The sequence below is a fragment of the Ricinus communis genome, chromosome 2 (genome assembly GCF_019578655.1).
Source record: "Ricinus communis isolate WT05 ecotype wild-type chromosome 2, ASM1957865v1, whole genome shotgun sequence".
Lineage (NCBI taxonomy): Eukaryota > Viridiplantae > Streptophyta > Magnoliopsida > Malpighiales > Euphorbiaceae > Ricinus > Ricinus communis.
Genome location: NC_063257.1, coordinates 9,456,055 through 9,567,072, shown reverse-complemented (window position 1 = coordinate 9,567,072; position 111,018 = coordinate 9,456,055). Strand labels below are relative to the sequence as shown.

General features: G+C 32.9%; 15 protein-coding genes and 1 long non-coding RNA gene across 23 annotated transcripts; 9 read left to right on the top strand and 7 right to left on the bottom strand.

Moving 5' to 3' along the window:
• Positions 1-4,540: 4,540 nt before the first annotated feature.
• LOC8273026 (GDSL esterase/lipase At1g29670) lies at positions 4,541-7,475 on the bottom strand. The gene is made up of 4 exons (XM_002533265.4): positions 6,995-7,475; positions 6,505-6,738; positions 5,639-5,891; positions 4,541-5,018 (listed from the first exon to the last, which is right to left on the bottom strand). Exons 1-4 carry the CDS (start codon positions 7,382-7,384, stop codon positions 4,786-4,788), a joined length of 1,110 nt encoding a protein of 369 aa, XP_002533311.4. The 5' UTR covers positions 7,385-7,475; the 3' UTR covers positions 4,541-4,785.
• Positions 7,476-20,796: 13,321 nt separating this feature from the next.
• LOC8273027 (E3 ubiquitin-protein ligase AIP2) lies at positions 20,797-21,848 on the top strand. The gene is made up of 2 exons (XM_048371247.1): positions 20,797-21,244; positions 21,430-21,848. The coding sequence occupies exons 1-2, from the start codon at positions 20,797-20,799 to the stop codon at positions 21,846-21,848; spliced, it is 867 nt and encodes a 288-aa protein (XP_048227204.1).
• Positions 21,849-23,590: 1,742 nt separating this feature from the next.
• Positions 23,591-24,479, top strand: LOC8273028 (E3 ubiquitin ligase BIG BROTHER-related). Its single transcript, XM_002533267.3, has one exon. It carries the CDS (start codon positions 23,656-23,658, stop codon positions 24,337-24,339), a length of 684 nt encoding a protein of 227 aa, XP_002533313.1. The 5' UTR covers positions 23,591-23,655; the 3' UTR covers positions 24,340-24,479.
• A 5,847-nt stretch (positions 24,480-30,326) lies between these two features.
• Positions 30,327-30,794, top strand: LOC125369240 (E3 ubiquitin-protein ligase AIP2-like). Its single transcript, XM_048371246.1, has one exon. It carries the CDS (start codon positions 30,327-30,329, stop codon positions 30,792-30,794), a length of 468 nt encoding a protein of 155 aa, XP_048227203.1.
• A 1,199-nt stretch (positions 30,795-31,993) lies between these two features.
• On the top strand, positions 31,994-34,809 carry LOC8273030. Of its 3 annotated transcripts, XM_048371038.1 has the most exons (3): positions 31,994-32,167; positions 33,337-33,361; positions 34,286-34,809. In XM_048371038.1, the coding sequence occupies exon 3, from the start codon at positions 34,319-34,321 to the stop codon at positions 34,619-34,621; it is 303 nt and encodes a 100-aa protein (XP_048226995.1). In that variant the 5' UTR covers positions 31,994-32,167; positions 33,337-33,361; positions 34,286-34,318; the 3' UTR covers positions 34,622-34,809. The 3 variants fall into 3 exon arrangements, with proteins under 3 accessions (XP_048226995.1, XP_015583347.1, XP_015583346.1); XM_015727861.3 differs by lacking the exon at positions 33,337-33,361 and having other exon boundaries at positions 31,996-32,167; XM_015727860.3 differs by lacking the exon at positions 33,337-33,361 and having other exon boundaries at positions 31,996-32,197.
• Positions 34,810-35,433: 624 nt separating this feature from the next.
• Positions 35,434-37,058, bottom strand: LOC8273031 (hevamine-A). The gene has a single exon (XM_002533270.3). The coding sequence runs from the start codon at positions 36,436-36,438 to the stop codon at positions 35,542-35,544; it is 897 nt and encodes a 298-aa protein (XP_002533316.1). The 5' UTR covers positions 36,439-37,058; the 3' UTR covers positions 35,434-35,541.
• An 11-nt stretch (positions 37,059-37,069) lies between these two features.
• LOC8273032 (probable arabinosyltransferase ARAD1) lies at positions 37,070-40,913 on the top strand. Its single transcript, XM_002533271.4, has 3 exons — positions 37,070-38,675; positions 39,391-39,644; positions 40,271-40,913. The coding sequence occupies exons 1-3, from the start codon at positions 38,045-38,047 to the stop codon at positions 40,820-40,822; spliced, it is 1,437 nt and encodes a 478-aa protein (XP_002533317.2). The 5' UTR covers positions 37,070-38,044; the 3' UTR covers positions 40,823-40,913.
• A 119-nt stretch (positions 40,914-41,032) lies between these two features.
• On the bottom strand, positions 41,033-42,083 carry LOC8273033 (protein DMP3). Its single transcript, XM_025159812.2, has 2 exons — positions 41,449-42,083; positions 41,033-41,346 (listed from the first exon to the last, which is right to left on the bottom strand). The coding sequence occupies exons 1-2, from the start codon at positions 41,850-41,852 to the stop codon at positions 41,226-41,228; spliced, it is 525 nt and encodes a 174-aa protein (XP_025015580.1). The 5' UTR covers positions 41,853-42,083; the 3' UTR covers positions 41,033-41,225.
• Positions 42,084-42,233: 150 nt separating this feature from the next.
• LOC8273034 (putative 1-phosphatidylinositol-3-phosphate 5-kinase FAB1D) lies at positions 42,234-52,365 on the bottom strand. Of its 2 annotated transcripts, none has more exons than XM_048371036.1 (13): positions 52,144-52,365; positions 50,665-50,959; positions 50,538-50,571; positions 49,750-50,448; positions 49,090-49,234; positions 48,675-49,016; positions 47,179-48,018; positions 46,544-46,872; positions 45,704-45,830; positions 45,376-45,531; positions 43,583-44,980; positions 43,232-43,498; positions 42,234-42,866 (listed from the first exon to the last, which is right to left on the bottom strand). In XM_048371036.1, exons 2-13 carry the CDS (start codon positions 50,900-50,902, stop codon positions 42,537-42,539), a joined length of 4,905 nt encoding a protein of 1,634 aa, XP_048226993.1. In that variant the 5' UTR covers positions 50,903-50,959; positions 52,144-52,365; the 3' UTR covers positions 42,234-42,536. The 2 variants fall into 2 exon arrangements, with proteins under 2 accessions (XP_048226993.1, XP_048226994.1); XM_048371037.1 differs by lacking the exon at positions 52,144-52,365 and adding an exon at positions 51,953-51,977.
• Positions 52,366-63,553: 11,188 nt separating this feature from the next.
• On the bottom strand, positions 63,554-64,432 carry LOC8261813 (protein EPIDERMAL PATTERNING FACTOR 2). Its single transcript, XM_015728418.3, has 3 exons — positions 64,193-64,432; positions 63,985-64,049; positions 63,554-63,899 (listed from the first exon to the last, which is right to left on the bottom strand). Exons 1-3 carry the CDS (start codon positions 64,281-64,283, stop codon positions 63,699-63,701), a joined length of 357 nt encoding a protein of 118 aa, XP_015583904.1. The 5' UTR covers positions 64,284-64,432; the 3' UTR covers positions 63,554-63,698.
• Positions 64,433-70,705: 6,273 nt separating this feature from the next.
• On the top strand, positions 70,706-71,893 carry LOC125369200. Its single transcript, XR_007214835.1, has 2 exons — positions 70,706-70,765; positions 71,677-71,893. It is a non-coding gene; the product is annotated as an uncharacterized LOC125369200 (long non-coding RNA).
• A 2,138-nt stretch (positions 71,894-74,031) lies between these two features.
• Positions 74,032-76,034, top strand: LOC8261814 (transcription termination factor MTERF4, chloroplastic). The gene has a single exon (XM_048371356.1). It carries the CDS (start codon positions 74,331-74,333, stop codon positions 75,873-75,875), a length of 1,545 nt encoding a protein of 514 aa, XP_048227313.1. The 5' UTR covers positions 74,032-74,330; the 3' UTR covers positions 75,876-76,034.
• A 4,153-nt stretch (positions 76,035-80,187) lies between these two features.
• LOC8261815 (angio-associated migratory cell protein) lies at positions 80,188-85,045 on the bottom strand. The gene is made up of 11 exons (XM_048371195.1): positions 84,850-85,045; positions 84,712-84,771; positions 84,577-84,609; positions 84,052-84,171; positions 83,784-83,926; positions 83,547-83,694; positions 83,333-83,416; positions 82,301-82,416; positions 81,466-81,524; positions 81,114-81,204; positions 80,188-80,610 (listed from the first exon to the last, which is right to left on the bottom strand). The coding sequence occupies exons 1-11, from the start codon at positions 84,950-84,952 to the stop codon at positions 80,383-80,385; spliced, it is 1,185 nt and encodes a 394-aa protein (XP_048227152.1). The 5' UTR covers positions 84,953-85,045; the 3' UTR covers positions 80,188-80,382.
• Positions 85,046-91,982: 6,937 nt separating this feature from the next.
• Positions 91,983-93,100, top strand: LOC125369345 (ATP synthase subunit delta, chloroplastic). Its single transcript, XM_048371362.1, has one exon. The coding sequence runs from the start codon at positions 92,168-92,170 to the stop codon at positions 92,921-92,923; it is 756 nt and encodes a 251-aa protein (XP_048227319.1). The 5' UTR covers positions 91,983-92,167; the 3' UTR covers positions 92,924-93,100.
• Positions 93,101-95,249: 2,149 nt separating this feature from the next.
• Positions 95,250-98,880, top strand: LOC8259381. 4 transcript variants are annotated; one of them, XM_002534445.4, is made up of 7 exons: positions 95,250-95,422; positions 95,574-95,638; positions 95,796-95,928; positions 96,029-96,132; positions 97,178-97,349; positions 97,453-97,593; positions 97,666-98,880. In XM_002534445.4, the coding sequence occupies exons 2-7, from the start codon at positions 95,589-95,591 to the stop codon at positions 98,659-98,661; spliced, it is 1,596 nt and encodes a 531-aa protein (XP_002534491.1). In that variant the 5' UTR covers positions 95,250-95,422; positions 95,574-95,588; the 3' UTR covers positions 98,662-98,880. The 4 variants fall into 4 exon arrangements, with proteins under 4 accessions (XP_002534491.1, XP_015584008.1, XP_015584005.1 ...); XM_015728522.3 differs by having other exon boundaries at positions 95,524-95,638; XM_015728519.3 differs by having other exon boundaries at positions 95,507-95,638.
• A 1,182-nt stretch (positions 98,881-100,062) lies between these two features.
• Positions 100,063-107,165, bottom strand: LOC8259380 (somatic embryogenesis receptor kinase 2). 2 transcript variants are annotated; one of them, XM_015728518.3, is made up of 12 exons: positions 106,876-107,165; positions 106,519-106,713; positions 105,475-105,607; positions 105,292-105,363; positions 103,779-103,922; positions 103,261-103,332; positions 103,060-103,131; positions 102,867-102,979; positions 101,972-102,103; positions 101,558-101,899; positions 101,002-101,396; positions 100,063-100,697 (listed from the first exon to the last, which is right to left on the bottom strand). In XM_015728518.3, the coding sequence occupies exons 2-12, from the start codon at positions 106,610-106,612 to the stop codon at positions 100,383-100,385; spliced, it is 1,884 nt and encodes a 627-aa protein (XP_015584004.1). In that variant the 5' UTR covers positions 106,613-106,713; positions 106,876-107,165; the 3' UTR covers positions 100,063-100,382. The 2 variants fall into 2 exon arrangements, with proteins under 2 accessions (XP_015584004.1, XP_015584003.1); XM_015728517.3 differs by having other exon boundaries at positions 106,519-107,165.
• Positions 107,166-111,018: the final 3,853 nt, after the last annotated feature.

Genomic DNA, 111,018 nt, shown 5'->3' with positions numbered 1-111,018 from the left:
CATCAAGCTCCCTACAGTTGAGGCATAAGGGACTCTATCCATCTCTTCAATCTTCTTCTCAGAAGATGGACAATCTTTATCCTGTCAACTCGAAGTTAGTAGTAAGAGGAGAACTAACCTCTTTAGCTTTATCCATGTTGAATCACAAGCAACTTCTCGATGTATTGCTCCTGTGACATGTGTAGCTTTTTCAAAGCTCTATCTCGAGTGATCCGAATGCCAAGAATATGTTTTGCTGGCCCCAAGTCTTTCATAGCAAAAGACTTGCTCAATTGTATCTTCACCGAGTAATTCTTTCCGCATTCTTGCCAACAATTAACATGTCATCAACATATAACAATAAAATGATGAAATCATCATCACCAAACCTCTGGAAGAAAACACAATGGTCTAAAGTAGTCTTTCGATAATTTTGCTCCCCCATAACTGACTCAAACTTCTTGTACCACCGCTCTTGGTGCTTCGCTTCAACCCATAAAGACTCTTTTCAAGTCTACACACATAGCCTTCTTTTCCCTTAACCTGAAAACCTTCAAAGTTGCTCCATGTAGATTTCTTTATCCAAGTCCCCATGAAGAAAAGCTGTTTTGACATCCATCCGTTCAACCTCAAGATCAAGGTCGGCCGCCAAACCAAGAACAACACGAATAGATCCCATCTTCACGACCGGAGAGAAAATCTCATCAAAGTCAATACCCTTTCTCCGACCGAACCCTTTGACCACCAATCTAGCCTTGTACCTAGGTTGTGCGGTGTGCTCTTGATCTTCACTTTGTAGACCCACTTGTTCTTCAAAGCTCTCTTGCCTTTAGGCAACTTCACCAACTCAAAAGTATTATTCTCATGTAAGGAATTCATCTCATCTTGCATGGCTTCAACCCACTCCCTTTTGTGCTCATCTTCCATGGCCTCTGCATAACACTCAGGCTCTCCCCCATCGTTGAGTAAGACATACTCATTAGGCCGAAAAACGAGTGGAAGGATGACGATCTCTTGTAGACCGCCTAAGTGGGACAAATGGTGGCACGTCTGCACCGATCTCCGAATGAAATTCTTCATCCACCTCCGGAGCATCAATATCATCGGTATCATGTTGTTCATCATTCCGAACATCATCGTCAAGAGGTGGTTCTACATGCCGAGGAGGCACCGGATCCAAATCAAGAATATCATCATTATGTTGAGGAACTGTCTCTTTCTTCTCAACATCTTTCAAGGTCCGATCTTCAACAAACACAACATCTCGGCCGAATAAGTTTCTTGTGGACAGGGATCATATAATCTGTAACCAAACTCATCTTGGCCATAACCCAAGAAAATACATGGTTTTGACTTCACATCAAGCTTTGATCTTTCATCTTTAGGAATGTGCACAAAAGCTTTGCATCCAAAGACCCTTAAGTTGACCGTAAGAAACATCTTTGCCACTCCAAACCCGCCGGTACATCAAAGACAAAGGAACACAAGGAGTTAGATTAATAACATGTACCGTATTCAAAGCTTCTCCCCGAATGAACTTGGCAGCCCTACATGTGACAACAAACATCCGACACGCCCATCAAAGTTCGCTCATCCGCTCGCTAATCCGTTCAACTGTGGTGTCTTGGGAGGACTCTTTTGATGTCGAATACCATGATCTCTACAATAAGCATCAAATGGGCCAATGTATTCACCTCCATTATCCTGTCCGAATACACTTAAGCTTCTTTCCGATCGCTCTCAACCGAGGCATGAAACTGCTTAAACACTTCAAATACTTGATCTTTAGATTTCAAGGTATAAACCCATACCTTTCCGGAGTGATCATCAATGAATGTGACAATGTAGGAGCAACCACCAAGTGTCCTAGTCTTCATAGGACCACAAACATCGAGTGCACCGGATCAAGTATACTCTCCTTCCTGGAAGGAGGATGGCTCTTAAAGGAAACCCTGCTCGCTTACCGCCAAACAGTGAGAACACTTCTTTAGATGAATATCATGCACACCCGGTAACACATTTCTCTTCAACAAAAGAGACATCCCTTTTCACTCATGTGACCAAGTCTCTTATGCCATAAATCAGTCATGTCGATTCACCACAAAGATTAACCCTATCCTTGAGGATCTTCGGATGTGTCATGTACAACTTTGAGCATCTTTTACCTCTAGCCACGATCAAAGAACCACAAGTGAGTTTCCATATTCCATTACCAAAGTTGTTACTTTGTAACCATCGCCATCAAGTAGGCCCGCAGAGATCAAATTAAGTCTCATATCCGGAACATGTTTTACATTATGTAAAACCAACTCTATCCCAGTGTCAAACTTCAAACAAATATCTCCGATGCCTGCAATCTTTGATAGTCCATTATTACCCATCCTAACATTACCAAAGTTACCTGGAGTATAAGATGAATAAAAATCCCTCTGTGATGTTACATGACATGTAGCACCACTATCAACAACCCAGCTCGAATCATCATGTGCAATATTGATCATATCAAGATCAGAACAAATAAGGAACTCATCGGTAGTAATGTTAACTTCAGCATTGCCATTACCATCCTCATCTTTCTTATGGTTCTTTTGATTACTGTAATCGCTCTTCTTCTTCTCCTTTTCAATTGCCTGCAGAACTGTGATTGTGTGCCCTTTTCTACCACAATGATAGCATTCAAAATCAAAGTAAACTTTCCTTTGGATTTACTTCCGATGCTTCCCTTTGTTACCCTGGACCTCTACTCCGACTTCTCCCCCCGCTTTCAGAACTAAGACATCGAATGTGAAGAGGAACCTTGTGACTTTCTTCTCATCTCTTCATTTAAAACACCGCCTTTAGCTAATTCCATGGTGATAATACCATCTGCTGCAGAGTTGGACAATGATGTCCTAAAAGTTTCCCATGAGTCCCAGTAAAGTGCCCAGGAGCCACAAGCCTTGTATCTCATCTTCAAACTTGATACCCATTCCTGCAAGTTGATTTATGATTCCCTGAAAAGAATTCAAATGATCGCGATGTGGAGTTCCATCATGGTATTTCAAGCTCATCATCCTGTTTTATTAAGAACAATTTATTGTTTCCTAGGTCTTTCTAGCATACAACTGTTCAAGCTTGTTCCACAAAGTGCGAGCATGAGTCTCTCCGCTGATATGGTTCAAAACATTATCATCAACCCATTGACAAATATACCCACAAACCTGTCTATACAAAATATTCCACTCTGCATCTGTTTTACTCTCAGGTTTATCAGTATTAAACACAGGCAAATAATAATCCTTCACATAAAGTAGGTCTTCCATCTTGCCTTTCCAAATATGATAATTAGAACCATTCAAATTAATCATCCTACTTGTGTTAGCTTCCATCATTCAAACAAGTTTAACCCAATATAGAAGAACCAGGCTCTGATACCAATTTGATGGGAAAAACAGCCACAAATGGTAAACAAATAAATGCGGAATTAATCTCTGTTTGTCTAAACTTTCCCAACTTGAATGAACCCCGAGGATGCAAACAAATAGGATGTTCTTAATGCAATTAGAACACACACAATATCACTGCTATGCACCAAGATATTGAGCTAAAACAGTAAGCACACAACAACACAAAGACACCGAAATTTTAGCGTGGAAAACCTATAAACTAGGGAAAAACCACGGGACCATTTTGGCCGCTTAAATCCACTATCATCATCAAAGGAGCAATACAAAGTCTTCTCTAGATAATACTAGAGGCATAAAAAATCATCATATCCTTAGAAGTAAGCACATCAAGGTGTATGGAATCAAAATAGAGCCAAGATAAGAAATATATCACCAGAAAATTAGCTACTGTCCAGACCAACGAAACCCGACCTCCGGACCTCAAAAACCGATCTCCACCGTCCAAAATATTGGCCCAGATGCTGTGTAGCTGCTGTCCAAAAATCACGACGATCCAACGGTTTAATCTACGGAAAACGAAACTTTTCTGCTGCTGTGTATTCTCCTCTCTTCACCTCTCTCTTTTCTTTTAATATATGAAGTCTTGGTAAAAAAAAACCCTATCCCTAGACTTTTTTATAATAATATGCTCCCAAAATAGAAAGTCTAAATAAGACTTTAATATGCTCAATGGTTGGACTTTCCTCATGGGTCAAAAAAAAAACAAAGAAAGAAAAAAAAACCCAACATGATCATCATTGATTGCAGTGTAAGAAATCTTTATTAGTTTGTACTGCCATTAATTGTGAGCGGGTTTTATTTTGTGAGAACAGACCGGATAATTATAGTTTAAGAAAATACATAAAAGCCTAATTTTGTTTAGTTATGTGATCATACATAAAAGCCTTCTAAATATTCTAACTTTTCTGTTGGTGTAATGAAACCACAAGTATGAGTCAAGATTATAAATTAGATAACTTCCCTTAAATCTTATTTGTTAATTTTGAGGTTTGACAGAAGCACATTGCAATTGGTGCATTTCTACCCATCATTCTTAAATTCAAAAGACACACACAGCCATTTTTGTTGTATTTTCGAATATAATAATTGCGATCTAGAAGTAGAAACATTTGTAATTGAATTGTAATCAAGCAAGTTGCAATATTTCTTTTTTTTTTTTTTTCTTTTTTTCTTATTATAAACGAAGGGAGAGAAATTCAAATTTGAGACAACTTAAATTGAAATATGCATCTTCCTCAGGTTAAAGTTCATACTTTTATACATAAGGTACATATTGATATATAAAGGCTTTTGGTATATCATTAAAACTTTTGTTGCTGAACCAACCAAATGACTAGGGAGAATTAAGCAACTAGCCCATCTAATGCATGGCTAGTTGTTTAATGTTGATTGGATAAGCTTCAGTTTTGAGATTAGAGTCAAAAGCCTTAGTTGCAATCAGAACATTGACTGCTTCAGTTGGGTGCAGCCCATCAAAGAATACATGGCCATTCCTGTCTTCACAGGCCCTCCCATCTTTCTTGCACAAGCTACCATTCCCACCTTCACTTATGGATGCTACTTCACAGCAGGCATTGCTTGCATCTTTAAATCCTGTTACACAAAATAAATAAACACAAACATTATTAATCATCATTAATATGATAATAAAAACAATAATAGTCCTAATGCAAGGGAAAACAGTTTCTAAAATATGTTAATTGTACAGTTGAGAAGACAGTCTGCAAAATGTTTACGGAAAAATGATCAATTACCCCTTTGAATTTGTACCTCACGGCTAAATAAGTCCAATTCCATCTATTTTAGTAAACAGAGCGTAACTTCTATTTGAAGGTCAAATATATTTAAATTTTGACTAAAACTGATGGTAATGGTGTTAATGATGGTTTAAAAAAGTTGAGGATGGTAGTGAAACAGAAGCAATAATTGTTAATTTTGATTTTTTCAATAAAATAAAAACTTTGCTTTCTAACATATAAAAATAAAAAATTTTAGTTTTCAATATTAACAATTAATATTTTATTTAATTAATTTAAATAAGAAGTATGATAGATAATATTTTTTTCAAAGTATGGATCTATTTGGCCTTTAAATAGAAGTTCTAAATCTCTTTATTAAAATTTTTAAATTAAATTTTATTTGATCATGAGCTACAAATCCAGGGACATTTTTGACCCTTTATCCAATGTTTACAGGGTTCAGTTCAACTTTACCTTTAGATACTGGGTTCCTGATGAGGTCTCTAATGATCTTATAAGAGTTGACAAAGACAAAATCAGAAGCAGGCATCAGTGGCTTGACAGAAACCACCAAAGACTTTAAGTGAGCATTGAAGAGGTGAGCAGCTCTGTTGAGAGCCTGAATGCAGCCATTATGAGTTGGTCTGTTGGGCTTCGCCACTGGGTAGCATCCAATTGGATTCACTGACATTAACACAAATTTCCGACCCCCTAATTTGTACAATTTCTGCACCAGACATTACTTTCATTAAACATGTTGGAATACTTTTCTGTAACAATCTCTACATTTATGAAATCTCTGTATATCTATCTAGAAAATTAAATAGCTTCAGGTGAATTTATTGAATTAGTACACATGTGGGAAGACTATTGCTGTTCCCTCATCTCAATCTCAGCTGAGAGTGACATCTTATGATCTATTTAAGTGTTGTAGGGTCCTTAGCCAATTATTCATGAAAGGAGACACTCTTAATTCACCTAAAACATTTAATGATAGTAATCATAATGAAATTGAACAAACATGGTGAGAAGTTTATACAATTGACAAGAATTATCTTTATTGTGTATCTATATTATTAGCTATAATTATTATTAGATTTTTCTTTTTTCTTTTCTCTTATAAATTTTCCATACTCACACTTGAAATCTTAGTCAAAGGGGACTAAAAGATAAATAACTCAAAACAAAAGAATCTTCTGAAATAAAAATGGTGTTGAACATAATAAGACCAACAGGAAGAAGTAATGAAGCTGTAAATAGAGTTTAGATTGAACAGACATAATAAGTCAGAGAAAAAGAATTAGTGCATTGTCTTGGAGAGACAGAGAAAATAAGTGCACCTCAAGTTGGCCTGACAGTGAGTTTGTAAGATTGGCAGTGAAGAGTTCAAGACTGACATTTGCATTGGATGGGTTCAAGAAGTAGTTGAGTGAGTAATCATTCCCTCCAGTTCCCACTACAAACAAGTAATTTTTCAGTAATTCTCCACTTCTTTTGCCCACTTCACCTTCTAGTTCTGGCAATGTAACCTCCTCAAAGTTTTTTATTTGCTGATTCAGGCTTATCACCTCTCCCTGTTTCCATTACAAATCAGAACCATTAATTAAGAAAAAAAGGAAAAAGGAAAGAAAGAATCATGTGGTGATTTAAGATAAAATAATGAAAAGGGTATATTCTCCATGCAAGGATCTACTATCTCGATACTTTCATCATGGAAGTGAATCTACAATCTTCCAGTCACAAAAGAATAATCTTATAGTTGCATCAACCTCATTTTAAAAACAGAAGAAGGAAAAAGATAAAATAAAAGGATAATAATCTATATCTTACTGCCAGTGAACCAGTGTCATCCAGTATCCCAGAAGCACCAGAAGCATAGTTAACACCATGGATGATTTTGCTTCCTCTGGTTGAAGGGTCAGCAAAAGCTGGGACGAAAGGAAGACCAAGCTTTTCACAGAGAAGGTCAATCATATTTTTCCCATTTGTAAACCTACCAGAAGGGCCATAAGGGAAATCTATTCCGTAAGGCAGATAATTGGCTTTGGCCAACGAGTTTGGTAAGAAGTTATTGTTGCCATTGTCGACCAGAGAGCTACCGAACACAAACATCCCTTTGGTATCGCCACCATTTTCCAGGGGATAGCAACTGCATGGGGATAAAAGGGCAAGAATAGAAATGCATAAGAAGGGAAGTCCTGAGATTGCCTTTCCAGCCATTTTTTGGTAGTTCAAATTATTTGTGTAGGTTGAGAAGTATAAAAGAGTTAAGTGGTCATATAGGAAAGGGTCTTTGTTGAATTCAGACACCTAACCCTCTGAAGTATATTTATGGTTCTATTTTTGTTACAGATCATTGACTCACTGGGCGAGTTTAAATATATATTATTTTCATATTTAATGCGATGTATATATATAGTATAAATAAGAATTATATATATATATTGTCACTTAATTAAATGACTACATATTTATAGTCAATTTTTGTTCAAATGTCTATGGTAAAAAAAGGTTCTCCCTTGAGTTGGCCTTGAATTGGGTATCCCATTCTTCATTTATCCATTTTGGTGGGATATGCAATGTGTATAGGCAATTGATTTACATAAAACCAACTCCACATTCCTTGAATCAACTCTTCAAAACTGACATGAATTGGGTGAGAGAATTAATAGTGAAATTCTGAATCTATTTTTTGTCCCTTATTTTATGGCCATGGTGACCTTACAATGACTACAGATAAATATTATTGAGGGACAGCATCACTGGAGCAAAAACCAATGGAAGGCTAGGCTCCTAATAGCTGAATATTTAATTAATACTGTAAATTAAGCATCATGAACTTAAATAATCATATTTCTATTTTTGTTTTCTCTTTGTTTAGCGCTTTTGCTTTTTTAAGTCTTTATATATATTCGCAACGTACGGTCTTTAAAAAAAAAGAGAAAGATCGTATCCTTATAGTTTCGACTTGATTTGCATGATTATTAAATATACATGATAATCGATATTAACTTTTATTAAAAAAAAAAAAGAGAATAGTATTTTTTTAGTAAATTCTTGATTAATCCCTTTCATTTCAAAAATTATTTCCATTTCTGCATTTATTTAGAGATCTATAGTGAACCTTCAATGGGAGCTTTTCTTAAAGTAATAGCACTTTGATCTAGTTACTACCAGAAATAATATGTCATTTCGCGTTTATATATATATATTAATGGCCATTTGTAAATTGTTAATTTTGAAAATTTATCTTGGCTTAGCAGGAAAAATAAAAAATATCCCTATCAGTTGACAAACCATGAAATCAATATTTTATGAACACATTTTTTTTTTTAATTAATGGAGCTTCTTCTATGGCTAAAAGGAAAAAAGAAAACAATTAGGTTGAAGATTTATGCAATTAAGGTAACTTTTATATTTAACTTTTTTATGAATTGTTTCTCTCTAAGCCACTATAAAACAATTATGCAAGTTAAATTAATTTACAAGATTGTCATTCAGGTTCAACTGATTCGTATAATAAAACTTTTTTTATATAAAAAAGACGAAATGATCATTTAATTAGTTTAAATTTTTAATTTTTGATTTAATTTAATAGATATTTAGTTTTTTTTTATATATATTTTAATATTTTTTTTATATGTGTTTTTATTCAATACATCCATATGTATTATATAAAGTGTTTAAATATTACCAAAAATTAAAATTTAAAATTATAGATATTTAGATATTAAAACAAATAAAATTCAAGTGTTTGTTATGTTATATCGAAAGTTAAACGTTAACTAATTAATCTGCATAAATTTAAGAACATAAAATAAATATTTAAATTATAATATATATATATATATATATATTAAAAATAGTGAGATAGATTGAAATTGATTGCCCAATTGACCAACAACCTTCCTTCCAATAATTATTGAATGCTTAAATGCTCGTCATATTTCAACTTTAAAAAGAAAAATAAAGAATTATAAATTATTTGTCATATTTCCAACTTAATAGATTTCAATTTAAAACCTCCTCAGAGTCTGCTATGAGCTGTTACAGGTGTGGGCAGACATCAAATTTCAAGGCAACATAAAATCAAACTCTAAAACTATATTATATAATATTTTTGACCCAAATCAACTATTGTTATATAAAATTGGCAATTTGCACTCATAAATCTTTATCCAGAATTAATATGGGATTACATCCATTAATAATGGCCAATTATAATATTAATTATAATGAGACGTACAATTCTATCTGTATCACTGCTAGCAAATCCAATTTGCATCAGCAACAATCTTTTCTTCAAGGACTCTTTGATTGCTTAAAAACTATTTTATAATATAAATACATAAGTGGTCATGTTTATAAAATAGATTAAATTTATGACATTAATATATTCAAGAAGCCTCCAAGTTTGATTTTTCTCTTTGACCTTGAATTTAAAATAGAAAATATATATGCTGGATCCTATATAATAGTTTATTATTATTATTATTATTTCATTTTGAGTGATAATTATTTCATTTTAAGAAAAATAAAAAAATCTGCTTTTAATACTCACCACCAAGCAGTTATGATACCATATTAGATATAAAAAATTAAAAGCACAAACCCAAAGGGATAATTAAAATTACAGTACTGTAAATATAAAAATTTATAGTACTGTAAATATAAATTTATATTTATACTTTTAATTATATCAATATATTCTTTCTAATTAGCGATTCGGTAATCAAAGCGTATCATTAGATAGTTATTTTAAGCTGTATATTGTTTTTTTTATAATTTAATTGAGAAAATATCAATAAATAACATTTATCTTCATCGAATTTCATAAGTATCTATATAAAAAAAAAATTTAAATTTCATAGAGTATATTACAATTCAAATAAAGGTATTACAAATTCCGTGAAATAAAAATCAAGAAGTTCCATATAAAAATAAATAAATTGAAAATATATTTATTGAATTAAGATATATTAGTTTTAGTAAGAAAAACTCGTCGGTTCAACAAAAGTAATAATAATAAAAAAATTAATGAAAAAGAAGAGGCAGTTAGAATTTATTGTTTTCCGATTCATATTACTGAAAGTAAGGTAATTTGCTTATGTAATCAATTAAATATGCAAGTTATTGTTAGCCTAAAAAATTTATTAATTCCAAAATTTTGATTTGGTGGTCCAATGTGATTATTTACCAAAGTTCAGAGTCTCTTTTCTGTCCCCTAGAAAGAGACAGGTTTCTTTTAAGATGGTGGCTGGGGAGAAAATCTTAATTCTGCATATCAAATATACACTTTTGTCTTATTTCATAAATTCATGAAAATATGACAATGACAGTGGTCTTTTCCTCAATCTCCTTATTAGATTTGTTATATATATATCATTCAATTTATATCGATTAATTTAACTTTCGATCTAGACTTACTGATATATGAATCTTATTTTCTTTTAATATCTAAATTTTTAATTTTTAATTTAACCTAACATATGGCTAAAATTTATTTTTTAATAATATTTAAACATTTTTTGATAATGTATGTGGATATATTGAATAAAAATACACATCAAAAAGTATTAAATTATTATAAAAAAAATAACTTTAGATATCTATTTAATTAAATTAAAAATTTGATTATTAGACTGACTAAAATTTAAATTTAATTAAGTTTTTGAAATTTACATTGATGATTCTTTTCTAAGTGAATTAGAAAGCAGGATAATCGAAGGAATTTCATGTTTTTTTCTACCGATTGGGGCCCTCCTTTCACCACCCCCATGATGTGATAAGCATGTCATAATGAATGCCCATAAGTGAATTAAAGCATAATTTTCTCAAGCAATTAATGTTTGTAATTGGTGTCACAGCCCACAGATTTTCTCTTCTCGTACGAAGGATCAGAGGGCCAAGAAGCCTCAGAGTTCGCTACAATGCAAGGGAGGATTCTAGAATGTTCTAGAATCATCTGGAAGCATCTGAAACATTCTAGAATAATCTAGAAACATATATAATGCGTAGATAAGTATGGAAGTGTGTAGAACATTCTAGATACTTAATCTTAGCCATTAGATCAAATGTATCCTCACCGTCCATTGAAGAGGTGGAGGCTTATATATAACTTAGAGAATTCATTTGTAATCATCAAGTAAATCAAGTAGAAATCAAGATATTTCTCTTTACAAAAGCTCTCCAAGTTGTCTCTAGCTCTTTTTTGTTCTTCTTGCCATCCTAGCTAGCATTTTGCCTAGCATTTGAAGAGTAAGGCTGACTAGCTTACTTGTTTGCGTGAGAAAATAACTAGTGTCGCACGGTTCGTTAGTAGGAAAGACCAAGCCCATGACAGTTGGTATCAGGACAAGGTTAGACAATCATTGAAATGGCAAAAACATCGGGAGCAAGTGAGGCTGCTAGAGTTCCGGAAGAGGTAAGGCAACCCTAGAGTGAGGTTGTGAAGGACCAACCGGAAACGTCCAAGCCACCAAGGAAGGAAAGAGGAAGGTCGAGGGATGTTGTGACTGACATGGATGCCAGGCTAGCAAAGATAAAGCTAACTGTGGTCGAGGGACAGGATACATTCTGGGATTTAGAGCAACGCATCGGGGAGTTCGAGAATGGGAGAGAAGAGCTTCAAGAAGGGATGCAAGCTGCCTTGAACGAGGGGATGTCCAAGTGTTAAGAACAAGCCAAGACCGTGGAGAAAACTCTCCTTGCCGAGGTTATGACGTTGAGGGAAATGCTTGATGGGATGGTTGCTAGGTTGTTGGCAACCGAGGAAGAGCTTATCCTCTGTAAGAAGGCAGCTATCCATGGGGGTGGAAGCGTGCCTATGATAGTCTCTACTCCATCGAAGATAGATGTTCCGAAGCCTAAAGCTTATAAAGGCTCGAGGAACGCGAAGGAAATTGATAACTTCCTATGGAATTTGGAGCAATACTTCAAGGCACTTGGCTTAGTAGAAGAAGCCAAGAAGGTTGATGCTGTCGCACTTTTCCTAGAAGATACTGCAATGTTGTGGTGGAGAAAGAGGAGTGGCGACATAGAAAAAGGGACGTGCACCATTAACTCATGGGGAGAATTCAAGGAAGATTTGAAGAAGCAATTCTACCCCAAGAATGCTACAAGAGATGCAAGGGCCAAGTTGCGGCGACTCTCACATACGGGAAGCATCAAGGAGTATGTTAAAGAATTCACTGACACACTCCTTGAAATTCCTAACTATACAGATGAAGAAGCCTTGTCTGCATTCACTGATGGGTTGCAGATTTGGGGAAGGTTGGAGTTGGAGCACCGTGGTTTCCAAGACCTCAACACTGCTATTGCCGTAGCCGAATCCTTGATAGAAATCAAGAGGCAAGATAAGCACAAGCCTGACCAAGAAAGGAACGACAACGGAAAGAGTGGGGGAGACTGCCACCACAAAAAGGAAGGCTCCTACAGGTGTGACAAGACCAGAGAGGGAGGCAACCATGGCAACAAGGATGACAAAGGTGGAGAAAAGCCTCGTATCAAGTGTTTCTTCTGCGATGGACCGCATAAGGCAAGAGAGTGCCCTACGAAGAACAAGCTCTCTGTGTTGGTCGAAGAAAGGGAAGAACACCAACGAGTGCAAGAGGAGTCCAATATGGGGTCACTACAACTCCTCAGTGCCATCAAAACCAAATTTGAGATGCCCAAGTCCGAAAGAAAGGCCGATTGTTCGTCGAGGCGAAGGTTAGAAGCCGTACGGTAGAAGCATTGGTAGATACCGGGGCTAACAACAACTTTCTCGAGGTAAAAGAGGTAGAGAGACTTGGCATCAAGTATGCAAAGGAGCAAGGGTGGCTCAAGGCTGTTAATTCGGCACCGAGCGTGACATGTGGATTTGCGCGAGATGTCAAAGTAAGCCTCGGTGAGTGGTCTGGCCTCTTGGATTTTTCCATTATTACGATGGATGATTATGAAATGGTGCTTGGCATAAAATTATTGGATAAAGTGAATGCATTCCCACTTCCTTTTGCCAACACCATATGTATCTTGGAGCAAGGAAATACTTGCCTGGTACCGTTGAAACGAGAAGCTAAGGTAAAAGCCATGAAGATCTCGGCCATGCAACTATATGAGCGGGTTAAGAAGGCTCAGCCCACATTCCTTACGACACTAAAGGAAGAAGTGACAATCTTGCCACAAGATGAAGTGCCAAAAGAGAAAACAGGGTTCCTAGATGAGTTCGGGAACGTAATGCCTGCGGAGTTACCGAAAGAGCTCCCACCGAAGAGAGTGGTAGATCAAAAAATGGAGCTGGTAGAAAGTACGAAGCCGCTTGCAGCAGTCCCTTATAACATGGCACCTCTTGAGTTAGAAGAGTTGCGGAGGCGACCAAAAGAGTTGTTGGATGCTAGCCAAACTAGGCCATCCAAGGCTCCATGTGAACCACCGGTACTTAAGCAAAAGAAACTAACTCCGAAGTAAGTAAGATGGCAAGCATCCCTTGCAGAGTTCGATTTTGCGAAGGAGTACAAGCCGGGAAAGGCAAACTTAGTGGCCGATGCGCTAAGTAGCAAGGCAAAGTTAGCTTTCACCATTAGCGCTAACTTTCTTTCGTTGGATCAAGGCAAGGTGGAACAAAACAAGCCTGCCGAATTGTTAAAGCCATTATCGAAGCCCAAAGGATGGCATGAGAAAGCCGACAGGGCATGTGCTCCTCTAACCAAGGCAGCCAAGAGAATGAAGAAGTGGGCGGATGGAAAGAAGATTCACTCAGAGTTTGAGGAGGGAGGCTTAGTGATGGTAAAGCTCCTTCCCCATCAAGGCCGAAGATTTGCCAAGGAACTTCAAGGACATAATCGAGGCATACAGCGGGGACGCGACGAGGACGTCGCCAAAATGAGTGGGGGAGAATGTCACAGCCTGCAGATTTCCCCTTCTCGCATGAAGGTTTAAAGGCCCAAGAAGCCTCCAGAGTTTGCTACAACGCAAGGGAGGATTCTAGAATGTTCTAGAATCATTTGGAAGCATCTGAAATATTCTAGAATAATCTAAAAGCATGTATAATGTGTAGATAAGTATGGAAGTGTGTAGAACATTCTAGATACTTAATCTTAGCCATTAGATCAAATGTATCCTCACCGTTCATTGAAGAGGTAGAGGCCTATATATAGCTTAGAGAATTCATTTGTAATCATCAAGTAAATCAAGTAGAAATCAAGATATTTCTCTTTACAAAAGCTCTCCAAGTTGTCTCTAGCTCTCTTTTGTTCTTCTTGCCATCCTAGCTAGTATTTTGCCTAGTATTTGAAGAGTAAGGCTAACTAGCTTACTTGTTTGCATGAGAAAGTAGCTAGTGTCGCACGGTTCGTTGGTAGGAAAGACCAAGCCCGTGACATTGGTGATGGGTGTGCGATGTTGAAATTGTGTTTGTTCTTTTATGGTGAGATTGTATTTATGAGTAATGAATGTGATAGTAAAGTATTATTACATTTTTCTATTTTTAATTCAAGGGTGGACTGATACAAGTTCGTCTTTTTTTGTTTGCATGAGAAAGTAGCTAGTGTCGCACGGTTCGTTGGTAGGAAAGACCAAGCCCGTGACATTGGTGATGGGCGTGCGAGGTTGAAATTGTGTTTGTTCTTTTATGGTGAGATTGTATTTATGAGTAATGAATGTGATAGTAAAGTATTATTACATTTTTCTATTTTTAATTCAAGGGTGGAGAGATACAAGTTCGTCTTTTTGCTCTATTTTTGTGATAAAGTTGATGAGTTTTTTTTTTCTCTTTTATTTTGACGATGATGCTAGCAGTGAATTGTTAGTGATGACTTCAATTAACTAGTAGTAATATTTAAAATTAATATTTATTATTTTTAATATATATAACTTAATTCAATTTAAAATATAAAATAATGTCTAATTTGCTTCTTCAATAATGTCTAATATATATAACTTAATTCAATTTATTATTCTTTTAATGCGTGCAACTCGCTCTTTTAAAAGATGATTAACACGAGCTAAATATATTTAGAAACAATTTTGGACTAAATTAGCCGTAAAAGACGAAAAGAGTGAGATTGAGTATATTCACAAAAAATTCAGGAGCTAAAACGGACTTGGGTGAATGGTACGGATAAAATGGAGAGATGATATACAAATGAGGTGAAGGATAGATCGAATTAAAATATTCAAATTTTATTAAAATTTTAATAATCTCAATTTATTAAAGATTAGAAAAATTATGCTAAAGAAATAGAAGTTACAATTTTTTTCTAGATGACCATCTAATGATTGGTACTGGTGGTAGCCAGACGTGACCGATTGTACTTTTACATATCTGTGTAAAAGTTAACAAATGGCTTCCTATTTTTCAAATTTGAGAATTTATTATTCTTTTAAAATTGGCTTAATTTTTTAAAGATATAATAGAAAAGTGTTTTATGCTGTAAGCAATTTTCCTAAACGACCAAACAGATAGAGATTAAAATGAAGATAATCAAAAGAGACACAGGAGGAGGGATGGATGTGACAAATTCGAAAAACTGAGTGGGAGTAAAATACAATTAACTTAAAATATCAAAGCTAGCGTTATGGGCCTTCGTTTGGGTATGAACTTGGCCTGTGCATAAAAAACACCAACCCGGTTAAACTTTTGAGTCATGGACGTGAACCCAGACCAATTAACGGTCATCTTTTTTTCTTTTTGTTCATATTGAATTGCGAAATCCTTAATTATGAGTTCATTAATTACAAGAGATCACAATCCATGTCTCATAAAATCCTTTACTTGGTCGGAAAGGATTTCATGCACAAGCTGCCAATTTCGGAACCTATATATACACTTACCAGGCCAGAAATTTGTGGTCTTGTGTCTTCAAAATCTTGAAATTTTGTTTGTTCAATAATGTCTACAACAATTAATATGGTTCTTAGTACTAAACCTTCGAAAATGCAAGAACAAGAACACCTAGTGTTCTATCTTGAATTTAGGTTTCATCACAAGTACACAACGTTGTTGAGAAATCTTGAAGGCCAGGTAAGAGAAGCTCAGTCCTAAACTACTCCGCCTTCTTCTGCTTTATTTCAATTCCAGCCTTCCGCGCACATTCTTCCACATGCCATGACCAAATTCACCAATTTCTGTCTTCGCTGAATCTCGACGACCTAATATGCGTTGCCTTTGTTGAAGACAGTAAACTAAAGGAAGCAGGAAAGGAAGCCTCAGACACTGCGCAGGCAGAAAAGTCTGGGCATGGCTACTCATCACAGGCAACAGGAAAAGGGAGCAACCATCTCTGTGTCAGGGAGTGGTCACTTCAGCCTTCCCTAAACAGAAAAGGAAATTGGACAGAGTTTACAAGGCAACCTGTATAGATTAGGCTACCGTTGCACCTCATGTATATAAATACTCAATCTTCAAATATTGTAATCTCAGAATTCATATATCAAATATACTCTTCATTGATCATAAAAATTTAACATGTTATCAGAGCAGGATTCAAACCTGTGAAGAATCAATCAAAGCAAACAAAAACCAACCCCACAATTCTTCTCAGAATTCCTTTCGGAAGTTCATCATGTTTCAAAATGATAACAAATTAACTAGTGTAATTTTGAGAGGTAATCAAAACTACTTCGAGTGGTTTAAATCTGTCTACATTGGGATTAGTGGCAGGAGGAAACTAGGATTCATTACAGGGACTAAACCCAAACCAAAACTAGAAAGGCCAGAAGCCCCGACAGAAGAAGAAGAAGAAAAAAAATAGAAGAATGGCAAACAACAGACCACATGGTTATGTCTATACTAACAACACAATGGTGTCCCAAATTTCCAGGCTATGCATGCTGTTAGAATCATCACAGGCAGTATGGACAAAAATGAAAGGGCTATATGGACATCAACAAAACTTTGCACATATATTTAATCTCAAGCAAGAACTTGCACAGATCACACAAGGGATAAGGAATGACTCAGAATATGCCACAGAAGTCTTAACTCGATGGGAAGAACTTCAGAATTACCTTCCCCTTACGATTGACCCACAAGAAATTCAGAGGAGATCAGAACAGGATCTAGTATACATATACCTGGGAGGACTGGACCCAAGCTATGAGAGCTTGAGGTCACAGATCCTTATGTCGACAGAGCTTCCAAAGATTGACGCGGTAATAGCGAACGTCCAGCAAGAAGAGACTCGCAGAAGCCTCATGAACATCTCTTCCTCGCTCGATGCTGCCAAAAATCGTGCCTGCTCGACTCGTCGTCTCCCGACACACGACTCTGCCGGGCCAAGGGGAGACCCAAGCAGCGTCGAACGATGTGACCACTGTAAAAAATAGGGTCACCATCATGATGCTTGCTGGCATCTCCACCCCTAGCTTAGGCCGAATCATGGCTGGGAGAGAGGAGGAGCGAAGCGGGACAGAGGGTTTCGGTTTGGAGGAGCGGCAGGAAGAGCAGAGAAGGAAAACCCTAATGACAAGGGTGAAAGACAAGGTTTTTATTCTCGGTCCGAAAATCATGTACCGACCAGACCCGGACATCCGACCCGACCCAGCTTTAGCCCAACCGACCCGACCCGGCTCCAACTTAGCTGACTCAATCCGACCCGGCTGACCCGAATCTGCTCCAACTGATCCAACCCGACAGTTCCTACCATGCACCTCATACAATTGCTGTCCCAAATTTAAGCATTGGTTCAGCAGCAGTCCGACGGGTCAGGTTCGGTATCACATTCTTCCTTAAATTTTGCTAATATATGTCAAAGAAAAAATCACTGGATTATTGATTCCGGAGCCACCGATCACATGTCATAGAATCCAATGAACTTGCAGAATCTTACACCCATTACTGATTCCCAACATGCGACAGTCGCCAATGGAAATAAGGCTATTATTTACGGCCAAGGCACTGCCACGCTACTTAATAAACAATTACATAATGTATTACTATTACTTGACTTTAAATCAAATTCATTGTCTGTTGGTAAGTTAACTCGTAATTTAAATTACAATGTTATTTCTCACCATTTATAATGCAATATCAGGATCGAGTAATAGGGAAGACGATTGGTGAAGGGCGACTAGAAAAAAAGACTGTATTACCTTAACAACCCAACCAGCCAATGCCTCACGGCCTCTCCCAGTGTCAATCAAGGCATGTTAATGTATTGGCGGTTTGGGCATCCATCTAATTCTATCTTAAATAAATTATTTTGTTATAAATTGAATTCTAGTTGCTGTGATGTGTGCAAATTTTTAAAACACACTCGCTTGCCTTTTCCTTTATCTTCCATTGTCTCTACCAAATCTTTTGAGTTAATCCATTCTGATGTTTGGGGTCCTGCCCCTGTTGAATCTTATGATCATTACAGATATTTTGTCACATTCATTGATAACTATTCCCGCACTACTTTGGTTTTCTTACTTAAAGGAAAAAAATGAGGTTTTCACTTACTTTCAAGAATTTTTTTCATTTTATTCAAAATCAATATGATACCAACATTACAATCTTCCGGTCAGATAATGGTACTGAGTATGTCAACAAATATTTCACTGAATTTTTAAGAAAAAAAGATATTTTGCATCAAACTACGTGCATTAACACCCCCGAGCAAAATGGGATTTCTAAAAGAAAAAATCACCACCTTCTTAAAGTCACTAGGACTTTGCTTTTCAATAATCATGTCTCTAATATCTATTAGTCTGATGCCATTCTTACTGCTACATATCTAATTAATTGATTACCAAGCGTCACCTTACAGAATCTAAGTCCATTAGAAATTCTGAAAGGACGCAAAATAGAATTAGGGCACATCAGAGTTTTTGGATGCATTTGTTATGTCCATTTCAAATGCCATCACAAGTTTGACAAAAGTTCAGTTAAAACCATTTTCTTAGGGTATTCCTCACAAAAAAGGGGTATAAATGTTATGATCCCTCCACTCATAAGACTTATGTATCACGGGATGTCTCCTTTATTGAAAATGACTCTTATTATCCTCTCCCTGTTAGAGCCCTCCATCACACACTCATAGGCAACACACTCCTTTATTTCCGCACAACTTTATTTTTTCTGACAGCAGCCAACAGGACCAGGATGCTCACCCCGAGGGGGACTCAGAGCCAACTATCCCCTCAAGCGCAATTCCTTCAGGGGGAGGAAGTGAAAACACCGACTTAGAAGATGGATCTGAAGCTACTCAAGAAGAAATTGCCTTGAGTCGATTCACTCGATAGACTCGTTCTCTTGTAAAACTTCGAGACTATGTGTCTCACAAGGTATCGTATCCAATCCAACACATCATCACATATGATAACATCTCAAGCACATACCGGACCTACCTAAGCAATATTACAGCTCACACTGAACCCACATCCTTCTATGAAGCCAACACCAACCCAAAGTGGTGTGAGGCCATGAAAGAAGAACTTCAAGCCCTAAAAAAATAACACATGGGACGTTGTGCCTCTACCACCAACAAAAAAAACTGTATGGTGCAAATGGGTATACAAGAAATACAAGTGTGATGGGACAATTGAGAGGCACAAAGCTAGGTTAGTAGCCAAGGGATTCACTCAAACCTATGGAGTTGATTACCAAGAAACCTTTGCTCCTGTTGTAAAAATGAACACTGTTCGAATTTTATTATCTATTGCTACTAACCTAGGGTGGAACCTTTCAATGTCATCGGCTAATTAATTGCATGTTTAAGGGGGAATTCCGCTTTTTCTTTTTGCCTGCTGTGAAGTGAGGGGGGAGTTCCGTGGTGTTCTTTTCAGATGGACGTAAAGAATGCCTTCCTTCAAGGTAACTTAGAAGAAGAAGTATACATGACTCCTCCCCCAGGCCATAAATCTACATCAAACTCCTCACTGCTATGTAAACTAAAAAAGACAATTTACCGATTGAAACAGCCCCCAAGAGCGTGGTATGCCAAATTAAGCCCTTTTCTTTTGAATATTTCAGTGAAAGCACCTCTGGTTCCTCTATGTTTGTCAAGTGTACACATACATATACTATTGTTGTCCTTGTATATGTTGATGACATCATAATAACAGGAAATGATGATCAAGAAATTGAAAAGGTCAAACAAAGTCTAAAAAAGGAATTCGACATCAAATACTTAGGTCAACTGTCATATTTTCTTGGAATAGAAATGGCCAAGTTAGACAAAGGATTGTTCTTATCTCAAAGGAAGTATGTCCTCGATCTACTAAAGGAGACTGGAAAACTGGGAGTCAAGCCAGCCAACACTCCAATGGAAACCAATGTCAGACTTAATTTGGAAGATGGTGAGCCTGTCTCAAACATAGGTCAATATTAGCGTCTGGTAGGAAAATTAATCTACCTAACCGTTACAAGGCCTGATATTGCATATGCTATAAGTATGGTAGGCCAATTCATGCACTCACCTCGTACCAGTCACTCAAAAGCTATCGGCAGGATACTTAGGTATCTCAAGGGCACCCCAAGGCAAGGAATCTGGATGAAGAAAAATAACATTAACACCCTAGTCGGCTTCTCTGATGCAGATTGGGCAGGGAGCTGTGATAGAAAATCAACCATAGGTTTTTGCACCTTCGTAGGAGGAAACTTGGTGACTTGAAAAAGTAAGAAACAAAGTGTTGTGGCAAGGTCAAGTGTAGAAGCTGAGTATCGAGCCATGGCCTCTACAGCTAGTGAATTTACCTTGATCAAGCAAGTCCTCCAAGACTTAAACATCGAATGCAATGGATCTATAAAGATGTATTACGACAATCAGGCAGCACGTCATATTGCATCCAATCCAGTGTTTCATGAACGTACCAAACACATTGAAGTGGACTGTCACTTCATCAGAGAGAAAGTACAATCAAGGGAAATTGAAACACCATTCGTTAGAAGCCATGATCAGCTGGCCGATATCTTTAACAAAGCCCTTAATAAAAATAGTCCCCAAACAATTCTCAGCAAGATGGATTCGATCAACCTCTACGAACCCATCTTGAGGGGGAGTGTTAAAGACGGTAAACTAAAGGAAGTAGTAAAGGAAGCCTCAGACATTGCACAGGCAGAAAAGCCTGTGCAGGGCTACTCATCACAGGTAACAGGAAAAGGGAGCAACCAGCCCTGTGACAGGGAATAGTCACTTCAACCTTCCTTAAACAGAAAGGGACATTGGACAGAGTTTATAAGGCAACCTGTATAGATTAGGCTACTGTTGCATCTCATGTATATAAATACTCAATCTTCAAATATTGTAATCTCAGAATTCATATATCAAATATACTCTTCGTTGATCACATAAATTTAACAGCCTTGACTCCGGATACAGCCACTTTCGTCGTCTTCTTGTCCAGGGAGCAACTTCTCTCTGTTTTTCATCCTGTTGTTGATGTTGATATTGTCTTTGAAGAGTTCCTTGACGCACAACAACAGTTACTAATGAGGATGATGTTGGATTTGCTGATGATGATGGATGGTGAGGATGTGAACGAACCCAGAAGAGGCGTGTCGAGATCGACCCTTAAGAAGCTGAAGAAGGAGAGGTTTAGTGCGGCGGCGGCGGAGGGTTGTGGAATATCCAGTGATTGTGCTATCTGTTTGGAGGAATTCGGTGGTGAAGTTAAGCTCATCAAGATGCCCTGTCCCCATATTTTTCATAAAAAGTGCATCTTTGGCTGGCTAAAGAATCAAAAGACTCACCCTATGTGTCGACGTGAAGTCGATAATTGATTTTGTTGTTAATTAATCAAGTAGCAGCACTGCAGTTTATTAGATACAGATACTAAATTTGAGATTCTTGTATAAATTTTTTAGTCTTCAACTAGCCCTAAAATCAACTATCTCAAAATTCTCTAGAATCAATCGTGTTTTGATCGCTCTCTTTTTGGGTGTTCTTATTATTCAGGACACATTCTTGCTTTAGTTCCTCATGTTCTATTTTGATTCATTTAGTTATGTTCCAAGACTTGCAAACGTAGTTGCTCATAAGCTTGCAGGTCATGCTTTCCAATGATCTTGTGAACAATGATGTTCATGCCATGGTTTAATAAAAACCTTTTTGATATTCTCAAAAAAAAAAAAAAGAAGTTATTCGATTGATCTACGGCTGTGAATTTTCTTTTTAAAAAAGAAAGGAATTGATCAATGATGTTAATTGTTAAGCTTCCATGAAAAAAAAGAGTAAATATGCGTATCAATATTAATCGAATTGCCATTGAAGCATTATAATGGCATGGAAAAACGAAAAAAGGACAAGGCTTTTAAGCAACATGATATCATTCCATATTCTATAAACTTTCAAGGGCGGCTACCAGTGATAGTTATAAGTGAAAACTGACCCATTATAATTAACATATTAATTAATTCCCAGTTAGCTAATGATTTTTAGAATATTTCTTTTTTACATATCTGTAAAAGTTCATTAATGACAATAAATTTCTTAGGAAAAATAATGATATGGACATGCTTGTTAAGATTTATCTTCAAATAGCATTCATGCTAAAGTTGGAGAATAGTGTAAAGTATTTACTTGGGGGGAAATCTGAAAATTTCAGTGAGATAAAATAGAACTAAATTGAAAATAATCAAAAGATATAGGAGGAGGGATGGATATGACAGATTCAAAAAACCGAGTGGGGGTAAAATACAATTAACTTTATTACTCGCGTTCAATTTTACTATTTTTTAAATTTGTAGGTATTTTAAGCAAAATTTTAATATATTTTAACTCAAATTAATTCTGTTTATTATAAAAATGAGCAGGCGAGTTACAAACTTTTTAGAAAAAAGAATGAATATAATAAAAAATAAAAAATATTAATTTTTATATTAATATTTAGATTTAAAAATATATTAATATTTAAATTTAAGAAATATATCAATATTTAAATAAAATATAATAAAAAAATAAATATTGCTACTTGTCAACATTTTTATTATTTTTTTCTTAATAACAACGATGAAAAAAATAATTACAGTGGTAGTGGTCCCGAAAACAGTGAAAATAAGAATAGTTTCAGTGAAAATAATGATAATAATAGCTACTTATTGTTTTATTATAAAATTATAAAATAATTTTAAATATTATTATAAAATATGATTAATTCGAATTAAATATATAAAATAATTCGGCTAAAAAGTTTAAATTTAAAAAAAAAAAACTACATTGAGCATAATTGACAAAATTAGTGCCCAAATTAAATTTTATTCTGAGCTTGTTTTATGGACCTTCGTTTGGGTGTGAACTGGGCCGGTGCATACAAAAGACCAACCCGGTTAAACTTTTGAGTCATGGACGTGTATCCAGACCAATTAATGGTCATTTTTTTTCTCTTTTTGTTCATATTGAATTAGGAAACTTTAATTATGAGTCCATTAATTAGAAGAGATCACAATCCATATCTCCTAAAATCCTTTACTTGGTAGGAAAGGATTTCGCGAACAAACTGCCAATTTCGGAACCTATATATATATACTTACCAGGCTATGGTCTTGTGTCTTCAAAATCTTGAAATCTTGAAATTCTGTTTGTTCAATAATGTCTAGAACAGTTAATCTGATCCTCGGTACTAAACCTTCGACAACGCAAGAACAAGAAAACCCAGTGTTCTGTCTTGAACTTAGGTTTCATTACAAGTACAAAAGGTTGTTTAGAAATCCTGAAGGCCAAGTAAGAGAAGCTCAGTCCTACTCTGCTCCGCCCTCTTCTGCTTTATTCCAACTCCAGCCTTCCGCTCTCTCACATTCTTTCACATGCCATGCCCAAATTCACGAGCTTCTGTCTTCGTTGAATGTCGACCACGAATTACGCCTTTTCTTGGCTCCGGAGATAGCCACTTTCCTAATGTCCTTGTCCAGGCCGGGTTTCCATGCTGTTGCTGATATTGAGGTTGTCCATGAAGAGTTCCTTGACGCACAGGAGCCGTTACCCATGATGATGATGTTGGATGGTGTGATGATGATGGATGGTGAGGATGTGAACGAACCCAGAAGAGGCGTGTCGAGATCGACCCTTGAGAAGTTGAAGAAGGAGAGGTTTAGTGCTGCTGCGGCGGAGGCTGGTGGGATATCCGATGACTGTGCTATTTGTTTGGAGGAATTTGGTGGTGAAGTTAAGCTCATCAAGATGCCCTGTGCCCATATTTTTCATGAAAACTGCATCTTTCGCTGGTTGAAGAATCAAAAGACTTGCCCTACATGCCGACGTGAAGTTGATAATTGATATTGATGTTAATTAATTAAGTAGTAGCACTGCAGTTTATTAGATGAAGATATTAAATTCGGTAACTTGTTTAAATTTAAGCAAACTACAGTTTTGCTCCACGAATATAATGTATTTGGCCTATAGTTTTATAAAATATATATTAGTTCAAAAACCTTCCTGCTGATACAATTAGTATAGAAAATTACCTATCTGAGACTATGGCTCAATGCCATTCCATGGTTATCTATTCATCACTGCAATTTGACAGAGTTACTTGAACTAGTTGATTCTATATGGCGACCAAAAAGAAAATCCTACTCCACCTTTAATTGTCTAAAGTAATTAAAAAGTTCTAATTTTTCGCAGCTATATTGGAAAGTTTTATTAGTAGTTTTTTTATTCCTTATCAGGTAAAGGAGGAACAGAGCTTGAAACAAGGGGCAAAATTAGATCCCCAAAATAAAAAGGCCCACAAGACAGGAAAAAAAAGAAACCAGATCAAAATAGATAAAGGAAAGAGAAGATTTATGACAGATAGATAAAGAACACTAAAAGTTATATAGATGACCGACTCAAATAAACACCAAGATTAATTGCAAGTAATCCACCGGCTCAAAATAATTCCCAATTCAGTATGGATTTCGGATTTCGGATAGATTTCAGGAAAAAGAAAGTTATATAAATGCATCATGTGTGAAAACTGTAAAATGTTGGTTATTATTGATCTATGATGATGTATATTAGTATTCTGAGATTACATGTGAGGTTTGTATTCTATTATATACAAGCCTGTGATTATAACGGTCCTATTGCTATCTCTGTTTATTTCCAACGTTCCTTTCTAACTTTGGGAGAGGTAGAAGTGACCTTTCTTCTCTAGGGAAGAAAGGTTGCTCCTTTTCCCTGATTTTAGGTCTGTGATGATCAGAACTGAGGTCTTGACCAACAGTGTTAGTTCTTACTAACAATTCTTGACTGTTGGTCCTTGCTGACTTGGATTTGTTCTGGTTCCTCAACACTCCCCCTCAAGGTGGGTTTGAATAAGTTGATGGAACCTATCTTGCTAAGGAGGTTTTGATGATTTGATTTATCTAGGGCCTTTGCAAAGATATCCACCAGTTGCTCATGGCTTCTGATGAATGGCGTTTCAATTTTTCCATACTGAACTTTTTCTCTTATGAAGTGACAATCCACTTCAATATGTTTGGTTCGTTCATGAAAGACAGGATTTGATGCAATGTGCCTGGCTGCTTGATTATCGCAGTACATTTTCATTAGGTTTTTGCATCCTACTTTTATATCGGTAAGCACTGGTTTGATCCAGATGAGTTCGCTAGCTGTTGACGCCATTGCTCTATATTCTGCTTCTGCACTCGATCTTGCTGTTACGGTTTGCTTTTTGCTTTTCCAAGCTACTAAGTTTCCTCCCACGAAGATGCAAAACCCAGAGGTTGATTTTCTGTCACAGCTTCCAGCCCAATCTGCATCAGAGAAACCAACTATAGTGTTAGCATCATTATTATTTTTCATCCATATACCTTGACCTGGAGTGCCTTTGAGATATCTGAGGATTCTGTCGATGGCGTCCAGATGACAGGTGCGTGGGGCATGCATAAATTGGCTTACCATACTTACAGCATAGGCAATATCAGGTCTAGTGACGGTTACATATATCAGTTTTCCTACTAGACGCTGATAACTTCCTATGTTGTCTAAAGGTTCCTCATCTTCTAAATTTAGTTTGTTTTTAGTCTCCATTGGGGTATTTGTAGGTTTTACTCCTATTTTTCCTGTTTCTTTTAATAGATCAAGAACATATTTTCTTTGAGACAGAAATAAGCCTTTATGTGATTTGGCGATTTCTATCCCTAGAAAGTATGATAGTTGACCTAAATCTTTGATATCAAATTCTCCTTTTAGATTTAGCTTTACCTTTTCAATCTCTTCATTATTATTACCAGTTATGATAATGTCATCGACATAAACCAGAATAATAATAGTGGATGTGTGAGTGTGTTTTACAAACATAGACAAATCCGAAGCACACTTATGAAAATTAATTTTTAACAAGAAATGACTTAGCTTGGCGTACCATGCTCTTGGGAATTGCTTTAATCCATAGATAGCCTTTTTTAACTTACATACCAAGGAATGAGTTGAAGAAGACTTGAGACCAGGGGGAAGAGTCATATAGACTTCTTCGTCTAGCAATCCTTGGAGAAAGGCATTCTTTACGTTCATTTGGAACAAACTCCAATCTGAATTAATAGCAACAGATAACAATATGCAAACAGTACTCATTTTTGCTACAGGAGCAAAGGTTTCCTGATAGTCTACCCTATAAGTCTGAGTGAATCCTTTTGCAACTAACCTAGCCTTGTATCGCTCAATGGTGCCATCGCATTTATACTTAATCTTATATACCCATTTACACCCCACAGGTTTTTTATTTTGAGACAAGGTGATAATGTCCCATGTGCCATTCTTTTCTAAAGCCTGAAGTTCTTCCTTCATGGCTTTACACCAATTGGGATTAATGTTAGCTTCATAGAAGGAGGATGGCTCAGTGTGAGTGGTGAGTTTTTCTAGGTAAGCCTTGTACTGTTTTGATACTGAAGTATAACTAATGAAGTGTTGGATTAGATACAACACCTTATGGGACATATAGTCCCTTAGCCTGGTAGGGGGTCTGATCAGTCGAGATGACCTTCATAGGGCAATTGTTTCTCTTTGTGGCACAGTCTCTCCCCCTGAAGAAATTGCCTCGGTAGTGAGCTCTCCTGGTGGCATAGTTGCTCCCCCTGAAGGAGTTGCTTCGGTGATAGCATCAGAGATGTGCTCTAGGTCGATGCGCGTCCCGAAGGTGTCAAAAAATAAGAGTTATCCGGAAATAATAAAGTAGAGGAACCATGATTGGGAGGAGGAGTGAAGTAAGGGGAGTATTCATCAAATGACACATCCCGGGAGATATAGGACTTGAGGCTGGAAGGGTCATAACATTTATACCCTTTTTTTTCAGAGGAGTATCCTAGAAACACAGTTTTGATAGAACTGCTGTCAAATTTATGATGACGCCTAATGTGGACAAAAACAGTACAACCAAAAACACGAATGTGTCCTAATTTTATTTTTCGTCCTTTGAGAACTTCTAGTGGACTGAGATTTTTGAGTCTAGGGCTAGGTAATCGGTTGATGAGATAAGCAGCGGTTAGGAGGGCATCAGACCAAAAAATATGGGGAACATGATTTTGAAAAAGTAATGAACTAGTGACTTCAAGAAGGTGACGATTTTTTCGTTCAGAAACCCCATTTTGTTCAGGAGTGTAAATACAGGTGGTTTGGTGTAAAATTCCGTGAGTGGAGAAAAAATCTAAAAAAATTTTGTTCACGTACTCAGTGCCATTGTCGGAACGAAAAATTTTAATTTTGGCGTTGTACTAATTTTGAATAAAATTACAAAAGTTTTGGAAACAGGTAAAAACTTCATTTTTTCCTTTGAGTAAATACACCCAAGTAGTACGAGAGTGATCATCAATAAATGTGACAAAATAGCGAAAGTGATTGTATGAAGTGACGGGGCAGGTCCCCAAACGTCAGAGTGAATCAAATCAAACATATCTTGAGATATGGTGGAAGATAAAGGAAAATGTAATCTAGTGTGTTTAGCAAATTTACAAATATCACAACAATGAGAGTTTATTTTTAAACAAAATAACTGATTTAACACTCTATCAGACAGATGTCCAAACTGCCGATGAAGCAACATTTGTTGATTAACAGGGATGGTCGAGGCAAAACACTAATTGGGAGAATTTGTGAGATAATACGGGCCATGTTCAAAACGACCCTCACCAATCATCTTCCCTGTAATGCGATCCTGAAAGAACATTTCAGATAGTGAGAATATAATATTAAAATTAAGAGTCCTAGTGATTTTTCCGACAGATAATAAATTAGATTTAAAATTAGGTAGGAAAAGAATATCAGGAATATTTGTATGCAATAACTGAGAGGAGCCAATACCAGAGAGTTTAGCTTGATTTCCGTTGGCAACGATCACATGTTGCGAATGGGTAGGAACAAAATTTTGCAATTTTGTTGCATCCCAAGTCATGTGATCCGTTGCCCAGGAGTCAATGATCCAATCTCGAGAAGAATTTAATGATTTTATGTAATTTTTAGAAACCGAACCTGACCCACGGGACTGCTAGAGCTGAACAATTGTTTGAAGTTGAGAAATTAAGTCTCTAAGCTGAGATTTTTCAGCCGGGTCGGAGGAGCCGGGTTCGTGTCCGGGTCGAGTGTGTTGGGCAAAGTGAGCCGGGTCGGGTCGGGTTGTACAGTAGTCGGGTCGGGTCGAGTCGCCGGGTCGGGTGTAAGTTAAAAGACACCAACCCGTTGCTCTCACAACCCGTTTCTCTTATGTCTTTATAGCCCTTAGGGTTAACAATCCCCACGCCGCCAAACCTCCTTTTCTCCTCTTTCTCTCTTCTCCCATTTTTGCCTCTCTCCCCTCTGCCGAGATTTGGCCGCAAGCTTGGATGGAGGTACCAGCAGCATTCTTGCGCATGCCCCTGCCTTCCACAGTGTTCACACCGTGCGGCGCTTGCGGGCGCTCCTTTCGCTCGCGTCGTCTCCCGAAGGTGTGAGGGATGGGCCATGTAGGCCCTGTTTTCCGTGTTGTCGAAGCTGCTGGGCACACTCATGGTCGTCCGTCTAGTCTCCTCCTGTTGGATGGTAGCTATGACGGCGTCTATTGAGGGAAGGTGGCTTGACAAAAGAATCTGGGATCGAAGGGCCTCATAGCTCGCATCCAACCCGCCCAGGTAAGTATAAACCAGATCTTGCTGTGCTCTTTTCCTTAATTCTTCTGGGTCAATGGTCAGTGGGAGGTAACTTTGCAGTTCCTCCCATCTGGTCAAGATTTCCGTTGCGTAGCTTGAGCTTGTTTGATTTTCTTGCTTAATCTGGGCTAATTCCTGCTTGAGATGAAAAATGTGAGCATAATTTTGTTCATGGCCGTAGAGGCCTTTTACTTTATGCCATATTGCCTGTGAAGATTCTAATAGCATGCATAGCCTTGCTATCTAAGGCTCCATAGTGTTAGTGAGCAGCAACATGACCAAATGGTCTGTCGTCTACCACTCCTCAACTGCCTCCATTTCTTGATTTGTTGGTTGAGGTCTGCTTAGGGTCCCTGTGATGAACCCTAATTTCTTCCTGCCACTTAGGCTGATGTAGACTGACTTCGACCATTCAAAATAGTTTTGATTGCCTTTTAACACAGTATTTGTTAATTTTGTGATATCACTGTGAGACATGGCGAAAGAAATTGATTTTGTGTGGGTTTGAGTTGGTAGGGGATGACAGGATCAAGCCTGCTCTGATACCATGTAAAAACTGTAAAATGTTGATTATTATTAATCTATGATGATATACATTAGTATTCTGAGATTACATGTGAGGTTTGTATTCTGTTATATACAAGCTTGTGATTATAACGGTTCTATTGCTATCTCTGTTTATTTCCAACGTTCCTTTCTAACTTTGGGAGAACTAGAAGTAATATTTTTTTTCCTAGGAAAGAAAGGTTACTCCTTTTCCCTAATTTTAGGCCAGTGATGATCAGAACTAAGGCCTTGACCAACAGTAAAGACTGTTGGTTCCTCAACATCCTGATCAAGTAACACATCTATCTTTCGTTCTTCTTTCTTTCTTCTCACTCACTCTCGTTATGGCTTCACTCTCTCACTCATTCACTCTCAATTTTCATGTTAACCTAAACCTACGTTCTTTATGCTCATCACCCATGTCCAAACCGCAAGAACAGCAACAACCCATGTTCTCTCTTGACCTTAACTTCCACTACAAGCATAACAGATTCATGAGAAATCTCGAAGGAGTTGTTTTTTTTATCGACTCTGAAACAACGGCAACTTCCTCTTCCTTTACCTTCCAGATTCATCCTAATACTCGTTATCTTGATTCCTTGCTTTCTTCCTTCAATGTTGGCGAAGAGTTGCGTGGTGCTGTGCGAAAAGACCGCTGCCATGTTTGTTCTGATGGTTAACAACAATGAGCAACAGCAGGCTGAATTATTGGATTTTTATGTGGTGGCTGATGTTGAGTTTGTCTCCGAAGAATGTCATGACATGCAAGAGGTAGTTCGTTGTCTGGCGATGGTAGAGGATGGGCTGTTTTTTATAGAATCCTTGGAAGATCATCTTGGGGCAGAAGAACCCATACGAGGACATGGTGTATCAATTCCCATGCTTGAGAAGTTGAAGAATGGAAGGCATTTTGCGGCGACGGGGAGAAGTGGCGATGACTGTCCGATTTGCTTGGAGGAAATTTGTGATGGTGTGGAGCTAATCAAGATGCCCTGCAACCATATATTTCATGAAAGGTGTATCTTTCGCTGGTTGGAGAATCGTAATTCATGCCCCATTTGTCTATACGAAGTGAAGGATTAAATTAATTAAATAGGTTGCATTGATCTGAATATACACTTTCTGTTAATTCACATACATTAATGTTCTTGAATAGTTACAGTAAATTAATTGTAGCTATATTTTCTCTGCTGTTTGTTCTCTTAATTTTTGATATGCTTAACGAATATCTTTATCATTTCATTTCTGTTTTTCTTGAGCTCTTGTAATTTGTTACTAGGTTGAAGGATTTAATTACCATTTTGATTGCAGTACTACTGATACTATTAATTATTACAGATTAATTAACTATAGCTCTGTAGTATATCAGATATAGATGTTACATTTGGTAATTCTTGTATAAATTTAAGCTTGCTCCACGAATATAATGTCGTTTTAAATATGTATTAGTTCAAAAATCATTTATTCCTGCTGATACAATTAGTACTGCAAATTAACTATCTTTACATTGGGTCCTCTCATTGGAGTTATATGGCTCAGTTTCATCCATGATTATCTATTTATCACTGCAATCTGACAGAGTTACTCAGTTTCAACTAGTTGATGCTGCAATTTTTTTGGAAAAGCTGGCCATAGATATGGTGTAAATTTTTCGAAATAATAATTAAAGGAAAAGTGTTGGCCTCTGCATGCTACTGGTTCAAGATAGAGTGCAGCCCTGAAAATTGGCGAAGATTGGGCTATTTATCATGGTCTTCAACTAGTCCTGAAATCGACTGTTGAGCTCTCCAGAATCAATCCTGTTTTGATCGCTCTTTTTTTGGGTGTTCTTATTATTCAGAACACATTCTTGCTTTAATTCCTCATGTTTTTATTTTGTTCATTTAGTTATGTTTCAAGGCTTGCAAATGTAGTTGCTCACAATCTTGCAGGTTATGCTTTCCAATGATGTTCATGCTATTGTTTAGTAAAATCTTTTTGCTATTTTCAAAATAAATAAAAGTCATTTGATTGATCTATGGCTATGATTTTTTTTAGAAAAAAAGGAAATTCTCACTGATGTTAATTTCTTAAGCTTCCATGAAAAACGACAAAAAAACTACGAACATTCTGTTTTGAAAAGTTTTGAGGTTTTAATTGTACCAAGACGAGAGATGGTAGATAATTTCTTAAGCCCAAATGCCTTTTTTTCTTTGTTTTCTTTTAAAAAGACTCGAGAGTTGACTTACAGATTCTACTTTTGTGATTCACCACCATCATAACAAAAAGCAGACTGAAAGAAAGTTATGGGCCCTCCTTATCTTTCGCTCCTGACAAGGAAGCTGATGATTGGCCATTCTTCTAGGAACCCATTTACACGCACAGCTCTGCTCGTGTCATAGACGCTCCTCTTCTTTTATGTTCCCAGGATTCACATAGAATACAACCTTGCCATCACCAAAGTTCCAATCTTTAAGGTCTATTTCTTGGATTTCAGTCTCTTACCTGTTAAGTTTCTGTCTCTTTTAATCATTGTATAATTTTCTTCTTAGATCCTCTTGTCTTCTTCATTTACAGGTGTTGTTTATGCATGTGTTTTATTTATTGTGTATTGTGCATTCACCAAACATAGACTTTCTGAATTCTCAGCTTTTATTTTGTTGGTGGGACCCATTGTTTCTGAATTTTGCCATATTTTGGATTGAATTGATTATATTTTGTATATGGGTTTCCTTGTGATCCCTTTATTTTAATTGCGGTTTAGGGTTGAATGGTTAATGGACAGTGTTGAATTGCCATTTCTTTTTCTGTTTTGATTAAGATTGACTTTGTTTAATGCCCAAGACTATGTTTGTCACATGTTCTTCTGGGCTATTGCTGTATCAAATATGAGCACTTGGTATTTAAATATTTAGATCATTTATAAGATGTAGGAGAAGTGCTTTGCTTGCAGAAGTGGTGTAATTCGTGTGTTTGTGTGTTTCTACCAGAACCCACTTTTGGTAATATTCATTAAGAATGATTTGGATGTTGATTTTATTTTATAATTCTGTGTTGCATGCTAGTTTTGCATTAGGTATAAGTGTAACCAATGTAATGAATTTGGCAAATTGAATTATGATGTAATTTGTAAGAAAATCAAGGGGGTAAGCCTCTGAAATCAGTAAATTCATGAGAGCTTTAATCTGTTCTTTAGTCTCTGCCTAACTCACCTATTTTGTTGTGTGACTAGGTTGTTTTTTCGTGCTTTCTGAATAGGTCATCATTTATTTTAGGACCATAAACAGAGTATTGTTCACCTTAGAGATGAAACTAAATTTCGTTGTGTTCATTTCAGTAAAAATGTAGTTTGTTGGTTTAGATATCGTTCTTGATATTGGTTTGATATGTTTAGCTTCTGAAGTAAACTACATTAACATATAGATAGACCTCAGCATCAGGTCTCTAATTCAGGAACCTGAACTAGTAGCTGGGATGATTTCCCATTTGAGGCCATTGGAAACATTGGTTATCTTACTGCATGGCACAAATCATATAAATTGTTGCCAATCTAGCTCTGCTGTTTTAAGTGCTTTGTCAACCTTGTATCTTTTTCGCCATTATGCAACAATCCAAGTTGATGCAGTATTTCATAATCTTAGTGCAGAAATGGCTGGTCCTGGAAGCATTAGGTACTTTCTCGCTGTCATGTATCTAGTTCTGGATTTCAACTAACTTAAATTGGCAGTTTGAAAGTGTCAGGGACCTTAATGTTGCATAAAAATACACCTGATTTTTATTGCTATTTTGTGAATAATTTATGGCTATAGGCTTACTGCAATTAAATTTTCTAAGAATTACTTTTTGAGGCACTATTCATGTTTGAACCTAGCGCCCTTGTCATGTGACCTTGCTCTGCAATAGACTTTGCCTTCTATTACATGTACGGTTGGGGCTCTTACATTATATAAGAAAATTTCTAGTAACACGTAATTATTTATAGTAGTGAGTCACCCTTAAGGCATCCTTACTTCTGATTCCCTTATCCTCACCATTCTGATAGCTTTTGCTTGCTTTGGCAAAGAGTCTAAACATGGGACCTAAAATACTCTTTAGGAAAACTGAGACTTTAGAAACTGCACCCGTTTGATGCTTGCAATATGTGAAGCAAAAGACCCTAGTAGGGCTCCCTATATGTAACAAGAACACAACTTCAGACAAAAAGTAGGATTTTCTTGACTGTATTTTTTTTTAGTATGGAATGAGGATTGTGGAGCAGGCTTTAGCCAAAATGAGCCACATTACCTTCCCTTATAAGAACAGAAGCAAGAGAGTTATAAAATATAAAGGCTTGTTTGTTTTAAAGGTGAAAATCTAAATAATAAAAAACAAGTCACCAACTATCTCAAGGCCAAATTGATTTTTCTTCAAATTACCATTAACAACTGACATGCTTTTGGTTTATGAGAGATAGGATTTACGATTTTGTACAAGAGTATGGGTGATATACACATGCTTGTAGCACCCAATCTCCTTTTTACAGCATGTCAACTTTTGGTTGTCAGATTTGATATTTTCTTTTGTTTGACGTTGGCATTTACTGTGTATTGGAGCAGAGATAGCTGATCTGGAGGTAGTCAAGGACCAATATGAGCCTAGCATGTCTTGTGTGCCATAGCGAAAGTCCATCACACTCTTTTAGAAGCTACTCAGTCTCAAGTTCAGACAGTGATGGAAGATGCTCTACCATTGGAAACTGCTTAACCAGAAAGTTATCTCTTCCTCCTCCAAGAGGAAACTCTTCTACTGCATCAACATCCAAAGTGGCCCCACAACCAAATAATCCAAGTCATAATGAAATGACCGGAACCCCACGACTAGTCCGGAGCCATGCTGTGAGAAGAGATCTTGTTAGAGACTGGAACTTTGAAGGGGTGATGATGGTGCTTTAGATCCTTTGAGAAGTGATGCATTATCCACTAGAGTGATAGAATTAGATCTTTAAGTTGTCATCTTTTCTCATATAATTTATATTATGGGTGCAATTGAACCTACTTTTCCACTTTGAAGAGTTTGAGAATTTGCACTCACTAATTTTAGGAAATTCAATAAGAAGGTACATATTTCTTCTCTTCTTGTATACCATTGGCAGTCATCTTTCATGGTAAAAGTGGGTTTCAGGCCAGTGTAACTTGATTTTTGGCTATATTCAAGTTATGTTGTGGTCTTGGATTATCTCCATAACAAGTTAAGCAAAGAAGTTCAGACCAGTTTTGTCTCTGAATCAATTATTAAGCATGAATTCATGGTTATGCAGGCAACAGGTAGAAATGTCTTTTCTGGGATGGGTTGCAGGTGGATGCAATGAAAGACAAACATTGATTATAATTTTTGTTTGTGGCTACCTTGTCCAAGAAAGGAGTTTATCAACCAGTTTTTGTTGAGAATTATATTGAGTGAATATGTATGCATAAGTTATTGTTTGATCTTTCAGAATTCTTAGTTGACAGATAAAATGAACCAAGATTTTCAAAACCAGTCGGTTGTACTTTTGCTTGGTCTTAATCTTATATATAGATTCTTGTGTTGCTTCAATGCGGAATCTTTCTCATATACAACCCAGAAAAGGAGAGTGAAAGTTGTTTCCAAAATTGAGAAAGTCATGTTTGTACCTCTTACATGAATTCTTCTCTTGAAATTGGAAGGATTTAACTGTAAGTAGTTGAAACTTAGCAGCAGATATATTGAAAATGCAAAAGAAAACTGATAATAATGTAATATATTTATTAATACAAAATATAAGGTTACACATATAGAAGTGCTATTAGGAACTCAAGTCGCCATACACATCAGTGAAGACTGATTTAACAGCTTAGACATGGCTCCTGATGGAAGAACTATATCCACTTTGGTCATCGTAGTACTTGGACCATAACATCACTCCTCCATACTTGGTAGATCCTTTGATTGCAGGAAGCACAGAGGAAGTTAGATCAGGTACAGGAATGAAGCCACTTCCTGCTGCCTCAGGAGATGCAGGTAAGCCCAAGAAAATCTCGGTGGCTGGAATGTCTGAAATCCATTGCTTCCATGCATCTTCAAGATTGGTAACTTCACCAGAGGAGTATTGGCAAGGAGGATTATTGTAGAATTGAACCCAAACGTAATCGAAAAGGCCTGTATTCAGGGCTTTTCCTACCCAAGCATCAGGAAACGGGCATTGAGGAGCTGCAGTTAAGTACACTTTCTTTCCTTTGCTGCTATATGCTGAAAGGTACCTTGCAAGATCATCCCAGTACAAGCCTGTTCCTCCTTCAATGTCAAAGTCAATTCCATCAAGAACAGCAGGGCCAAGCGGACGGGACGACGAAGTTCCATCCAAGAAGTTGTTCCATAGGTAAGTTGCAACTTGTCTAGCATCATCTGCAGAAGCTAGGGAATAACCACCAGCACCTCCTCCAATAGACAGGATTACTTTAATGCCTTTGGATTGACATGATTCTATATCAGAACTTAACCCAATGCAACCATTACTGTATGGATCACAATGACCAGCAAGGTTAATCATAGGAGTCTGACCGTTACCGAAGGATGATAGAAAAGCTATGTTGACAAAGTCATAGTTTCCTGTGGCACAAGTTTCTGCTAAAGTACCTTCATTTCCATTCTGACCCCAGTAGATTGCTATTCCACCAGCATCAGAACCTGCTGCTAGCATCAGCAATGCTAAGGTGAGAATTGACAATGTGATTGCCGATTGGAATGCCATTTGAAGTTATGGAACACTATATATTGATTTGCTGACAAATACCTATTTGGGATTAGATATTTTACTTCTTGCCCTGCTATGGATTAGGAGAAACAAGGTTTTTATAGTAGAATGGAGAATTCTAATCTAGTTCATAGAATTTTTTCTATGCCAATGATGCCTTGCCTGAACAGTTACATTGTCTAGAATTGCATAGAAAATGTTGATTCCAGGTCCCCGCAGACGAAATGTTTGAAGCTAGAAACATGCTATTCTGAAAGTTGGCATGCCTTTTAGCTTTTGTCCTTTGCCTAATTTGTCTTTAAGTTTTTAGCCTCTTCTCTTATGAATCATCATCTGCTTTAGCCATCTGCTGCAAGACATTATTAAGTGACCGAAGTATTGGAACTACAGAATCTATTAAATTCTGGAAAATGAAAGTAGTTAAATTGCATATGACAAAGACATGTTCTTGTAGGACTGCAAGAATGGAGATGCAACAGAGAAGATAAGCAAGACAACAGCTAAGAGACATGGTGAAATATACACTCAAGTGCCCTCCATTGGAGAGACTACATCACATCACGTGTCCAAGTGTCCAGACTACAAGATACATGTAAAAGAACCCTCTCTCTCTCTCTCTCTCTCTCTCTCCACTTTTCTCTCAATTTTTCAGATCTGGGGGTTGTTACCGGACTTCTCACCGGTGACAACCCACCGGTGACAACCCACCGGTGACAACCCCCAGCACGTGTTTCTCTTCGTTTATCTTATTTCTCATGGACACTAAGTTAGTTCTTCTCTTAGATTTTAGGAGACGCATATGTAGCTTTAGTATTTTGTCTGCCATCTTTATGATGGTCTCTAATCTTAGTATCTTGAAGCTTCAAGATTAACATCTTTCAAGGAAAATATTTGATTTAGCCTATCCGAAATTTAAATATTTTATCCGTTATTTTTCTCTTAACGAAGAGAGCAAGTTCTAAATGGATTTGCCATACCCATTACTGTTCTGCGGATTATTGAGCTCTGTCTCAAGTTTGCTCTTTCCAGCCCATGGCATTTCAACAAGCCAACATGGAGTCTAGTATTCACGATGAGTTTCAGCAAATCTATGGCATTCATCTTATTTTATTGTTGATATTTGTTTCCTGGGTTTCTTTTGATTATGAACTGTGTAACGGGTGGGTTTGTAGTGCAGTGACTTTTTTCCTTTATAACCCATGTTATATGAATAGAATCATTCAGTTAAAGAAAAAATGTATAGACTACATATCAAATCATTTCAGAATTTCTTTTTCATGAAATTCAAACTCACACTGATATGTTTAGATGTCAAGATTTAAAATCTTGATTTTGGATTTGTGACAAAAGAAAGATATATAGATGGGAAAGGTATTACCTGGGGAAAAAAAAAAAAAAAAGAAGCTTATGTTAATAAGAGCATAATATAATAGCTAGAGAGATCAAAAGAATTTATTTATTGTAGGATATCTACTGTAGTTTAAAAGCATTTAACTTTAATTTTCATTATGTATATATATTTAAACAAATCTTCTTTTCTTTTTTAAGTAAGCATGAAATACAGTTGAGCAAATCAGAAACTCAAAACCCAAAACAGCAACAAATGCCTCCAAAGAACATTCATCTGCAATGCTCAATCCCTTCTCTCTTTCTCACATTCATTAGCATTTCCCTTTTCTTCTCCCTTTTGTGGTTACTCCTCTCTAGCCCGAAGAACCTATCTTTTCCAGATCCCCAGAACAACCGTCAACCCTCTAAAGATTCCATCAAAGTGTACTTAGCAGACCTCCCTAGATCTTTCAACTATGGCCTCCTTGATCAATACTGGTCCACTTCTAAACCCGATACCCGAATTAGCTCCGACCCAGATCACCATCCCCAAAGGGGACCCGTCCATTTGCAGAAAACCTCCAAATTGCCTCCTTACCCTGAGAGTCCGTTGATCAAGCAGTATAGTGCAGAGTATTGGATCATGGGTGATCTTATGACCCCAGAGAATCTAAGATCCCAATCTTTTGCTAAAAGGGTTTTTGATTTTAATCAAGCTGATGTTGTTTTTGTGCCATTTTTCGCTACTTTGAGTGCCGAGATGGAACTTGCAAGAGGGGAAGGTACTTTTAGGAAAAAAGAAGGAAATGAAGATTATAAACGACAGAAAGAGGTCATTGAGTTTGTGAAAAGTTCTGATGCTTGGAAACGCTCAGGTGGTAAAGATCATGTCTTTGTTCTTACAGGTAGTGTTTTTTTTAACTTTTTACACATTGGGTTTGATTTAGTTTGATTGGATCTTTGATGGTTAGGGAGTTCGAAGAGATCATTTGTTTTGGTTTTAGTTGATGTAATATGATAATTGATGTTGGTTTAAGGTTGCAATTCCTTTAAAGTTATTACTTTTTTAAGATCTAATGTAATGAATGAGGGTGTGTGATCAGTAGTATATTTCTTGTCTGTGGTATATACCCTTACAGGTACTTGGTTTTATATTTAATATCAGGTCTTTATTTTGTAGTGTGACTGGAAGGTTCTTTGGTTTGAGCTGCTAAAAGAATTAATTTTACAGGCTCGTTGCTATATTTCAAAGTGATTTTGGTGTTTTATAATTTTCTCTTGGCTCTTCTTTGTGCTTTAACATTTTTGCGTTTGATTTGACTCAATATATAAACCATTAGGATTTAGCAAACAGAGCTTGTTCTCCATTTTCACATGAAAAAGGGTGGGTCCTTGGGTATCAAATGTTTTTCTGCATAAATTTCGCCTCATTTTTTGCTTGATGATATTCACAACCTTTTTTCCCCAGGCGTGGTATTTGTCTGTGCTGTATGCACTGATGCTTTTGTTTCCTATTGATGATGCAACAAAAGAAAAAGATATGTTCTGTATAGTTTAGTAGCTTATGATTTAGTCTCTGAATTGTCAGGTTATGTTAAAACTTGAAGCATTCTTTGGCAGACCCCGTAGCAATGTGGCATGTAAGAGCTGAGATAGCACCGGCTGTTCTCCTGGTGGTAGATTTTGGTGGGTGGTATAGGCTCGACTCAAAATCATCTGATGGTAACTCATCAAATATGATACGACATACACAAGTTTCTTTGCTGAAAGATGTAATTGTTCCATACACACATCTGCTTCCTCAATTGCCCTTGTCAGAGAACAAGAAACGCCAGACACTTCTTTATTTTAAAGGGGCCAAATATCGGCATCGGGTCAGTATCTATTGCCTAACCCATTTGTTTAGGCATCTGATATAAGACAACGTTTTCTCACGTATATTTCCATTAGCTATGCTTAAGATTACATGTTCTGTTTTGAGAATTAGCTTAGTTCAAAAAGGGCATATTAGAGTTCATATCTTCGTAGCTTGTTTGCTGCTGCTATTGTTATTACTGCTTATTTGACACTCTAACTTCAATGTGGAGAACATCCTGTTCAATGTAACATTTGCTTAGAAACTTCTTTCTCTTTACACTCTCTTCTGTCTAATTAGGGATAATCATCTTCTATGAATGGTGTTACAGAGTGACATTGAGTGCTTTGTTCTGAGCTCAAAGAAAACCTTATGGGCGACTTTCATTTCAGTTTTTCTCTGAATCACTAGGTTTAGATTTACTTTGGGATCCTTAGTCATTTCAAAATAGCTGCAATTTTTTATTATTTCTTTCCATCAAATATTAGACTAACTATTGGTTCCTCTTACCTGTCTGATGCTCTTTTTCATTTTTTCTTTTGTACCAAAAAGTATGGCTAATTCTTTCAAACTTCTATTCTTATGTAAATGGCTTTCAATTTACTTCATTCTGTAGGTGATATATTATTTTCTTTTTGTCAACAGGGAGGTATGGTTCGTGAAAAATTGTGGGACTTGTTGGTTAATGAGCCTGGGGTTATCATGGAAGAAGGCTTCCCCAATGCCACTGGAAGAGAGCAGTCAATTAAAGGAATGAGAACATCAGAGTTCTGTTTGCACCCAGCTGGTGACACCCCCACTTCTTGCCGACTTTTTGATGCCATCCAAAGTCTCTGTATCCCAATTATTGTCAGTGACAACATCGAGCTCCCATTCGAAGGGATAGTGGATTACTTGGAGTTCTCAGTTTTCATGGCAGTTGATGATGCCCTAAAACCAAATTGGCTTGTGGATCATCTTAAAAGCATTTCTAAAAAGCAAAGGGATGAATTTCGTCAGAAAATGGCTGAAGTTCAGTCAATTTTCGAGTATGACAATGGTTATGCTGGCGGCATTGGACCAGTTCCTCCAAATGGTGCAGTCAATCACATATGGAAAAAGGTCCATCAAAAGTTGCCCATTATTAAGGAAGCCATAGTTCGAGAGAAGAGGAAACCAGCAGGTGTATCAATTCCTTTGCGGTGCCACTGTACCTGAAACAATTACACATTTTTTTCATCTTTTGAGACAATTTGTTGTTTTATAAGGCCAATCAATCTCATATCGTCTGAATGTGTTATTTTATGCATGTCTTTTGTTCTCTTTCATAATCCAGCAATGTCGAAGGATTATCAAACATATGCACCCTCTCCTTTTTTACTTTCATTCTCTCTGACTTTTAAATTAAATTGTTTAATCAAGTATTAATTCTGGCAATTTTGCATCTAGTTCTCAATGGTTATAGCAAACAAGAGTAAAATTCAGATTCCATATTAGGAAATCAGTATCCGGGTTTCTAAACAATCTTGTAAATATGGCACAGTTGGATTCACTGAACTAAAGGAAATAACTCAAAGGTGTAAGCATTATCTATGCGTTTGTATGCCAGGAAAACAAAAGTTCAGCATCTATCTCTTAGCAGCAAGAAGGGGTACCCAATTCCTCTTCTCTTGGAAGGAAACAACACGAACAGAACACTGATCACGAACCCAATTGCGAGAGGAACAATGTTGATCACTTTCCTAGACATTGTTGGATAGTAACATTTCACAACGTCAGAATGCGACCCAGCAAAAGCAAGAAATGCAATCATGGAAAGTGAGGCATGGAAGAGATCAGCCCACCTCAGCCTATAATCTGATGGCACACTCGGTCTCTTCCTGCCTCCGTTGAAGGTCCATATCCCTCTGAATGTTGCCATCCCATATGACAACCTACCGGTCGATGTTCGAAAGCTATCTGTGAATGTAAAAAAGATACAGGAGGCCGCCAGAAGACCCCAGAAAACACCCATCAGCCAGCGGTTCAAAGGACCACATTCGCCATCATTGGTCAGCAGAGGAGCGAAAATGGTGAAAGCAAGGATCGTAGCAGTTGGCAAGAGAACATTGAGCCTAGCAGTGCCGCTTAGGATTGCATTGATTAGATACAGGTAATGAGACTCATCAGGGTAATCATCTCTAGGATAATAATAATCTTCGCTACCCTCACAACTTTGAATGAGATCTTGCCTGTTTGAACTGTCCATCTTCAGAGAGTAGTTTGCTGAAGAATTTGAATGGTTGGGGTAAATAAAAAGGCATGGATTTAAGAGCAAGCTTATGCGCGTGTAAAAAGATGGATTCTTTGTTGAATTAAGGAGCAACTTCAGGCGAGCGATTCTTTACCTTGTGCCTGGATCTTGCTATCTTCAATTCTGTCCCACTTAAATTCCCAAGAAATGTCTATTCAGCCTATTGGCCAAAATTCTACTCTTTTCCTGGCATAAACCCAAGTTCTTAAGGACAATTCAAAGAGAAGCTTATTGCAGAAAGTGTTCAAATAATTACAACAGGAAAGAGACTCCTACTATACACAACATATTTGATCAGCTTAAAACAGCTAATCCTTTTAGTGTGCAATGACACCGTAAACAATAGCTGCATCTTTTCATTGATTTGAAATAGCCAGACCGTGGCTCTCTACACTTTTTTCAATGGACTTTACAAAATTCACAAGCATTTTCTTGGCTGGTCAAAGGCAGACCTATACGTACAAAACTATCCCCAAAAATTTGCTTAAAACCGCTACATAATGGGGTTTACTATATAACACTGACACAGCTCTATTTACAGTATTTTGAACTGGCTAAGTGATTGAAACGCTAATATATGACATATAAAAGGGATAAAAAAATCATGAGCCATACAAATACACTAGTGTAACAACCCCTTTACCCTCCTTGCTTTGGGGACTTTGATTGAGAAGAAGCATCATTTCTAATGCCACAAAGTTCACAGGGGTCAGAGGATCTCTGAGAGCACCAATTATCTGGGACACTCAAGAAGTGTGCAGCCATGAACTTTCTGAACCTCTTCTTGTACTCCTTTGGAGAGATTACAGTTGGCAGCACATTCTTAGGAACAACAAGGGAAGACTTGACCCATGTTTCCAGTTGCTTGTCCCAGGTATACTGCCTGAGATAATCAATAATCCCACATACAAGTTCTCGTCGTTGGGTATCTACCCCAACAAGTAGAGAATAATCCATTACATTGATCGACTGCAAAAGACAATGAACAAGTTAATCAGCTAAAAAACAAAAGGAGAAACATAATTACTGATAATCAGCGCAACAAAGACTGCCAAATTGTGAACGATCCCAAAGGGGAACAAAGAAGAGGTAAGAAGTTAAGGATGTACAGAGATCAAAGCAAGACAGAATGAAAAGTAGAAGTAATAAATGTGAGAAAGGAAGGGTGACAAAAGGGAGAAGAGGGACAAAAAAACAATACTGCTCTAAAGAAACAGTGTTCAGAATTCTCTGTTATCCAGTAAATTTTAAATAATAAGCTCAGGATTCATATAATATAAGGGAATTTTGTTTTGTTGGTTTAATGCATTTACAGAAGAATTAAGGTGACTCACATTAAGGAATGTTGTATCATTCCAAACAGCACGTTCCAGCAGACGCTTTGCTTTATTATTCACGTACAATGGAGAGGAATTCATGTCGTTTACGAAATTTTGATCTAATAGAACATCTCCCGAACCATCAGCAGCTGAATTGTATCGAGCATGCAGAGCACCTTTAAGATCATACTGTCGAGTAATGTTTCGACCAAAGGAAAGATTCTCCATGACCATCAGGTCATGCCTCACTTCTTTCCCACTTTTTGTTTGTCTAATGACAACCTATATAGTGAACAACTTTCAGAAGAATAAAGCTATAGGCTATAAAGCTGTAAGCTATCAAAGTTTTTAAGTACCATGACAAACCTGATAGATTCCAAGAACTTTCGCAAGACAAGTTTGGTTCCCCAACTCAAATGACTCATTCATGTACTTAAAATAATGAGGAGCAAACTTAACAAATGACTCAAACTCAGTCTTCTTGATTTCCTTTATAATGAACCTGTCATCCAGTGTTTTAGCAAAAACACATTTGCTCTTTCCACCTTTAGCATCCCAGTTCCTGCAACGACTTAAAGATGCAATATAATGCACCTCGGATGGACAGCACCGACTCCGAAGATCACGGAACTGGTTCTCATATAAGGAAATTACAGAGTATTTGCCCTTTCCAAGTGATTTTGCAACCCCAAAAGAGACTTCAGAGCTCTCATTCTCAGGAGAAGCCAGAGATTCCAACAAACTTATACCATCAAAGCTGGAGAAGTGTGAATCTTCAGGAGATATGCTCAACGTAGAGTGCAACGAATCTGAATCAGAAGAACCATTTGAAGACCAATGTGAGGAAATTCTAGTGGGAACTCGAGTCAACAAATGTAAACCTTCAGTTGATTTAGCAGACATGCCACCCTTTTTCGGACCATCATCATCGAAAACCGGTATATCTTTCAGAACTGCCAGAGCACAGGCAATTATACTAGAGAGTTCACCATCATAATCCCTCACAATACAATTATCAGTTCCAAGCGGAATGTGTATCCTTTGTCCTTCCTCACTTATAAGTTGGTAGGCTGCAGGTATGTGTTCTTGCATATAGTTATTGATTGACTGAAATTTGGACATGAAACCTCTTTCAAGATCCTCCAGGTATATCTGACGGATTTCTGACAATGGCATCCAGAACCATCCAGTTGAGTATTCTAAACTAGACACTACTGAACGCAGAGATGTACCCTTTCTAGAAGCCTCTGAATCAATAACAGAATCACTGTTCCCAATAAATGGGCCAATTGGAATGGTCCTTTCAACATCCAAATCCCCAAGCAAAAAATTGTCTGCTTCAGAATTACTATTCATGTTTGACCTCTCAATATTTTCACCCAAAGGAGATGAGTGATCCAGATGATCTTGTACTCTAGACTCTTGCACAGGACCATTAACTGGAATTTCTTTTACTGATAATTCGTTTGCTTCAAGAGAATTACTAAACTTCAAATTGCTGCTGTTGTTTCCAGAAACAATTTCATTCCCTCGAGTCCGTCCATCGGTGGTGCCGCTCATCTTTGATTTTAATTGGTCATGCACTGGCTTCTCAATAGCACCAGTGGCAACCAAAGAAGGATCAGGTAAGAGCAGTGAATGCAGCCGCCTCTCCCAAATGCTTGATTCAAGAAGCAGCTCCCACAATAATCGGTTTAAGCTAAGAAACTTGAAATCTGCCTTGTCTGCATTTCCATTCTTAGTAACAGCATCAATGATGGTTACCTGATTCATTACCCCCACAGTGCAAACAAGCAAATAAACAAAACTACCTTAGCATTGAATATACATGAAATAAATTCTGAAAGATCTGACATTGAAACAACAAATATAAAAGTCACATCCAATGTGTAACAAAACAATTCTGAGCAAACTGTCACTTTATTTAGTGATTGAATAAAGGTTTCCTCAGGTTTACATATCTCTTGAGTGAACTGAAAACAGATTCCCTACAGTTCATTCCCACAGTTTTCAAGAAACTGAACCAAGTTTTACCAGTAATAATCAGGAACTCTTAAGATGCACACCAAGAAAAGACAACTTAAGATCTCTTTGTCACTCTCATTTTACAAAACCTCACAGAGATAAATGAAACAAACAAGTACTGGAAGAGAACTAACCTCAAACTCAGAACTTTCATGCTTCAACATTTCTTCAATGTCAGAGAATTCTTTTAACGACCCTCCAAGGTTCAGAGTAGATCCTTCATATTTCAATCTTAACTTCTTTAAAATGTCTGCAATCCCACTGAAGAGTGATCTCCCTTTTGAATACACCTTTAGAAAAATGAAAGGAAGTATCAATTTCACTTCAATACAATTTCATACTCGACAGCAAAGGAAGATTACTTCTGACTGGAAGAAGATAATATCTTTTAACACGGGGTGAAAAAACAAATAAGCAACATCAGAAATGTAAGAAGCATGTATATATATACAAAATACATACATCTTCAAATTCTCGCTTGAGCCCATCATATCTAATTGAATGGTTAAACTCCAGCATCTGGGGCGGTAGAGAAACAGTGTAAGTCATAACTGGAGAGTATTTGAACATTGCCACCATAGGGCCTAATCTGCAACATGAGTTAGCACCATGAATAAGGACGCAGGTCGAGGGTATCATTTCATAAAATCAATACACCACACCTATATGGAGAAAAAAAGAAAGCAGCATCAAGTGGAGGAATGTTGCCTGACCAACCTGTTTACCAGGAAAGCGGCATAAGCCAGCAAAGGATTAAGGTCAGAGCATAAGCGAGCCCCTTATATCTAGCTTTAGCATACATCAGAAGATGAATGGACATTCAAAGCATTGAGTCAAGTACCTAATTCACTTAGATTCATTCCTTCTGTTTTACTTGTATCTTAAAAATATCAATTTGATCAAAATTGTTGTTCTGTTTTGTTGCATTCATATGTTTACCCTAAAACCATTTCAGATGGTTAAATTTTCTTTCTTATTTTTTCAAGAAAATTAAAACCTAAATTGCTTTAAAGTATATTTTTGTTTTTCGGGTACACTGCCATAGGTTTGTCCTAGAATTTTGAGACCTACATACTTATGCTAATGGTAATTTGTGTTTTATTCCAAATTACTAAAGTTGAAATTTTATCAAAATTGTTTATGTGCATATCTGTATCTTTATACACTTCTAACCCATAGTCAGATTAATACTTGACTATAAAGTTATTCTATTTTGGTTAGTAGAACTTAATATTTCTTTAAACTAAAATGACAAGCAAAATACATACGAATAACAGAAAAATTGATGACATTGATTCATACCCAAAGAAGTAGAGAAAATCCCTCTCCAGATAATGGCCACAGCTGGACAATCTACCAAATGAAGAGTGGCAGGAAAAGCTCAGCTCCAAGAATTTTCCAAAAGACAATCTACGCGCAGCACTGGAAATCACAACTCTTTTTGTACATTTTCGGACTCTATTCTCATATTTACATTTACCACAGCAACTCCACATCCAAAGTTTTCCTTCTGCTTCTCCAGGCAAAATCTTTGGAAGCCGTTTAACTTGTATTGTAAGCTGCTTATTATGATGTGCATAATAGTAAAAGTGAGCTTCTGGCAATTCACTGCACGTGGTGCACTGGCGTCTCTGCAAAATAAAGAAGTCTGAATGAATGAAAACCTCAAAAATGAAAACTACATCTGGAAACCAACCAAGAAAATGAATACATCCCAATAATATAACTGAAGTTTACTTCTGTTAGTGAAGTCAAAGCTTGTACATATTTCCAAAAAGATGACAACATTAACCTTCAATGTCACAAGATAGTAACAACTTATATCCCAAAACTGCATGTATGTTAATAAGGCCGTGACAGTATGACCCTAAAACATCTTTTGCACAATCTAAAACCACAAACCAAATAATAACTAAATAAATAGAGATGTGAAAAACCTGATTGAGCAAATTATCTCGAAGAAATGTTCCAAGAGGAATATCAAAATTCCTGTAGAACATGATATGAGAAAAATGGCTTTGCTCACATATAGTCCCTCTTAAGGCATTCCGGCTGGACACCAAAACCAAAATGCTCTGAGAATCCAACACTGCATTGACATCATTTTTACTCTGAACTTGATCTTCATTGACAACATCTTTTTCACTGCCAACAGGTACAAAATCAGACCTCAAAGAATGATGTTTCCCATCATCTAGTGGTTTTTCTTCATCAAAACTATCTTTGGAGTCGACATCACAATGATCAGAGGCTTCCTTGGTTTCCAAAACTGGAACTGCTTCTGCGATTTGGCGATTGCCTTCCTTCCCATTAAAGCCAAAGTAATCAGCCAAGGACTGATATTGAGCAGAAGAAGCAAGAGAAAAATTATCCCCTATAACTTTCTTTAGAGAGGCTGAGAGAGATGAAAACCCAGAGAAAATGACAGGATCATATGGCACATAAGACAAGGAATTACCATCTGATCCCATGTCTAAATTGTGGGAACCTTCTTCACTAAATTCATTAGAAATGGGAATAAGAACAGTAGGTGGGCCAGTTTCAGGACCAGACTCCTCAACAGAAGGAACAATAGAATCAGCAGTTCCTAAAACAGAAGAGGGATAATCTATTGGTAAAGTGTTAACTACTCCAGGTAATAGAACATTTGCTAACATTGCTTCCCAATCAAAAAGAAATAAAGTCTCAAGAATCAGATTATAGGCCATGATAACTGCAATCTGCACCACGCACTTCACCCTCTTCAATTCATCACTATGACTTCCTTTTAACAATATCTGCAAGGTTAAGGGTAATAGCTAATTAAAACTGTGCATTAAGAAAAGATGGACTAACACAAAAAGGGTTACAATTTTAGACACTAGTCATATACATGTAAATATCAAACAAAAATCAAAGACCATAAGGATTAAGAATAACAGTTCTCATTATGTTCTAAGGACCAAGACTTCCTTTTTTGCTGTGATATTAAACTATTGGCAAAAGTATGAGGTAATGACTATCTTTTTTTTTTTTTTTTGAGAGAGAGAGAGAGTAGCGCCTGTTTCCAGACCAAGGTATTGTCCAGTTGTACAGCCCTACAAAAAAATTCTAAGATTCAGGCCTAAGGCCTAACACAAAACAGAAGGAGACTAGAGAAGCCCTTTATACTGCATTGACAAGATGACACATTCCAATAATAAAGCTAACATATATACATTCACATACCCATTCAAAATGATACAAGACAAGATTTCAATTGGCTAAAAAGATTTACAAACAGCATATGCATGTTTTTTTTTGGTGATGCATTATGCATGTATGCAAAGTAATGTCTAAAGAAAGAGCTTGAGTGCATCAGTGTGAACTCTGCCATAAGCTTGACAAGGAAGAAAAGTCAAAAATAGATGCACATAAAGAAAATGAAGAAAGAAACAATTGTTTCCAAACTCACCGTGCAACCCAGACGTGTTGGACAGCCCTCAATGAACATCAATGTCTTACTTGGCTTTTTTCCCCCATCACCTAACCCAGCATGTTCCTCCATAAATTTTTCAATATGAAAGTAGTCACATTGCTTTAACTTTTGACCCACCAAAGCATCTGATGATAAAATTTGTGAACCTGTACAGCGAGCAACCCTTTCTAGGCGATGGAGCTTCATATCATAGACCAGCGTCATCCCTTTTGCAAGGATAGATTCTTGGACATCACGAGCAACAGATTTTTCTACCAAAACCACATTTGGATGACACATTTCTATCCTGTCCATAAGTGACTTCAGATTATCCTTTTCCTGTTTGAGAAAATGATCAGAATTAGTACCACAATACGTCCATGATAAGAAGACTTTATTTCAATCAACTTACAAGTTCCATTGATTTAAATGATGATAATCCGCTAGAAGACTGGCCAAGAACACCCCGGATCAGCAACAACCTAGGGTTCTTGTAATTAGTTGGCATGTGTTTGTGTGCAGCATGCTTTTTGAAGACTAAGCCCTTGACTACTTGACTGCAGAAATTATAAAGACAAAATATAAGAGAAAAATAAACAGGTTGAGAAAATAGGAAAAGCAATAGAAGCACTAGCCCATATCTTGCATCTACTGATAGGTATGTGAAAAGGTATTCAGATTCATGTTAAGGCTGTGTATCCAAGCTGAGCTAAATCCCACACAGCTCAGCGTGTACAGCTTTCAGTAAAAGCATAAATTGCAACTAAAGGGTGAAAATATTACAGAATCATGCAACAAATTTCCAAACTGAAAATAACTCAAAAAAAAAAATCTGAAATGAAGAGTAATATTAAAACTATCATTTTGTAGTCAAAAGAAAAAGGAAGAAGAAGAAGAAGAAGAAGACAGCCTCACTTTCATCAATAAGCTGAATTCAACTTGACAGGGTGGAAGAGCATACATTTCATTAAATAAGACTAATTGTGGGAATATAAAGCACCAAAATTCATTATAGGAAAATAGAGAACTAAAAGAACAAAAACTAATGCTTTAGTGTGAAAAGAGATATCACCTGTCCTTACGAGAACCTGTGGCAATGCATTTCACTTTTACATAACCATCTGGATCCATTCTTTTCCCATCAATTGCATCAGGCTTCAAATACGAAGCAGCTTCCCATGATAAAGAACTAACTATATCTACCCAACTTTCACAATCTTTTCCCATAGAAGCCACACCTGCAGTTGTAAGAAGTTGACTCACAATGGTCTTAAATTTCCCATTTGCAACTTCCTCAATTGCCTTTTGTTTTTCTTCTTTGAACCTGTAGCTCCCACTACCTTCGTCTCTGCAGCAACTAAAAGAACTCGGTTTTCCCCACATTGTGCCATCCCCACATTCATCGTCATCATCATCATTAAAAGCCACGCTACCCTCCCACTCATCCTCCGAATCTGCTTCAGGAGGCTCCCAAACTTGAGCGTTCATATCATCATCAATGGAATGAGAAATATCATTACCTTCATTTATGAATTCAACAGGATGTTGTGAGAAATTATCTTTTGTTTCTTGTCCATTAATAGCTGCCATAATTTCAATGTCTCTCACAATATCATTGCCTTGATGGCTTTCCTTCAAGTTGTTTTCTGTCACTTTATACAATTTGTGCACTGCATTTACAGGAGCTTCGCTTGCTTTATGTAGATGGCCATTCGGCCTACAACTGACATCTTCAAGAGCTTTGTCTACTGCGCCTTCCTCTTGACTCCCCCTAGACAATGAATAAAGCAACTTTAATTAGCACCAAAACGACACAAGGCAAGAATCTACCAACACTGCAATCAATGGCGTAATACATACCGGTCATAGTAATTTACATCAACTGAAAGTTCACCTGAAACAGCAGACAATCAAATAAAGCATGAGAAACTGACCACATAATATATTAAATAAAATATCAAATGAATAACAAGTGGCAGAAACTAACTGCAGCTTGAAACAGATCTATCATTGCTGGACAATGAAGTCGTTGGACTGATAATTGGTGATGTAGGATTCCAACTGTTCTGCTTTATATATCCTTGTTCCTGCTTCTCCTGACAAAATCTACAAGGCAAACCATGACCTTCACCATTTGATTTCAAAGAATTTTCATTCTCTAGTTTCCTCTTTTCATTCTCTGATTTTGGCAGTTGGGCACCACAACAGTGACACATGCTACACATCCAAATCAGAAAACAGCAAATCAACTAGCTTTTAGGATGATGTTGAACCTTGATCACCTGTTTGGTTCAGGTACAAATGTCAAATTTTTGACAAATGTGTAAGCTAGTATTGATCAAAGAAAAGATGCTCTTTAAGGGAAATAGTTCGAAGCAAAATCTAAAATAACAAACAGATAAATGTTGTTTCTCCATTCTCAATTCAATCATATTAAGAAGAAACAAAAAACATTACCAAAAATTGTCATTTCATCACCAGCCATTTCATGTGAAATGTTCATATGTGAGATATTTTTAAGAGTTGCGATTAAAAGAAAAATATCACGAGGAGAAGGGAACTTGTAGAGTGAAATAGTATAATTTGTGGTTGTTTCTGCCCATTTGATGTGTAACATGGCTCCAAAAATAAAGCCAGCAATAATCAATGACTTCTTTTCTAACTAAAACAGAATCAAGTGTCAAAGACAGCCCAAGATAACAATCTATCAAATTTCAAGTTTATGAGAAAGCTTCTCATATATAACAAACTATAAGAGGTTTGAGAGAAAGAAAAAAAAAAAACAGATGACCAAACTCCAATGATAAGTCCAGTCTCATATCAAACAGATAACATTAACCTAGAAAGTTCTTGATATTTTTTAATTTGTTTATCAAGTAATAAATTGGAAAGTTCCAGTGAGGGGTTTTAGATTCTCCAACACAATCCCTCCTAATGCCTAGGATTGACAAACTAAAAATTTGAGAGGGAGGAACACATAGAGAATCGTAATGGACCAATATCAAATAGAACAAAAAGCCCAGAAAGATAGTTCTGTATACACTTTCATGAGGCCAAAATCTTGAGCACCCATTGCAAAAATGATGATTAATACCTCTTGATACCAAATTAAACAAATCCAAGAATTCAAGAAACAGAGAGAACAATACCGAAATCTTGAGTATTGAATCTTGAAATCTTGAATCAAGAACAAAAAGAAAAGTACAAAGAAATTTGAACACCAAAAAGAAAGAATATTTAAATAACTAACCCACAAAATGTTTATCTAAGCTCACCAAATCAATCTTGAAACCCAAAAATGGCAACTAGATAAACTCTTGACTACTGTTATCCATCATTACAGAACCGAGATTTCACACACAAGTTACTATCTTTATTTAAATGATAAACAAGTCAAAACAAAGAAAAGACTACCCAAATAAAGAAATCAAGAATTAATTTAAAGAAAGTAAAGAATATGACTTACTGTGAAAGCAATCCAAAGCAACAAACATATGATTTTTAATTTTCTTTCGTTTTCTTTTCCTGTGCTATGAAAATTCATGAAAGTTTACAATCTTTGATAAGCAAAACCACAGCATTGGAAACCCAAAAACTAGTTCTTTAGTCACGTAAATTCAAAACGAAAAATTTCAGTGCCTATGAGAATAAAGTAAAGAATTTTGAAGTCCAGAAAACAGTCACAAAAGAGGGAAGAATGGAAAAATAAGAAGAAAACAGCGGACAAGAAAGTTTTAAACTGGGGCCCACACTACATACTGTCAAAACATGATTTAAAAATTCAAATTCTTTTTTAATTCTAAAATTTAAAAAGATGAAAATAAAAATTGGGTCTTTTTAGATTTTTTCAACAGCATCCTTGAAGGATAGATTTATAGCTTTATACTGTCTGGAGTTTACTGTTTTAAGGATTTGGCAGTTATGCCCTTAAGCTTTTCTTTATATATATATATATATATATATATATATAAATATGAAGTGAATTTCTTTTGTAAATTTTCATTCTTGTCTTGATTCATCTGAATAAAAATCAGATTTAACCAGATGATACGTACCTTGGATGTATAATAATTAATATAAATATCCCTGCATGCACCAAGAACAGCTTTTTTATTTTCATAAATTTAGGAATAATTGAAGGCATTAATTAGGGGAGCACACATAAAGCCAGGTGGATCTTTTTGGTTCCCCAGATATTTGGCAAAAACTTTGAACCAATGGCAAAAAAAAGAAAAAAAAAACAAGTGAAAAATATTTCTTAAATAAGAAAATCAGACAGGGCAGATGATAGTATTAAGTGGAACACCGAAGAGCACTGATAATGTTAATGATAAAAATGAATACTATAATGTTAGAGGAATTTGAGCAGATAAATTAAGTCATCCTTGATCTTGTTGGTCCTCCTCTTTCTTTTTCTTTTTTGCCTTTTAAATGGTCTCCTTTATGTCATTTTTAAAAAAAATATTATTTATATTTATTTTATTACATTATTTATAAATTAAATTAATTGTATAAATTTAAGACAATATTTATTAGTTGTTATATTTGTATGAATCAGTTTATTTATTATTATTAGCTATTTTTGTTTAAAGTAAATTAATAAAAAATATATTATATATTTAATTACAAAAAACAAGATAAAGTATAATTTCAAATGCAGAAATAAAGTAAAATCTTAACAGAGCTTCATCACTGTCAATACTAAGAGAGAAGGATAAATTTTTTTAAATGATTTGCAAAGAACCACTTCAGCACCCTTCAAACTACAATTCACTATTTAACTAAATTTGTCAAGCAAGATTTAAAGAAGAAAAATAATTCAATAACGTATAAATAACACGGTAAAAAGATATTTTCTAATTTAATTTAGGTTTCAGATTCAAACTTGGGATATACAATTGCATTAAAACTTTTAAAATAATATTTTATCACTTGTAAAAGACTTATCCGGCACACTCTAAATTAATATACATATTAAAAAAACACACACAAAAAAATCCCACTATTATCTCAGGAAAATACCTCAAACATATTTATTTATCTTCCGAAAAGGGACTATTAATCTCTCTCAAAACAAAAAAATTAAACCATAAGGAGATGTATTTAATAATTAATTAATATAAATATCAACGTCTATAGATAATTTATACTTACTTAATTTTGAAATTACAAATTACTATATAAAATTTTTTGAGTCCCAAAATAAACTTATTTTTACTTAAATCTAAATAATTGTAGATAGATTGACAAATCTGTTAATATTTGAATTATCTTGCAAATATTAAAAAGTTTATTAAGTGTATTTTAGTAAAACAAATAGTTAAAAATAGTTGTATTAATTGAAAAAAACTAGATTTTTTAAATTTTGTGCAAATTGAAAATAATCTATCAAAATTTGACAGATTGAGTAAAAATTGGTGATTATTAATATCTCATTTTTTCAGTGAACTCAGTGTTTCCTCAAAACACATCTTCAAAAACTTTCTACCATTCAATTATGTTTCAAAGTTAGAAATGTTATTTAAATGATAACCTTATTTGTATTAAATATAATATAAATTTAAGCAAATGCTTCTTAACTCACATAATTTTATATTTTAACAATATCTAAAAACATGTTTTAAAAGAAAATTGCAAAAGCTTAAATAATTGTGCCAATCAAATTAAAATTAATAAAAAAATATAAGCACAGATGAATAAAAAAAAATTATATAACAAAACATAGATATATTAAAAGTTAATGATAATAACTTTGAAAAATATTTTGGTCCTTTTTTATTAATTCAAATCCTTTTACAAAAAAAATGCTGACATAATTTATTTATTTATTTATTTATTTTAATTTTATAAGTGGAATTCTTATATCCAGTTTAAAGATAGTGTCAGTTTACTAGTAGATTAGGACATATTTTTTTTATTTAAATTTGCTGGAAAAAAAGTTTAATTTGTCAACTAAAATACTTGTTAATGACTCTATGGTTGCATTTATTGTCAAGAAATTTGTTTTCTTTGATTTTGATCTCCGACTCTATTACATATACCTTTCATTATTAGATGGAAAAAACAAAATTGAATTGCCCAATTGACCTGAGAAAGACATTATATTATTTTGATGTGCCAAGAGAAAATATATATATATATATTATCAATTAAATGATCCTCAGGAACTTGAAATTTTGAATACATAATTACTATACAAAAGAAAAAAAAAAAAAACATTGTTAGCAAATCTCCTATTCTCACTCCATTGTTCACCTTCATCTTCAACTTCTGCAAGTAGTTTTACTCCTTATTTAAAATGGAATTGGGAGAAAGGAATGGTAAGGTCGAATGGGATTGCATTTTTTACATAAAATTCTTTTTTTTTTTTTTTTTGAGTTTTGGAAAATAGAGATAATTTTTTTATTATCTTTTTAATAGATATGATTATTACTTGTTAGTTATTATTATCATAGGAATAGAAAACTTTTTAAGTGGGCTACTATAGATTCTATTGTATATGTTTATAGGTTTAGATATTCACCGACTCGTCTAAATATGTATTAAAGTTTTCAAATTTAGATAAATTTTTCACTTTGAGTCTGTCTAAGCTTGAACTAGAAAAATTCAATTACTTTTTGAACGGATTTGAAAATGTTATTACTTTAAGACTCACCCTATAATTATATTCTAATTTAAAAATTATAAGACCTGATTAAGTATGACCAGTTCAATCTAAAATTTAAACAAGTCTGGTCCCACAATTTTTATTTAATATTTACTTTAAAAAAAAATTAATTTACAAAATATTAAAAAAATCTCAAACTCGAAATATCTAACTTTTAAGAAAAAAATTCTTATCAGTTCATCTAACCCTTAACTGATAAAATATACATAAATAATGTTTGTTCTGAAAGTAAATTTAATAAAATAAGTTTGTAAGAAGTCTAGAAGAAAGTTAATTAAAAATTTGAAAATCTGTCTTTTAATATCGATAGTGGTAAAAGTAGCTTCGGAAGATGACAGGTTGAATATTGGCAAGTTTTGTTCGGACTGAGTGATATTTGACTTTTGCCAAATTTTTGGAGCCTTCTACCGATAAAAGATGGTCGAAAATCACAGAGAGTTGGTTATGGGGCATTTCTGAGATTTTCTTTTATGTTTCAAAATTTCTTTTCACTCCTTTTCATTTTCCGGATTTGACAATTTACCCCAAACATGATTCTAATTTATAGTTTTAAAGTTGGTTAAATATAATGTACTGCATCTTAGAGCACTGTAGCTTCACCATTAATATAAAGCCATCTGTACAATGAATTTCTGAAATCATTCAGTGCCATATGTAGGTATCTGAATGGTCGAGCGGCTGCGATTGTAAGAGAGCAAATTTTGTTTGGACATAACAATGATTGGAGTTATGCACGATCTGTCATCCACGTGGCAATAACAAGGCAGTGCTACTTTTAATTACTAAATTACCCTTGTTCCGTGGAGTGATGGGCATGTTTTGCGGAGATGACTTGGAAGGATATGATTGGGTGAGAAGTATAGATCATTGATATTGAGTACGTGTATTAAACGTAAAGCAATACTACATTCTGAATTGTAATTTTCACTTAAGACTTTAATATTTTTAAAGAATCTCCCTTATCTTAAGAAATTAATAAAATAATAGCTGTATTCACTTTTTCTTAAACTGATATTTTAATAAAATTAGAAAATATAATTTAAATTTAAATTTAAATTTAAATTAGTGTTTATATTATAATATTAAAATTTTAAATTGTGAAAACCCAACTCACAACTATTCAAATGTTGAATGCATCACCCAAAAGAATAATTGTACCCTACCCTAACTAAAACTTCAAGAATTTCCAAGGTTCTAAAAATACTTTGCAAGTGATATTTGGGGTTCAAACGTAGAGAAAAGAGGGTAAGTTTCTAATATCATTGCGCGGCTTGTCAAATCAAAGACCCACCAAATGTCTAAAAACTTGACTATTTCTTGATTTTTCCATGAACTTTTCTTCTTCTGTTTCTTTTGTTTTGATATGTTTAAGTTAGTATCTATAAATACATGAATTGAAATACAGTAAAGCGGTAAAAATAGCGATAAAAATATCTCAAGGTCGACTTATCAGAAATTTATAATAAATTTATTATAAAAGCTAATAATTAAATAAATAATACTAAAAACTAATTATAAACAGTCTAAATCAAAATTTTGAGAAAATAAAATTCATAAGATAAAGTAATCAAATAGTAAATGTAAAAATGTAAATATTTATGATTTACGAAAACTATATGATAAAATAGTATTTAATCTCACAAACTACTTAGTATTACTCATGTTAAAAGGGTAAATATAAAATAATAACTAAAAAGTGATGTTTCTTTTTTTTTTTAATTACTCAAGCTAACGGAATAACTAAAATTTCTTAGATCAATATAGGATGAAGCAAATATGATTTTTTAATGTAATAATCTAAAGATTTTCATAACAATTATAATCATTGAATTGATACGATGGTCAAACAACAATCATGATTGAAATTAATAAAATATGTTAATAAATAAATCATTCATTAATATAAAAATAAAAAAAATCATGATAAATTGAAAGGCTTAATTAAATATTTAAAGAAAACTAATATTTCATCTATAATTCTATGATCATGATGATTAAATATTTAAGCATAAAATAACAAAAAAGTAAAATTCTCTCATGTTCCATAATTTCTTTAAAAAATGAAGATGATTAATCATCACTTTTTAGTTTAAAGGCTTTTTTAATCTTCAAAGAGTAAATAATAACTAATTTTTCTAAAGTACCTGTAAAGAACAGTAGAGAAAGATGGCAGAGATATGAATTGTTGACAAATATAGATGAGAAGTAATTCTTATAGATCTGCAAAATATATATATATATATATATATATATATATATAGATTATGATGGATCTCTCTAGATAAGTATATACAAATATTTTTATCTTTACCGATCATATTATCCTATAATAATAATTAAATAGAAATGGCTAAAATATTTCTTATGTAAATAGTGAAAATTCGGCTAGCACAGTAAATAAATAAATTCACGTGTTTTGGTCTTGACTCTTGACAATAAAACATTTTATTAATTCCTTTTCTGTATTTTTGCTCATTTAATTTCTTTTTTGACTAATATTATCTGAAATTGGACAAGTAGACTTAATATATATATATAAAAGATAGTATTAACTATGTATAATTTGGATCCATTATTAATAGAAAAAATCTTTTTGGTTTAATCAGTGAAATTGTATTTGTTTTCGTCTATCCCAAGGCCAAACTCCATATATACACATTCCCTATCAAGAATTGTTTAATCGGTGATTAAGGTTTGCATCCCATATTATTGATTAAAATCCCATTCATCAAATGATATAAATAAATATTTGCATTATTAATGTTAAGTATAGTTTTAGCATAAATTATCATCATTTGATTAAATCCTAAAATAAGTTCTTATACAATTTGAGAAAGAGACAAATAATATCATCCAAAATCGATTAAAAAAAAAAAGCCGATTAAAAAATTCTCCCGCTTATATTTTTACTTATAAATTATAAATTTATTCACTCAATTTACCAGTTTTTATATAGAACGAATAAAAAAAATAACTATCTCTATTATTCTGGCAACAACATAATTTTAATATTCCAACAAAATAATAATAATAATAATAATCGAGAAAAATAATATCATTTTAAAGATTTTAGGAAAAATAACTTTATATAAATTTCCCAGTTGTTATAAACTTGTTAAGGTGTTAAATAGGTAATAATTTTGCATTGGATCCGATACTTTGATTAAATAGCTAGCTGTATATATTACCAAATTCAAATTTCCCTCCATTTTGATGCAAAACGACAAGGATTTCTTAATAAAACTTCAGTATGGCATTTATCCAAAATTTGGGGCATAAAATTTATTTAAATTTCAAATTTATGAAATTATGGTCCACATGATAATAATTATATAGTATATATATATAACTGTCATCTGCTAATCATGTCGATTAAGACGTTGTCTGCAACAGTTGGCTCCAAAACAAATTTTATAAACTATTTTATTTTCTTCTTAATTTCGTTTTTTTACCAAATCTCACCCTTAATTATTTTAATTAGTAAAACAATTTATAAATTAAGGGTGGGTTGGAACCTTAATTAGTGTATAAATACGTTTTGGGCTTTGATTAATTCAGCTCTCCTGTTTTTACTGGAAATATAAATTTTATCAACCAATATTATTCAGCTTTTTGTACATTCCTCTCTCTCTCTCTCTCTCTCTCTATAGTAAGAACCAAAAGATTTGGGAAATATATTACCAAAAAGAAAAAAGAAGTTAAGGCTAGTGTATGTGTATATATATATTAAAAGTAGTGATTTCTTATATAACAATAACATCTATATAGTTATAGAAAATATCAGTCTCAATTTGAGTCAGTTATAAATATAAACGGATTCTATATTATAATAAATAATAAATTTTTTAAATTTTATTTAAAAAAAATATTAATCTATTTAATTATATTCATATATATATATTTTTAAAATGTATGTTATGCTATGTTTTATTTTACATATTACTATTTTATTTTATCATCTTATTTGTATAATATGGCAAGATATTAACATATTTTATTTTAATTGCTATAATCTTATCAACAAAATTAAATACTAAATTAAAAAATATTTTTAATATTTAAATCTCTATTAAGTTATAATTTCCTAATAATCACAAATTTTATTGCTTACATTGAAATAATACAATTTACATTGTATTTTGTTCAACTCTATGAAATTTATAAAATTTATTTACAAATCTAAAGTTTATGTGTTCTGAATAAAGTAAAAAATTAATTTTAAATTCTATATAATTAAATTTGTATCGAATTGGTTATAGCTAAAATAAATTCTAACAAAATAATTAAAATTTCTAAATGAATTATACCTTAATAAATTAATAAACTTTATAACACTAAAATATCTTTTTCAACTTATTATTACTATTTTATTTTATCTCTTATATCTTTTTATCAAATGAAATGAATTCTCTAACTAAATATAACATTAATGTAATTTTTTATTTGTATTAAATAAGACATGATCATGCGATATGTGGGATTTTTATACTCAGTCATACTATTTAATATCGAGAAATTATTGAGAAATTATTTAATTATTTATTAAGAATCATTCTTATGATTTTATTTGTATTTTCTTAATAAATATTTTTCACATTATAATAAAATTGCAATAATAATAATAATTATTATATATATATATATAATAAACTCTTAATAATATTAGTGAAAGATGGATGAAAAAACTTAAGATTCAATTTTTTTTAGTTCTAATTTCAGCTGATTTTGATATATTAATACAATTAAGTTATATAGCAACTTCAAAATATGACTCTGACATCAATGCCTAATTTTAATTGCTCCTCTATTATACCCTATAGTTTTATTGCCAAGGGGTTTCACATTTACCATGTCTGATTTTTCTAACACTTATTTCCAAAATAGTATGATCTAATTGAAAAAGTCAGCACATAAATTAACTAACTCCTAATTTAAAATAAAGAGAGCTCATATATGAAATTAATAAGCAAATCATAAATTAAATACCTACAAGGAGAAGAGTCCAAAATATGAAATTAAGAGCTTTGCTTTTAGAAAAATATAAACTCTCCAACAACCACATTTAAGCCCTCTTTTTCTCCTTATGAAATAAAAGCATGATCTAATCAAAGAGATAATACAACCATATATATACAGCAGCCAACTTTTAAGTATCTAATTTAGGCTAAAAACCTTGACTTGAATTCTTATTTTAACAAAATAAATTATTTCAATGGTGGTGGCCCCATTTTTAGGATATTTTATGACTTTTAGCAAATTGCCCAATTACCAAATGGAACTTCCACCTTCAAATGGAGGATAAATTAGTTTATGTTCAATTTGATTTTCCCTTAATTTTGTTATAAGAGTATTTATAATTTTTTTTCTCATTTTTCCCTTAATTACATAATTTATTCTTAACAAAGGCATAATTTCATTAATTAGATCCAAGAATAAGTAAATTAGTTATTTATTCGTGAGTTGAACCACTATTGTTATTACGTCGATTATACTATAAAATATATATACAAAATTAAATAATAGTATGGACAAAGACATGCATATTTGAGACCGTTGATTGAATTAGTGGTTAAACGGAAAAAATAATAAATTTTTTAATAGTAATTATCTTAAATTTTATTCCTGATATGTCATATATATATATATATTCTTTTTACAGTGCGTTAAAATTCAAATGGCTGCTCATTAGTGGATGACATTTTAGTATTCTTTTGTCATAAAATTCAAGATACAAGGAAAGAGAAGGTAGTGTGCTTTGTACCTACCTAATCCAAGAATGGTGGCAACAAGACCTTTGAATGAAATAACATTGAAAGAGCTTGATGGGCTGGGTCCTAAAACCATTTTGCTTGCAAATTTGGATTGGCTAAATAGAAATGAAGAAGGACCCATTAACTTAAGTTGCAATACTGTATACTAACAGCAGACTGAGAAAGACAGGTCATGGTATTCTCATGTTATTTATAAAACTTTTATCTATTTATTTTTATTAAAATTAATATATTTTACAAATAGTCAAAAGTATTTCAAACTTCAAATTTCTGAGATTTTAATTAAAAATATAATAAAGTTTTCCATGAAATGTCCAGGGATAAATTAATATCTCTAATATTGATTCTTTTCTTATATTGAAATTATAGTTATGTTAGCATATCATGGTCAATAATTTAATTAAAGATGAAAATTAAAATCAATGTTAAAATAGATTGCTGATGTTAAAAAAATTAAGCGCTAAATTTGAAAATAAATATATATTATAAAATTTATTTAGTAAGGTCAATGAAATATGTATATCTATAAAGTTTTAAGTTTGAATCTTTTTCAAAATAAAAAACAATAAGAAGGTAAAATCTTAACGATTTCATTCCGAATTAAATATTTTACGTGCTCAGAGTCCGTTTAATTTTTAGAATTGTAGATATAATAATTGTAAATAATACTATATTTAGTACATATGATAGATGTTAGGTTTAATAATTTCAAAGGCTTAACTTATCTACTAGATTAGTCTTATCTAAACCAAGTCTTCCATTCCATACATTTAGTAAGTAATTTCCAATAGAATTACTAATTTTTATTTTATTATTTAAAATACCTCTATAAAATCAACTTTCTTCTTTTTTTAGTTTTTTAATTAAATAGTTAAATTAATTTATTTTCTTTACCAAACTTTAAATGAAATCTTTTACCACTAAAGTGGCTATAGTGGTTTAGTTTTGAAATTTATTTTCTTACACATATATATCATCAGTTTTATTAAAAGTAAGTAATTATTCTTTTCTATCTTTATCTGCATAATAAACTCAAATTATGATTCTTTATAAGTTTTAATCGAAAATATCACTAAAATTTACTCAGTAGAACAAGCAATAATAATTAATATAAAAAATAATATTACAAAGCTAATTAATATCTGAGAATAAAAATGGTGCTCAAGTAAAAAATTCATATAAAATAAGAAATAAATTAGAGAAATATAATTTTATATATAAAGTGAATGGTGTTTAAGTAATATAATTTCATATAATTATTTACCAAATATAAACATTATATAAATAGAATTATTATAGAGTTTGATTTCTTTAACTTTGTTTAATAAAAACTGTTTCGTCTCCTGAACTTTTGTGAACCACTGTATAACCGTATATATTATGGTTCTTCATCTTCATCTTCTTCTTCTTCTTCTTGTTCTAAGTAAAGTAAGGTGTACTAAAAACACAGCAATGCCAATATTGTCAGGGAGGGAAGGGGAAGACAGGGTATATTAAATGGCCTGAAAGTCCTGAGGACAGGTTTAATTGTTAGTGGACAGGGGGTGCTAGTTGCACAAGATTTATAACTTGAAAATGTCCTTGAGGCTCGGGCAAAACAATAGGCATTTTCTGTCCAGAGACAGCAGCTCAATCATACAGCACAGCTCAGAATATGTCCTTTGGGAGGCTTGTACACCGGAACTTGTCTGAGTGGAAGCCTTGGAAGGAGTGAGAGAAGGAAGCAGGGGAGGGACTCTTCTTTCTCTCTCTGTCTCTCTCTTCCAAGTTGTTTCTTGGTGCTTAGCTGTTGCTGAAGGTGACTTTACAGGCCGACTCGCCGTATATGGCCTGGCCCCTAGGCTATTCCTGTAGTCTCCTGATCCTCTCCTCCTTATTGCTTTGAGCAATTATTGCATCACTGTTTTACCCTCTTCCTAGAGATTTATTTAACCGTTGGAGGTGATCTCCCATTATGAGCTTTTGAGGGTGCCTGATATGCTTCTTCCATGGCCATGCATATTATCCATGTTTGTAAACATTAGGATTTTTCTTTTCTTAAAAATAAATTAAATTAAGATTTTTTTTTTGTGTATTCTTTATCCACCTTTTCCTCTTAGTATCAAAATTAATTCTTGATAAAAAATAATAAATGTAGTGTCGTATATCATAAATAAGTTTATATGAATTTTTACAAAAGATAATTATGGGGGTAGAATTTAAAATTGATTAGATTGTTTTTAAATAAATTAATAAAAAATTTATATGGTTATTTGCATAACTATTTTTTTTTTGAAAATATAAATTTTCAAATAATAATAAAAGAAAAATTGAAAATGTTAACCAAAATTTATTTCCAAATCCATTAAGCCAAAAAAAAAAAAAAAGCACATTCTACCATATACCAATCTATTCCTCTTCCAATTTTCAATCTCCAATTTTCATATATGCACATAAAATTACTTAACAATGGCATAAAAAGAAAGGAAGAAACAATACAAGCATTACCTAAACAAAACTAACAGCAAAATTCAAGGCCATAAATCAACCTGGTGAACCTAATAATTATAATGCCAAGTCATAAATTTACATGTGCATATTTCATCAAGCTGAAGGCACATGATAATATTTTCCTTTACACATGCACCTGTAAACAATAGGGCAAGACTCTCCAACTGAGGAGCATTTGAAGCTCACCATCACCCTCTTGCATGGAAAGCAAGGTCCACAGGCATGAGAGCAGTCCGGCAAGCTCGAACCGGTCGGATATAGTTCCGTTCCTACTTCTTCTTCTCTTGCTCCCTCCTATAAAAGAAGAAACCATAACTTAAACAGTTTATCATCACATCAATTCAATTTAATTGCTGGAAACTATAAGTAAAGTACCAACCTTGCTATACATATGACCTCCATTGCCATTTGGTGCAACTTCCTTGCCAAAACTGACAGAAATATCTGGTTAAAGAATTGAAAAAAAAGAAGAAGAAAGAAATTAAATATATGTCTCCATTCACTGAAATAAAGATTGAAGTATATATTATATTAATCAATATTACATGAACATAACATTGCTGAATTGGTATGTAAGCAGTGCTTACAATGATGAGGTGGGAGGGCTTGACCAACAATGAGTGCCATGAAAATAAGCAGAAGCAGTAGAGATTTGTGGGCTCCAAACATGATCTTCATGTTCCTATTCTTTTATATTTATATGGCTGCTGGCTAGCAAGTTTTGAGAAACCTCTGAAGGAAAATACCATAAAACAAAAGGGAGGATACAAGTAAAAAAGAAAGAGGGAGAAGTGTTTTGAAAGATATGAGGAAGAATATAGCTATTTGATATATAAATAGCATAAAGATAAAAGTCCAAAAAAAAAGAAGAGTTGATGGGAGATTGCACAAAATGGTGCTTAATTAATGTTAGAATGAAAAACATTCATTTTTGTCATGGGTCATCCTTCTTTTAACATATGCATTAATATAATGATATTTTGTTTGAGATTTTAGTCCATTAACCATTTCAACTTATTCTCTTAATCAAATTTAATCTTAAATAATAGCATATTAAAATAATTAAAATAATAATTACGGCGGATGCAATTCGTAGATTGGTAGTCAATATTAACAATAACAAATGTGTGAGTCATTTTTTAAATTGCATTTTTCGTCCTAAGTTAATACTTACGGATATATTAAGTATGTCGAAAAAACAGAATTAATTCTTTTTATTTCATTTTTTTATAAATTGTTTCTTTTAAATCTGATTTTAAAAAATAAAAATAAAAAATATATCTAATCTTTTATAAAAATAAATTTAAAATTATTAAAAAAATGAAATAAAAAAATAAGGTGAGGACAGATGATATGAATATAAAAGAAGGTACACCTGAAGCACTTCACATGATCCACGGGTATCCTTTGAAGGGTTTTCACATGAATGGGTGAGTCCAATAAATTAAAACTAAAAATACAAGAAAATCTTTAAACACAATTACAAAAGAACATATTATATGAACAATTGCGAATTTCAAAACTTTTTAATTCTATTTAATGCTACGTTTCAACATTACAAGCAGATTGCTCACTCACCCTGCTGCTGCCTACTCACTCATATATATATGGACTGTTATTGCCGCAGACTATACGGCAAATAATCAAATATTTATTATATATATTAATATTAAAAAAATCGATTATTATCCAATATCTTGAAAATAAATTACGTGTTTCAGGTGTACTGTATTTAAAATATTATAGTTTAAGTAGAAAGAAAGGGATACATATTTATGATGTCATAATTATTTTATGAGTAAAGTTTTTTCAATAATAGAGAAGTAGTGAAGAAAGTGACATAAATTTATAATTTTGTAATTATAATTTTCATTTTAAATAGATTTTTTTTTTTCAGTTAATTTGAACAGTCTGAAATTATAGTCTGATTTTCTTTTTTAAGCACTAGTTTAGTAAAGAATTATTAATAATACTATTCATTAATTAATATAAATATACACATGTGATCGATTTTCATACTTCATATAGGATTTTTAAAATAATTTAATAAAAGCATTTTGGAGAAATAATAATAATAATTAATGATATTGACTAAAAATAACTGTATTATTTAGTTTTCAAATAGATTAGAAGTGATAATTAGAGTTATCGAAATTGTAATTTTTATAAAAAATTTAATAAGAATATTTTTAGTGATAAAAATTTAAATAGAAAACCTATATTTTTATTTTACATATAAATTAAAATAGATTATCTTTTTAGAAAGGAAATACTTCATAATTATTACGTATCTAATAGTAGAGCACTATAAACACTGATATTTCTTTTTATATTATTACAATTAAGTCCCATGATTATTCTAACCTAAAATTGCTTCTTACTGTTAAGTGCTACATTCACTAAATCTACTCATCCGTTTGGATTTCTAACAATTTCAAACGATAAACAAATTGGGCACTAATCTCGTCCACCTCAAACGAATGCAGTTTTTCTTTATTGCTCCTTGTTTACCTTCTTTTTGTAAACATTATAAAATTGTTTTCTTAATTTTATTTTGCTTGTCTTAATTATAAGATATACCATGTATCTTACCATTTCTAATATAATATATTCACGGAACTATAAAAAAATTTAGATTTTATTTGGTCAGTATCTCGACCCTTTCACATACAATAGATTGTTAAGCGTGCGAGAGTCTGATTATCTCAAATAATTATTATGGATGCAATAAATGTAAAATGCGCAATCGTTTGACTTTTGATTTAGATGATTATACAAATAATAAGAAACCTAGATTAATTGAAATCTTAGTTTAAGTTTCACCAAATCAACAAATGAAGCTAAATAATGGATTAAAAATTAAGTTAATAATGAGCTAATGATGTAAAATTGACCTGTGAGCATGAAGTTATGAGCTATGAACATGTAATTAATGAGTTGAGAATGCAAAAATGAGCTTAAAGAATACAGCGAAAAGTTAAATCACTTTAGGCTAAGAGCGATGATATAAAATATAAGTTAAGGAATTTAATAGTAATACATTATACACAGAAATAGTAACCGGAAAGCTTCAGAAATTGATTGCATAAAGTAATTGAGTTAGATATGAAATTGAATGCGGAGAAACACTTGAACGATTTTACCATCCTGAAAATTAATGACTTAAGAATTGCTTGTCTAAACTAAGAATTGTTATTCTAATCTAAGAACAGCTTTCTAATCTAAGGATAAAAAGATAAAGATAATGTTTATAGACTCAAGATATGTTTTGTCTAATTGGTTGGGTGAGATTTGCTCACCGAGTGTCCTTACCTATTTATAGACTTTCATAGGTTAAAAATGCTCTAGCATATTCTTCGTCATTGGTTTGATCATCAATTAACTTCCTACTTTTAAAGCATGTACTGCTGATTTTTACTTTGCACATATGTTGATAAGTAGTTAACTTCCTTGCTTACTTCCTTACTCTTTTATATGCTCCAGTCTGTACCATTTTCTCCTTAACTGACGCTTGAATTTTTTCATTTTTACTTCTCAAGAACATACTTCAAGCTTACAGAAGATTTTTAACTACTTTTTACTTTTTTACTTCTTTATTTTTCACATGTCAATAATCCTTAAAAATTATTAAACCAACTCTTTACAGTGCCTGATGATTTATACATTAGTCAGAAATTCACGGGCTTCAAAATTTTTATAAACTTTAAATGAGCTTTCTCTGTAAAATTAGTCAAATCTAACGGGATTGAGTCCGTACTAAATTTAAACACAAACATATTTAAATCTTAGAAAAGACAGTTTTTGAAGTATTAATGTCTTCTATAAGACCACTCGGATCACGCTTCGGGTGTGTCTCTTTTATTAGTATTGAAGTTGATATTACAGTGATAGAATTAACTTTTATGTCAAAGCTATTTATGTCTTTACAAATCTTATGTGATGAAAAAGAATCGAGACAATCACGTCCAAAAGTTGCTACTACTATACGCTCTCTTTCCCCTTTCAATTATTAAAGGCAAAAACATTATAGAAAAGGAGTTTCAGAAAAATATTAAAATAAAACAACACCCTCTCAAGGACGAGAAAAACTGCAGGTGGACAGGGTTGGGGATAGAAATGGAACAGGAGTGATTCACCAAGGAAATAGAAAGAAGAGTTACAGTGTTTTAATGGAACATCGAAATCGTACAACTTCAATAAATGTGTTGGATAACCATAAATAAATATCATGGGACTGTTTCCACATTATTATTCTAATTGCTAATTGAGATTAATTGTAAGGAAAAAAATTACTGAAAACTTCCTGAGGTTTAATTTTAAATACATTCCGGTCATGTCTTATGTTAAAATTGACATTTTAGTCCATAAAATTTGCTTGATGACTCTAAATTTGTGATCATGTATTTTAAAATTACAAACTTTTTATAACACTTTAGTACTTAAATATTTTGAATTCATAAAGTCCTTTAGGAACTATTATTGTATATAGTCTTGTATTTATGGTCATGTTTTATTGTTTTGAAATATTAATACTAAGGATGGAAGTGCTTTTGAAGCTAAACCTTAAGAGGGTTTTATTAATTTACCCACAAAGTTATCATTACAAGAGTAAATCTTACTTAAATTAACATAATTATTATGCTATGTAAATTATAAATAGCCAAAAAGAAATTTTAAAATTACTGGTTTTTTAAGAATGTTTTAAATTTGAGATTTAATAATTGAAAGAAATAAAAAAATATATTAAAAGCTTTAAATTTAGAGAGGAGACAGAGGAGTAACAGTGGAATAGAAGGAAAGGATTTTTCTATTCATGATGTGACGTGTCCAATTGAAGAATGCCTGCCATAAACGTGAACACCACAAAACCAGATATTGGTAATTATTATTATTATTTTTTAATTAACATGTGGGTTTCATAATATAAATTATTAGTTTATGGATTTAAAAAAAAAAAAAAGGTTAACTATATTAACTCTCTAAGCTACTGGTTTATCTCTCTATAGAATCAAAATAAGCCAATTAACCCCTTAATAAAAATACATGTCAAATAAGGATTAAGAAAATTATATAATTATTAACCCTTAATCTTTAGCTTGTTTTAATCCTCCATTCCAACCGAACATACCTAAAGAGTTAAGTCTTACTGTAGGAGTTATGGTTTCTTTTCCTCATTTATTTCTTCAAGTTGTTTTGCCTTAACTCCATGTCTCTCTGCATTTGTTGTGTCCTTCTCTTGTTTCCCCATTATTCATCTGCTGCATATGTTTACTTCCCTGCTTAGAAAGGAACTGCCAAGCTGATGTAATGTTGGTGGGTATAGCCAAAAGACCATATTCCCCATATATCATTCATTATAGGTCTAAAGTTTTAATGTGAATTTGCTATTTTGGCAAATCTCGGTATTGGTCAAAATTGATATAAGTAAATAATGATGTGTATAATTTTAAACATTTTTAGTTGAGTCCTAATGTCATATTATAACATCATCTAATCTACTTTAGTTAAGCTAACTCTATCATATTCATTCGCTTTGTTCTATCTGTCTATCTTTTTACTAAAAAAAAAAAAAAAACGCTAGTTAACATAGTATCTATTCTCTCACAACTGTTTTTCTCTTCTTTTTCGACTTTTTGGTTATAATAGCTCTATACCGACTCCTCCGGCGAAGCATTAGTTACTTTTTTTAATGAAAAGAGATACATTTTGCATTAAGCATAATGTAAGGTTTCCTATTATGCATTAATGACAAGGTAAAACCCACACTGAAGATTTTTTCATTACTTTTTTCAGGAGGATCAAAATTGCAACTTATTTCAATAGATTAATCTAGAGAGCTAGTTAGGAATAAAAGAGTTTTTGAGATGTTTCTAGAGTGAGATTGATACAAAGAAAGAGGTGCTTTTAATGAAAGAGACTGACTTGAAACTAATACAGATAAAAATAATAAAATAAGATGATGGAATTTGATGATCATGTTGTCAAGAAGAAATAAACAACAAAAAAATTGAAAAAAAAAGAGAGTATTGCTAGCCGAAAAAAAATTACACGCAAAAAATTAGAACTTGAAAAAGAAAAGAATATTCAAAGAATATAAATTTTATGTTTGTATTTATAGTCTTACTATTAAGAAAAAAATGCAATATACCTTAATATTGAGCTAAATTTGACATATTGACTGTAACACCCTTAGTTATAATAATAATTATATATATATATATAAAAAAAAAAAAAAAAAACTTTTTTTTCTCCCCTCCCTCCTCCTTTTCCTTCCTCCCTTCCTTCTCCCTCCCCGCCGACTGTCTTCTTCCCATGCCGCCACGTGCCGCCACGCCGCCGCCGCCTTCCTCCCTTCCCGCCTCAGCAGCTCTCCTTCCCTTTCCTCCTTTCCGCCGACGCAGAAGGTAGGGAGTTGTCTTCGCCGTTCGGCCTCTTGCCGGCTTGTTTTCGGCGATCCGGGCGCCGAATCGGACTCCCACCCCGAAAACCCTTGAAGCAACCCTCCTCCGTCGGAAATCCTTGCCGGCCTTGAAAGGTGTCGCGTGAGCAGCGACTTTCCGGCCCCGATCCGGCCGCCTTCCCACTTTCCGGCCAAAACTCTTGTCCTTCCCGGACTCTCCGCGAACTTGAGCTTCGTAGGCGCTTCCGGATTTGAATTCCGACATTGGCGGGACCGGCTTCCGGACCCCAGTGTTTTCTGGACGCTGAAATATTTTAATTTTCAACTCGGTATAATTTTATTAGACTCGAAAAATTTTGTTATAATATTAGAAAGTTATTGAGGCTATTAATTGCTTGTGTTGGGTAGTTTAAAAATAAATCAAATTGAATTGTTTGGATTGTGGTGTTTTGGAGTCGGGAAAATATTAATGCAGTTCTTGTGGCCCGGCTCCTGTTATTAAATTCCAGCATGTCTGATATGTTTTTGGCAGGTCCTGGACCCGTTTTACGGGGGTAAATATCCGTAATTTAGGGGAGGTTCTGTCAAATTTTCAGTAATCCTCGAGTCCAATTTAATTCTAGGCAGTCGACCTTAGGGTCTAAGTTTAGGAAAAATTTTCGAATGTCTATTAATTGTATGTCTTTTGTTATTAGATAATTCAGCCTTCCCGCCAGCTCCACCCGAGGCGTAGGAGCGGACTGTGGAACGCATCAAATCTGTGAGTTAAAGTCATTTAATCTTTGCGCTATTGCTAGTCTGATTTTAATATGCTATTTAGAATTTGTGCTTAATATGATTATTAGTATCGCAAGGTAAATGATTTCACTTGATTATTAATATTTGAAATAATATAAATATTATTATTAGTATGTTATAATAAGATAAGCGTTATTATTTTTTCCCTCGCAAATTGCACGTTGTTTTACCTTAAATCTTTAATCTTTATTTCGATATGTGTTGGTTGAGTTCATCAGATAATGATATTTATTATATGTGATGATTGCGAATTGGGAAATGTGGCTTGTAGAACATGCCGCTCGATGGGTTACATCTAATGATCATGGACATGTAATAAGATATTTATGGGTTTGCCCTGGTCGAGCATGGCTCTCTGGGCTGATTTGTGTAAATTCACGGAGGTAAGGTCCCTGGTCGAGCATTGCTCTCGGGGCGGCTTATTTGGATATTTAAGTGACCGGTGGAGGTAAGGTCCCTGGTCGAGCATTGCTCTGGGGGCGCCCGATCTTATTGGATTAAGAGAGCCGAATGGCTACTAGATTTCTTATTTGGATATTTAAGTGACCGGTGGAGGTAAGGTCCCTGGTCGAGCATTGCTCTCGGGGGCAGTCTTATTGGATTAAGAGAGCCAAAGTGGTCGTTAGAATTTGGGGTTAGGGTTCTACTTAGCCACACGTCCCGTGAAAGTAAAAATGTCTTTATTTATTTACACTCTCCTTTTATCATTTTATTATTATGGTGTATGATTTTATATTATGACTGCAATTATATTCAGAAATTGGTATATTGTTTTGAATAATTAATATATCATGTGAAGGTTGCAAAAGCCCTTAGATTATTTAATTTTGACTCACTCTCGAGACTGACAGTCTCAGTTGTAATTTTTTTCAGGTGACAGTTAAAGACTTTCGCCTTCGCACATTCGACAGTCCGACTTCTTCTTTTTCGGACTTTTGTAATTATCTTGTACTTGTATACTTGTCATTTTTACTCTAGAGTATCCGCAGTAGGAAATTTTAAAATTTGTATAACTATTCTGACTCTTGTTGGTAGTTTGATGATGTATTATGCAAGACAATTATGACTATTTTATATTTGGTTAATTGTATATTTGGATTTGCGGGTTGGTAAGGCTTACTACGGGTTTCGGTGGCCTTAAGCCTACCCATTCCCTAGTGCCGGTCACGGGCCCCCAGAGTGGGTCGTGACATTGACATTATCACAACCAATGTACATTGTTACTAAAAATAACTTTGTTTTATTTTTTTTTTATTGTGCAAAGGTTGGTTTCAACCCAAAATAGGTATTCTAGCAATTTATTGTGCAAAGGTAAACGGATAAAGTACAACAGAGTTAGTTAGCTTAACTAAGATGGGATTATAATGTGGCGAGACCTAATTGAATATGTTTAAAATTATATACCGCATCATCCATCTAGATCAATTTTGACCAACATTGATATTTGGTAAAAAATAATTCTCAATTAGTAAATTCATAGCTAAATTAATAATATTAATCTTTTTAACTATAATAATAAAATATCGTAAAACTTTGAGTTTTTATGAGTATTAGGCCCTTATTATAATATTATTGTAAACTTAATTACAAAATTTAATTAATCAATGGGAACTCTAACTCTAATTATCACCTCTTTTAGATTTATCAATAAGAATGAAATAATTCTATATATTACCACAAAAAACTAGGAATTTAGGAAAATCAATCTTCTATCATTATTATATTTATGTTTGATAATATGAATTTAGAGCTTTATAGCTCAAAACGTCAATGTTTGATTGTCAAATCGATTTCATCGGATCAATGATTTCTTAAACCGTAATTAAACAATCAAATAACGGAATTAGAAGTTATTAACCTCTAGTCTATTTTTGGTTAAATATATATACCTTTTGTTGTTATTTATTTTTATTTTATCAATGTTTCACATTTTTTTTAACTTTTTAAAATACTTGAAAATATTGTAAATTTTGATTAAATTATTTATTTAAATTTTAATATTGAAAAAATTAATATTTCATATCATTAGTATTTATATATAATATTATTAAAAATCAAGATATATATTATTTAATTTATATCAAAATTATACCAGACATATATATTTTTCTCTAATATATATTCAACATATACTTTCTTTCACCTTGTAGCTATTTATCTTATTTTCCATATATAATATTCTCAACACATTTATAAATTTTTAAATAAAAAAATACCTTATTTATTTATTTATTCATCACTAATATTACAAATCAAACAATATACTGAATATATACACCTTTTTTTCAAAATATACTACATATACCTTTTCATCTGAAAATTTCAAATAGGAAATTTTTTATAATAAAATTCTGTTTCTGGATATTTTCATTGTTAATAATTTTTATGGATAGTTTTATATTTATTTTATATTTTTGTTGCATTTATGAAAAGAAGACCCTTAATTAAATTATCTTTTAGTACCATTAAATGAGTCCATAATAAAAGAAGAAGCTAAAATATAGGGCTGAACACAAAAAAAAAATGAATTAAAAATGTTTAATTAATAAAATTGTGTTTAGAGACTCAGTCAGTAGAACAAAACATAAAAGTTGAGGGGCCAACTAATATATTTTAATAATAAATTAATATTATTTGATGATTAAAAATTTATAAAAATATTAAAATGTTATTAAGTTAAAATATTTGATAACTATAATAAATAATAATAATAATAATAATAATTATTATTATTATTATTATTATTATTATTATGACTTGTATTTAAGGCAAACCATGTAGTTTGATGTCAACAGATTATTACATGGAAAAGAAATTATTCTCTACAAATCTGAAATTAGTTTTAATTTGATAACTGATTATAAAAATATATAGATACTCTAAAAAAGCCTTCTAATATTTTTGGGACACCAATCAACAATATAATTGGTCTTATTTGCTCATGTTGTAGTTTTCAATTAATAATTAAAAAAATTTATCGAAACTTATATAAATTACTAAATAATAAATTATTAATCATCCAATATAAAACATAACTAATTCTTAGAAACTTTATTAATTGATAGAATTAATTTATTAAGTGTAAGAGAGCCGAGTTTTATAGATTTGATCAATCTGAAGCCTATAAGCTTAAGCTATTGGGTCACAGGTTCAATGGGCATTTGTCTTCAGATAAAAGAAGCCCTGTCTAAGCAATTGGGCTCATAAATATTTTGAAGTTTGATTTCATATTAGCTTCCTTGCGATGCATCTCTTTGCCTGCAAATCCTCACTTTCACAACCCAAGCAATTCGCTACAGAAAATAGTGAGACAGCAGCAACTGAAAAAACCAAGTGAAAAATGGAATGATTCTTCTCTTGTTTCTTGCCTATCCACAACACAGAACGAGGTAAGCCTCAGCCTCTGCCTCAGCCTCTGCTTCTTCTTTTTCTTTCCCACTTAATTATTTCTTTTTTTTTTTTTAAGAAGAAGAATATAAGAAACAAAAGATTCTTGCTTTCAGTTTGTATTCCATTTTATAGATAATATGAGCTTATATTTGCTCAGAAGGAGAGCTTTAACCTTTTTCACTATTTCTAACCCTTCTCAGAAATTTTGCACAAAGATCACGTCTTTATCTTCCGTAATCAAAACCCAACAAAACCCTTGTGCCCGAATCCCTCGTTTTGATGACCCTTTTAGGGTTTCACAATTGGGCGCTTCATTTTCCACAAGCTCCTCTAAGTTCCCCGAGTATGAGATGCCTTCAGTTACTTGGGGTGTGGTTCAAGGGAAGAGAGAAAAATTGGTTAATCGTGTTATAATATGTGATTATCTTAATAATTTAGGGATAATTCCTGATGAATTGGAAAACCTTGAGCTTCCATCAACCGTGGAGGTGATGAAAGAGCGTGTCGAGTTCTTGCAGAAGTTGGGATTAACTATTGATGATTTTAATGAGTACCCTTTAATGCTAGGATGTAGTGTGCGAAAAAATATTATACCTGTCTTGGGTTACTTGGAGAAGATTGGTATTGCTAGGTCTAAACTTGGAGAGTTTATTAAGAATTATCCGCAGGTGTTGCATGCCAGTGTTGTTGTTGAGCTTATGCCAGTTATTAAGTTTCTTCGCGGGCTAGATGTGGAAAAACAGGATATAGGATATGTTCTCCAAAAGTATCCTGAGCTTCTCGGGTTTAAGCTTGAAGGGACTATGAGTACTTCCGTGGCTTATCTTGTTAGCATTGGTGTTAATCCTAGAGATATTGGGCCAATGGTGACTCAGTTTCCATATATTCTAGGGATGAGAGTAGGCACTATGATTAAGCCACTTGTTGATTATTTGATTTCTTTCGGTTTGCCTAAGAAAATAGTAGCTAGAATGTTGGAGAAGCGGGCATATATACTTGGATATGATCTTGAAGAGACTGTTAAGCCAAATGTAGATTGTTTAATTAGTTTTGGAATTAGGAAGGAAGCACTTCCTTCAGTTATAGCACAGTATCCGCAAATTCTCGGGTTGCCTTTGAAAGCTAAGCTATCTTCGCAGCAGTATTTCTTCAACTTGAAGATTAAGATTGATCCTGAAGGGTTTGCAGAAGTGATAGAAAAGATGCCACAGATTGTTAGCCTTAATCAGAATGTGATTAAGAAACCTGTTGAGTTCCTTTTGGGGCGAGGAATCCCATCTGAAGATGTGGCAAAGATGGTTGTAAAATGTCCGCAGTTAGTTGCATTGAGAGTTCCACTCATGAAGAACAGCTTTTATTTCTATAAAAGTGAAATGGGAAGGCCACTGAAAGAGCTTGTAGATTTCCCTGAGTACTTTACTTATAGCCTGGAATCTAGAATCAAGCCGAGGTACCAGATGCTGCAAAGCAAGGGAATTAGGTGTTCATTGAATTGGTTCCTCAACTGTAGTGACCAGAGATTTGAGGAGAGATTGCAAGGTGATTATATTGAATCAGAGAGTCCAGGTCCATCCTTCTTTAAGGGTGGGAAGTTGCAACTGCCGGGATATGAGGCTGTGTCCGATGAGGAAGACGAGAGTGATGATGATGAAGTACTATATAGGCGTACTGTTTCTCTTTGATAATTTGTTAATCACATCAATGAAAGATGCTCATTAAACCTCACTAACGCTGGTGGCAAATATATGATCACTATGATATTTGTTCTTGCTGCCTGTTATGTTGGAATTTTTGACAGATGGTTTCTTTTTTCTAATGTTAATAACCACTTCTCTAGGTAATCAAGTGTCATTCCAAACTATGTTAGGAACTTGCTATTTTGCACTGAAGCTTAACTAATATATTTATGTGTTCACCTTCAGAAAACTTCAACAGCAAAATTAATTATGGAGATAGAAGCTTTTGTTTCTCTAATCAATTGATTTTTTTTAATATTAGTATTTTAACCATCTAATATTAGTATTTCTCATTATTTACAAAAGAATATAGGCAATCCAATTAGAGGCTTGGGAAAACGAAAAGAGAATCCTCCAATTTTTCAGTGAACAACTTCAGAATTTCCAAAATCAATGGACTTGCTTTGTTGAAAATTTGTGTAGCCATAATTGCTGGAAGCATTATTATACAGTGAAAGTTTTGCTCTACCTGACTTATTTTGTCAATTATGTTGTGTTCAACCCTAAATAGTTGATCGGTTAAATGACAACTTGAATAAGTGTCAGTTCAATGTAATTTTTGAATTTTCATATAGAAATAATAATAATTGAAAGTTGTTGCTAAATTTAGTATTTGAGTTAGAATAGAAAATCAATAATAAAATTTAGATTAAAGTTAAACTTTAAATTGGTATAATTCCAATTAGTTTGCTCCAATATTTTATTATCTTTACTGAGTATATATTTTTTAATTTATATTAAATTAAACTAACTAACTATTTAATTTGAGTTGTCAAAAAGCTTAATGACTTGTTTTTAGGATTAACAGTCCGTGATTATTATTAAAGCATGTAGTCATGTAATTGTTGCCTTAGTTATTAGCTAATTTAATTAAATATTTGATAACTTTATTGTTAATTGATTCTTGTTTACATTATTAGTCAGATGTGTATTGACGCATCAATTACGGAGTATCTATTTCTCTTTTAGTAAAGACAATTGCCACATCATTTGGATTTAACGGCAGTTTAACTGTCTGTTAAGGGAGAAGCATAGATTACATTGATCGCTCAATGGTATATTTACACTTAAAAAATAATTTAAGGACTCCATATATTAAGAGTAAAAATACACATTTTTTCATAAATATTTACTATTAAATTTCCATTAATCGACCAGGCAATATTCTTTTTATTATTACTGATGAAAAATACAATACCTATTTTCCTTCTCTCATCTCTATAACTAAAGAACTCTCATTTTCTTGGTAAATAGATCTTTACACTATCAAGAATGATCAAACATTCACTGCTACCAGAAGAACTCTCTCTTATTTCTCTCACTTTCCCAGAAAATGGAATTTTACACAGTTAAGAACAATCTAACATTCACTTTTACAATCACTTCTCTTCCCTCAAGTTTTCTTGGTTGCAGCCACCACTCTCTTCGCTCTGAGTTTTGTCTCTCTACACAACAATAAAAGAAATAAATCAGTACTGCTCAGAGGATATAACAAATGTGGGGACACGAAAAGTAATTTAGTTAATGTCATACTTAACTATGCTCCAAGTGAATTAATAAGACATAAGTGTCAAGAAATGGTAACAGTATTTTGAAAAGTCTGAGAGTGAATTCTAGTTAGCCAATTGCCGTGCTCCAAGTGACATGAATTCAACCAAAAATGAATTTCTATTCTAAGACAGAAGTGATAACATAGCCTAGCATTGTTAATTCGATCAGTAACTCGAAAGTACACATTCTATAAACAAAAATGAAACTCGCACTTCCTTGGCCATAAATGGCACCGCTGGAGAGGACATGTAATGGTGCCATTTAGTAATAGAAGACAGTTAATCTTAAGAAAAAATAAAAATAAAATCAGAGGTATTAAACTCTAAATTTGAGTTCTCATTCAATTTTTGAAATTCTGCAAAAGATGGGTCTGGTTTTGATGTTATGATAAAATTTGGGTTCAATGGAGAAGATGGATTGTTGATTAGCAATTAATTTTAGTTTAATTTTCTTGGGTAAAGAAGAAGAAGAGAAGAAAGAGAAAAATAAGTAAAAAAGAAGAAGATGCGTTGATATGGCATTTTTTAAGGTGGGTTTTAGTTATACAAAAAAAGTCCAAAAATTAGGATATTAGTTTTAGATAATAATGTTTCGTATAATGTTTGTTTTTAAGCGTTTTTTATTTAATAAAGAGTAAAAAAAAAAGTTGAGTTCAATGTTGTCTTTATTTTGCTTTATCCAATATTTGTATTAATTTTTGTTCCTTTTTTTAGAAACTGAAAGAAGAATTATTTTTAAAAAAAAATTAAAAAATAATAAATAACAATTAATAAAATCTATAATATATTAATTACAATATGGATAAAGAGTGAATATGACTATCTAACTACTTTATATTTAAAAAATAGAAAATGTGTTGCAATTTTATTCTATTGAATAATTCTTTATAATAAAGAATTTAACTTATATAAAGAATTTTTTAGAGATACTCTTAAATAGTAAAGTAGGGGGTGCAAATAACAATAATTAATTAATTTTATGCATAAATGCACCCAAAAATTAGTTGAGAGATAAATGTGTCTCTCGCAAAAAATACACTTTCTCCCTAAAAAGTATTAGTATTGGGTATTTTTTTTCGGTCTAGAATTATTTTTAAGAAAATTAAATATTTAAAAGATATAAAAAAATAATATTAAAATTATATTTATCTAAAAAAATTAAAAAAGTTAATAGTAAAAATATAATCGATCAATTTAGTTAATCATTAATTCTATAAATTACAAATGAAATCTATCGATTAATCAAATATTTTAAAATTGAAAATCAAAACCAAATTAATTTATTCAGTTAACTAAGTTCTTTCAATTCAATTCATTTTCTTAGTTCGTCTCCAAAAAAGCATGACAAAATAAAGACATAAAAAAGATGGTCACTAAAAGAAACAAAACTAACAGGCAGACAAGAATAAGACTGTTTAAAGAGCCGGAGAAGAACAATGATTCATCATTGAAATTCATATTTATTGTATAAATTAGTTTCCCCCAATATTTTAATGTTATTTTCAAACTTTTATCATCACTCCGGCCGATTCCAATTTTATTCGTTTATATGACTTGAAAATTACAATTCCATATATATTTTATAAATTAATAATTGCTCTCATGCAAGACTCCCAGTCAATGGATGATGACTCATATGATGACTCATATGATGACGTCTTCTGATCACATGCAACTGTCGGCCACTCTTCTGTATAATTGTGTTTCACATGCAACTGTCGGCCACTCTTTCGTATTATTGTGTGTGTCTTTATTATGAATAATTATCCACTCAGTAAGTGGAGTGTATTATGGGTGATAGTGGTAGGCGGTGCAATGCAACTGTTGCCTCACCATTTGCTGCTTTGTTTCTCTTATTCATGACTTACATGTCGGTCCATTAATATATATATATATATATTATTTTCTAAAGCTTTACCAATTTGAATATTAAAGAAGAGCTAAGAATAAAGGATATCTTTGAATTATATTTATTTATTTGAGATTAATTTTATTTTCATTCTAAATGAAAGTGGATTTAGGTTCGGAGCTAGAGCTCGTATATAGTAAGCAAAAGTAGACATTATCATGAAAAACACCCTATTTTTAGAAATTTTAATTTCTTTTTTTATTGTTTCTACTTTTTGAAATATACTTTTGGAGAAAGCATGATTTACTTTGATCCTGTCGAAGTCAGATTTCAAAAGGCAGCAAAAGGAAAAAAAAAAAAAAAAAAAACAAAAAGAAGAAGAAAACCAAATGCAAGTGAGAAAGCAATACTACATGGGCCTATTTCTCTTACATGCTTTGGCAGGAAAGTGCTTGCCTTTTTAATCAAGGTACATGAGTGTCAAATTTTTAGGGCATCTCTTTGGTCTAAAATGGTCTGAGTCCTGAGTTCATAATAAGTACAGTAGTGCTGCTCTATATGCAGTTTTCCCCTTTTATCAAATCCCACCCTACTTAATTGAAGAACTAATCCCAAAGCTTCAAGCAGTTGGGATCTTAACCAAGAATACAGTCCATTTCCATCTTTTCAGCATGGTGGTGGTCATCAAAGAAAATAGCTATCCCACTATTTCATCATCTCAGCTTAGGCAGTAATAATTCTTAGGATATCATTGTATCAAAAACTATAAATAAAGTTGGAAATCTAGTAAGATGGTTTTTTTTTTTTTTTTTCTTTTTCTGAAGGATCTAGTAAGATGGTTTTTAATTGTACACCAAAGTACCAAAAATGTTTTGAGGTATCTAAGATTTAATAATGAACATAACACATTCATCCTATGTTCCACAAGTGGCCAATCCTATATATTGAATGTCATCCTATAAATAGAGAGCTGAGTTGACTGCATAAAAATGATTTCATTTCTAAGCATGGACATATTTGGATACAATTCTATTATATTTTGCTACTTTTTTGCTCACCGAAACTCTGCGATCTCAAACACCCTTGCAGTTCCATCAATTGAAGCCGAAACAAGGAAATCCAGATTAGCAGACAAGGAGACAGACTGAATGGCAGCGGCGTGGCCACTGAAAGTTCTTACGCAGTCGCCGGAGAGACTATCCCATATTCTTACTTTCCCATCTAAACATCCCGTAGCTACGTATTTAGATGCACCAAGCCATGTCAAGCATGTAACTCCATCCTGCCAATAAGATTAAAAAAAGTTCATCTTCCAAAAGAAGCACAATAAAACATAAATTGATAAAACCTGCAGACTGGAGAGTGGAGACTGCAGATCTTATATCAAAGTATGAAGTGCTAACTTTACATGGCGTTTATGCACAATCATATTCTTTAGTCTTGTGCTTGGGAAAGATCAGTTAGTTATACTGAAGCCCTCATTTCAGGATTTGGCCCATAGTTTCCTAGAAGTTGCAGTATTAAACCTCAGATATTTATTAATCCATTCCATGATGCAACATTTATATCATGACATGCAAAATGAAACTGCATCAGCTGGCAATCATCTGAGAACAGAGCAACATGTCCAAATTCTATTTCAACCACAGAAAATCCAAAACAATTAGTAATCGAATGGATTCCCAAACAAGATTTTTAAAAACTTCGCCTCCTTTTAGCAGGTAGGTAATTAATTCGACAAAAAATTCAGAGTTAATTTGATACTGGAAAGAAAATTCCAGACACCTGATGATCACATGTGCAGCGAGACAATGAGTGCTGCAGATCCCAGATGATAAGCTTATTATCCATGCTTCCAGTTGCAGCCCATGGGAAGCTGCCACAAATAAGAAAATAAAATAGTAAAGCCAGGCCACACAAACCAAAAGTTAAGTTGACCACAAGAATTACAAGGTAATTTTCACTTATACAGGTTATCAACAGGATAACTTAATCACAGGAATTTCCAGTAGCACTTAGTAGTTGTCACAACTTGTTGAGGAACAAATGATTCTTCTAGTGGACCAACTTCTTTTGCTTCATTCTTTCATGTTAACATACATATGCACACAAAAGGAGAGAGATATTTTGACAATACCTTGGTGCAAATTCAATGCACTCGATTGAATCTGAGTGAGAAACCAGAGAATTAACGACCTGTGGATAGAACCAAGCAAGTTTATTAATGTATTGGCAATTATCAAAAGTGACAAGTATTTCACCAGTATGATTTAAGCAAGCAATAGAAACAGATCACATGCCAATAATAAAATCTGAACATTACAAGGGACTGAGACAAAAATTAAATAGCGACTCATCCAAATGTTCCAGCCAAGAAAGAAAGATTAAATCTAATGCTCAGACATATACAAGAATCATGCTGTCTCAAAAGTACATAGCCCCTAAGCAACAATGTAGGAAACGGAAAAATCCGCACATCTGAGAATGGCCAACAACTAAACTGCACCTTTGTATGTCGGGATTGAACCTGGCACTAGCTCTAGCGCACCATGCCAGCTAGACTCTAACCAGTTCAGATAAAATATATGAGGGACCCCAAGGGCACAAAAGAGCCATCAATTCAACCACCACGCATAACTCGTAAATGGCTGATTTTAAAAAAAAAAAATTGTATTTTATCATATTACTTTAATACTTACCCACTATAAGTTCGGAAACAATCAAGGGGTTTGAGACGGAAATAAATGACCCAGAAACACCTTAAAAAGCACATAAGAGCACCTTGAGTAGAAGCTAAGTAAACTTGAGGCAATGACCAAGGTAAAATCATGGATCCAAAAAAAAAGGCCCATACCATTATTTAAATCAATGGATACAGTACTCAGAGAAGACATATATTGATCATATAGAAAGAGACAACAACAATAAGTAAAACAAACCAAAAGAAGATTAAGTGCAGGACGAAAACAAACCCTCCCGGTCTCTATATTCACAATGTGGACAGAACTGTCCTGGGAACCAGTAATGGCACATTTAGAGTCTGAACTCAGTGCCAAGCATGTCAGTCCTTCAGCATGATATGGATGACCTAACCAGCAGAAACACTACAGTTATAAATGTCAAATAAAACCCCAAATTCCAAGCTCTATCTATTGTTTGAGAACCTGTTCAATAAAAATTTAACAGAACTGTTCAGAAAGGAGAAATCAACAAGTAAACAAACATTTGAAAAGAAGAAACAAATGATGAAACCATATTTAGATTAACAGGTTCATGTTAACCCGACATTCATACTTAACAACGGTATAATATCCAGAAGTATAGATGCGAGGGAGAACTTTGAATGGGCGGAAAAGTACAACTTAATATTGCAATACAGATAAAAGAAGACTTTTTAACAGTTCATAAAATTGTCCCAAATTCTATAAATAGTATAAATATCTTCCTAAGAGGGACAATTTCACTAGTTGGTGCAAGAAACCATCCAAAAACTAAAGCCCTTTTCCATGAGAATTAGGATTATGTTGAGTGGCTATGATTCCCTTTCTTCAGTACCCAAAGTTATTTTGGTAATTAAAACATTTATGTATGCAATTATTTATTGGAATAAATGTATTGTCGACGTTCAGATCATACTACAGAAATCAACAACAATAATAATATACTAGTAACCACCAATTCTGCCTAGTGATAAAGGTAAACCTATGGCTTAAGTCCCACCAAATGTAAAATTCCCGAGTTTGGCTCTTAGAAACTCATCTATACTTAATGAACCTCACTGAAACAAATTTTGATGTCTATGATTTCAACAAAACCACCAAGCGCCACTATGATCAGATCTACAATAAAACAGATTTAGGAGATCTAGTGAATAAATGTAAGAGAAGAATATCCTCTTAAATAAACAATGGTATATTTACATAGGAAAAAGTAAAAACTTACAATTAATTATCCAAGTTGCAATATTGTGAACAAATTCAAACATGTTCAAAAATAATAAATACCTCTAACAACACGAACATTTGCTTCATTCTTTGGATCCCATATCCTCAAGGTTGCATCATCAGAACCAGTGCATATAGTTTTGCCTTGAGCAAGCAGCAGAAAGTAGATTAAGAAAAGAGGAACAGGCCAAATTTAAACCAGAAGGAAAGCTGGAAAATCTAACAACAAAAACAAAATATATGTAGCAAAAAGCAAAAGAAAGGAGTTTCATACCATCAGGGGTAAAATCACCACAAGTCACACTACCACCATGTCCAGAGAACATTTTGAGAATAACACCCATATCAGCATTCCACAACCAGGCATTACAGTCCTCAGAACCAGCCAACACGAGATGCCCTCTCGGATGCCATTTGACCCACTGAGATGTCATGTAAATGATGCCCAATTAATATCTTATAATATATGACAGAAGTGAGTTGTGCCGCTAAGTTCAGTTCATAAGTTCACCTCGATTCCCCCTCCAGCATTCAATTCATGTTTCAGATTTCCTGATGAAGCATCCCAAATTCGAACAACTCCATCCAATCCACTAGATGCAAGCAACTTTCCATCAGTACTAAAGGCTACACTAGATACGGAATCCTTGTGACCTATGAAAAAGCTTCCGAAAGTTAAGTTGCATAAAAAGAGAAGGACAAAGTGAGGCAGAAAGTAGGTTTGGCTTCATTGGAAGGCATTGAAACAAGTAATCATGACAGATTAATAATAGATAAACCTTTAAGCTCGCAAACCCAATCTCCTTGACCAATCTTCCAAAGAAAACCGCTATCATCCCCACCCCCAGTGGCCACTAACTGAGGATCTGTTGGATTACAGACAGCTGTATAAAGTTCACCTGAGTAGAGAAGGGAAGAAAAGATAATAAATATCACATACAGTAAAATATATAAATGAGTGATAGTTGAAGCTATAAACAATACACCATTTCTTTGGTGGAATTACGAAAATAAAAAACCAAAATAAGCAGCAACACACGAAAAACCAATAACCCTCTGTATACTCCCCAACCTCAATATACAAAAAGAAAAAGAAAAAAATGATATCTTGACTCTTGCAAAAAGTAAAATACAACAAACTTTAGAATTTGGAAAAGAGAGCAAATTATAAAATAAGGGTAAATTGGACTTCCCAAATACGAGAATTGAGTAAAAAGAATTCAATTGAATTGAATTCTTGCAATTTTTTACACTTTCCAAACGAGGTGAGTTAAAAAGGAATTGTTTTTTAAACAAAAACTTACCTGTATGACCAGTGAATATGTGCACAGAGCCATCTGAAAAAAAGAAACTAGTAAGTATAAAAGAAAACGAACAAGAAAAATTGTTTGAGGAAAAAAAGAAAGAAAAAATTTGAAAAGAAGCAAATTGCATTATACCCTCATTATCACTACCATCGCCATCATCATCATCATCTTCATCGTCAGCATCAGGAAGATCTGTATCAAATAAAAAAATGATAAACAGAAATGGATACATAGAGAAGAGAGGGAGAGAGAGAGCGGGAGAGTGCGAACCTTCTTCGTCGACGGTAACTTCGTCGACTATATCAGAGTCGTCGAGGAAAACCTCGCCTTGATCGTCGTCGTCGTCGTCGTGAGCTGGATTTGGAGTGTTCATTATTATTCTTGTTCTGTTGCAGTTAGAAACTGGCGTGGTGTCTGTACAAAACGGCCTCCTTTAAGACTGCCAATAGAGGTTTATCCAGGGTTTCTTACATATTTATACTGCACGACCTCGTAATTGAATCTTCTTTTAATTACCAAATAATAAATAAATAAAACTTTAGTTTCATCAAATTTTCAACTTTACGTATTATTTGTGTTAATAATTCAGTTATATCTTATGTAGTCCCCTAACAGAATCAGTTATAGTATTTTTAATTATTATCTTAGTATTATATTAATTAATAGATTAATTTTTTTATTATAATTTAACTTTTAATTCTAAAAAATATTATATTTAATTATATTTTCTTGCAGTATTTATTCATCCTCAATATGATATATCATATTAGTATAATTTTGATAATAAAATTTAAAATTAATAATTAAGATTTCATTATCTAAAAAATAATCATTTATTATATGAAATTTAAATTAATTTTTTTATTATAAATTATAAATCAAATTATAAACTAATGTCACTGCCCCTAATTCTTCGTATACTCCCACACCTTATCTTCAAAATAAGTTAATTTTAGATGGTTTTTTAATGGAATTGTAGTTGCATTAACCCTTGGGAATTAATTGAAGAAAATCATGCAATCATTGAGCTAAGTATCAAATCTCTAATGCGAAATATATTATAATGTTTAAACACAAAAAAAAAAATGAAAAGAAATTTCACTAAAACACATTAGATTTATTAATACCGTTAATTAAATATTTATAATTTATTCATTTAATATTAAGCGGTCACGATTACACCACTATTGTAATTCTTACTAACTTAACTTTTGTAAAAAATTAACTGTATTATTTTTATAGAGTTCAAAAAAAATGAAAGAGGGGGAAAATAGTTTTATAATTTGATTTTTTTTTCTTTAGTTATAGTCGAATTTTGACGAATTTTGAATAATCTCGCAATATTATAGTACTCTATATTTCACTAAAACACATTAGATTTATTAATACCGTTAATTAAATATTTATAATTTATTCATTTAATGTTAAGCGGTCGCGATTACACCACTATTGTAATTCTTACTAACTTAACTTTTGTCAAAAATTAACTATATTATTTTTATAGAGTTCAAAAAAAATGAAAGAGCGGGAAAATAGTTTTATAATTTGATTTTTTTTTTCTTTAGTTATAGTCGAATTTTGACGAATTTTGAATAATCTGGCAATATTATAGTATTATATATTTCACTAAAACACATTAGATTTATTAATACCGTTAATTAAATATTTATAATTTATTCATTTAATGTTAAGCGGTCGCGATTACACCACTATTGTAATTCTTACTAACTTAATTTTTGTCAAAAATTAACTATATTATTTTTATAGAGTTAAAAAAAAATAAAAGAGAGAGAAAATAGTTTTATAATTTGATTATTTTTCTTTAGTTATAGTCGAATCTTGAATGATATAGCAATATTATAGTACTCTATATTTCATCATTTATCCGACAAGACTGATTTTAGAGCAATCCAACTTCATTTGAAATTCAATTTTAAGATTATTAACATTGTTAGAGTAGTAAACTATCACCAAAAAAATTACGAAACTCTTCTACAGGGTCAATTTTTACACTTTTCCAAAAAATAATAGAAACATTTGGGATTTTCTAACTTTGAGATGTTAAAACATTTGGAAAGGTCCGAAGAAGTCATAATTTGATTTTTTTTCTTTAGTTATAGTCGAATTTTGACGAATTTTGAATAATCCGGCAATATTATAGTATTATATATTTCACTAAAACACATTAGATTTATTAATACCGTTAATTAAATATTTATAATTTATTCATTTAATGTTAAGCGGTCGCGATTACACCACTATTGTAATTCTTACTAACTTAATTTTTGTCAAAAATTAACTATATTATTTTTATAGAGTTAAAAAAAAATAAAAGAGAGAGAAAATAGTTTTATAATTTGATTATTTTTCTTTAGTTATAGTCGAATCTTGAATGATCTAGCAATATTATAGTACTCTATATTTCATCATTTATCCGACAAGACTGATTTTAGAGCAATCCAACTTCATTTGAAATTCAATTTTAAGATTATTAACATTGTTAGAGTAGTAAACTATCACCAAAAAAATTACAGAAACTCTTCTACAGGGTCAATTTTTACACTTTTCCAAAAAATAATAGAAACATTTGGGATTTTCTAACTTTGAGATGTTAAAACATTTGGAAAGGTCTGAAGAAGTCATAATTTGATTTTTTTTTTCTTTAGTTATAGTCGAATTTTGACGAATTTTGAATAATCTGGCAATATTATAGTATTATATATTTCACTAAAACACATTAGATTTATTAATACCGTTAATTAAATATTTATAATTTATTCATTTAATGTTAAGCGGTCGCGATTACACCACTATTGTAATTCTTACTAACTTAATTTTTGTCAAAAATTAACTATATTATTTTTATAGAGTTAAAAAAAAATAAAAGAGAGAGAAAATAGTTTTATAATTTGATTATTTTTCTTTAGTTATAGTCGAATCTTGAATGATCTAGCAATATTATAGTACTCTATATTTCATCATTTATCCGACAAGACTGATTTTAGAGCAATCCAACTTCATTTGAAATTCAATTTTAAGATTATTAACATTGTTAGAGTAGTAAACTATCACCAAAAAAATTACGGGAAACTCTTCTACAGGGTCAATTTTTACACTTTCCCAAAAAATAATAGAAACATTTGGGATTTTCTAACTTTGAGATGTTAAAACATTTGGAAAGGTCTGAAGAAGTCATAATTTGATTTTTTTTTCTTTAGTTATAGTCGAATTTTGACGAATTTTGAATAATCTAGCAATATTATAGTATTATATATTTCACTAAAACACATTAGATTTATTAATACCGTTAATTAAATATTTATAATTTATTCATTTAATGTTAAGCGGTCGCGATTACACCACTATTGTAATTCTTACTAACTTAATTTTTGTCAAAAATTAACTATATTATTTTTATAGAGTTAAAAAAAAATAAAAGAGAGAGAAAATAGTTTTATAATTTGATTATTTTTCTTTAGTTATAGTCGAATCTTGAATGATCTAGCAATATTATAGTACTCTATATTTCATCATTTATCCGACAAGACTGATTTTAGAGCAATCCAACTTCATTTGAAATTCAATTTTAAGATTATTAACATTGTTAGAGTAGTAAACTATCACCAAAAAAATTACAGAAACTCTTCTACAGGGTCAATTTTTACACTTTCCCAAAAAATAATAGAAACATTTGGGATTTTCTAACTTTGAGATGTTAAAACATTTGGAAAGGTCTGAAGAAGTCATAATTTGATTTTTTTTTTCTTTAGTTATAGTCGAATTTTGACGAATTTTGAATAATCTGGCAATATTATAGTATTATATATTTCACTAAAACACATTAGATTTATTAATACCGTTAATTAAATATTTATAATTTATTCATTTAATGTTAAGCGGTCGCGATTACACCACTATTGTAATTCTTACTAACTTAATTTTTGTCAAAATTAACTATATTATTTTATAGAGTTAAAAAAAATAAAAGAGAGAGAAAATAGTTTTATAATTTGATTATTTTTCTTTAGTTATAGTCGAATCTTGAATGATCTAGCAATATTATAGTACTCTATATTTCATCATTTATCCGAGAAGACTGATTTTAGAGCAATCCAACTTCATTTGAAATTCAATTTTAAGATTATTAACATTGTTAGAGTAGTAAACTATCACCAAAAAAATTACAGAAACTCTTCTACAGGGTCAATTTTTACACTTTTCCAAAAAATAATAGAAACATTTGGGATTTTCTAACTTTGAGATGTTAAAACATTTGGAAAGGTCTGAAGAAGTCATAATTTGATTTTTTTTTCTTTAGTTATAGTCGAATTTTGACGAATTTTGAATAATCCCGGCAATATTATAGTATTATATATTTCACTAAAACACATTAGATTTATTAATACCGTTAATTAAATATTTATAATTTATTCATTTAATGTTAAGCGGTCGCGATTACACCACTATTGTAATTCTTACTAACTTAATTTTTGTCAAAAATTAACTATATTATTTTATAGAGTTAAAAAAAATAAAAGAGAGAGAAAATAGTTTTATAATTTGATTATTTTTCTTTAGTTATAGTCGAATCTTGAATGATCTAGCAATATTATAGTACTCTATATTTCATCATTTATCCGACAAGACTGATTTTAGAGCAATCCAACTTCATTTGAAATTCAATTTTAAGATTATTAACATTGTTAGAGTAGTAAACTATCACCAAAAAAATTACGGGGAAACTCTTCTACAGGGTCAATTTTTACACTTTTCCAAAAAATAATAGAAACATTTGGGATTTTCTAACTTTGAGATGTTAAAACATTTGGAAAGGTCTGAAGAAGTCATAATTTGATTTTTTTTTCTTTAGTTATAGTCGAATTTTGACGAATTTTGAATAATCTGGCAATATTATAGTATTATATATTTCACTAAAACACATTAGATTTATTAATACCGTTAATTAAATATTTATAATTTATTCATTTAATGTTAAGCGGTCGCGATTACACCACTATTGTAATTCTTACTAACTTAATTTTTGTCAAAATTAACTATATTATTTTTATAGAGTTAAAAAAAATAAAAGAGAGAGAAAATAGTTTTATAATTTGATTATTTTTCTTTAGTTATAGTCGAATCTTGAATGATCTAGCAATATTATAGTACTCTATATTTCATCATTTATCCGACAAGACTGATTTTAGAGCAATCCAACTTCATTTGAAATTCAATTTTAAGATTATTAACATTGTTAGAGTAGTAAACTATCACCAAAAAAATTACAGAAACTCTTCTACAGGGTCAATTTTTACACTTTCCCAAAAAATAATAGAAACATTTGGGATTTTCTAACTTTGAGATGTTAAAACATTTGGAAAGGTCTGAAGAAGTCATAATTTGATTTTGTTTTTCTTTAGTTATAGTCGAATTTTGACGAATTTTGAATAATCTGGCAATATTATAGTATTATATATTTCACTAAAACACATTAGATTTATTAATACCGTTAATTAAATATTTATAATTTATTCATTTAATGTTAAGCGGTCGCGATTACACCACTATTGTAATTCTTACTAACTTAGTTTTTGTCAAAAATTAACTATATTATTTTTATAGAGTTAAAAAAAAATAAAAGAGAGAGAAAATAGTTTTATAATTTGATTATTTTTCTTTAGTTATAGTCGAATCTTGAATGATCTAGCAATATTATAGTACTCTATATTTCATCATTTATCCGACAAGACTGATTTTAGAGCAATCCAACTTCATTTGAAATTCAATTTTAAGATTATTAACATTGTTAGAGTAGTAAACTATCACCAAAAAAATTACAGAAACTCTTCTACAGGGTCAATTTTTACACTTTCCCAAAAAATAATAGAAACATTTGGGATTTTCTAACTTTGAGATGTTAAAATATTTGGAAAGGTCTGAAGAAGTCATAATTTGATTTTTTTTTCTTTAGTTATAGTCGAATTTTGACGAATTTTGAATAATCTGGCAATATTATAGTATTATATATTTCACTAAAACACATTAGATTTATTAATACCGTTAATTAAATATTTATAATTTATTCATTTAATGTTAAGCGGTCGCGATTACACCACTATTGTAATTCTTACTAACTTAATTTTTGTCAAAAATTAACTATATTATTTTTATAGAGTTAAAAAAAAATAAAAGAGAGAGAAAATAGTTTTATAATTTGATTATTTTTCTTTAGTTATAGTCGAATCTTGAATGATCTAGCAATATTATAGTACTCTATATTTCATCATTTATCCGACAAGACTGATTTTAGAGCAATCCAACTTCATTTGAAATTCAATTTTAAGATTATTAACATTGTTAGAGTAGTAAACTATCACCAAAAAAATTACAGAAACTCTTCTACAGGGTCAATTTTTACACTTTCCCAAAAAATAATAGAAATATTTGGGATTTTCTAACTTTGAGATGTTAAAACATTTGGAAAGGTCTGAAGAAGTCCTGCAAGGATCTGTGGCAATATGACCACAGGAATTTTACATAGCCACGAGGACGAGGTTCAAGGATTTTTTTTTTTTAATTATTTTTTCACACTCTAATTTCTAGCATTCTTTCTCATGTGCGTATTATGTATTATATATTATGTTGATTTCTTAATCTCACCGATCAAGTTAATCAACAATTACTGAAGCTAAAACTTAAAATAAGTATATCAAATTTATAGATACATATATAAATTCCTTTAGTAAATTTGCTTATATACTACTCATACTTTTAGATAAACACATTATGATCGTATTATAGTTATGATTTATATAAAAATAATCTCTACATAATTATAATTTTTTTTAATTATTTCATATAGCGATAATTATATATTTAAAACTATATATACAGTATTAAAGATTTTAAATAGAAAATAATAATTATGTAAAATTAGTTTGATACGATAATTTATTTATTAAAATTACTACCACACACCTCTAAATTTATTTTAGAATCGAATTCTTTATTTTCTCAATATAATATTTTTTTAAGATTATATCCATTTCTCTTTTCTTATTATATAACTTTAATTTTGATATGCTTATTAAGACAATATGTATTTTACTTATATACTATTTACAATAGAAATAATTAAACTAAAATAAGAAATTTTGTCACACCTTTATCAAGATAGAAGATATAATCTATTCATAGCAATAAAATTAAAATTAGTCTATAATATGACTATGTATTAATATTTATTTATATTGTATTATATTTTATTTTAATAAAATATATATTTTATAAATTATAGATTTAAAAGGGAATTATGTGCATGAACTCAAAGTACCACAAATATAAGCCAACTCATTAGACCCACCCACTTTCATCAAATTCCTTATCTCCTCTTTGCTAATATAAGTGGCTATGGTTCTCCACTGCCAGGATAACTAATTCTTCCTCGGCCGTCCTTTCTTCTACTCATTAAATCTACATCGTCCGTTTTTTTCATTACTCTCTTTCTCCAATCTCTACCATACCCATTTTCTGTAAGCAACTAAAACTTCCTCTCCTTCTCCGACAACTCTCTCTATCTCCGCTAGCAATGGCAGCGTCTCTCCAAAACGCCGCGTTTTCCCTCCAAACCAAAATCCCACCATCAGCACGTCTCTCTAGACCCACCACCACCAAACCCCTCAATCTCTCCTTCTCCGGCACTTTTCCTTCTCTCAACCTCACCAACGCCGCCATCAAACACCGCCCCTCTTCCGGCGGGGGCGCAAGCGGAGCCAGAATGTCAGCAACCGCTGCCGGCAGTTACGCTGCCGCCTTAGCCGAAGTAGCCAAATCAAACAACACCCTCGACTCCACCTCTGCCGACGTGGAAAAACTCGAAAAACTTTTCGCGGACCCTGCAGTGCACGATTTCTTCACCAGCCCAGTAATCGACCCGGCAAAAAAGCAACAAGTTATCGACGAAATTTCAAAATCGTCCGAACTGCAACCCCACACCGCCAACTTCTTAAACATCTTAGTGGACGCGAAGAGAATAGATTTGGTGAAAGAAATAGTGAAGGAATTTGAGCTGGTTTATAACAGGTTAACTGACACAGAGTTAGCTGTTGTGACTTCTGTTGTGAAATTGGAGTCTCAGCATTTGGCACAGATTGCAAAACAAGTGCAGAAACTTACGGGTGCTAAAAATGTTAGAATTAAGACAGCTCTTGATCCTAGTTTGGTTGCCGGTTTTACTGTTAGGTATGGCGGTTCTGGGTCCAAGTTGATTGATATGAGTGTTAAGAAACAGTTGGACGAAATCGCTACCCAGCTTGATTTGGGTGATATTGAACTTGCTGTATGATGATTTTTATTTCATCTTGTAATTCTTTTGTAATGTGTATTTTTGTTTGTTTTCCATGTTGAACTTAATTTTGTATTATTGTTAGTTTTTTTTTTCTTAAAAAATACCCTTTTATTATAGAATTTAAATGGTATATGTATTATATATCAATCAAAAGATTGATGGATGGTTTCACTTTGTTTCGATGTTGATTTGAAGTAATTTGAGAGAGAATCTATTTACTTCATATATTAATTCTGACGCGAAATTACATCTTGTGTCACTCGTCGCAATATAATTTGTAAATGTATGAAATGTGGAATGTTAAAAGCATTTAGGTGATAGGTGGAAGGTCAGGGCAGAGACTGTTGTGTGTTGGTGATCTATGTTTGGTAAGTGGCAATCCAGTTAAAAGAGACAGGCTCCTTTTGTGCCTCAGGCACAAAAGATATCAAGATTTAGCCTGAAGATATGCCTGATTGCTGCAACTGCAAGTGGATTCGGAAGAGAAGATGGAAGTGTGCTGTCAAGGAGAGATTTCGCTTGGTGAGTTCCTCTGCACAATTTCATTGTTCTTCTGGTTTATTCCAGCAGTCTTTACTGGAATAAACGAAGTACCCTTCTCATTTTAAACCCAGCATGTTCTTATTATGCTTTGTATGATGAATGTCCAAAATTTATTTAAGAATACACTTCTGATATATGATCTTGTCATGCTGTTATGAACATAGAGCTGTGTTCTTGCTTATGCTTTTGATTTCAAATTGACATAGTACTGATGTTCTAACCTTATGTTTTATAAAATTAAGAAATTTGATTACTTGAATATGATAAGTCATGTTAATTACAAGTTTTCACAGCTTAAAGGAATCTTAAAGTATGCATTATAGTCTTAATTAGTCATCTAATTTTGTAAATTAAAAGCTAAGCTCGTATTAAAATGCAAGTCATATAAGCTTGAGCTTATAAAGTTGGCTAATGAAACCAACATGTTGAGACTTTTTCCATAGTTTAATGGGCTCCCAAAAAAGGCTTTGCAATTCTTAATTTAGGAACTTTTGATAGATACCTTAAAATTAATAAAAAATTATTATTTTTGCTGCATAATTTTTTTTTTAAAAAAATACAGTTTTTTAATTTTCTTAAAAAATACGTTGTGATTATTTTATTAAAAAACAATCAATACCGTATTTTTTTAGAAAAAATTTAAAAAATATATTTTTAATATTTTCACAAAGTAAAAATAAACAACAAAAATTTACACCTATTTTTTATAAAAAATAAAAAAAAATAGATATTTTTATTATTCTTTTTTATAATTTATGCATCTCATTTATATTGGCTTTAAGTAGTGAATTTTGTAAATTGAGATAAATTTGTACAAAATTAATACCGTGAGTAGCAAAAAAAAAAAAAAAGAAAAATTTGACATGGATTAATGTTCATTAGTAATAGAACCAGACGAATGTTTCTCTGTATAGAATTCGTCTTAATAAAGCAACTAGCACTCGCAATTTTTATGATTAGGGCAGGGCCATAAAATGATGTAATCTACTCTACCTCCATTCAAGTTTTACTTGTCAATAAGTTTATTTAAACTCAGATTAGTTACCATTATAACTTTAGTTTATTTTTATGCATAATTTCAAACACTTATAAATTTAATTCTAAAATTGTCGAGTTTAAGTGTCAATGTCGTTTATTCTTGAGAATGAGATGTCTTATATTTAAATTATCTCTTCCATTAAATAAAAATCCATTTTTACGATGAGTATTGTGGAGTCTTCTGTCTATGGCCTAATGTAATAATATTATTTCTATTGAAAAAACCATAATTAATAATATAGAACATTATTATAAAGTATAGTGTTTTACATTTTATAAAAATAAAACAATTAATTAATCATTGCATATTAAGTCGATAACTTATTTAAAATAGTAATTTAATCAAGCTTAATAAAAATTAAATTCAAAATATCAAATTTGAATAATAATTACGTAGCTCATAGTTCAGATAAAAGTTTTATCTACGATTAACTTTCATTAAATTGCATTTAAAAATATCAATAAATTAATCTATTAACATTCGAACAGAATTTAAAAGATTAATTATATTTTACATTAAACCTTCAGAATTTCTCAGACGAACAAAAATAATGTAAATATACTCATTCTTTTAAGGGGGGAAAATTGTAGTAAAGACAATAGAGGACGAGGCAGCTTCACCAGAAGGATCCAATAATAATAAGGCAGCGTTTGGCCCCACACCATTAAACTGCCAGTCCCACCGCGTTTATGGTATCTACGTTTCCTTAGCACACAATATGAAAGCAAACATAAGCTATTGCTTTACTGAAATAATTTATTTTCTTTATTTCAAACGAAAATTAATTAATTAATCTCTAAAGGAATAGGAAAAAGAAGGAAAAAAAAAAAAAAAACAGGAGAAGCCTTCGATCGTAAGGAAGTAGCAGTAGCTTAAACAGCTTCTTCTAATCACGCGTCTCTTAAGTGTAGCAGGTTTTTTTATTATTTTTTTATTTCATTTTTTTCGATTTAAAAAGTTTTAAAAAAATATCTTTTGTTTCTTATATATATAAACAGAGACACAATTAACACAGGAACAGAGACAAATTATAGATATTAATCGCTGGGTTTTGTGATCTGATAGCGAAAAGGAAGACTCATGTCGATGCTGGATTCTTTCTTCAACAAGGGCTTTAAAGCTACCAAATGGTATAACTTTGATCTCTTTTATAGTTTTTATGATCAAATTCTTTGATAATTCTTATTTTTCTGGAGTGTATTTTTATCAATTTATTTGAGGTTGAATGCTATGGTTCTGTTATTTTTGGGGGCTAAAAGGTACGATCTTTTTGTTGATTATGCACAGTAAAACCCTACTTAAATTGACAATACCGCGAATAAAGTTGTTAAGGAATAGGAGAGAGATTCAGATAAAGCAAATGCGTAGAGACATTGCTAAACTTCTTGAAACTGGTCAAGAAGCCACTGCTCGTATTCGGGTACTATTTCTCATTCTATTTTATTTACTAATTTCTGTTCTAAAAGAATTTTTATATGTGTAGCATGGTTAAATTTTGATTCTTTTGTTTCACATTTCAGGTAGAGCATATAATAAGAGAAGAGAATATGATGGCTGCTCAAGAGATTCTTGAGCTTTTCTGTGAGCTTATCTCTGTGCGCCTTCCAATCATTGAAGCACAAAGGTTCCTTTTTTTCTTTCTTTATCAAATATGCTTCACTTGTAGATGGTTGTGCAATTAATATTATGCAAGTTGGGATTGGCATGAGTGCACAGATTTAATAGTGTAAAATATTTTTGTCGTGCAAAAATGAAGCTGCATTTTGGTGGGAATTTGGGATCATAATAAAATGACTTGTTATTATAAAAAGAAAAATGGAAAAATAAGGAAAGAGCACAGGGGAAGAAAAAGGTTTGGATATATGTGATTCGAAAGCACCCACTTTGTATTTGAATCATCATTTTCGTAGGGAAAATGAAAGCGACGGTGATCGCTCTAAGTTTCAATGGATTCAACTCGGATAAATAAACTGAGTATTTAATAATTATGGTATGCAGTCAGGAAGATGCTACGTTAGTGGCTTTTATGGTAAGATATCTTGTTTTTTGATCGTCTAGGATGATTGTCTAGGATGGAGTAATATTATTCTGTGCTGAAGAAGACACTATGTCATCTTCTTCTGATTTCCAGAGGGCTCATAAATTGCTCATCATAGCCATGAATTGTTTATAGATATTGATTAAATTATTATCTTAAACTATTAGGCTTACTTGAAAACCCCTTCTGCCAATGTAACTTGACGCAAATTCAATTCTCAATCTAGTTAAATGGATCTTTTTCCCTTTATTTAGCTCAGTTTAAGGTCCCATCCCCTATTCCAAATAAATCAAAATGACAGAATGGAAGTTCAAAAATAATTGTTGTTAATATTAGAGAAATGCATCAGGAGAAGGACTGATACTGTAGTTATATTGTTTTGAATATCATGTTCGCTTGACATTGATAATGTCCTATATTGTTCTAAATAACATGTTCAGTTGACATTGTATCTTGCAAGTACTTTTTACAGTTAATATGCTGCCAAGCTCTATTGCTGCTTACTTTATTTAATTCATCAGCTCTTCACAGTTAATATTGTTATATAATCAAATGAGTGAAAAAGAACCTCTATACAGAGTCAAAAGTTCACATTCTTTTAGAAATTGAATTAAGGGCCAATTTATTTCAGGGAATGCCCTTTAGACTTGAAAGAAGCAATATCTAGCATCTGTTTTGCGGCGCCAAGATGTGCCGATCTGCAAGAGTTGCTGCAGGTTCAGATGCTATTTGTTTCCAAGTATGGAAGGGAATTTGTAGCTGCTGCTACCGAGCTTATGCCAGAATGTGGTGTCAATCGCCAGGTTGATGAACTGTCCTATTGGATTTCAACTCGGTTATAATAAAATTTAACATGCTAAATTCCTTTCATATTCTGACATTATCCTGTAAATTAAAATGATGCAGTTGATAGAACTCTTATCGGTTCGTGCTCCTTCACCTGATGTAAAGTTGAAGCTGCTGAAGGAAATTGCTGAAGAGCATGAATTAGATTGGGATCCTGCTGCTTCTGAAACTGAGCTTTTAAAAAAGCATGAAGATTTATTGGTAAGTGATACTATATGGCTGCCTCAGTTCTTGTTCTCTTTCCCTGCCTGACATGCAACCCTTATTTGTCAGAATGGTCCAACACAATTTGTCAGCGGGTCTAAATTGCCCCTTCCAGAGGAGAAACATGAAGAAGCATTGAATTCTGTTCCTGATCAGGCCCATAATGAACAGCCAGATTCTGATTCAGATTTTGAGACGTTAGATTTTCCTGAAGTTCCTAAAGTGGCCTTACGGCCAAGTGCAAATACTGCCTCTGCACCAGAAATGTTACCCATACCACCTGCTGCACAACGTGGAATTGAGCATGAACCATCAAATCTCTCTGCAAATTATGAAAATTTAGCACAGGAATGTCATCTAGAGAATGAGGATCTGACTGAAGAAGAGCCAGTGGCTACCAAGGATGGAACTGCCAATATTGTAGATGCCAAGGAAGAAAAACAGTTTTTGCCATTTATTTCTCCTCCAGTATCGTCTACATCCTTTTCTACAAGACCGAGTACTTCACCTCCTATCTCGAGGACAAAAAGTGAGTTCAATGTGGATCTGCAGGATGTTATAGCTGCTGCTCAAGCTGCTGCAGAAACTGCTGAACGTGCAGCAGCAGCAGCTCGCTTGGCAGCTACTCTTGCACAGGCCAGGATTAGTGTGCTCACCAAGAAAAACAGTGAGAAGTTCCCCGAGTGTAGTGATGAGAATCCATTTCATGTAGATACTCCTGATCAATCACCTACGACGGAAAAACCACATTTTGGTCATCAGCACTCTTTTGATGGTCCCAGTGGGGTTTCTAGTTATCTGCACTTGCATCAACAACATGAAGACCACCAACCATCAGAGTTGCATGATCTTCCTTCATTTGAAAAACTTAAGATGGAATATGATTCTCCCCCTAGTGATCTTGTTCATGAGCAACAGTCCGTTCGTCACCAACCACAGAGATTGCCCTCAATGGATGATGATGCATACTTTTCATACCCTAATTTGTTTACGTCACAGAACCCAAATCTTGGATCCAGTGCTCAATCCGGGACAGGCAATTCTCATTCGGCGCATGATGTTTGAGTTGTTAAAGTCTTTGAGCATCTATTTTCAAGTCTTGCGAGTGAGTGAACTTAAAGCTATCGCATACCTACGATATGGTGTTGATTTTCCTTTCTGTTTTATTTGTAAAGTGATGGAATCATTAGCTGTTATAGAACGATTTTGTTCATGGCTGCTATTGTGTTCAAGCAGGTTGGATAAAGAAATTTCTACTACCATAGTGGCTGAGAAGCCATCTCAGATGATTTGTTCTGTGATATGCTAATGAGGTTAGTCCTGTGATGTGTTGATGAGGTTTAGGAAATTTTTTTGTATAAAAACAGTCATCTATAGGTAAATAAATATCCTTTCTCTTTGAAAAATGTTTTAGTATACTTGGAGCAGCCTGCCTGGCTGTTTCTTAATTTTATGATAACTCACAGTAAACAAGAAGAATTGACTTGAACATGTCTGCTACACCTGCAGAATCGTCCTCCTTCCTAGTTTCAATTTTCAAGAATAATGCCCACAGAGATATCCTCACTGTGGTCAAGGAGACTCCACTCCCCCACAAGAGAGGCTGATGCCTATAGAAACCACAGCTAGATTCTTTACAGAACAGAATCTAATAGCTTCCCCTTTCTTTCTTTTCGGGTTTCATATCCGTCCAGGCGTAAAATTTCCAGTTTGGAAATTTAGTCTTGAACTTTTGTCATTCTTTTTTTCTTTTTCCCCCCTTTTCTGATCCTTTTTCATGTAATGCAATGCAAACTTAATATTCAATTTTGTTTGCATTTCCATCTCAACAAAAGTCTTTATCATATCAACCAGAGCAAATTTTTGATATCTGATATTTTTTGGGAATTTATCTATAATCAAGCGAATCCAAGTTCCAGAGCACTTTCATTTCGGCCAATTTATATACATATAAGAGTTCAATTTTAACAAAAAATTTACATGAATGAATAATTTTAACGAGTATAATTCTTTCATTATTAATGTACACAAATAATTTTAATTTTTAGAATTAATATATTAATTATATTTCAATATCAATCTATAAATATAATTTATACACGATTTTTTAAAAATAATTTTAAAATATCTTCAATTATATCATTAAAGCATATAATTTTTTTAATAGTAATTTTTTAGAATAATATTTATAATAAAAGTAACAGTGATAATAGTAAGAACTCGTGCAATATAGACATGGTACAATCAAAACCAAGGGAAAGAAGATTTTTTTTCTTCTTTTTAGAATTCTCTAGAAAGGAATAAAAAAAAAAAAAAGAGAAGCTCATAAATAACAATAAAGTAAGAATTCATAAAGATCATTTGATGATGAAGAGGGTACCCTCTGATTTCATGCCACTGGTAAATAACATAATTACAATTAAACATGCTTAGGAGGAACAGATCAATTTAATCAATGGGAGAAAATAAATTAAACTAGAAAGAAGCATATATTTGCTGTGAGCAAAAGATGAAAACAACCGCCTTAGGCCACATTCATGGAATAAAAAAATAAAAACATCAGATTCACTGTGGCAGCAGATGACACAAATTGCACCTCAACAACTCTGACTCATATGCACAAATGTAATGAATACAATGCAGAATGGACTTACAGGAGAGGCTTAAATCAGGAATATCTTCACCAAATCAGGAAGGGAAAGGGAAAAAAAGAAGGTGGTAAAATTATGACTAAAAAAAAAAAGGTAGTGAGTATTTTCTCCTCTTTACTTGTAACTGTGCCAGGGTCACCTTGGACCAGATAACTCGACTGCATGCAGATTTTCTGTTGAGTCTACAATCCAGTCAGAATTAGGATGAGGGGCTAGGTCAATCTCCTGCCGGAGAACTTCCACCTTTTGCCACTCATCCCATCTTTCTGCCAAACCATCGCCTTCAAGCATTCTAACTACTTCTGACATTTTAGGTCGGTCCATCGGGGAGCCTTGTGTACAGAGCAATGCTACCTGGATTAGCTGCTCTACCTCTGCTTCTACATATTTGCTCTGGAGATCAGGATCAACCAGCATTTCTAACTTTTTCTCTTTCAGAAGTCCTTTTACCTGAGGCGACGGGTCACATCAGATGCATGAAAAGTTAGTGGCTCTGAATTTATTTAACAAGGGAAAAAACTGATAATGGGAGCAAAAACAGAAAAATCTAGAAAAGTATACACTTCATCCACTTTCAAAGAGTTAGAAAAAGCCAATAATTTTCCTTTTTTTGAAAATAAAGGATGCTAGATGCCCATGACTGGGATTTCGATTGCTAACTAGGCATCAATGTAGCTTTTCCTAAACACATTGAATGATCCATACATTATATAGGCAGAAAACAGTAAACCAACACCAATGATGGAGTGCATACCCAATCAAGTAACATGACATCATCGTCATTTGCGAGCCGAGCAAGGTCAAAAGCCCTTTGTCCAGTAATTAGCTCCAGAAGCATGATTCCGTACCCAAAAACATCAGTTTTTTCAGATGATTTTCCAGTAGAGAGGTATTCTGGAGCTATATGCCCGATTGTACCACGGACAGCAGTGGTGACATGAGTATCCTTGTAATCCATCAATTTGGCCAACCCAAAGTCCCCAACAACAGCCTCAAATTCCTCATCCAACAAAATATTTGCAGCTTTAACATCACGATGAATAATTTTTGGGTCACAATGATCATGCAAATAAGATAATCCCCTCGCAGATCCCAGTGCAATTCGTTTCCGCGTTGGCCAATCAAGAGGAGGTTGGGATGGTGGGCGTTCTACAAGTATCCATCCAATAAATTAATGATAGTAATGAAAGATAACATAGAGGGTCAATATTCAGGTAAAAACACAACTAGTCAATCATATTGTGGAAAAAAGATGTGAGGAAGCACTTAAAATATCACTTATATATATGTGAAACAAGAGAAAGCTTTACCTCTTAAACATGATGCAACACTTCCATTTGCCATGTAGGGATAAACAAGCAGCCGTTCAGTTGGCGTCATGCAAAACCCACGCAACCTGAGGAGATTGCGATGCACGGCCATGCTAATCATCTCTACTTCTGTTTGAAATTGTAGCTCCCCTCCAGGTGTACGCTCTTCTTTGAGTCTTTTGACAGCTACCAGTGTGCCATCTGCTAGCCGCCCTTTGTAAACCTTACCAAATCCTCCTCTACCAAGAATGTTTTTGTTGCTGAAGCTATCTGTTGCAACTTGTAATTCTCGCAGTGAAAACCTTTTAAGCTGTCCCAAATGAACTTCAGGATCCTCCTCGGCTGCAAGGATAGACACTTGATTATCAACCTGTCATTGAAGACATGCATTCACTATTCAGTCAAAACACTAACCAGGTACATCAAAGAAGAATTCTTGAGGTTTTCGACGACGCCACCAAGCAAATGCTAATGCAGGTGCAGCAAATAGTAAGGCTGCACCAGCAGCTACTCCTCCAGCAATAGCTCCAGTTGCACTATTCCCTCCTGAGAAGGTAGAGGAAATGAAAGAAAATGAAGATATGAAATACGTTTCTAAAGTATAGCAAATAATTGTTGCCAACCACTTTCAATCAATTTATAATTTATAGATAATAAAATGCAATCTTAATATTCTGAAAAATGTCAGAAGAGTCATTAGTAATTAATGTGAAAAAGATCTGCAGATATATTGGTGAAAAGTAAATAGCCTTTGTACTTGGAATCAAAAGGAACACAGCACAAAAAAATGATGGAAAAACAACAGCGAAAATAGGGTTTTATCTGGACCATAAGATAAAGGTGCGAGAAGGATTCACTTTCGGCAAATATAACTCCAAATACATCCAATCTTATGGCAACTGTATGTCACCTCTCTATACTATCCAACAAGGGATCAACTGCAAAGTTACTTCAATGATCTGGTCAGTACCATTGAATCAGTTGCTTTTCTTTATTCTAGCCTTGGGAGAAGGTCAATTGTCAAACCGAAATCAATTTACCTTCTCAAAAGTGCAATTATTTTTAAGAAATTCATAACTTAGGATCTCTTTATACTACTTACATTGCACATTCAAGTAGATATCCTAGTTACTTAGTTTGCATTTCCAGGAACGTTTAGCAAAAGACCAAAGAAATTCAAGCATAGATGACAAGCCGAATCAAATTCCAAAAAAAGGACCAAGTACACCATTAGGCAAAGACATAACACGGCGAGTAACATCACCTTCAATCGCAAAGTTTCAAAGAAAGAAAATGAATGGAAGATTACCTGGTGCAGAAATGGGGGGTGGGGGAACAAATGGAGGAGGAGGTGAAAATGGAGGAGACCCTGGGCAGGGATGCCCAGTAACCGGGCCACAAAGATCCAAATTGTTAGCAAAACTGCAAGGCAAACAAGCTTTTTAGAATTTTTCCCAAAATAGGCAGTGAAATCATATAAGATCGATTTATTAGCAAACAACCTAATGGGAGTGAACAGTGAGAATGATCCATTATCTGGAACAACTCCAGAGAGATGGTTGTTTGATAGATCCCTGCACGCCAAAGTACAACAATTAAACACATTAATCTACCACCAGATATTAACCCTTGGAGTATGTGTGCACACAAGCTGAAATAAGAATTTCCTTCATGATGCTTATTGAGATGAGCTAGGCACTCACAATACTTGTAGTGATGAAATATTAGTCAATGACATAGGAATGCGACCGGTCAAGGTGTTGTTGTTAAGCCGACTATCCTTGCACAAACAAGAACGAAAGGTATAATTATCATCCAAAACCAGTCAATAGATGCAACTGAAATTAAAATCATTAGTAAAACAGCATAAATGTGCATTACGCTTGAAGCAGGAAATCCACAAGGCAAAAACATATGTGTGTACACATGCATGGTTATCGGTTAGGGTGGGTGTGGCTATTTTGGGTGTGCAAAATCCAGTTCATAACTTTAACTACAAATTTCAAAGTCAAAGACTATCCAATCAAACATTATATAGTCCAACTTTCACTTGCAAAATTATTAAATGGCACAATAGGCAGATTAAAACATGGTGTCATATATTACAAAATGTGAAGTGAAAGGGAATAACAGGAAATTTAGAAGAGATTGCCATGTTATATCCTTTTGGCAGCTACGTATTTACACGATGAACTTAGATACTTAGGTGCAAAATACTTACAGGAACCGTAATTTTGACAGCTTTCCCAAACTTTCTGGGATGGGGCCAGTAAAACTATTTAAGTAAAGATCCAAGCTGACCAAGCTAGTCAGATTCCCAAGATCACTAGGAATTGGTCCGCTTATGTTATTACTGTAGAGCTCCCTGTCATAAACAATTAGCTTAATGAATCAAGCAAGAGAAGTTTCAAGATGAAATAAGATTTTCAACTATTGACTTGCATAATTGATGCAATATTAAAAAAATGACCAAGCAATGTTCAGAAAATTTATTAGATGGTAGCATATCATTTTGATCTATCCAAAGACGGCATAACTGAAGGAACTTCGCAGTGCATATAATTTATCTTACCAAGAGATTTAATTGGACGGCAGGACCTGATTTACACATTAATTAGTCTGCACTTTTGCGCTATGCTGTCACTAAGGATGGACAACCAATGATGCATGTTAATGCCATCATCTATATCAATCAGCAGAGATCATTAACCAATTTTAGATATACCAACTAAGGAACTTTTTCCTTACGACAGAAAATATACATTGTAACTCCGTGCAGAATCTCATAACTGTTGCATGTAACCAGATTCTGGCTAGAAGTATATTTACACCAGATATCCAGGCACCAAAACAATCAAACATTTCATGTTCATCAGCAGTTCATTGGTCTGTCAACTCTGCTGGTTTTAAGATAAAATCTTGGTTGAATACAATTTGGTTAAAAGAGCACCATAATCTGCATGTCCGTAAGTCGTGACTTCGTAAAACAATGATCTGATTATAAACAATTTTGTTAACCATTTCAGTGAGGGAAGAGGGTTAAGATGATGAGACCCTTCTCATAGAATTGCGTCTGCATAAGCCCAGTTACAGGGAAACTGTCAGATATGACCTTCTCCTGCGGATTAGTCTAACATTTCCCCAGATATCAAACAACATCTTTAGGAGAAACCAGCAACAGTCTTATCTAATTTCTTTTCTCTAACTCGCCAAACATCTGAAGAAAAATCTCATTGGGCCAAAAATTGCTTTCTAACTCCTTATTCATGACATGGATTCTCATTTGGGCCAAAAATTGCTCTGCAACACCTTACTCATTCATAACATGGAGTAAATGAGGTTAAAAACAACAAGTTCATTAAGTTTTCCTTCTCTTCCCTATCAGTTCAGACATTAAAAACTTTAGCTTTTGAATATAAATTTTAATAGCACATTTCAGAAATCTGTTCTCTGGTCTCTAATCTAAGTGACAAGATGACTCTAGTGGAAAAGGACGGTAAAAAAGCTTGAAAGTCTTCCCATGAACAAAAACAAGATGAAAAGACTGTAGACCATGTCCTAAAAAAATTAAACTTTCATTTTTATATGAAGGGGAAGGGGGGATATGGCCAATAACGGCACATAAGCACCAATAGATGTAAGAAGAAAATTAGTGAATTGCACTGTCGGTGTGCCAATTCAACGAAAAAAGAAAAAAAGAGAAGTAAACTGAAAAAGTAGAGATGATGACTTACAGGTACTGCAAGTTTTTTAGCAGGCCAAGCTGTGGAACAAGCTGACCAGACAAAGCAGCATTTCCAAGATCACTGAGATATAAAGAAGAAACATCATATAAGTGGCAGAATAAAAGGAATAGAAATCTGAATAATTACATTATAATTATATGCCTGGAATAGGTCATACAGCAAGAAGCTTACACTCTTATAACACTATTGTCATTGTTGCATGTGACGTGAAACCAGGTGCAAGGGTTGACAAGAGTAGGATCCCAACTTTGTAGGACATTGTTAGGATCAATCAAGTTGCTTCGCAGGCTGTGCAATGCATCACCTGTTTAGATGAAATACTTAGGAAACAACACTAACCAACAAGATACTACAGAAGGCATATAGCAGATAAGAATGAACCAAAGAACAGATACAATGGAGTGCAGATTATCAAAAGCATCGACTGTGATCATAAATATCTATTAGATTCTAGAGACTTAATTTTTCAGTGTTATAGATTTTAACATTGTATGCATGAAAAGATCATGTATTTCTGTTAGAAAAAAGGGATTCATTAAAAGTCATCAACAGAAATGACATACACAAAGGAGATGATTCTTTAAAATGAAATAGCATAGAGTTTAAGGATTTCTCCAGCAAACAGGGATGGAACAAATAAATTAGGAACGTTATATTCAAAGTGCCATTTCGTCTATGAAGCACAATCCAATGCCGAAAATGTATCTGTCCACTAAAGCCATGGGCAAATTTAGATTCTTGAACAAAGGCATTTTGACACGGAAGAAAAGGAAAATAAAAAATGTCTTGAGAAATTTTCCCATTAAACTGCAAAAGCCATTTTGACTTAAGCCCTGGTTTCAAGTCATAAATAGAACAAACTGTCAATATTTATAGAATGAACTAAAAGATCAAAACCAAACTGATATAAATTTCTCATAGAAAATGAATAGCAAAAGCAATAAAAGCTAGCAAATAATGAAGAATTCAATAAGATCACCAGTGATTATTATCACAAAAGTACATGTACTACTGTACAAACAGCCATTACTATTCATTACCCAAAATAATTAATAAGAAGAACAAACAGAAACCTCTTACTAAATCCAAAGAAACTCATTACTATAAATCAACAAACAAAGCAAAAACCAAGATCAAAAGTCTTCAAATTTTAAAAAGGAAAATAAGCCCCTGGTAAAATGAAGTACTAGAAAGCAATAAATAGAAGACACAAACCTTCCATATTACCCAAAACCAACTGCCATAATAATGGATGCAGCAACGACAAGATCAACCAAATAAAACCCAGGACTCCAACTTTCCTCTCCATCACCCAAACGAAAAAAACACCCACTTCACTCCTTTAAAAATTTAGCCTCTTAAACTCCTCAGATCCAAACAACAACACACCAAAACCCACCTCACCATCACCTAGCAAAAAAAAAAATGAAACACAAGAACAAGAAAAACAAACCCAGAAATATTTTTTAACTATATTTATGAGAAAAAAAAAAAAAAAAGAACACCCCAAAAGAAAAGCCCTAACTTTATTCTAAAATCTTATTATAAATCCACCATTATCCTCTAAATTACCCTCTATAATACAATCACAGTCCCAAAAGCAAGCAAGGTAGCCCTGATCTTTCTTTCTGTCTTTCTTTCTTTACCCTTCTCTCTCACTAATTCAGCTTCAAAAAGGCAAACCAAAAACAAAAAATATGAAAATCCGATTTTTTTTTAATTTTCACTGCTTTCCTTTTTAGCCCACAAAGAGAGAGAGTAAGAGCAAAACTCGAAAAGAAATAAACTTTTCTCTTCCTTTTTTAAGCTTCACTTAACTGTGTGTTTGTTCTCTCTCTCTTACAGGTTTCAAGAGACAGATTTATTTATTTAAAACAAAAAAAAGAATTTAATTTAATGAGTGTAAGTAAGTGAGCTGCCCGGACGGAGAAGTGAGTGACTGACCGCTGCCCAGACGCAGTAAAAAAAACAAAAACGCAATCGCGCTATGTCGTGGAAAGTGATGTGACCCGTGTAAAAACACCGTTTATCGGTCAAAATGTGGGCTCCACCTACCTTTTTTATTTTTATTATTTTATAATTTTTGTTTGCCATGTCAGATTCGGTCCAAATCGTTATAATTGCATTAGCCATGTTTATGCTTTGGAGCAGTGATTATTGCTGCTTTTCTTTACTTTTACTTTTTCTTTTAAACCCCCAAAAATTAAAATTTAATACACATGAGATCTGATTTCATAAATAAAAAAATTTAGAATAGGGTTTTATTTTATATTATATGAAATTATTTATAGTAAATACAAAAAATTATTTGTCTCTTATTATATATAATTTACAGTCTATTAAATTATTTATGAACTAAAATATAAAATACTATAACATTTATTTTATAATATATTTTACGTGAATTTATATAAATAAAAAAATAAGTAAACATTGTTAGATATATATAAAACAGTATTCAATTATTAATATTTTTTTATTCAGTTCAGTTGAGTTATTAATAGTTATTTAGTGATTTCCGTTTCTAGAATAGAGACATGACGGAACGGTCCAACGTCAAAATACGGGAGTGGTACTGGAACGGGGCAAAGAGGATTTTGTGATTAGGACAGCCCCCGCTTTTTTTAATCCCTACTTTTGGTTTCTTTCTTTCATTATTTATCAAATAATTAATATTCTAATTGTCTGAAATTTACTACTTTCTCCCTCTCATTTTAATATTATACTCTTATTTTTAGTCTCATTAAAAATTAGATTTTAAATTTTATAGCTTTTAATAATTATTTCAAAATTTTAAAATAAATATTTATTTATTTAATTTATTTTCAAATATATTTTCAGATAACAATTTATAAAATTTTACAGTAAAAAAAATAATATAGAATTTTGAAATAATTTATGAATCAATGAAAATAATTTATCCTAGAATTAAGAATATGATCATTAAAATTTTTTATATATATGTGTACTTTTTTTATAAATTTTACATTTAAATGCAACAATTTTTTTTATTAACTTACTAATTTTTATGTTAGTAAACAAAATTGACTTGACATGTCATTTTTTATTATAATATTTTAAAAATTATTTTCGAAATTTTTTTAAAAAAATAAATTAAAAGCATAGGTATCTGTTTTAAAATTTTAAAAAAATAAAAAAATTTAGTTTTTTCTTTATTTATCAATAATTAATATTTTAATGGTCTTAAAATTATTATTTTCTCCGTCTCATTTTCAATATTATAATTTTATTTTTATAGTGTTTTCAATATTATACTAAACCCTTATTTTCTTGTAATTTATAATAACATTGCATTAGTTTTTCTCATAAATTTTACTACAAATGTCTCTTTTTTATTTCGACTGAGATATTATACATATTTTGATATTTATATTCTAATTTTTTAAATATAAAATAAGTATTAATTAGTTATATTTTAAAAAATATTATTTTTCAATGTATGAAATAAAAAAAATTATTTGAATTTAATAAAATTTTATATTTAAAGTTTAAACTTGTTTACGATGTTGATTTGACCAACACATTATTTGTATTAAAATTATTTTAATAATATTCACAAGCTTAAGTGAAAAATGAGAAAATTCTAAACATCCTATCAATATTTGTTATAGTTCTTATCCATTTGTATGATATATAATGTTTTTAGAAATCCGTCATTTAATTTCAAATCATTAAAAAATAATATAGTAAATATATTAAACTAAAATAAATATTAATAAATTGTATGGTATTACTCATGGCGGAAGTAATAAAATATTAAATAACAAAATTATAAATATACAATCAAATTTAAGAAATTTTCGAATCAAATATCATTATATTTAAATTTTTTTACAATCTTCTTAAGTAATGCTCAACTGTATATCAAATAAAATTTCCAACCATTTATTGGTTATAGCGATGGTTTCAGTTTTTAGTATTTATTTGTTTGGAAAATAACTAGTATTTCTTTATTATTGTATATGCTTCAGTTTTTATTTTGTAGAAAAAATATATATTATTTTTTTGAAAAGCTCTTATTTAAAAATAACTGAAATAATTTCTTTATTTATTGAGAAATTTAACATATTATATTCTTATCGTAATAATAATAATTTTATATAAAAAATAGTAAATGGTAGGCGAAATATACTGGAACTCAAAAATTATTCTAATCCATATAATAAAATTTCATATATATATATATATATATATATATATAATCTGTTAACTTATTGCATATAAAATTATCTATATACTAATAAATATTGATTTAGTAATATTTATACTTATTTTTAGAATTATGAGATTACAAATCTAAACTCAACTAAAGATTCATCAATATATAAAAAACCATCACATACAGTATACATATCAAACAAGCTCGAGAAATAATGAATATGGAAACAAAATTGAGATTGCAAGAATTATTTTGTTTTAAAAAAAATAATAATAAATATCCCATTAAAAAATATTAATAAATATATCACGATATGAAAAATAAAAATATTTTTTAAATTAATAAATATATATATTTCTTACGATAATACATATATTATCGCTTTTACATAAAAAGAAGTCATTATTTCTGCAAAGGAGAAATCATATAATTCTGTAAAAGTATATATTAAAATTTATTTATTTATTTATTTTAGTGTAAAGTAAAAAGAAAAAGTTCACCAAGCGATGTGCAAAAAGACAAAGTTTGGATGAAGAACTAGAAAATGAGAAAGAGATGAGGGATGTGTCTTGGCACTTTTTTACCCTACAAAATCATTGAAGAAAGTAATTGGGTACTTGTAATTTTGCATGAAATTAAGGAGTCCAATAAATTTTCAATACCTTAAAACCTCGCACTATCGATTCAAATGATTTGGGGCATATAGCCGGTGAGTACCAATTGTTCAAAAATATATCAGATTTAATCTTAGTTTTATAATTATTGACTCCTTCCAAGACAAAAAGAAAAAGAAAGTTATTCTTTCCTAATGCTATTAATTAAATAAATGAACCGCATAATTATTAATTCAATAGTCACAAGCATTTACAATAGAAATATGATATTTAACAAATTAAGTATATTATCTAGAATATCTTAAATTTAGTTTGTGTAGCGTTTGTTTGATTTAGATAAAGGTTCAGACTCTATAGGGCGTTTTTCTAATGTAATTTTAATAATTTTGAGGGTTATAATAGTAATTGTGGAAAGTTTTCAAATCTTGGAAACAAATCAATTGCTCAAAACCAATATTTTATAGAACAACAATTATCCAATAAGACAACCAATTTAAATAATGGGTAATTTTATAAAAATAGCGTTTGAACTTGTATATCTTTAAGAGAGAAAAAGAAAAGGTTGTAGCCTAGAATAGAAGGAGGCAGGGAAATGATAGAAAACCCCAAAAAATCACCATCTCCAAAACATTGGTGGAGGGACCCTTACGAAAAGGTCACCACCTTTTCTTCTTCTTCTTCTTCTTCTTCTTCTTCTTTTGTTTTGTAAAATGGAGAAAGAAAAAAAATGTGCCGTTGCACGTGCACTTCCAGATCATTGCACGTCTTCACCTATTTGAGGGTCCTCCTCCTCTTCTTCTTCATCCGGGTCTCTTTTCTTACGACTTTCCACTAATAAAAACCAAAAGGCAATTTAATAAATAAAAATATTATAATTTGAATATTAATTTTTTATTTTATTAATAAAATAATAGTAATCAG

Coding starts and splice junctions, on each gene's coding strand:
- LOC8273026 (XM_002533265.4), bottom strand. CDS start 7,384: ATGGCTGGAAAGGCAATCTCAGGACTTCCCTTCTTATGCATTTCTATT. Junction 6,739..6,994: donor ATGACACTGGTTCACTGGCA/GTAAGATATAGA, acceptor TAATGGAAACAG/GGAGAGGTGATAAGCCTGAA. Junction 5,019..5,638: donor CAGGAACCCAGTATCTAAAG/GTAAAGTTGAAC, acceptor TTTGTGTAACAG/GATTTAAAGATGCAAGCAAT.
- LOC8273027 (XM_048371247.1), top strand. CDS start 20,797: ATGGCCTCTACAGCTAGTGAATTTACCTTGATCAAGCAAGTCCTCCAA. Junction 21,245..21,429: donor AAAAGGGAGCAACCAGCCCT/GTGACAGGGAAT, acceptor TAAATTTAACAG/CCTTGACTCCGGATACAGCC.
- LOC8273028 (XM_002533267.3), top strand. CDS start 23,656: ATGTCTAGAACAGTTAATCTGATCCTCGGTACTAAACCTTCGACAACG.
- LOC125369240 (XM_048371246.1), top strand. CDS start 30,327: ATGTTGGCGAAGAGTTGCGTGGTGCTGTGCGAAAAGACCGCTGCCATG.
- LOC8273030 (XM_048371038.1), top strand. CDS start 34,319: ATGAGCCTAGCATGTCTTGTGTGCCATAGCGAAAGTCCATCACACTCT.
- LOC8273031 (XM_002533270.3), bottom strand. CDS start 36,438: ATGGCATTCCAATCGGCAATCACATTGTCAATTCTCACCTTAGCATTG.
- LOC8273032 (XM_002533271.4), top strand. CDS start 38,045: ATGCCTCCAAAGAACATTCATCTGCAATGCTCAATCCCTTCTCTCTTT. Junction 38,676..39,390: donor TCATGTCTTTGTTCTTACAG/GTAGTGTTTTTT, acceptor ATTCTTTGGCAG/ACCCCGTAGCAATGTGGCAT. Junction 39,645..40,270: donor GGGCCAAATATCGGCATCGG/GTCAGTATCTAT, acceptor TTTTGTCAACAG/GGAGGTATGGTTCGTGAAAA.
- LOC8273033 (XM_025159812.2), bottom strand. CDS start 41,852: ATGGACAGTTCAAACAGGCAAGATCTCATTCAAAGTTGTGAGGGTAGC. Junction 41,347..41,448: donor CCATCAGATTATAGGCTGAG/GTGGGCTGATCT, acceptor AACAATGTCTAG/GAAAGTGATCAACATTGTTC.
- LOC8273034 (XM_048371036.1), bottom strand. CDS start 50,902: ATGTGTAGCATGTGTCACTGTTGTGGTGCCCAACTGCCAAAATCAGAG. Junction 50,572..50,664: donor TAGATCTGTTTCAAGCTGCA/GTTAGTTTCTGC, acceptor CTGCTGTTTCAG/GTGAACTTTCAGTTGATGTA. Junction 50,449..50,537: donor GATGTAAATTACTATGACCG/GTATGTATTACG, acceptor TTCATTGTCTAG/GGGGAGTCAAGAGGAAGGCG.
- LOC8261813 (XM_015728418.3), bottom strand. CDS start 64,283: ATGAAGATCATGTTTGGAGCCCACAAATCTCTACTGCTTCTGCTTATT. Junction 64,050..64,192: donor AGCCCTCCCACCTCATCATT/GTAAGCACTGCT, acceptor TTCTTTAACCAG/ATATTTCTGTCAGTTTTGGC. Junction 63,900..63,984: donor GAGGTCATATGTATAGCAAG/GTTGGTACTTTA, acceptor CTTCTTTTATAG/GAGGGAGCAAGAGAAGAAGA.
- LOC8261814 (XM_048371356.1), top strand. CDS start 74,331: ATGAGCTTATATTTGCTCAGAAGGAGAGCTTTAACCTTTTTCACTATT.
- LOC8261815 (XM_048371195.1), bottom strand. CDS start 84,952: ATGAACACTCCAAATCCAGCTCACGACGACGACGACGACGATCAAGGC. Junction 84,772..84,849: donor AGTTACCGTCGACGAAGAAG/GTTCGCACTCTC, acceptor TATTTGATACAG/ATCTTCCTGATGCTGACGAT. Junction 83,695..83,783: donor ATGCTGGAGGGGGAATCGAG/GTGAACTTATGA, acceptor ATGACATCTCAG/TGGGTCAAATGGCATCCGAG.
- LOC125369345 (XM_048371362.1), top strand. CDS start 92,168: ATGGCAGCGTCTCTCCAAAACGCCGCGTTTTCCCTCCAAACCAAAATC.
- LOC8259381 (XM_002534445.4), top strand. CDS start 95,589: ATGTCGATGCTGGATTCTTTCTTCAACAAGGGCTTTAAAGCTACCAAA. Junction 95,639..95,795: donor GGCTTTAAAGCTACCAAATG/GTATAACTTTGA, acceptor GATTATGCACAG/TAAAACCCTACTTAAATTGA. Junction 97,594..97,665: donor AAAAGCATGAAGATTTATTG/GTAAGTGATACT, acceptor CTTATTTGTCAG/AATGGTCCAACACAATTTGT.
- LOC8259380 (XM_015728517.3), bottom strand. CDS start 106,612: ATGGAGAGGAAAGTTGGAGTCCTGGGTTTTATTTGGTTGATCTTGTCG. Junction 105,608..106,518: donor GGTTTTGGGTAATATGGAAG/GTTTGTGTCTTC, acceptor TCATCTAAACAG/GTGATGCATTGCACAGCCTG. Junction 102,980..103,059: donor TCACTGTTCACTCCCATTAG/GTTGTTTGCTAA, acceptor TTTGCCTTGCAG/TTTTGCTAACAATTTGGATC.